Here is a 105,908-nt window from a genome sequence, read left to right as displayed (position 1 = left end):
GGCGCCGCTCTCCATGTCTGTATACTTACGGTAGTTTAGATTTTTTTATCGTAATGAAAGGTCCTCTTTAAGCTGGAAATGCTTTAGAAAAAAAATAAACAGAGCCTGCACTCGGCTCCCCAATCAGTTTAGCAAATGGCTGTAAATCCCACTCATGCTGCAGCCAGTGACTCCCTGAGCAGCATTCAGAGCCCTTTCCTGCCCTGTCAGAATAGGAACAGGAAGAGGAGCGAGCAGAGATTTGTGAGGGGAGTATAAACTTGTTTTTTGTAAAGCACTTGCAGCCCATGGACAAGCTTATTTTTATTCAGCTGAAATACCCCTTTAAAGTGGCCATACACATTATATCATTTCAGTCTTTTAGGCCAGGCATCTAATGTGTATGTGCCTCCCAACTCTCCCCAGTGCTGATGTCGGGTTAGATAGGAATTGGGCATAGCGGATTTCAAGCGCCCTATCCTTTTTGTTCTCCTGACACGTGTGAGCGCGATGTCCTCCACTAGTCCCATTGACTAGACGTGCATGCTTAACCGAGCATTCACATGTGTGGGAGGATCGGAGAGATGACTCCAATTATCTTGTATGTTTTCTTTAAGTTTTGATTAAATTTGATGTGGCCATTTAAAGCTGGTCAAAAGACTAATACTGGTGGATTTCTTGTTGTTAAATGGGTTATCCAGGAAATAATATTGATGACCTATCTCACATCGGCGGGGGACCGAGTCCAGGCTGTGTCGGAAAGCTGCAGTGCTCACTGGAGCGCTGGTGAAGACGGCAGCCTGCCGGACGTTTACCAAGCACAGTGCCGTACATTGTAAAGTGGTTGTGCTTGGTATTGCAGCTCAGCTCCATTGACTCCAAGAAAAGTTGTGTATCGCTTTGGGTCACTGGAGGCTTTACACACAGAGTAATGAGTAGTCCCATTTACAACTTAAAAGTCCTCTCAAACTGGTCAATTCCACACAATAATCAAGTACTGATCAGCAATATAAAAGTCGATAGTCGCTCATTTAAAGTACCTTGAGCTGGCATAGATTTGTGCTATAATTTTTCATTTTCTGATATAAATTTTAGTAAATCTATTGGACTGTAGTAGAACACACCCCTTCCCACTTAGCCCCGCTCTTTTTTTTTTTTTTTTTTTTTTTTTTTTTAAAAGCAGCGTGAAATTTAAAAAGTTGCAAAATGCTGTTTGCACAAAAATCTACAACTTTTGTATGTCAAATTGCTGGCCTAATCCTTTAATAAATTTCTCCCAAATATTTTTTGTTTTATTGTGCAAAAGTAGTAAACGGTGGGAAAAAAAAAATTCCCACAGAATACAGTTTACCTGTCATTTATATTGCACAGTGGACCCCGTTTAAGCAAGACACCACAGAACAGGAGCAGATCTTTCCCTTATACCTTATGTCTGTGGAGGCTCCAATCCTGGTTTTGGCTCACAATCACTGATGGAAATCACTGACGTGTGAATGTAGTTTTACTGTTTAAAGGATAACTGTCATATTTTTTATTTATTTTTGCTAAAGTGTAGGGCAAGTGATAAATAACCATTTTGTTATAGACTTTATTTAGCCAAAACGTTTAATTTTGGTAGAAAACTGGGGCTGAAATGGCCCTTAGCAGCACTCTTTAAAAGAGCGTTGCTAAGGGCCATCCGTCTCCGATTAGAAAAGACGTGCAGCCAGACTCTATGCTTCTGCCTCCCGTGCTTCCCTGGGAGACAGAAGGGTGGGCACAGGAGTTTTAGGAGTTAAAACTTATGAACATGTTTCAAAACATTGTGTACCCTAAAATGGTGCCATTCAAAAATACAATTCCGTAAAAGCAAGCCATAAAGATTATGGTTCTCAGAGGATTCATTAATTTTAATCAATACATTGAAGAGTTTTGGAATTTCTTTACTTAAAAACCCTATGTTATCTATTGATGTGGGATGGTGATTCTGCTGGTGTCTTTCATGAAAAGATCCAAGCTGAAATGTTGCATCTCGTCCTGTCCAGGAAATTCAACCACATCTGTGAACAAACACGCTTCAAGAACTAAGTCTGGTACCATCTGGAAACAAAGGCACCTCAAGGGCTGCACGTTCTCATACAAGGAGACATGAGAGGCTCAGGAAGACGTCAAGATGCCTGTGACCTTCTAGTGTACAGCACCCTGTTCCTGGTTTAGGAGGGTGGGCTGATTACACTGTGCCAGTTCCTGTTGGCACACAGTATTGTTTGCCAATAAATTGCTGTTGGGTTTGTTTCCCAGGTTGAGCTCTGGTTTCAGGACAGAGTCAACCAATATTATACAATGCAAAATGTCTTTCTTCCAGTAGGGCCATTGACTGGTTTAACATTTGAAACATCTCCCCAGTGACTGTGGGTTTCACAGCTCTCTGCTGCACGTCGCTGTAGTGCTGTTATCTATGGACATTATTGTATTGTAAATTACCTGTTTTGTTCATCAGTTAATATTGCTTATTTAAAGATTCACACTGAATATATTGCAGGTTACCCGCTATTCTAGTGTGCTTTCCATTCAGGGAAATTGGTTCAATTTACAGCCATTGGTTTGTTATGCACATGACTAGTCTGCTTCTTTTTTTTGATGAAGCAAATCTTTTTTTCTGACAGCTATTTGAGTCCTGGAAACTGCTCTGCACTGTGGTTCCTGTGTATGTGATCTACATAACTGAATCTTTATGTTGCTCATGGAACATGCCCGCAACACTGAATGTTCCCTTCTGGACCAGCTATGTCTTGATAGCCTCTCCCACCATTGCGACCATCTCTTGTTTTTATGGACTATTGACATTTTCCACAAAAAATAAAAACCCTATAGTACAGGGAAACTTAAGTAAATGTTTATACCTCACAAATTGAATTCTGCCTATTACACAATGTTGCTTATCTACTGTAGTCAGTGCAATTCATAAAACATGTATCATACTTTTTTGTAAACTTTAATTTGCATAGACCTCTGCAGTGCTGACATTTTTTTGGCCTATTTCTTTACACATTTTTGGTCAATGGGCTGGTATCCCTACTCCTAGTAATGGAAATGCCTATTGTCTTTTGTAAGTTGTTCACTGGATTCAACAAGATGTGATGTATGCTGCTAGCTTTACTCAGCTGCCAAGTGGAGCTGGTTCTGTGTCCTCCAGCTACAGCACTGATGCTGACATCCTTGGCATACAGCACAGAGACAATAAGGATGGGATTTATTTTTGTGTGTGTGCGAGATAACCCCTTTTAAGATTGGGCTGTCACATGAAATGAAGCCTTAATGCCTTGCCCTTCCTGTTCACATTTCTTATCTTTACTGAAACATTCTTATAGGGCTTGTCAGAAGTTTTTAAAACTGATCAAAGACACTAAAATATAATAAATAAATAAAATAAAGCTATACTTAAGTTACTACCCTGCCATATATAGCACAAGGGTCTGCACCCCTGGCCGGTGTTTACAGTGCTGCAACCACGACAATCATTAGCAGTTTTTTGCTGTATACCACTGAGAGCAGCAATTGGCTGCAGCAGTCATGTGAGGGCAGAAACTGTGTCATTTCTGGGGCTCTAGTGCACCACTAAGTTCTGCCCCTCTAGTGCCCTCAGTAGCAATAACGCCTCCTATAGTGACCACACTAATGGTAATGACCTCCATAGTAGGCTCCCCCAAAATGACAAAGAAAAAGGAAATCAATTACCTAACCATCGTTCAATGCTGCTGTTTGCAGTGCAGACCACAGGACTCTTCCAGTCTGTGGTCAGAGATGCCAGCAGTTGAAATGATGTCCTCATGCCTTTTATACGTACTTTCATAGGCTTCATACCTAGTGGCATTGAAAGTGTACGATGGAGCAGGGAGGAAAAAGCCAGAGCCTAAGCCCTTGATGGTTTGGCCCAGCATAGCACCCCAATGCATTTGCATGGTAGTAAACACCACCACCAGAGTCTTGTCACCAGTGGGGATAACTGGAGCTGTGGTGCTGGAAACAGCTGGGGAGTAACTTGTGAGTATACCTTTATTTTAGTACATTTTTTTTTTCCAGATATTTTTGATTTAAAATTTGTAATAATAAAAGACTGTGGAAAGGAAGCATAATGAAGCTAATACATAACCCCCTTCTTCCAGGTAATGTGAGTTGACAAAATGCAGTACAAAAAGTCTGCAAAGCTATTGGCAACCTCCCAGGTCACATCAGCTACACAGCATTTACACAAAGTATGTACTTTCCATGGCCATCCCACCGGGGACCAAAGTACAATCGGCCATTGCCAAGTACATATAATCTGGCAAGGTGTTCACTAGCCAACCCAATCACGCCACTGCGACTCATACATTTTTTTTTTTTTTATTGATCCTCTTTTGTGATAAATCCCTTTCTCTAAGCATATTACGTGATTAACCTTCCATTTTAGTTCCATGAAGGTGCACTAGGTGCCAGTCAGTACGAAGTAATCCGTTTCTGTAGAGCAGGCATGTCCAAACTGCGGCCCTCCAGCTGTTGCAAAACTTCAACTCCCAGCATGCCCTAATAGCTGTAAGCTATCCAGGCATGCTGGGAGTTGTAGTTTTGCAACAGCTGGAGGGCAGCAGTTTGGACATGCCTGCTGTAGAGGGAAGGGTATGTAACTAGCTTTATATACAGTTAAGTGGTGTATTTGGAACATAAATCAGATACTGTATATCAAGGCTAATCATCCCTCCCAGAGGTCATTTAATACTAGACGGTGCTAAAATACATGCATCAAATCAGCAGGGGAAGCCAATGAGCACACATATTGCGCCATATCTCTCACTCCAATTCTAAATAAGAAAGCAGGTGTACAATATACTCTATTGAGCAAATATACAGTACAGACCAAAAGTTTGGACACACCTTCTCATTCAGAGTTTTCTTTATTTTCATGACTATGAAAATTGTAGATTCACACTGAAGGCATCAAAACTATGAATTAACACATGTGGAATTATATACATAACAAAAAAGTGTGAAACAACTGAAAATATGTCATATTCTAGGTTCTTCAAAGTAGCCACCTTTTGCTTTGATTACTGCTTTGCACACTCTTGGCATTCTCTTGATGAGCTTCAAGAGGTAGTTACCTGAAATGGTCTTCCAACAGTCTTGAAAGAGTTCCCAGAGATGCTTAGCACTTGTTGGCCCTTTTGCCTTCACTCTGTGGTCCAGCTCACCCCAAACCATCTCGATTGGGTTCAGGTCCGGTGACTGGAGGCCAGGTCATCTGGCGCAGAACCCCATCACTCTCCTTCATGGTCAAATAGCCCTTACACAGCCTGGTGGTGTGTTTGGGGGTCATTGTCCTGTTGAAAAATAAATGATGGTCCAACTAAACGCAAACCGGATGGAATAGCATGCCGCTGCAAGATGCTGTGGTAGCCATGCTGGTTCAGTATGCCTTCAATTTTGAATAAATCCCCAACAGTGTCACCAGCAAAGCACCATCACACCTCCTCCTCCATGCTTCACGGTGGGAACCAGGCATGTAGAGTCCATCCGTTCACCTTTTCTGCGTCGCACAAAGACGCGGTGGTTGGAACCAAAGATTTCACATTTGGACTCGTCAGACCAAAGTACAGATTTCCACTGGTCTAATGTCCATTCCTTGTGTTCTTTAGCCCAAACAAGTCTCTTCTGCTTGTTGCCTGTCCTTAGCAGTGGTTTCCTAGCAGATATTCTACCGTGAAGGCCTGATTCACACAGTCTCCTCTTAACAGTTGTTCTAGAGATGTGTCTGCTGCTAGAACTCTGTGTGGCATTGACCTGGTCTCTAATCTGAGCTGCTGTTAACCTGCGATTTCTGAGGCTGGTGATTCGGATGAACTTATCCTCCACAGCAGAGGTTACTCTTGGTCTTCCTTTCCTGGGGCGGTCCGCATGTGAGCCAGTTTCTTTGTAGCGCTTGATGGTTTTTGTGACTGCACTTGGGGACACTTTCAAAGTTTTCCCAATTTTTCGGACTGACTGACCTTCATTTCTTAAAGTAATGATGGCCACTCGTTTTTCTTTACTTAGCTGCTTTTTTCTTGCCATAATACAAATTCTAACAGTCTATTCAGTAGGACTATCAGCTGTGTATTCACCTGACTTCTCCACAAGGCAACTGATGGTCCCAACCCCATTTATAAGGCAAGAAATCCCACTTATTAGACCTGACAGGGCACACCTGTGAAGTGAAAACCATTTCAGGTGACTACCTCTTGAAGCTCATCAAGAGAATGCCAAGAGTGTGCAAAGCAGTAATCAAAGCAAAAGGTGGCTACTTTGAAGAACCTAGAATATGACATATTTTTAGTTGTTTCACACTTTTTTGTTATGTATATAATTCCACGTGTGTTAATTCATAGTTTTGATGCCTTCAGTGTGAATCTACAATTTTCATAGTCATGAAAATAATGAAAACTCTTTGAATGAGAAGGTGTGTCCAAACTTTTGGTCTGTACTGTAAGTGTGATATATACACTGGGTATGGTGACTGCTTCGGAAGTTGCCTCAATAGATTATCGCTAATATCTGAGGAGATTGAAGTAAAGTGTTTGCACATTAATTGTATATAGACAGTAGAAATAATCCCTCTAATTGAGCCTTCTTTAGATATTACAACAAATAAGTTATAGTTAACAAAGAGCAGTCGCTGTTTTAAGTCTCCACGGTGTGCCTCCATTAGAAGTACTGGTAAAATAAATATGCATGGGGTAGAGTTGTGAGAAGGACTGAAAGGGGCTATCCTATGATTATTATAAAAAAATATTAAAGTCAGACATCATATAGTACATGACCATCTCTTTCTAACAAAGCTACAACCAGCCCTGTACCTCACATGGATCCAAAGATCTCCCCATTGATTTATTGTTTCAAGCTGGCAGCTCAGGGGGTATGTCCATTCTGCTACAGCTCTCTTCCATTCACAACTCTGGAGGCAGTGGGATGATTGAACTGAGCATGTGCATCCACCTCAGTGAGGTGGACAGAGAAATAAGAAAAAGAACAAACAGCAGGTGGCGCTATACAGATGCATATTATTGAATAACTCAGTGGTTATACTACATTTTTAATTGCTTGCTAGTACAAAAGTAATCAGATCCAGGTTCTGGTTTGAAAACTGCTGAATATTTTTTGTGGTACAACCCTTTTAAGTGAGCCATCTTTATACAATTGTATTATTCTGGCAATCCCCTTCAATTACCATGTCTCAAATCCCTGTAACTGGTGGATCTCAGGAAAATGCTAATTATCCTTGATTGGTGTGCAAGGTAAGCTTCAGACTGTACCCAGCAGTTGCCTGGTTTTCCACCATATTTTGTGCATTAGTTGCAAAGCTGGCATGTCCAGGACCAACCATACATCCAATTATATATGCACAAGAATCAGAACTATTCTCCACTCCCCAAACCCGTAAGTGTTGCCGTTCAGAGGCTAAAGAGCACTTCCATATATTCAGGACAGTTTAGCCATGTGCGTCCTTAGATAACTGCAGTTTTTCCAGCCTAATTCTGGGAATCCCTGCTTTCCATACCAGTTGACGTAACAGCCCATTTAGCTGGTGAAAGACAGATGATATCCGTATCGGGGAATTGTGGAGGACATAAAGCAATTGAGCCATGAGAATCATTTTAATGTTAACCTTAACGATTATTGACACCAGGAGCTTACTCCATATTTGAAGGAGCATACACAATGCAGAGCATCCAAACTTCTCCAGCAAAGGGTCTGTTGGCATCAGCACAGATTCTTCCCAATTTATGGGTACTATCTCTCCTTGGGGAAAGAGCGCCTTAATAGGTCTGCAGAGATTTATAGGCCATTCATGCTCCTCTGGAATTCTGGGAAGAAAGGGATGCAAATGAGCTCTTAACAAGGCTTGGTTAATATCAGAGTAATGTCTCAAGGCCTGTTTAAAGGGTTGAACACTGACTTAGAGGATAGCTGCCTTACATCTGGCAGCATTAGAGGCAGAGTTTGTAAAAACTCAGTTGGGAAGAAAGGGATGCAAATGACAGTGTGGAGAAGCAACCAAAAGTCTCAATTAACGAAAAGAGGGGGGCGCATGCGCACGGCTTGCAGGGAAGACATGGCTCTGTAAGCTCCGCACCGACCGCTGACGAATTCCCTATACCAGCGCCGTTCAAACGGCTCCACCAGCCCTGAATACTCATGCAGGGGTCGCAGAAGACTGCCCGAGGCAAGAGGGGAGCTAAAATCCCAGATACGCCGATACCTTCACAGACCATACCGGAGATCTTCCGGAGCACGAGGCAATCCATCATGGCGGATAAAGCTGCATCCCCAGCAAGCCCGGCCTCCTCTATTGAGAGCGAACCCCGCACGGATGCGGCAACCTCACAAGCAGGTCAGGCTGATCTATATGCTAACATAGCAACCCTTTTTAAAACCAAGCTTTCCCAGGCGGTTGCAGAATTCTTCCGCCAGATAAACGATCTGGGGAACAGAGTCTCAGACCTGGAGTCCAAAGCAGACGAACTTTTGGGCGCCATAGGCGCCGACAGGAAAGACATTGATGCGCATTCTCTCCACTTACAAGCGCCTGAAGCGAAACTAGAGGACTTGGAGAACAGGTCCAGGAGAGGTAATTTGCGGATTCGGGGCTTACCAGAGTCCTACCAGGACCTCGCAACCACCATGGGCGCACTGTTCGCCTCTTTATTACCCCAGGCCCAGCCGAATCTGTTGCGGTTGGACAGAATACACCGAGCCCTGGGGAAACCATGAATCCCGGATACCCCCAGAGATGTTATCCTGAAATTTCATCATCCGGAGGTGAGGGACATGATATTAAATGCCGCACGAAATATGGCGGCCATGCCGGATCTCCCACCCACAGTACACCTTTATGCTGATTTAGCCCCCACTACGCTTCGTAAGCGCAGGGAAATGAGGCCTGTGACACAGGCGCTCCAACAAGCGCAAGTGCGCTATAGGTGGGGGTTCCCCTTTGCTTTATCTTTCCAACTGAACTCTCGCTCCTACACAGTTTATACCCCTGAAGAAGGGATTGAAAAGCTGCACCAGGCTGGATTGAAGGTGGATCGTTTGGAGAGACCAGCGGCGCCTCCGAAGCCTCAGCGCCCGGCCAGAGTCTGGACCCAAGTCCCCACAGCCGCCTCGCCAACACGGGACACTGAGTGAGCCATTATGTCCTACACTTTCCTGCCCAGGGGTAAATGGGACACTAATCCAACGTGTTCGGTTTATACTACTGTTCGCTTACTGTAAGATTGGGCTCTTTCTGCAGCCCAGTAATGTTGTAATGTTGTATTTTGATTATAACCTCTTGCATGAGTTTCGATCAGGTTATCCGATAGGGACTCAGCGAATCGGATTCCTATGCTGTCCTCTATTGTTGGGCTCATATTTGTGAGTGCAGGGATTGATATTATTCCCCTGATGCTCATACTCAGCCCACTTATCTATGCTGGCCATATTGGGCTCAGCCATTCAAGCTGTCTAACAGCGTTGTTTGAGTTATTGTCCTTTTTGTATGTTAACTTATTTATTTTATTGGAGATCCATCCTTATGCCGTCCATTACGCTATGTGGTCTATTCAATTTGTTTTGCTAAGCTACACTATTTACTGTTGGGATAATGTGTAAGTTGCTGTCACACAATGTGCGGGGTTTGAATTCCCCGAGGAAACGCAAAACGGCCCTTACATCCTATTTTAGGCATAACCCAGATATAATATGTATACAAGAGACACACTTTACACCCACCTCCCATCCTAAATTCTTCCACCCCCCACTACTCCAGATTTTTCTCCTCTACATTTTGCTCCAAAAGCAGGGGAGTAGTCACCCTTTTGCGAAATTCGTTTCCATTCCAGGTGACTAGCCACATTACCGATCCGGAGGGGCGTTATGTTATCCTGTTGGGGGAGTTGGAGGGGAAAATAATGTGTATAGTAAATGTATATGCCCCAACTGAGGATCCGATTGCCTTTTTCACCCAAATGTACCACAAACTTGAGGCACTAAGATATGATGAGATATTATGGGCTGGGGACCTCAACTTTGTGGTTAATCCCTCATTGGATCGCTCCTCACCTCCTAACGCTCTGTGCCCTGCATCCCAGGGATCCCAAATTAGAACTGTTATGGAGTCCCTTTCTATTGCTGACTCCTGGAGGGAACACAACAGCACCCAAAGAAGCTACACTTACTACTCACCAGCCCTGACTCCTGGAGGGAACACAACAGCACCCAAAGAAGCTACACTTACTACTCACCAGCCCATCACCTATATACCCGCATCGACCTGGTTCTGATCTCCACGTCCTTGCTACCCCTTTTGGCCTATTGTAGACACCAAGTGGCGGCCTGGTCTGATCATGATATGGTCATCGCTGACATCTCCCCAGCCACTCCCACGAGTCGTCTCTTTGCATGGAGACTCAATGAGTCACTGTTGACCAGGCCTGCCGTGCGAGACCGGCTCCAGGATTACTTAAAGCAATATTTCCTGGAGAACTCCAACCCAGATATTGACCCTGTTGTGATCTGGCTTTCCCACAAAGCTTTTATAAGGGGCCAAATTATTAAGGAAGCGTCACTGTTAAAAAAAGAGAGACATGCCCGTCTTCAAGCCTTGAGACCAAGCTCAGTAAATTGGTTAGGGCCCATCAAAGAGCCCCCTCTCTATATTTACTTAGAGAAATTAAAAACACTAAACTGCAAATAAACATGATTCTCACGAACGATACAGAGAAAGCCTTACGTTGGACTGCATCCTACTACTATAAATATGCTAACAAACCTGATAAGATGCTGGCCCGTCAACTTAAGGCTAGACAAAAAAGCAACCAGGTGTTCCGGATTCGCTCAGAGTCGGGACAGGTGTCCTCCAACCCGGAGACCATATACCAAACCTTCCATAAATTCTATCAACAACTGTATGCTAAGCCAGGGGCTACACAGGGACAATCGGATAACAATTTTCTGAGGTCCATCAGGCTCCCACAGGTTTCCACCGAGGCTTTAAACGATCTAAGCAAAGAGATAGTGAATGAAGAAGTAGAGTTAACGATTAAGGCCCTGAAGTTAGGCAAGGCACCTGGACCAGATGGGCTTTCGGCCCTCTACTATAAAAAATGTGCTTCCTTGCTAACACCCCATATCACTAAATTTTGCAACCATATAATGTTAGGTAATACTCCTTATCCAGATTTCCTTGCTGCTAACATCACGGTCATCCCCAAGCCTAACAAGGATCACCTTTCCCCATCCAATTACAGGCCCATTTCATTATTGAACCTGGACACGAAAATCCTCACATCCATACTGGCCCGGCGACTAAATATTCTCCTTCCGAGTCTCATCGGTAAAGACCAGGTGGGATTCATACCTGGTAGGGAAGCCCCTGACAATATCCGAAAAATCCTCAATCTGATCCAAGTAGCAAATAAACGGAACACCCCATTAGCTGTTTTAGCCCTTGACATAGAAAAAGCTTTCGATTCTGTCACATGGGACTACTTACATCAAGTCCTCCTGTCCATGGGTATTAGGGGACCATTTGTGCAGGCAGTCAAGGCCCTTTATTCCAATCCAGTTGCCTACCTTAAGCTCCCGTCCAGGAACCCAGCTCCCATCCAAATACTCAGGGGTACGCGTCAGGGGTGCCCTCTCTCTCCGGCTCTCTTTGCCTTAGCAATGGAACCCCTCGCCATTTCTATCAGAAACGACTGGAATGTCACAGGACTCCAGGTGGGGAACACTAAACATAAGCTGAGCCTGTTTGCGGATGACCTCCTCTTATCCCTTACAAACCCACTCATTTCACTACCGAATCTGTTACAAATCCTGAAATCCTTTTCAGAAGTTTCTGGGCTGCATATCAATCACCAAAAATCTGAGCTCATGTTATGCAATGTATCCCCGTTATTAAAGTCAGCACTATTGCAAGACTTCCAGTTCCAATATTTGCCCAATTATATTCCATACCTGGGTACTATGGTGCCCACTCAGCCCCACTTGATGTATAAATTGAACTATTCTCCCCTATATCGAACAATTAGAGATGATCTTAAAACATGGGCCGTGCTGCCAGTGTCCTGGATAGGCAGGATACACATAATAAGAATGGTAGTCCTACCTAGACTACTATACCTCTTCCGCACTATACCATTGCCAGTCCCGAGTCGGGATCTCCGCGACCTACAAAAGGACATAATGAAATTTATCTGGGGCAATAAGCGAGCTCGCATTGCTCGGGGCTACCATGTGTCGACCTAAAAAGCAAGGGGGTCTTTCCGTACCTGATTTCGTAAAATATTATAAAGCAGCTAGACTAGCCCAACTTCTCCTGACGCATCTGAAGCCAGAAACTCACCCCTTATGGGTATCAATAGAACAATCACTCCTTGCACCTTGGTCGTGGAGGGCCCTGCTTTGGACTACCCTGCCTATCCCGGCGGCTATTCGTTCTAATTCACCGCTATCCTATCAGGCCATACTGATGTGGAGGTCTGTCAGGTTCAAGTTGGGCCTGCAGTCTAAACATACACCACTGCTTCACATAATAGGCAACCCGGCCTTCCCACCAGGGCTTAGGGCAACCGATTTTAGTTGGTGGATCAATAATAAATGTGTAACATTACATAAGTTCCTGATTAGGGGGAAATTGACCACACTGTCTGATTTCAAGGATAGGTTTGAGCTCTCTACTAGTGAGTTATTCTCAGCCAATCAAGTTTTTTCATTCCTTCACTCCTTAAAGATTGATGGTCTGCGCTTAGATTTTACTCCCTTTGAGCGTTTCGTTACTTTCTCACTATGTAAGCAGGGGCTATTGTCTAGATTATATGGAATGCTTGATGCATCACCCGAGGGAGTCAAGCTTTCGTATATGGTGGAGTGGGAGAAGGATATACAAGAAGAATACCCACTTTCGGAGTGGTTTCTGCGTTCCCAGACTTTAACCAAAAACTCATGGCAGACCACCCTGGCAGAGACCTCCGTGAAAGTACTCCATAGAACCCACCTGGTACCCTACAGGTTACACCACATATATCCAGAGGTTTCGCCACTATGCTTTAGAGGTTGCACAGAGGACGGTACAGTTTTCCATATTTGGTGGACCTGCCCCCATGTCCAGCGGTTCTGGTCTAAAATAGGCAAACTGATTTCCACAGTGCTAGGTTGCACCTATAAGCCCACTCCTTCCCTATGTCTCCTAGGGGACAAACCCCCCTTGGCTGACTTTCGCCAAGTTTAAATTATCGCAACATATTTTGCTAGCTGCTAGAATCCATATTGCGTCCAAATGGAAATCTGATACATTAAGTTTTAGTGCAGTTATTGATAGAGTCAATAAGATCTTGCTATATGAAAAGCTGTCAGCCATTCGCTTGGATACCTATGAACCTTTTGAAAAATTGTGGGAACCTTGGGTCTCCTCCTCCTACTCTGCCAATGTACAACAAAGTATTTCGTTATGATATCTGCTAAGCCCTGTAGAGACCTCAAACACGCGAGGCCTATAAATCACTTGAAGATGTAGGGCTGTAACATTTTATTCCACTCTCATGTAGCTGACCACTGTCGGATCTCCTTTGGATATTTATTTAAGTTATTTTACTTTGTTCATTTTGTTTTACTATATGTATGTACCAAATACCTATATCATTGGTATCTCATGATACATATCTGATGCTATAAAATTTCAATAAAGCATTTGAAACATAAAAGTTTCAATTAACATCATGGTAGCTGTCAGAGACTCTCGTGTATCCCAGAAATAGAAAATGATCATCAGTATATACAGTAATGGCATCTTCTCTTCCTTATGAGTATACTCAAAGCTAACCACTATCTCTGGGGAGGCCCATAATTGGGCTGCTAGGGGGCTCATGGGCCAGAGAAAAGGAGACGAGGGCAGCCCTGCCTGTGCCCCTTTCTAACTGAAAAGTCCCTGATACAGAGCCGTTCGCCCATGCACAAGCCCTTGGAGCAGAATATAGTTACTGAACCCACTTCCCCATAACTGCCTGTAGGTAACTCCATTCTACGCAACTGCACGTCTAATGATGGTAGTACTTGATTACAAAGTAGAAATAACCTGCAGATTCAGAAAAAGAGGGTGTAGGTTAATGGCGGTCGGGTCAGGTTGTACAAGAGAGGTAATTACAGAGGCCAGTCTCCTAGCCAGCATTTTAATGTTGGTCTTGAGTAGGGAAATAGGCTGATATGAGTCGGGAGTGTGGGATCTTTTCCTGGCTTCAGTGGGACTATAATGGCATCAGGAAGTGAACCTGTTTGAAATGCTGATTGCAACACACCTAACAAGCTTGGGAGAAGAACTCTATGGTGTCTCACTGTGACTGCAACATGACAGTCACACAAAAATCCAAGAGTCTATCATTACAAAAAATGTCACACTGTAGTTGTACCCTTTTGTCGCAGGACAAATGTCATGTAGCCATACCCTTATCGTTATTCATGGTCTTTACTGCAGCCTCCATTTCTTCAACACTGATAGGTTTCGCCAATAGCTTCCTACCCACCGCGGACAATACAGGAAGAGGAACATGGGTCAAATACTGCAATGTTATCATTTGCAACAGTAAAAATCTGGATTTATATTGCATTTCCTAAAAAGAATGGAGAATGGCTAGAATGTCTGAGGAGTAGGGATGAGCGAACTCGAACTTTATAGTTCGGGTTCGTACCGAATTTTGGGGTGTCCGTGACACGGACCCGAACCCAGACATTTTCGTAAAAGTCCGGGTTCGGTGTTCGTCGCTTTCTTGGCGCTTTTGTGACGCTTTCTTGGCGCTTTTTGAAAGGCTGCAAAGCAGCCAATCAACAAGCGTCATACTACTTGCCCCAAGAGGCCGTCACAGCCATGCCTACTATTGGCATGGCTGTGATTGGCCAGAGCACCATGTGACCCAGCCTCTATTTAAGCTGGAGTCACATAGCGCCGCCCGTCACTCTGCTCTGATTAGCGTAGGGAGAGGTTGCGGATGCGACAGTAGGGCGAGATTAGGCAGATTAACTCCTCCAAAGGACTTCACTTGATTAATCGATCGATCTGCAGCTGTGCATCATTGAGCTGCTGAAATTCAAATGCTCACTCACTGTTTTTAGGCTGCCCAGACCGTTTGTCAGTCACTTTTTTCTGGGGTGATCGGCGGCCATTTTGTGTCTTGTGCGGTGCTGCGACCAAGTGCATCCAAGCTGCGACCAAGTGCATTTAACCCTCAATGGTGTGGTTGTTTTTTGGCTAAAGCCTACATCAGGGTGAAGCTGTCACACCAAGTGCATTTAACCAGCAATAGTCTGTTCATTTTTTGGCCATATACTACATCAGGGGCAAGCTGCGCCCGTCACCAAGTGCATTTAACCCTCAGTAGTGTGGTTGGTCAAGCTATCACACCAAGTGCATTTAACCAGCAATAGTCTGTTCATTTTTTGGCCATATACTAAATCAGGGGCAAGCTGCGCCCGTCACCAAGTGCATTTAACCAGCAATAGTCTGTTCATTTTTTGGCCATATACTACATCAGGGGCAAGCTGCGCCCGTCACCAAGTGCATTTAACCCTCAGTAGTGTGGTTGGTCAAGCTATCACACCAAGTGCATTTAACCAGCAATAGTCTGTTCATTTTTTGGCCATATACTAAATCAGGGGCAAGCTGCGCCCGTCACCAAGTGCATTTAACCAGCAATAGTCTGTTCATTTTTTGGCCATATACTACATCAGGGGCAAGCTGCGCCCGTCACCAAGTGCATTTAACCCTCAGTAGTGTGGTTCGTCAAGCTGTGACACCAAGTGCATTTAACCAGCAATAGTGTGTTCATTTTTTGGCCATATACTACATCAGGGGCAAGCTGCGCCCGTCACCAAGTGCATTTAACCAGCAATAGTGTGGTTATTTTTTGGCCATATCCCAGTCTAATTCTGTCACTAAATCCATACCGGTCACCCAGCGCCTAAATACTAGGCCTCAAATTTATATCCCGCTAAATCTCTCGTTACCGCTGTCCTGTTGTGGCTGGGAAAGTTATTTAGTGTCCGTCAAAGCACATTTTTTGTTCTGGGTTGAAGTACAATTCCCAATTTAGCAATTTCATAATTTAGTGGTTCCTGCTATATCAGAGCTATTTGAAATCTATCCCTAAAAGGGTATATAATATTCAAGGTGCACATAGGGTCATTCAGAATAACTTCACACACACGCTACTGTGCATTTCCAAGTCTAATTCTGTCGCTAAATCCATACCGGTCACCCAGCGCCTAAATACTAGGCCTCAAATTTATATCCCGCTAAATCTCTCGTTACCGCTGTACTGTTGTGGCTGGGAAAGTTATTTAGTGTCCGTCAAAGCACATTTTTTGTTCTGGGTTGAAGTACAATTCCCAATTTAGCAATTTCATAATTTAGTGGTTCCTGCTATATCAGAGCTATTTGAAATCTATCCCTAAAAGGGTATATAATATTCAAGGTGCACATAGGGTCATTCAGAATAACTTCACACACACGCTACTGTGCATTTCCAAGTCTAATTCTGTCGCTAAATCCATACCGGTCACCCAGCGCCTAAATACTAGGCCTCAAATTTATATCCCGCTAAATCTCTCGTTACCGCTGTACTGTTGTGGCTGGGAAAGTTATTTAGTGTCCGTCAAAGCACATTTTTTGTTCTGGGTTGAAGTACAATTCCCAATTTAGCAATTTCATAATTTAGTGGTTCCTGCTATATCAGAGCTATTTGAAATCTATCCCTAAAAGGGTATATAATATTCAAGGTGCACATAGGGTCATTCAGAATAACTTCACACACACGCTACTGTGCATTTCCAAGTCTAATTCTGTCGCTAAATCCATACCGGTCACCCAGCGCCTAAATACTAGGCCTCAAATTTATATCCCGCTGAATTTGAATACAATACATTGGGCCAAATAATATTTTTGTTGTTGTGGTGAACCATAACAATGAGAAAAACATCTAGTAAGGGACGCGGACGTGGACATGATCGTGGTGGTGTTAGTGGACCCTCTGGTGCTGGGAGAGGACGTGGCCGTTCTGCCACATCCACACGTCCTAGTGTACCAACTACCTCAGGTCCCAGTAGCCGCCAGAATTTACAGCGATATATGGTGGGGCCCAATGCCGTTCTAAGGATGGTAAGGCCTGAGCAGGTACAGGCATTAGTCAATTGGGTGGCCGACAGTGGATCCAGCACGTTCACATTATCTCCCACCCAGTCTTCTGCAGAAAGCGCACAGATGGCGCCTGAAAACCAACCCCATCAGTCTGTCACATCACCCCCATGCATACCAGGGAAACTGTCTCAGCCTCAAGTTATGCAGCAGTCTCTTATGCTGTTTGAAGACTCCGCTGGCAGGGTTTCCCAAGGGCATCCACCTAGCCCTTCCCCAGCGGTGAAAGATATAGAATGCACTGACGCACAACCACTTATGTTTCCTGATGATGAGGACATGGGAATACCACCTCAGCATGTCTCTGATGATGACGAAACACAGGTGCCAACTGCTGCGTCTTTCTGCAGTGTGCAGACTGAACAGGAGGTCAGGGATCAAGACTGGGTGGAAGACGATGCAGGGGATGATGAGGTCCTAGACCCCACATGGAATGAAGGTCGTGCCACTGACTTTCACAGTTCGGAGGAAGAGGCAGTGGTGAGACCGAGCCAACAGCGTAGCAAAAGAGGGAGCAGTGGGCAAAAGCAGAACACCCGCCGCCAAGAGACTCCGCCTGCTACTGCCCGCCGCCATCTGGGACCGAGCACCCCAAAGGCAGCTTCAAGGAGTTCCCTGGCATGGCACTTCTTCAAACAATGTGCTGACGACAAGACCCGAGTGGTTTGCACGCTGTGCCATCAGAGCCTTAAGCGAGGCATTAACGTTCTGAACCTGAGCACAACCTGCATGACCAGGCACCTGCATGCAAAGCATGAACTGCAGTGGAGTAAACACCTTAAAACCAAGGAAGTCACTCAGGCTCCCCCTGCTACCTCTTCTGCTGCTGCCGCCTCGGCCTCTTCTGCTGCTGCCGCCTCGGCCTCTTCCTCCGCCTCTGGAGGAACGTTGGCACCTGCCGCCCAGCAAACAGGGGATGTACCACCAACACCACCACCACCACCTCCGTCACCAAGCGTCTCAACCATGTCACACGGCAGCGTTCAGCTCTCCATCTCACAAACATTTGAGAGAAAGCGTAAATTCCCACCTAGCCACCCTCGATCCCTGGCCCTGAATGCCAGCATTTCTAAACTACTGGCCTATGAAATGCTGTCATTTAGGCTGGTGGACACAGACAGCTTCAAACAGCTCATGTCGCTTGCTGTCCCACAGTATGTTGTTCCCAGCCGCCACTACTTCTCCAAGAGAGCCGTGCCTTCCCTGCACAACCAAGTATCCGATAAAATCAAGTGTGCACTGCGCAACGCCATCTGTGGCAAGGTCCACCTAACCACAGATACGTGGACCAGTAAGCACGGCCAGGGACGCTATATCTCCCTAACTGCACACTGGGTAAATGTAGTGGCAGCTGGGCCCCAGGCGGAGAGCTGTTTGGCGCACGTCCTTCCGCCGCCAAGGATCGCAGGGCAACATTCTTTGCCTCCTGTTGCCACCTCCTCCTTCTCGGCTTCCTCCTCCTCTTCTTCCACCTGCTCATCCAGTCAGCCACACACCTTCACCACCAACTTCAGCACAGCCCGGGGTAAACGTCAGCAGGCCATTCTGAAACTCATATGTTTGGGGGACAGGCCCCACACCGCACAGGAGTTGTGGCGGGGTATTGAACAACAGACCGACGAGTGGTTGCTGCCGGTGAGCCTCAAGCCCGGCCTGGTGGTGTGTGATAATGGGCGAAATCTCGTTGCAGCTCTGGGACTAGCCAATTTGACGCACATCACTTGCTTGGCGCATGTGCTGAATTTGGTGGTGCAGAACTTCATTCACAACTACCCCGACATGTCAGAGCTGCTGCATAAAGTGCGGGCCGTCTGTTCGCGCTTCCGGCGTTCACATCCTGCTGCTGCTCGCCTGTCTGCGCTACAGCGTAACTTCGGCCTTCCCGCTCACCGCCTCATATGCGACGTGCCCACCAGGTGGAACTCCACCTTGCACATGCTGGACAGACTGTGCGAGCAGCAGCAGGCCATAGTGGAGTTTCAGCTGCAGCACGCACGGGTCAGTCGCACTACAGAACAGCACCACTTCACCACCAATGACTGGGCCTCCATGCGAGACCTGTGTGCCCTGTTGCGCTGTTTCGAGTACTCTACCAACATGGCCAGTGGCGATGACACCGTTATCAGCGTTACAATACCACTTCTATGTCTCCTTGAGAAAACACTTAGGGCGATGATGGAAGAGGAGGTGGCCCAGGAGGAGGAGGAGGAGGAGGAAGAGGGGTCATTTTTAGCACTTTCAGGCCAGTCTCTTCGAAGTGACTCAGAGGGAGGTTTTTGGCAACAGCAGAGGCCAGGTACAAATGTGGCCAGCCAGGGCCCACTACTGGAGGACGAGGATGAGGAGGAGGTGGAGGAGGATGAGGATGAAGCATGGTCACAGCGGGGTGGCACCCAACGCAGCTCGGGTCCATCACTGGTGCGTGGCTGGGGGGAAAGGCAGGACGATGACGATACGCCTCCCACAGAGGACAGCTTGTCCTTACCCCTGGGCAGCCTGGCACACATGAGCGACTACATGCTGCAGTGCCTGCGCAACGACAGCAGAGTTGCCCACATTTTAACCTGTGCGGACTACTGGGTTGCCACCCTGCTGGATCCACGCTACAAAGACAATGTGCCCACCTTACTTCCTGCACTGGAGCGTGATAGGAAGATGCGCGAGTACAAGCGCACGTTGGTAGACGCGCTACTGAGAGCATTCCCAAATGTCACAGGGGAACAAGTGGAAGCCCAAGGCCAAGGCAGAGGAGGAGCAAGAGGTCGCCAAGGCAGCTGTGTCACGGCCAGCTCCTCTGAGGGCAGGGTTAGCATGGCAGAGATGTGGAAAACTTTTGTCAACATGCCACAGCTAACTGCACCACCACCTGATACGCAACGTGTTAGCAGGAGGCAACATTTCACTAACATGGTGGAACAGTACGTGTGCACACCCCTCCACGTACTGACTGATGGTTCGGCCCCATTCAACTTCTGGGTCTCTAAATTGTCCACGTGGCCAGAGCTAGCCTTTTATGCCTTGGAGGTGCTGGCCTGCCCGGCAGCCAGCGTTTTGTCTGAACGTGTATTCAGCACGGCAGGGGGCGTCATTACAGACAAACGCAGCCGCCTGTCTACAGCCAATGTGGACAAGCTGACGTTCATAAAAATGAACCAGGCATGGATCCCACAGGACCTGTCCGTCCCTTGTCCAGATTAGACATTAACTACCTCCCCTTAACCATATATTATTGGACTCCAGGGCACTTCCTCATTCAATCCTATTTTTATTTTCATTTTACCATTATATTGCGAGGCTACCCAAAGTTGAATGAACCTCTCCTCTGTCTGGGTGCCAGGGCCTAAATATATGCCAATGGACTGTTGCAGTGGTGGCTGACGTGAAGCCTGATTCTCTGCTATGACATGCAGACTGATTCTCTGCTGACATGAAGCCAGATCCTCTGTTACGGGACCTCTCTCCTCTGCCTGGGTGCTGGGCCTAAATTTATGAAAATGGACTGTTGCAGTGGTGGGTGACGTGAAGCCTGATTCTCTGCTATGATATGAAGACATTCTCTGCTGACATGAAGCCAGATTGTCTGTTACGGGACCTCTCTCCTCTGCCTGGGTGCCGGGGCCTAAATATCTGAGAATGGACTGTTCCAGTGGTGGGTGACGGGAAGCCAGATTCTCTGCTATGGGACCTCTCTCCAATTGATTTTGGTTAATTTTTATTTATTTAATTTTTATTTTAATTAATTTCCCTATCCACATTTGTTTGCAGGGGATTTACCTACATGTTGCTGCCTTTTGCAGCCCTCTAGCCCTTTCCTGGGCTGTTTTACAGCCGTTTTAGTGCCGAAAAGTTCGGGTCCCCATTGACTTCAATGGGGTTCGGGTTCGGGACGAAGTTCGGATCGGGTTCGGATACCAAACCCGAACATTTCCGGGAAGTTCGGCCGAACTTCTCGAACCCGAACATCCAGGTGTTCGCTCAACTCTACTGAGGAGTCATTTACCTCTGAATTGACCATTTTATAGTCTGGCAATATGGATGGAGCCTTTTTTAGCTTGCAGTGTTGTGGCTAGAAGTCTTCCAGCACCCAACGTTTCCTCTTAGTACCTTTGTTGTATAATGAACCTTTTATATTTAGCTGCATCCAAACAATGGGTTTTAATTTGGGATTGAGCGAATTTCATATTTTGAAGTTTGTGTGCGGATCCGTGTTGTGGTATTTACTGAATTGCGTTATGGATTCCATTAATACGGACCACAACGCAATTGCATAACGGAATGCCTTTGAGACATTCCGTTATTTATTCCATCATAATAGAAGTATATGGCCTGCATAATGGATTTGTCCCGTTTTCGTTATGATGGAGTCCTGGAATTGTTGTATGGTCCGTAGTAACGGAATCCATAACGCAATTCAGTAAATACAACTCATCCCTAGTTTTAATCGACTTGTGCCTCTTTTCAATAACTGTCTCTTCCAACCAAAGTTGTAATGTTTGCCCCTAGTTTTTAATTAATTAGAGATATCTTTTTATCACAATACCCCTAAAGTGAACGAGTCGTTTCTTGGTGTATTGAACCTTTCAACAATTACCCTTTTGACGCACCAATTCTAGTTAACAAAATCGTAATTTTGATTGCATATTCCATCATTTGCAGACAGCTGCATTTATGCAAAGCAATAACTTGCGTGGCATGCTTAAACACCCCCCGTGTAATTGGCTGTGCTATGAACGATTTCTGTTTACACATATGAAGTGGTTAACATCCGTCCAAGTGCCCGCAAAATAAAATAACTTTTTTGGACATGGAAATCTCCCGTGGGGCAATAGTTATATAGGTGAAACTGAGGTGACAGATTCCCTTTAAGGCTACTTTCACACTAGCGTTCGGGGCTCCGCTTGTGAGTTCCGTTCGAACGCATCCGTACGGCCCCAATGCATTCTGAGTGGATGTGCCTCAGTCTGGCACCGTTTGTACTCCGCTCCGCTCAGCAGGCGGACACCCGAACGCTGCTTGCAGCGTTCAGGTGTCCGCCTGGCCGTGCAGAGCCAAACGGATCCGTCCAGACTTACAATGCAAGTCAATGGGGCCAGATCCGTTTGAAGTTGACACAATATGGCTCAATTTCAAACGGATCCGTCCCCCATTGACTTTCAATGTAAAGTCTGGACGGATCCGTCTGAGCAACTTTCACACTTAGAATTTTTTCTGAAATATAATGCAGACGGATCCGTTCTGAACGGATCCCATCGTCTGCATTATAGGAGCGTATCCATCTGTGCAGACACCAGACGGATCCGCTCTGAACGCAAGTGTGAAAGTAGCCTAAGTTTGGGCTGTATGTTACTATATTACATACACAGCGGCAAATAATACTATATATACGGTATATAACACATCCCCCCCCCCCCCCCCCCCCCCCCCGAGATACTGTTCTGGTTTTGAATACAATAACCATTTGTGAAATGCAGTTTTTGCAGTGTGATAAAGCACTGCATAATTACCTGTCTGTGAACTGAGTATACCCTTACATTGATGAAACAGTTTCTATACCTACCAAATTACACTGCAAACTTGCATGTTATAAGTACATAATAATTTTACGTGATATCACAAGACAGCCACATGCAATTTCATAATTCTATCATTCATTCTACCACAACTGCAATAACTCACATGCAGTTTCATGCAACCTCCTCAATTCATTAGACGTGGTCTCACATGATGTTATACCCATCATGTTGTTATGATAATCTCAGCTATTTACCCAGGGCCATCTTTAATGCTGGGCAAAAGGGGCAGCTGCCCCGGGCCCAGTTGCCCCTGGTGGATCCAAGACTGCTGCCTCTTGAGCCCCACTGGCCACTGCCCACAAATTCAATGACATTGAGTGGTGTGCCTGAGGGCCGTCCGGCTGTCAGCTACACAGGGGAGTGCTGCCATGCCTGCCTGCCTGCGTGCGGGCACTCCAGGCAGAAAACAAAGCTGTGATTCTCTTAGGAGAAAGGACCTTAGATGACATCATCACCATGTGACCAGTAACATAGCAATATTACTGGTCACACGGCTATGAGGTAATCAAAGGGTCATTCTCTCTACCAGGAGTGTTGCTGCATGAGAAGTTTGCCATAATTGTGGAGCTTTTTTTTTTTTGTGAAGATTACATCAGGAAAAGGTGACAGGGGCTGTTATGCTAATATAATATAAGCTATTGTATATTGTGGGGTGCTATATACTGTGGGGCGTTGTATACTATAGGGTGCTATACTGCTCTACTATATAGTGTGGGGTGCTGTATACTATAGGGTGCTATACTCCGGGGTGCTGGGGTGCACTGCAATGCTAGGGTGAGCCAAGCCCCGGTCTCCTTCCTGCAGAGCGGTGCCCACTTCCAGCCCTGAGCCCAGCTGCCCTGTGTTTACCATAGACCTGACCTAATAACTAATCTAGAATCTAGGTGAGCAAACTTTTTGACTAGTGGGCCACAATGGGTTCATATATTAGACCAGGGGGCCGGACCAACAGTAAATGGATGGGGCGTTTGTGTGAATTTATATAAATTAAAATTAAATTAAAGGTTTAGCTTAATTCAATGTAGAAAAGCATAAAAAGAGTTATTGTACAAAACTTTTATGCAATGTATTTATTTCATACCATAGTTAGTATGTATAACTCGCCTTCAATTTTAGTGGTCTCCCTTTTTTGCTAAGGCATCAAAGTCTCCATAGTGCGCCCCCCCATATTGTGCCATTATATAGGGCCCCCATAGTGCTTCCCCTCTTCTCCATAGTGGCCCCCATAGTGCTTCCCCCACTTTTCCATAGTGCCCCCCATATTTTGGCAGTATATAGGGCCCCCATAGTGCTTCCCCTCTTCTCCATAGTACCAATCCATATTGTGCCAGTATAAAGGGCCCCCACCCCCCTTCTTGCCACAGTATACTATAAATAAAAACAATAAAACACATATGATGCTGTCAGTGATGCAATGCAGGCCTCTTCCGGCCTGTGTCCCGCTCTGTACGGCTGAGGCGGCGCGATGAAGTCATCGCGCCACCTGCAGCGGCCTCTGATAGGCTACAGGCCTAGTGCTTGTAGCCCATCAGAGGAACAGGCAAGGGAGACGCCTCTCCCCTGCTCCTCCGCACCATTCATCTGTTTCGCTGTCCTGAGGACGACGATACAGATGAATATGGAGATGAGCGCCTCCGCAACGGAAGCGGTCATCTCCACTCCTGCTGCCTCCGTACAGAAATGGCCCCCCTCTTCTGTCCTCCTCACCCAGCTGTAGAAACGGTCCTGGGAGGAAGCATGGAATCCGGAAGCCGCAATCCTCAATCGCCCCCTGAACTCCACCCCAGCTCCGTCACTTCCCATCGCATGAGCAGCTCTGTGGGCTGGATAAAAAGGCAAACTACGGCCCGGTGGACCTATCACTGATCTAGATTGTAGGCTGAGCTTTTTTCCTGTTCGAATTGCTTTAAAAGCAGTTTAGTAAAATGATATTTGCATGAAGCTTCACGAGCAAATAACCATATAATCTCTTTGTTCATTAGACACACTTGAATATGTTGCAATGTATTTTCTGGATACACTGAAATCACATTAATAACCACAGACAAGATACCTACAGATGCCACTAACTGGGCAAATAAACATGGTATGATTAGTTTATTTTAAGGGGTTGTCTTACTTCAGAGAGTGGTATTTAATACGTTGAGGAAGTTAATACAATCCACTTACTAATGTATTGTTATTATCAGGGGTGCACCTAGCGTTTCTGCTGCCTGAGTGGAAAACTGAAATGACTCCCCCCCCCAAATTTCTTAACCTAATCCCTTTGCCACAATGAAAGCGCTCATTGCCCATGGCCACTCTTGCCAATATCTGGTGCTGCCTGGTGCACATAGGATATTGCTTTTTCCTATAATGTGCAAGCACGGCCACCACTGCTGGAGTTCAGGGTGGTCGTAACCGTTAAAACGAGTAGTGTATAATGTGATGGAAAAATGTATCCAGTCAGCAAAGGAGGCAATATGGACAATAAAAATACATTAGTAAATGTCTTGTATTAACTTCCTCTACATAATAAATGCTATTTGCTGAAGTAAGACAACCCCTTTAACCCACATTGACAGTTATTAATTTCTACTACCATTACAGTTTCTTATGAAATCTGGTCAAGAGGTCTTTAATGAAGGGGTGGTCATTCTTGCACAAACTATGTATGCCTACACATGACATATCTGAAAATCTAGAGGCTTGCATACCAAACAAGGGTTGATTTCTCTAATCCTCTTACGTTTGTGTTTAATCAGGATTAGTTAAGATTGTTTTTTGGCCACAACTAAAATATCTTGTGTGATTGAATTAGATTAAAAATTGATGGCCTATCCTGATTAGAACAAAGAGGGGTACAACTCTTGGTACTCATCTCAATCTGCTTTTTGAAGGTACTCCAGCACTCCTCTTTATCAAGTGTTACATTTTCCTACAGCGCCATCAAGTGGCTGTCCATTTAATATACAGAAGTGCTGGCATCCGCCTCTGATGCCATAAATGTCTAAGATGGGACTATCAGGCTTTATACACACAATGTTTAGTCAGCGATTGTGAGCCAAAACCAGGTAGGGGTCAAACAGAGGAATAGAAGCAAATCTTTCCATTGTACTTTATTTTTGTGTAGCCTCCACTCCTAGTTGTGGTTCACAATCACTGATGGAAACCACTGACCAAACACTGAGTGTGAATAAGGCCAGTGTAACTGTTGTTTCAGTTTATTTTTAATCTACTGTAGGGACAGGGATGTTAAATATTTTTTTAATATAATTTTATTAGGGAAAGAGGTTTCTTTGTACTAGTAAACAGGTGGAAAGTTTTCTAAGCAAATCTCTGATGGTTGCTAAATTGGGTCTGTCTTCAGTGTTCTACTGAGTGCTAATGACACCTGTTTGTAACAAGTCAGATAGGCAGGGTGATGGGCAATGATAGTGAGGGCACATGTACAGTACAGACCAAAAGTTTGGACACACCTTCTCATTCAAAGAGTTTTCTTTATTTTCATGACTATGAAAATTGTAGATTCACACTGAAGGCATCAAAACTATGAATTAACACATGTGGAATTATATACATAACAAAAAAAGTGTGAAACAACTGAAAATATAGTCATATTCTAGGTTCTTCAAAGTAGCCACCTTTTGCTTTGATTACTGCTTTGCACACTCTTGGCATTCTCTTGATGAGCTTCAAGAGGTAGTCACCTGAAATGGTCTTCCAACAGTCTTGAAGGAGTTCTCAGAGATGCTTAGCACAATTCTCTTAAAATATCGCATCGCATATCGTTATCGTAATTTTTAGGTCCAGCTGACCCCAAACCATCTCGATTGGGTTCAGGTCCGGTGACTGTGGCGGCCAGGTCATCTGGCGCAGCACCCCATCACTCTCCTTCATGGTCAAATAGCCCTTACACAGCCTGGAGGTGTGTTTGAGGTCATTGTCCTGTTGAAAAATAAATGATGGTCCAACTAAGCGCAAACCGGATGGAATAGCATGCCGCTGCAAGATGCTGTGGTAGCCATGCTGGTTCAGTATGCCTTCAATTTTGAATAAATCCCCAACAGTGTCACCAGCAAAGCACCCCCACACCATCACACCTCCTCCTCCATGCTTCACGGTGGGAACCAGGCATGTAGAGTCCATCCGTTCACCTTTTCTGCGTCGCACAAAGACACGGTGGTTGGAACCAAAGATCTCAGATTTGGACTCATCAGACCAAAGCACAGATTTCCACTGGCCTAATGTCCATTCCTTGTGTTCTTTAGCCCAAACAAGTCTCTCCTGCTTGTTGCCTGTCCTTAGCAGTGGTTTCCTAGCAGATATTCTACCATGAAGGCCTGATTCACACAGTCTCCTCTTAACAGTTGTTCTAGAGATGTGTCTGCTGCTAGAACTCTGTGTGGCATTGACCTAGTCTCTAATCTCTGCTGCTGTTAACCTGCAATTTCTGAGGCTGGTGACTCGGATGAATTTATCCTCCGCAGCAGAGGTGACTCTTGGTCTTCCTTTCCTGGGGCGGTCCGCATGTGAGCCAGTTTCTTTGTAGCGCTTGATGGTTTTTGTGACTGCACTTGGGGACACTTTCAAAGTTTTCCCAATTTTTCGGACTGACTGACCTTCATTTCTTAAAGTAATGATGGCCACTCGTTTTTCTTTACTTAGAATTTGTATTATGGCAAGAAAAAAAGCAGCTAACAGTATATTCAGTAGGACTATCAGCTGTGTATCCACCCGACTTCTCCACAACGCAACTGTCCCAACCCCATTTATAAGGCAAGAAATCCCACTTATTAAACCTTAAACCTGACAGGGCACACCTGTGAAGTGAAAACCATTTCAGGTGACTATCTCTTGAAGCTCATCAAGAGAATGCCAAGAGTGTGCAAAGCAGTAATCAAAGCAAAAGGTGGCTACTTTGAAGAACCTAGAATATGACATATTTTCAGTTGTTTCACACTTTTTTATGTATATAATTCCACATGTGTTCATTCATAGTTTTGATGCCTTCAGTGTGAATCTACAATTTTCATAGACATGAAAATAAAGAAAACTCTTTGAATGAGAAGGTGTGTCCAAACTTTTGGTCTGTACTGTACATAGTCAGGGACTGGGGTAGTGACAAGAGGCAGTCTGGATGCCTCGGTATGTTACATACAGGCATCTTCAGTGCATAGTAGAACTGAACACTGAAGATGAGACTCACCTTAGGCTACTTTCACACTAGCGCTCGTCGGTCCGTTCGTGAGCTCCGTTTGAAGGGGCTCACGAGCGGACCCGAACGCAGCCGTCCAGCCCTGATGCAGTCTGAATGGAGCGGATCCGCTCAGACTGCATCAGTCTGGCGGCGTTCAGCCTCCGCTCCGCTCGCCTCCGCACGGACAGGCGGACAGCTGAACGCTGCTTGCAGCGTTCGGGTGTCCGCCTGGCCGTGCGGAGGCGTGCGGATCCGTTCAGACTTACAATGTAAGTCAATGCGAACGGATCCGCTTGAAGATGTCACCAATTGACTCAATCTTCAAGCGGATCCGTCCCCCATTGACTTTACATTGAAAGTCTGAACGGATCCGCGCAGGCTACTTGCGCACTTGCGAATTTTTTTAAAGTTATTAATGCAGACGGATCCGTACTGAACGGAGCCTCCGTCTGCATTAATATGAGCGGATCCGTTCAGAACGGATCCGCCCGAACGCTAGTGTGAAAGTAGCCTTAGAAACGTTCAAAGCTTTGCTGACTCTTTACATCCTGTTTTCTAGTACAGAGACATCATTCCCTAATAAAGTATATTACAAACATGTCCCCTACACTATACTAAAAATAAACTGAAACGAGTGTTACACTTTAAGGTTCTTTTACATGGACTGATGGGTCAGGCAATTATTGGGAATGAACCAGATGTTCCCGATAATTGCCCGATTGTCAGCAGATAGAAAGGCTGCATTTGTCCGCTGTATAGGGACAAGTGATCGCTTTTCCCTATAGAAAATCATTGTTCCTGGGCAGCAGATTGTTTTTGGACAGCACGATCTGCTGCACAGAAACATAGATTTCTGGTGTCAGCAGAACAACAGGATCAAACGCTTATTCATTCATTGATCGCCAGCACCTTTTTCGCAGGCCAATTATTGGAAACAAGCGTTAATGCGCGGCTTGATTATCAGTCTGTATAAAAGAACCTTTAGACCTATGTGGTTTTACTAATCCAAATTAAGATTACCATAGCACTCTATGACAGTTTCTTAACTCTGGTTTTCAAGGGCCCCCAATAATTTATAACTTGAGGATATCACAGGGGAGACCTTTGGCAATTTGTTGCATTGATCGGAAGGCTGGGTTCATGTGCTGCAGAAAACCACTGAAGGCTGCAATATGCGAGCCGAGCCAGAGTGTGCTGTCATACATGCAGGTTTTCTAATGCAGTTTTTTTAAGTCAAAATCATAAAGGAAAATAATTAGACAGATACTACTTCTCTCTCTTTTTCATATATAAATCCACTGTAGTTTTTTGGTCTGCAACTCTGAAGGTAACCTGCATGTGTGCCAGCACCCTCGTAATATGACTTGTCAGGGGGTACTTGAGTACTAGTATTGACAAGAACTGTAGTAAGTGATCTCAGTTGGGGGGATGCTTATTCAACCTATAAAACTATGTGGAAATAGTCTAAAAACCCATGAGCATAGTATGCACAGTAAAATATGGAGTCCCCACAGGTCTGTATTCTACAGGGTGGGCCATTTATATGGATACACCTTAATAAAATGGGAATGGTTGGTGATATTAACTTCCTGTTTGTGGCACATTAGTATATGTGAGGGGGGAAACTTTTCAAGATGGGTGGTGACCATGGCGGCATATGCTGTGAAGATACGAGATGTGCAGCACCTGAAACTACGGATACTGGAAGCCTGTGCTAGCATTTCTCCTGCGGTGTTGCTATCAGTGTGTGAAGAGTGGGATAAGAGGGTTGCATTGACAATCCAACACAATGGGCAGCACATTGAACACATTTCATAAGTGGCAATAAAGAATAAAGTTATGTTAAAACCAAGCACGCCATTGTTTTTCTTGTGAAATTCCCAATAAGTTTGATGTGTCACATGACCCTCTTTCTATTGAAAAAACAAAAGTTGGATTCAAAATGGCTGACTTCAAAATGGTCACCACCCATCTTGAAAAGTCCCCCCCCCCCCCCCCCTCACATATACTAATGTGCCACAATCAGGAAGTTAATATCATCAACCATTCCCATTTTTTTAAGGTGTATCCATATAAATGGCCCACCCTGTATATGCTTGACACTGCATGTCAACATATAGTGACTCTTTCTAGAGAACAATACCTCTAAAATATGTAAAGAAACATGCACACATTTTTTCTCACCAATTATTCTTGAATAGGTAAGAAAAAAAAACTGAATTCAGTCAGAACCAACAGCTTAGCAAAGTACATTTAATAGTGGTAAATGTAATGTAGGAAAATTGATATTTACAAAAGGTAGCACTATGCAATTGACGCTGTAGTGCTTTATTAAAGAAAACATGGTTGCCAATATTAGTAAAACTGCAACAACAAAAATCAGCAATATGCATGTGCTGTAATAGTGTCATTTTCAGCACTCCTATACGACCCTAGTATTGCAGTACAGAACAACGCAATCATCCAGTAAAGCTTCTCATTAATGCAAGTGCCAGTAAGGCCATGTTTCAACAGTCAGGATTAGATCAGAATTTTGGGTCTAAATTGTGACAGAATCTGCCAACATTAAGCAGATAATGCAAATAAATTGGGTATTTTTTACCCCATACATTTGCAACAGAAAACAAAAAACTGTTTCAAATAGTGGCGATTTTATTTTAAATGCACAGCATGTTCATTATTGCCACAGATTAAAGTGGCTGTCAAAAAACTTGAGCTGCCCCTGAAAATGTGGTAAAATAACAAAAGAATGAATGCTGACCCCTTTTTCTCCGCTGCCACTTCCAGCACTGAGCGCCACTGCTCCCTGCCACTAATGTTATCTTCCTAGCGGTGACGTTCCATGCACACAAGTCACTGTGCAGCCAATCACTGACTATTAGTACACGGGAGGTCACTGCTGCAGTGAGGAAAACAAATCAACGGGGAAGAATATTGATTATTTTATTATTTTGCCACATACACAAGTTTTTATTTAACTCGGCCAACCCCTTTAATTCCATGGAATGACAATAAGACTATTCCATGTGCGGATCCGCTGGCACAGAAATCCAGGTTTCAGTCTCTGATTTCCTTGGAATATTCATGTGGGATTTGCAATATGCAAATCTGACATGGATAAGCCTAAGCCCAAACCTTTCTCCGTTGGTGCTGTATTTTCTCACGTAGGTCATTACAGTAAAGGATTGTCCAGACAGTAAATAGATACAAAGGATTACACAGCCTGCCTCTAAAATAGTGATTATACATTAAGATACCCAACTACCGTGCAAAGGATGACATGATATAAGTGAACAGCATTTGTGGGGGGCGATTAGCCCTAAAAGAAGGGTCCGAGGTGATAGCTATATAACAATGGCTATTGCAGTGTTTAATAAATGGTTTCATTGTGCGTTAAAGGGAGTCCGTCGCTAGTAAACTGTTAACTAGGTAATACACCTTGTAGGGTTAGCTGAGCTGAATGTAATGATATCTTTCACTTGACTATTCAGGAATTTGGGAAGCAGAAGGCGCACAGAGTGGCTTGGGTTATGCCCCTGGTGCACTTAATCTATATGCAAATAAACTATTAAAAGTACTTTTTCTCCAGAATGAAGGAACCGATCCCTAGGTGAAATGTACCATTACATTCAGCTGAGCTAGCTCTACAAGGCTTTGTGCCTGGTTTAACAGTGAATTTCCCGGTGACGGATTCCGTTTAATGAGTAGGATCATTCTTCTGTGCCTTATGACTTGTGAGGAAATAAAAAAATAAAAAGTTGTGCGCAGTGTACACTATACACCCTGTTCATTTGTACAATTCAAATCATTAAAATCTCCTGGTCCCAATAAAGCAATTTAAGTAGATCTCAAAGTCTGACAACAACAAGAGACAGGATGGATACTGAAGACAGAAGTACTGTATTAATTAGACTGTGAAATACACATTGGAATTATCATATGGATAATGTGCGTCCGTACTGCAATACAAGAGACGTTGGCAGTTGCCTTTCATGAAAACACTTGGCACCGATGGTTCTTGTTTGCCGGTGACTTTGTCAATGTTTCCAGAAGAAGTGGATTACTTGATCACCATGAAATATCAGATGGAATTATTATTACTGGTATAATAACCCCTGTTAATTGTCATCAAGTTCAGTCAATCATTCCGTTACTACTCCTATTGGTGGGGATTGGAAAGCTGCGCTTCTTGCGGAGTCGGGTCTACCCACCGTTGTAGTGCAGTGAGGGTTGAGACTCCCGAGTGAACCCAATGACACATTCTTTTGTACACACTTAAAAACGGAAGCATCTGGAGACTTCATCCAAGGACTAACATTACAGCAAGACCCTTTCAATACAAGGGAGCAGTTATTATCTTTGCAATCCATTTCAGAACTGTGCAATTCACACTCCGTGGGGGCGCCCAGCTGGGTCATCAAATACCAAGGGCCGCTGATCATCTGCCTCTTCACAGTATTTGGCTTTTCCAAGTCCATTGAGAGATCTCTGGCTTGCCCTGCATTGGTTGCTGTTATTTTGTGTGAGTTTGAATACTCTGTGGTAGGTTTATGGCACAGACTGTGATTCTCCTTTGCAAAGGCAGATGTTTGGTCACAGCAGGCACAGTCAGAGGAATCATTCAGCAATCTTAAACATGGTCGTGTCCTCTTGAGGTTGCTCAACGGGAGATTTCTATTGAGATGTGCAGAGTGGGTAAGGGGATAGGATGCATTACTGCCTGCAGATTCTGAATATAAGCGAGTAGAATTTTCTCCAATCTGTGCAGCAGACCCAATTCTTCTGGGGATCTTGGGGCTTAGTCTCTTCACAGGTACAGCACCCTAGAAAGACAAAAATCTGTCTGTCAGTAGCAACATATATGATATTGAGAACAGGGATTGATGATAATCTCTACATCACTGTGGAATATGTTGGCACTATACGAGCAATGGGAAATAAGCTGCCTTAATGTTTTATATACAACAGATGCCAACTGTTATTGTGCAACTCATCACTCTTATCACATTCAGCATCTAATTGTCTTTTTGAGCCATAGGTGATGCTACTGCTCTCTTAGGTATACTTTTATATGTTTATACACATACATGTCTAACCTCTATAAAACAACAGGCACACGCCAGCTATGGTGCTCACTCGGACTGGTGCCATCTTTAACAACCTGACGTTCATCGTACATGTACAGCAGATGTTGGGAGGGGTTAACGCAACAGGGTTTTTCTGCTTTGTGCAATTTCTTTTTGTTAGACAGGTCTCCCAAAAATAAACTGATCAAAGGATATCCTGTTTCAGGCACCCACATTAATTAATTCCATAGGGAAACCTGGAAGCAAGGGTTCAATTGTCATGCTGCCCACCACAGAAGAACTTAGCTGTAACAGAAGGCAGATTGTTCACTGAAGGGCTGGTAGAAGAGCAGTACAATAATGGGTGTCTGCAGGCAATTGTGAGGCATAGTGGAAGTTCCTTCCAAGTTTTAGGCTGTATGGAGTTGGAGATTTGGTCAGGATAAATGTTTTTTTCAGTGCTGAGAAATACAGGCAGATACTTATCCATCATGTAATACCATCAGTGAGGCATCTGATTGGCTCCAAATATATTCTGCAGCAGGACAACGACCCAAATCCATACAGATAATATCATGAAGAACTATCTTCAGCGTAAAGAAGAACAAGGAGCCCTGGAAGTGATGATATTGTCCCCATAAAGCCCTGATTTCAACATCATTGAGTCTGTGTGGGATTACACGAAGAGACAGAAGGATTTAAGCAAGCCTACATCCAAAGAGGATATGTAATTAGTTCTCAAAGATGTTTGGAACAACCTCCCTGCCAAGCTCCTTCAAAACTGTGTGCAAGTGTACCTAGAAGTGATGGCATGTTGATTTGATTTCCATTTCTTTTTGTTTATTCCCTTTACATTGTGTTAATAAACACTTTTATGTTTGAAGTGATTACATTGAACCATTTTTCCACACCAGGCTAAATTTTTGCACAGTACTGTATACATCAGAATTTGAACTCAGAACTCCTGCGTCTCAGGCAGTGGCTCTTCTCACTGAGCTACTGGTGATTCTGCACAACTCCTTTCCTGAATCTGATGGATAATTTCTTGCTCCGTGATATTCTTGCCTGGTTTGTCTTATTAGTTCCCCCCTTGTATTTCCTTTTTAAGAAAAGCCTTGCTTCCAGACTCTAAGCCTAGCTTGAGCATACAAACTGTTGCACGTATCTGTTACTGAACTTGGACTGTTACCTTACTTACACCTCCTCCTCATACTACAGCTTGGGACTGTTATTTGACTATTCCTTGCTACTCAAGTCATCTGGATTGTCAGAGCCACTGGAATCCTAACTCACTTTCCAGACCTTGATGATTGCACATATCAAGAGAGCAATTGTGTGAACAGTATTACAGTATTACAGCTAATTTTGGATCTGCTGAAATTTTGAGGTCTATGGTGGCCATACATATAAAATCATGAGCAGATGCTACTCAAAACTGCTTGGATCTGTCAATGATCTGCAGATAAATGCCTCATGCATGACTATGGTCAGCTTTATGCATGAATGTGTGGAGTCCTCCAGAGCAAGGTAAGATCTTCAACTGTAATCCAGCTTATAAATGATGGTTCAGAATCACTGACCCCCTTTTATCAGAAAATTAACCAGTGGAGTATTTAATTACGCATTTTCAAAACAAAACAACTCTTTTCAAGAAAAAAATGTAATAAAAAAATAAATAAAAGTACTCACGCTATCTACCAGTTTTGTGAAAGAACCACTAGAGGTACGACTCCGCCATTTCATCTGTAGTTGGGGCAATAGGCTGTTAAAAGGGCGGACACTCCAGGCCCTTTGCCTGGCTGCTTCTACTTCTTCACCTTCATTGGCTTTGTCCTCTACAGTTAAATCCACACTTGTGTAATCTGAGGTGAGCAAATCAGATACAGAAGCAGGGCTTGTTACACTTCTCTTTAGGTTTCGTACCTAGAATCAGAGGTCACAATGAGATTAAAGCATAAATGCATCAGTGGCTCCCTTTTAGCCAAAACGCAATCAGGTACATTTATCGATCTCTTTATACCAGAAATAGTGGTGTGAAAAAGTAGCAAATTTTGGTGAATGCCATATTTGTGCCATAATTTGTGACTTTTAGAGGTTCCTGCCACTTTTCTAAAGTGGAAAGAAATGAGGCCAGGCTTAACCAGAGGGGTGCAACTTCACATGGCCAGGCGGATATACTATAATGTACATTAGAAATTGGCATAAGTTATGGGTGAAGTCTATGCCTGTCCCAAGCCTGCGTAGACTTCAGTTTCAGGAAAACGGACTGCCAGAGATGCGACTAATTTATTAAGGGATCAAGACTGGACTATTGGAATTCCAGTCTTGATAAATGTCCCTTAATGTGTGAACACTAGTGTGACATGGCCACTTGTTATAGACTGCAAGGACAGTAAAAAAAATGTAAAGGGACTCTGTCACTAACATTTGGCTTATATAAATAATGCTACCATGCTGTCGTATAGTCAGGCTTGGTTTAAAACATACCTTTGGTATTCCTTTGTGGATTTTCTGTGTCCGGAAAACAAATGTTTATTCTATATGCAAATTACTGTGCAAAGTGCCCAGCAGGGCGTTTCCAAGCTTTCTAAGAGCCCAAGCCTGCCTATTCAGTGAGACTAAGCCAGCCCATTCACAGAGCGAAGTACCTCCCCTGTGTACTCCTAACTGCCTAAAACCAATGTTGATCGAGCATGCCGAACACCATTTTGGCTCAAGCATCTCGATGCTTGGCACATGGCGGTATTCGGACGAATACCGCATGTGCTTGAGCTTCGGCTTACTGTTAGTCAGGGAGAGATGTGCTGAAGAAGGGACAAATGGTGTAGGGAGTGAAATTTTCTTTTTTTCAGTTGAAATACTTGTGAGACCCAAAAGTCCTTTTAAGGACTATTGTGTGTGGCAGCAATATCTATTTTTAGCGCATCGTGCGCTAAATAGCGTACAATAGTTAAGCCGCTGCAGACAGAGAAATTATCTGCGCTACATCTCCTGTGTAACGTGTGCACATCCAAAAAAGATCAGTGACATCCAGTGTACTCTTTCCGTAGACTGTGTCTGCTGCGTACAGTGACATTACCTGGGGTACATCTCCTATGTAACAGTTCCACACATCCCAAATACCTGTTACATTCCCTTTAATTTTTTATTAGCCGCTGCTGACATCAGCTACATTATCTGCGGTATTTCTCCTGTGTAACGTTTCCACATCCCAAATACCTTTTATTTTTATTTTTGGGCACATACACTTACAAATCCTACGCTACTGTACGTGTGACATACTTTCAAGCATATATAACATTTAATATGAAGAAGGAGAGCAGTAAAGGAAAGGGAAGTGACCGTGATGCTGATAGTGCACGCAGAGGCCATGGCCCTGGGCGCGTTGAAACTGTGCCTGCTGCCAGAGCACAAGAAAAAAAATCATCCACGATACTTAACTTAGCTTCATGTCCCAGTTTGCAGGGAACCGCAGGACAGCGCTCTCAAAGTCAGACCAGTGCGACCAGGTGGTCAGTCGGTTAAGCACCACCCTGTCTTCCACCAAGTCCAGTCTCAGTAGCCAAGAGTCTGATCAACACAATCCTCACCCTGATCCTCCTTCCTCCCACCATGGAGAGTCTTGCCAAACAAGTGATCCCACACTCGGATATTCCGAGGAGCTCTTTTCAGCGCCATTCCTTCATTTGGGCCTCCCGACAAGCCTGCTTTAAGAGGGACAAGAGATCCTGTGTCCCGATTCTCTTGAGCAGTCACAGTCACAAGAAGATGACGGTGGGGAAAGGCAATTAGTGTTTCACGAGGTGGATGATGATTAGACACAGTTGCCAATAAGTCAACCTCAATTTGTGTCTCATCCTCATCATTTACCTCTTGAGACACTGTTGTCAATAACTGAGGTTGTTGTTAGGTCAACAAGTCAGGAGGATGAGCAGAGTGAGGAAGTGGAAGAGGAGGTGGTGGACGATGAAGTCACTGACCCAACCTGGGAAGGTGGGAAGCAGAGCGAACATAGCAGTACAGAGGGGGAGGGATCCGCAGCACCGCAACAGGCTGGAAGAGGCAGTGGGGTGGCAAAAGGGAGAAACCGGGCCACACCAAACACGCCTTCAACTGTTCCCCGGAGCACCCCCTTGTGGCAATCTCCCTTGCCAAGGGGTAGGTGTTCCGCAGTCTGGTGCTTTTTTGAGTTAAGTGCGGACGACAAAAGAATTGTAAATTTCCAAATTACTGGCCCTGCAAATGTTGCCATTTCGGCTTGTAGACACTGAAGCCTTCCGCAGCCTGATGTCGGTGGCCGTCCCTAGTTACGCAGTCCCCAGCTGCCACTATTTTTCACGGTGTGCCATGCCCGCCTTACACAAGCATATGCCCTGTAACATCACCCGTACCCTGACCAACGCAGTTACTGGGAAGGTCCACTGACACATGGACAAGTGCTTTCGGCCAGGGACGCTACATTTCCCTAGTGGCAAACTGGGTGAACGTTGTGGAGGCTGGGAGCGAGTCGTACTCTGGGGTGGCACAGGTGCTACCGACGCCAAGGATTGCCGACCCTAATTCCATCAGGGTTTCAGCCACTACCTACGTTAGTGGCTCCAACCCCCACTTCTCCTCCTCCTCCTCCTCCTCCTCCTCTTCCACCTCAGAATTATCCTCTTGCAGCACCAGTCAGCCATCAGTTGGTAGCTGAAAGCAGTGCAGCACTGCAGTGGGGAACTGTCAATAGGCCTTGCTTAAAGCTGATCTGCTTAGGTGACAAACAGCACACCGCCGCAGAGCTGTGGCAGGGGATAAGAGACCAGACTGAGCTGTGGCTCTCGCCACTCAACCTAGAATAAGGCATGGTTGTATCTGATAATGGCCATAACTTGGTGGCAGTTTTGGAGCTCGGGATGCTCACACACATCCCATGCCTAGCCCATGTCTTTTAAGTGGTTCAGCGGTTTCTCAAAACCTACCCCAATTTGTCTGAGCTACTGGTAATGGTGCACCGCGTGTGTACCCATTTCCGCAAGTCATCGACAGCTTCCGCCGGGCTATCAACGCTGCAGCAGGGATTACATTTGCCTGCTCACCGACTCTTGTGCGACGTGAGCATGCGCTAGAACTTAGCGTTCCACATGTTGGCCAGGCTTCGTGAGCAGCAGAGGGCAGTAGTGGAATACCAGCTGCAACATGGTCGTCGCCTTTCCAGCCAGCTTCCACTCTTCACAAGCGAGGAGTGGGCATGGATGTCTGACCTCTGTGAGGTTTTAAGAAACTTTGAGAAATCAACACAGATGGTGAGTGGCGATAACGCTATTATCAGAGTCCCCATCCCACTTCTGTGTCAACTCAAACGCTCACTGCTCACAATTAAGGCTGACGCTTTGCATGTGGAAGAGGTGGAAATGGGGGAAGACATTACACAGGGGGATAGCCAAACCACCCTCAGTTCGTCTTCTCAGTGCAAATTGGATGATTATGATGAGGAGGAGGAGCCTCGCTACAGAAGGTAGTACCCATGGAAGTTTAATTCCATCTGTTCAGCGTGGATGGGCAGAAGAGAATGATGAGATTGAGAGTCATCCTCCTAAAGACGACAGCGAAGTATTGACTGTTGGGACTCTGGCACACATGGTTGACTTTATGTTAGGCTGCCTTTCCCGTGACCCGCGCGTTTTACGCATTTTGGACAACACTGATTACTGGTTGTCACCCTTCTCGACCCCCGCTACAAAAATAACTTCTCATCTCTCATTCCTGTGGTGGAGAAGAAGAGTAAAATGGTGCAATACCACAAGGTCCTTGTGGAAATATTGCTCCAAAAATTTCCAGCCGACAACGCTGGCGGCAGAGTACGTAGTTCCTTGGGCAACCGAGCAGAGGAGACGAGGGGGAACACACAGCAGTTCCAACAGAGGCAGGGCAACACTCTCCAAAGCCTGGGACAGTTTTGTGACACCCCGGCAGCACCCTCACCCTGATGCGCGGCCTAGTGTCACAAGAAGGGAAAATTTTGGGAAGATGGTGAAGGAGTACGTAGCAGACCGTGTGAGCGTCCAAGTTGGACATGTGGCACCAACTGGCGCTCTACGCCTTGGAGGTGCTGGCCTACCCTGCTGCCAGCGTTTTGTCAGAGTGGGAATTTAGTGCTGCTAGGGGCATAATAACTGATAAGCGCAAATTCTGACAGGTTGACTTTTATAAAAATGAACAAGGCCTGGATTGCCCCTTACTTCTCTACTCCACCAGAGGAAAACGGCTGAACATTAAGGCAATTTAAATGTGTGTGTTTTTTTTTATAATGTACTGAATACACTGTATTCCCATGCACCCCTTCCACCACAAAAAAGGGTATATGTTTCAACCTTCCTTTTCTCACCCTGATCCTCCTCTTCCATCATATCAACATGCTTATTAGTCTGCCCTCGCTCCTAATGTTGTAGAGGGTCAGCTCACCTGCAGGCCCTCGCATATGTTTTAGAGGGTCAGCTCACCAACAGGCCCTCACCTACAAAATTTTAGAGGGCCAGCTCACCTGCAGGCCCTCACCTACAATCTTTTAGAGGGTCAGCTCACATGAGGGTCACCAGCAGGCCAATCAATCATAATTTTTCAAGGGGGTATGATGCCCTCCTTTATGTGTATCCCGATGTGTTCGACCCAAGCACTCAAATACCCGAGCACTTTGGTGCTTGATCAACACTACCTAAAACGTCACCAATGCCCTCCTCCTCTGCTGATGACATTGCCGCTCTGCCTTTGCTTGCTCATCACAGTATATAGTAAGAGCATGGGCCTCAATATACTTGCCGCACATGCACAGCGCCGCTGGAATTATCACTGTGGGAGCGCCATGTCACTGCCTATGGGGCAAGAGAGCAGTGCAGAAGGCTGTAATTACATCACCGCGACCTCCTGCTCCAGATCACAGGACTTGGCAACACAGGTTACAGATCGGTCTGTGGCCTGTGTCAGAGATGGCAGCAGGGAACGGGAGTGAGGATTTTTTTTTAAAGAAAGAATATACCGGGCACCGCAGAAGGAGCATTATATACACGCACACACACACATTACTTATATATATGTATTATATATAAATACGCCCTACAGGTGGCATGGAGGAGTATTATATACCTGGCACTACAGGGGGAGCATTATAATATATATATATATATATATATACACACACACACACACACACTGCTGGCACTACAGGGAGCATGGAAGAGTAATGGGGAGCATTTTCTACTGGCACTACAGGGGGGGTATTAGATATCCCTTTCACAACCTCCTCCTTATATGTACGGCGGAAGTCACATCTTTAAAGGGAGTCTGTCATCAGCATTTCACGTTTGTAACCCTTCCCATAGCTTTCTAGCATGTTTACAGTTAATAAAAACGTTACCTTTAGCATCAATCCTGGACTTATAAAACCGTCAAAAAACATCTTTGTAACATATGCAAATGAGGGCTCGCAAGTGCCCAGGGGCGGCGTTACCCTCGTAAGTGCCCTGCTAGCTCAGCCTTTTCTGCGCTTCCCCCCCTTCCTTCCGCCCGCTCATCCTTTCCCTCTGACCGCCTATCTACTAACTTGTTGTTTCGCCGAGATCCCGCGCCTGCGCACTCAGTCCGTCGGCCGGCACATGCGCACTGCGATGCCCATTCCTTGTACGGCATCACAGTAATTAATGCGCATGTGTCAGCTTCGCGCCGTTAGCCAGCGCATGCGCATTAATTACTGTGATGCCGTACAAGGAATGGGCATCGCAGTGCGCATGCGCCGGCCGACGGACTGAGTGCGCAGGCGCGGGATCTCGGCGAAACAACAAGTTAGTAGATAGGCGGTCAGAGGGAAAGGATGGGCGGGCAGAGGGAAGGAAGGGGCGGGGGGAAGCGAAGAAAAGGCTGAGATAGCAGAGCACCTACAAGGGTAACGCCGCCCCTGGGCACTTGCGAGCCCTCATTTGCATATGTTATAAAACCGTCAAAAAACATCTTTGTAAGTCCAGGATTGATGCTAAAGGTAATGTTTTTATTAACTGTAAGCATGCTAGAAAGCTATGGGAAGGGTTACAAACGTGAAATGCTGATAACAGACTCCCTTTAAATAAGCCGCCTGCTCGCACGTGCAGCAGGTGCCATACCTACCGGGTTTCTGTTGATTGGATACATAATTTCAACCATAAGATGCCGTGGTCAAATGTGACTACGGCATCTGAGCAGTCCGAAAACAGGAACTGTGCGCTTCCGCTCCCATAACAGCACTCCCCGGCTGAGATCAGGGAACCTGTTACATTGCTTTAATAGCCCAAAGCCTCAAGCAGTCTTCTGCAATTATTAGTGGAATATACCAATACAGCACTGTATTGTTATATTGAAAATGAGCAATCTAATGCCAGTTATAGTCACCCTGGGTGACAAAAAAAATTAAAAAATGTAGATATATATACACGCATCAGGGGCCCGCGGGTCCTCTGCCAGAACATATTGTGAAAATGCTAATGACCGAGGTCATTAGCATGCGGGAGGCACAGGAAGGTGAGAACAGCACATTGCTAGCTGTTCTCACCTTCCTGGTCTTCTTCCAGCCCCACGCTGTGTCCTGACACGTACAGTGTCAGGACGTAGACGCGCACTATGACCTGACGCTGTGCGCTGTCAGGTCACAGTACAGCGCGGCGGGGAGAACACCAGGGAGGGTAAGTGAATCTGCCAAGTGGCAACGCAATCTGGAGCTTGCGAGGCAATTTTTTATTTTGTTTTTATGTCTGATCTGAGGTCTGATTGGGGCTGAGGATGGGGAGGGTCTGATGGGGGTCTGATCTGAGGCTGGGAGGGTCTGATGGGGCTGATCTGAGGCTGGGGGTCTGATAGGGATCTGATCTGAGGCTTAAGGGCCGCTGTGGGGGGGGTCTGATCTGAGGCTGGGGGTCTACTGGTACTGGGGTCTGATCATAGGCTGCGGGGTATGATCTGAGGTTGCGGGTCTGATCTGAGGCTGGGGGTCTGGTAGGGATCTGATCTGAGGCTTAAGGGCCGCTGTGGGGGGGGTCTGATCTGAGGCTGGGGGTCTACTGGTACTGGGGTCTGATCATAGGCTGCGGGGTATGATCTGAGGTTGCGGGTCTGATCTGAGGCTGGGGGGCCTATTGGGGGTCTGATCTTAGGCTGGGGGGACTTATGGGGGCTAATCTGAGGCTGGTGGGGTCTGATCTGAGGCTGGTGGTCTGATAGGGGTCTGATCTGAGGCTGAAGTGCCTATTTGGGGTCCGATTTGAGGCTGGGGGGGGGGTCTGATCTGACTCTGGGGGATCTTATGGGGGCTAATCTGAGGCTGGGGGGCCTATTGGGGGTCTGATCTGAGGCTGGGGGTCTGATGGGGGCTAATCTGAGGCTGGGGGTCTGATAATGGTCTGATCTGAGCCTGATGTAGGCTGGGGGGGGTCTTATAGGAGGCTGATGGAGGTGGGGGCAAATCTGAGGCTGAGAAAGGGACAAAAGCAAAGACCGTTGCGAAGAAAGAGGCAGGGACAGTGGCAGGGAGAGTGAAAGCTGGGTGAACCCCTCTCTGGACTGGGTTTAGCTTGGCTGCCATTAATACCAAATAAAGAACTAAATATATAACATAATATAGTGCAGGCGCCATTTTGTGCTGCAAAAATACAGCACTCTAGATTTTATAAATTGATTCGCAATTTCTGTAACTGACCCTTAAGTCACTTATACGTTTGACCAAAAATAGCCGTCAAATTTTTAAGTTGAGAATTTTGTATGGCCCCCCCCCCCAACAATGTTACAACCCCTCCTTTCCCCTAAATCAAAATACTTAACCAATAAAAATAAAAAATATACATCATGGGCATCGCTGCATGCATAAACGCCCCTACTATTAAAATACGACAATATTAATCCCATACGGCGAATAAAAAAATAAAATAAAAAAGGTTCGCCAAAACGCGCGTATGGGTTGGCGCCATCACGGAGGAGGCATAGAGGCACAGAATGGGTAATACATTCTGCCTTGATGATTCATTGTACTGATGCAATTGCACTTACACTTTATTTTTTCCTACTATTATGTGGAGCAGTATGATTTGTTGCCAGTGTGTCTTCTGGTGATGTCACCTTGTCCCTGTACTTGTTCTGTTTTGTTTGTTTTATCATGTAATGTCTTATAATCATGTTTAATAAATGGGTATTGTGATTTAATGCAGTCTGGTACCTTTTTTGTAGGCTTCTCAGAAGAAGCTTAGTCTGAATACTACTAATTAGCGTGGGAACAATTGTGCTTTACAAGGATTTCAGCCAAATCATCTTATCACGTTAAACACAGCATTGTTCTCTCTTTATAAATTTTGTATGCAATTATCAGAAAAAAATTGCGGATACCAAGGCGCGGATGGCAATGGGTGTCTTTTATATTTTTAATCAGCATATACGATAAGTTACTATTATACTGAATGTACCCAAATAAATAATGAAATACAATACATACCTGCAAATTAAAATAAATACAAACTAATAGACATTTAAGGTTAACATTTTACTACTATTATTAATATTATTATTATGCATTTCCATATCAGAATGCCTGCGAATATGTTTCAAATGTCTGATCGGATTACCACTTTAACTACATTTGAATTATGAAACTTTATAGATGCAAAGTAAAAGCGAAACATCATTAAATCAGAAGTCTGTGTTAGGGCTGTTTCACACGAGCGGATGCCGCGCGTGGCATCCGCTCCGTGAAAGAGTGCCAAGACCCGATGCGGACAGCAGAAGCACGAAGCATTAACATGACTGATAATGCTCCGTGCCTCTCTGTGACCTCTTTACTACGAAATCACACCGTGCCTCTGCAGTCTGCATCGGGTCTTGGCACTCTTTCACGGAGCGGATGCCACGCATGGCATCCGCTCGTGTGAAACAGCCCTTAGACTACTTTCACACTCGCGTTTTGTGCGGATCTGTCATGGACGGATCCATTCAGATAATACAACCGTCTGCATCTGTTCAGAACGGAGCCGGTTGTATTATCTTTAACATAGCCAAGACTGATCCGTCTTGAACACAATGTAAGTCAATGGAGGACGGATTAGTTTTCTATTGTGCCAGATTGTCATAGAAAACGTCTCCGTCTCCATTGACTTACATTGTGTGCCAGGACGGATCCGTTTGGCTCAGTTTCATCAGACGCAAGCAGCGCAAGACGCAACGCAACGTAAGCAAGCAGAAAGCAGACGCAACACAAGCAGTGTTTTGGTGTCCGTCTCCAAAGCGGAATGGAGACTGAACTGATGCATTCTGAGCGGATCCTTTTCCATTCAGAATGCATTAGAATGCAGACTGATCCGTTTTGGAGCGCCAGTGAGAGCCCTGAACGGATCTCACAAACGGAAAGCCAAAACTCCAGTGTGAAAGTAGACTTAGAGAAGAAGTAATGTGAAAAGAAAATGCCTGACTGTTGGGAGAACTGGCACAGACATGTAGCACACAACATATACTGACCTGTAAATGGGTAGAATTTAGGGTGTTACAGTTTGTGCGATTTCCCGGTGAGATAATAAAAACCTCATCACTGTTAGAATCGGTCACTGCAATAATACATGAAGAAGGATCATCCAGCTGTGACTGCTGAGAAACATCTGCAACTATATCAGAGAAAACAGGAGGATCATAATGTGCCTCAGGAAAATGTACCAAATCTAAGGGCTCATGCACATGGGTTAAATTACGCAAGCACTATTCATGTAATAAACGTCTCGCTTTTATTTTGGGTTCCTTAGCCAGACAATAAATCTAGAGACAAATGGCTTGCAGAAGTCAGGGAGAGAAGATAGCAAGCTAACGCCGTTTAATGCCCCATACTGGGCTGGAATGTTATCATGGGAAGTGTTACCGTCCCTGCTCTACGTTGCAGGCAGAGCAGTGGTGAAAGGTTTCTCCCTCCCAGCTAAAACAGTCCTTGGCAAGCAAGGATGTCAGCAGGGAAGCAACTTGTGATAAATACACTGCATGGCCAAAGATATGAGGACATCTCTCCTAATTATTGGGTTTCATGTGTTTTAGCCACAAACAAACGGGTGTAAAAAAAATAAAAATAAAATAAGCACAAGCACACAGCCATGCAATCTCCATAGACAAACATCAGTAGTAGCACAGGTCTTAATGAAGAGATCACTGGCTTTAAACATGGCACTAATGATATGATGCCACTTGTGCCCAAAATCATTTTGTGAAATTTCTGATCAGCTGCTCACAAAGCAGTACACCACTCTACCTCAGGCCTAGTTCCCACTTCAGTGATTTCCATCAGTGATTGTTAGCCAAAGGCAGGACGGGGAAGCTACACAGAGATGAGGTATAATGGAAAGATTTGAACTAGGCCTCAGAGTGGGGCTGCTGGATTTGGTGGATGCCCAGAGATCTACGATATATTAATTCCTAGTGTTCGGTGTAAAATTAGGAAATAGGTTAATGTTACAGTGCTATGTTTGGTGTTAAGCAAACTGAGTGGTCGACATAAAGCCCCTACCTCAACCTCATGGAAAGATTGTGGGCCAGAACTTCTTATCCAATATTAGTGTCTGACCTCACAAATGCTCCTTTAGCTGAAGGAGCACCAAGTCCACAAACACACTGTAAGGGGTGCTTGACAATATCAATACACGTTGTTTTAGAATAGGATGTCCAACAAGCTCATATTGGTTTGATGGTCTGGTTTCCACATACAGTACTTTTGGCCATATAGTGTACTGATTTTTGGAAGGAAAATAGGAAAATCAAAGAGATGCTTTTTCAGGCATCCACCAATGCCAGAAACTATACAGTGGACAAAGTGGTCCACTGTGCAGTTTCCATATGGTCGTACTGCAGCTCAGTTCCCACTCACTTGAATGGAAGTTGAGCTTTATTATCCCTTGCACAGCAACACTGTGGATGGAGGCTTCTGTTTCTGACTCTGTCCACAGCTGGCAGTTGCCCAAAATGGCTGATAGGCGGGGTGTCAGACCCATGCCAGTCTAATATTGATGACCAATCCAGAGGATAGGTCATAAATATCTATGTCCTGGAAAACCCTTTAAACACTAGAGCTCCTTAGTCATCAACTGAAACAGTTATATGGGGTTTTCTGGGAGTTTCATGTTGACGGCCCATCCTCAGGATGGGTCATCAATATCTTATCAGTGGGAGTCCGTTTTCAAGCAACCCTACCGTTCAGCTGTTTGAAGAGGCCGCAGTACCAGTAAGCACTGCAGTTACTTCCTAAACCAGTGATGTCATGTTTATCAGTCACATGGCCTAGGCACAGCTCAGTCCCATTCACGAGAATAGGCCTGGTCTGCAATACTAAGCACAGCACTGTGCTTGATATGCTACAAAGAGTCAGTGGCACTTACTAGAGAGCTATGGCTTCTTCATACAGCTGGTCGGTGGAGGTGCTGGGTGTCATCAAGATAGGTCATGAATATTTTCCTCACTGATAACCCCTTTACACTAATAATACTGTTAAATAGCTTTACACAATTATTTTATCTACTTCTACAATCACCCATCCTAATCTTGTACAAGGTCAGCAGAATGCAGAACGCATCTATAAACAGTACTATATAAATCACACCCATTCGTTTCTATAGCTCGTACGTTTTCTTGAGTCACCTTGCAAATACATTTTGCATATGACATTTTGATCGCTTGCTATTACACTTTTTGTGACGTAAGATGACAAAAAATTTTTTTTTTTTTTCTTACACAGTTTTACATTTTGATTTTTTTACGGTGTTCACCTGAGGGGTTAGGTCACGTGATATTTTTATAGAGCTGGTCGATACGAACGCGGAGACACCTAATATGTATACTTTTTTTTTTATTTATGTCAGTTTTACACAATGATTTCCTTTTTGAAACAAAAAAAAATCATGTTTTACTGTTTCCATAGTCTAAGAGCCATAGTTTTTTCAGTTTTTGGGCGATTATCTTGGGTAGGGTATGATTTTTGCGGGATGAGATGACGGTACTATTTTGGCGTACATGCGACTTTTTTGATCACTTTTATTGCCTTTTTTGGGAAGTAAGGTGGGCAAAATTTCAATTTCCTCAGTTTTTATTTTTTTATTTTTATGGCGTTCACCTTGCGGGGAAAGTAACATGACCATTTTATAGATCAGGTCGTTACGGATGCGGCGATACCTAATATGTGTAGTGTATTTTATTTTTTTTATTTTTATTCAGTGATAAATGTGTTTTTTTCTCTTAACTTTTTTCACTTTTTTTTAACATTTTTTTGACCCAGACCCACTTGGTTCTTGAAGATCCAGTGGGTCTGATGTCTGTATAATACAGTACAGTACACTTATATAGGGTATTATACTGTATTTTACTTACACTTTGAACAGATCTATGCCTTTAGCACAGATCTGTTTAGCACCATGGACAGCAGGATGCCTGAGAAGGCATCCTGTTGCCATGGGAACCTTCCCCGTCTGCTCAGTTGTGGACACAACTTCGCAGACGGGGAAGGGTAAGGAGCGGGGCTGTCTGGGGGCTCTGTCACCCCATCCTGTCAGGGGGCTGCAAAGGCACAGAAGCCCCCTGATGAGAGTGGGAGGGAGCCCCCTCTTACTGTTAACTTTTTCCATACAGCGGTCCGTACAGACCGCGGTATGGAAAGGGTTAAACGGCTGACATTGCGGCACATATGTCAGTCGTTTATACCAGAGTGTCAGCAATGTGCTGACACTCTGGTATACCACAGGACACCAATGATTATTCAAGAGGAGGCGGGCGATCGCGATCCCGCCTGCCGCAACGCCCGCCTCCCGCACAGCCCGCAACACCCCTCCTGCACCACCCGCCACCATAAAATCATTCAGGGCTGCAGGGGGGGTGAAATAAACTTTATTTGGGGCATTTTAAAATTTGATCCCTGCGGTCAGGGACCGCGGGGATCAGAATCGGCAGAAAGCGCAGCAAACTGCAGGTCTGAATTGACCTGCGGTTTGCTGCGATTGCTGATACGGGGATTAACCCCCGCAGCGCCGCAATCTCATTTTAAACTCATGCCGTACCGGTACGTCATGCGTCCCTAAGGGGTTAATGTTAATAAATGTATCCTTTAAAACTTTCAGGATATTCTGATCTTTTTCAAGAACAACCTGGGATGGTTTCAGCATATACTCAGCACGAAATCATGTGGTTCAATTCAACCACATGATTTTGTGCTGAGTATATGCTGAAACCATCCCAGGTTGTTCTTGAAAAAGATCTGAATATCCTGAAAGTAACAAGGTCCTGGCACCCTGATTAACTAGGATCGCAGCACGAGGATACTACGTATCGTGACTGCAGACCGAATCCAGCGTGGGAGCAGGCAACGAAAGGCTCGGAGGACACCGGCTCTTCAGCATTACGGAGCGGTGCCCAGAGCGACTTAGAGTGGGGGCAGAGGCAACCTGGGAGCAAGGTTTTCTACAAACACATTGGACCGTAACTTCAGCAGTCGAAAACGCCAACAGTAATCACCGAGCAGTGAGTAACGGCGGGACGCCGCTTTAAACACTCACTGTGAACTGTATGATTAGAGATTCAGCAACTTTGTCTCTAATAGTGGATTCGGACATACTATCCAAGTGATTATAGGGGACACAATAAGATCCCATACAACGTTCAAACGGCTACTATAATATTAAAGCCGCAATTGTGACCTAACTGCTACACGCTGCTGAGTGAATACAATTACTACATTGTTTCACTGACAGTTTTATTCATCCACGATCTTATGTAATTTAACTCTTAATTCTGACTGTATGATTTTTAAGGCTGTTTAATTGATTCTTATATTTTTAAATGAAGTGACTTTAAAATGTACCAGTTACACCATTCTCTAATAAATTGCGTGAAAGTACAGTCACTCTTTAAATTAGTTAATACAGGTCACACACAGTCAATGACACTGGGGAAGGGCAAACAGTCGTTCTAAAAACGCTCTTTTAAAGAAAGATCTTTCGTCCACAAACGATCTTGCCTTGAACTCAATTTTTTTTATTCCATTCATTGCCCCAGAGCACTCGGGCATTTACAAATAACCCTTTGTATATTACAGTTTTAACAACGGCATTAGGTGCACACTGTATGAAACTATTATTTTGGCATTGTATGGAAGTAATATTTGGGAATTAAAAGGTGGTAATATATGGCTATAATATTACACAGTATCTGAATAGGCATTGTATAGAAATGCTATCTCGAATTGTAATGCGATTTTCTGGCATACATATTTGGGAGCAAAATATATGTACTTTTATATTATCTAAAGGGTTCATATTTAGGATAAGAAAATAAAAAAATAAGAACAAATATACTGAGAAAAGACTTACCCCCTTCAAAATGACTGGCATTTTCAAACTCTGCGCTTTGTAAGTCTTCATCAGATACAACTAATTGAAGCTCATTGACTTCTAGGGCAGTATTCTGTATTCCATTCTAATTAAATGCAGATAGCAGAATATCATAGTAGGTACAACAGCATAGTCTGATCAACATGAATGTGCTAATGTACACTTAATGAAATGCAGTGCCTCGCAAAGGTAGTCACTCCTTGGTGTTTTTTTTACTTAATTGCTGCATTACAACTTGGAATTAAAATTGATTTTAATTTAGATTTTATGGAATGGACCTGATAAAATAATCCAAATTGTCTGAAATTGAATTAACTTCCCATGTCACATAATTAGAAGAGTGCAAAGCGTCATATGATCTGTCTCATACGAGCATAAAAACACCCGTTCCAAAATGCTCCCTGATTCCACAACATGAGGACCAAGGGGATCTCCAGACAGGTCAAAGACAAATATGTGGAGAAGTGTAGAAAAATATATATCCCAAACTTTGAAAATTCAATGAAGCAAAACTAAAAACCCCCAAAAACAAGAAAGCAGGAAAAAACACCTTTCTACCTAAGCATCAAAGCAACCATGTCATAAAGTTCTATCTCACTATAACAATTATTGTTCTTTACAGAATAGATACAGCATGGCATAATCACATATGTATTACATTTATATTCACAAATACTGGAAACATAAAAAACACATTTCTTTACCTACAAGTGTATCTAAAACCATGCAACTTTACTTGTATTTTGAAGATCATACTTACCACTTGTGTGGTGATCTGGCTGTCACTGTGTTCTCTTTTGTGACATATCTTCTGCCTGAATGGCCCAACATATAATAGGTGACATTAGTGTATAGGTTACAATGTTTTTCTAACTTTATCTAATGCGCCTCTACGCTATTTAAAATAGGTATCTAGTAGATGGACACTTGAAAATACTACAGTATAGTTCTATCAAACCTCTGGACTCTCCTTACATGTTCTTCTCACTTGAGTGCTGACAAAACTTTATTTGTATGCGTGTTTTCATTTTTATTTTTTTATAAGCACACTTCAGAAATAGTACTTTGTCATCCAGCAGGTACATCATCATGTTTGAGAGCCACCCATAGACATTTATTACATTTAAAAACTCTAATTTCTTCCCTCTTGAAGTAGTTCAAAGTTGATTTAAAGAGTTCCTGTCGCCACTCCTGACCTGCTTATATTAACAGCTACATGCCTTCCCCATGTAATAACAATTCTGGAGCATCTATTCTTATGGCTCTATGTTGTGTCATTCCTTTATTATTTTCGTCAGAAGTTATGAATGAATTGCTAGGTACAGAGGGGCGGTAACCAGTTGGGGGGGTGTACCTGCACAGACTGACTCTATCCAATCATTTCTGCCATTTTCAGACTCTGCAAGTACCCCCCCCCCCCCCCAACTGGTTACCGCCCCTCTGTACCCTTACTGCAGACTGCTAGCAATTCATTCATAACTTCTAGTAGAAATAATAAAGGGATGGCACAACACAGAGCCATAAGACTACATGTTCCAGAATTGTTATTACATGTTTATTAAAACAGGCATGTCGGGAGTGGTGAAAGGTCCTCTTTAAAGGCCACTTTCACATGTTCAGTATTTGTAACTAGGGGTGAGCGAATCATACTTCACATCCAAGACCCAAAGTCGACTCATTCCCAATCTTCGTTTTAATGCTGTACAGAGACCTGTACTGGGATCTGAGGCGCGAACCACTCACCCCGTTTGTAACCATAACCAGAAGTGGAACCTACTGGGAAAAATATATTGGAAAGATGTGCGCCTCTTCTCTTATTTGGACCCATTCCTTGCTTTGGCTTACAATTACTGATGAAGAATACTAAACCATGTAAAAATGCCCTAAAAGTATGTTTTAGATCATTCGCCACTTTTCAGTTTCAAATTCATCTCCTAATGTAGGACACCGAGTTCACGATTTGTTTAGGTTTAAGAGACTCCATTCCTTCCTTTAGCTGCACGTTTCTTCCATACAGCATAACAGAACCATCCGGATGAGAATCTGTCAGCTCCCCTGACTGGTATCTTTTAGCACTTAAGTGTAAGTGCCATTTGTTTATTTTTTCTTCTAATGTGTAGGAACAGTGATAAGGAATGTTTTTCTAATATAGGCTACTTTCACACCAGTGTTAGGAGACATCCAGCAGGCTGTTCTCTGGAGTTCTCTGGATCCGGTTTAGCCAGAAACTGCCGTCTGCCCCCATTGACTATAAGGGGAACCAACGGAGATCGATCCGCTCCCTGGCATATATGCCTGGATTCGGCCAGACAAAAACCGTAACATGCAGAAACTTTAGCCAATGGGGTCCGGCAGGCAGGAGGCACTTTCTGACTATGCTGGATCCAGAGTACTCTGGCAGGCTGCTCTCTGTCAGAGCAGCCTGTCAGATGTCTCCAACGCTGGTGTCAAACTAGCCATACTTTATTTATCAAATTGTACATTTTTAGGAGTGTTCCTCTCTAAAACAAGGGAATATCAGTCTTCAGTGTGCGGCATGGTACTGAACTGTGAAGACGGTGGGCTCATTGCTTTTGCCCTCACTGCTCCCTCATATATATCCCTAAAATGACCATATGTACTGTAATATATATATTTAATACACAGCCCCTTCTATTTTTACACTGTTAGCATATTGAGTGCTGGCAGTGTATGAGCGTTCTGTATCCCTGGCGTGCTGAATAACTGACCAGCCGCCACAAAATGCATGAGAGCGAGCAGTCATCCTTCACTATTGAGAAGGCAGGGAGACAGGGAAAAGCTGTTCTACAGTATATAGAGACAGAATATGATGAACGGCTGTCCCACGTCTTAAAAGCGAGAGCTGACTGCTTGTGCGAGATTGACCATATACTATTTTTTTTGTTCACCTTAATGCCCCAAAAAATTACCAAAAGCTGTATGTACCCCAAAATGGTACCAACTAAAATGTAGCACACCCAGCAAAAACAAGCCCTCACACAGCTCAAAGACGAAAGTTATGGGTGTCAGGAAATGGTGACACAAAGCTAAATTTCTGCATACCTGACCAGTTTTTGAATTTATTCTATCAATGACTTTCATTAAAAGGGGTTGTCCTGTTATTTGTATTGATTACCTATGGTCAGGACCGACAACCGGCACCCCCACCAATCAGCTATTTGAAGAGGAGACTGCTCATTGTCTCAGAAGTTATTGTGGTACAGTGTAATGACAAGTACTTGCTCCAGTCCTCTGGAATGGAACGGGCAGCAGACAACGCATAGTGTAGTGAAGAGGAAGCAGCGCTCGCATGGAGCGCCACCTCCTCTTCAAACAGCTGATCAGCAGGGGTGCGGATCAGACCTCAATAAACTTGGCACATATTCTGGCAATCCGTGTGCCGAAATTCATACCTACGCCATCTATGAGCTAGTGTAGATTTGAAATATAAATTACACTAGACTGCAATCAATTATAGTAAATCTGGCATCCTGCAACTGGCTCGGCCTCAAGATGCCAGATGCACGTCCTACTGTTTCACAGAGAGGTTCCACTGGGCACAACTTAACACCAAATACAAACAAGATGAACACACCAGGAAAAAAACTTTTACCAACCCAAATAACTGAAAAGGTTTTAGGGTATCCTGTTGGTTGTGAAGGGTGTTGTTGCTGGAAGATGATAACATAGGGTTTGGGGTCTGCTGCCTGGCCCTATTAAATCCTACATAGAGACTAGTTCACAGTATCAAAGCTAACCACAGGGTGTCTACCCTAAAAACTGCAAGCCCCTCGGGGGCCTCACCTTGTTCTAGCTAACTAGTTCTACTCTGTCCCTATTAGGAAGTCCCAATAGCCAATGTTTCTGCTTATCAGTCTTATCAGAACACAAGTCACTGTTAAAAAAAAATACTTAGTGGGGTGGCATAGGTACATTTTAGGGCTGGGGACTGTGAAAGGTGCAAACACCATACACAACTAACAGGATGCATTAAGACCATTCCAGGTGCATCAGGCCTGTTACCCTGTATATTATTGTTGCATCGTGGTTACCGGAACCTCTGTGTACAGCAGGAGGTGCATCTGGTGACAAGGACTACTTGTATGTTGAAATTGATAAAAAAAAAACAAAACAAAAAAAACACAACACTATCAACCTCTGCACATTAAAAGGCAGGGGGTATTCCAGTTATATAAAGTTATCCCCTATCCACAGGATAAGGGATAACTATCAGATCAGTGAGGATCTTACTGACCCCCACTGATCATAAGAACTGATCATTACCCCGTGGAGCCCCCCCCTCCTGAAATGGACGAAGCAGCTGGTCAGAAAAGTGCATTGATGCTCCATTTATTTCTATGGAAGCACCAGAGACAGCCGAATACATGAGTGCATTGGTGGGGGTCCCAAGCATAGGGAGAGTTGGGTTGAACTGTTGATTCCTGATAATTACTGGCTAGTTACAGGAGGCGAAAGCAATCTCCTCCACTATATGGACACAAGCGATCGCTGCTCGATCACTTGTACCCTTAGAGAGAGTCATTGTTTCTGGGCAACAGATTACTGTTTAGACACTAAAATCTGCTGCCTGGTAACAATGATTTAGGTGACTGCACCAGTGATGCTTTTACCCGAGATCGGGTGAGCGACAGCACATTTATACAGTCATTATTGGAAAGGAGTGTTGTTAGGAACATTTCTTCCCGATAACAGACCCAATCATTTACCCATGTAAAGGGGCCTTGAAGAAACACAGTTTATTATGCTCTGAAATGGTCTACCTTTGCTATGTAAACTAATTCAACCTTTTTTTTTTTGCCTAAATCATTAGTACCCTATGATGTGGATACAGTTCCTCAGCATCCAACAGTTTGTAGTTTCCCTTTACATGCCTTCAGGCCTTTTGTAAATGCTCAGAAACAACCCAGTTCACACTAATGCATCTAGAGCAGGGGTCAGCAAACTTAGGCACTCCAGCTGCACCGAAACTCCAGCTCCCATAAGGGGGACTCCATTAACTAATCAGCACTGAAGAGCTCATTCTTGCAAAAGCCCAGGGAGCGGTGACCATGGCGCTCCTAGCTCTAGCACTGGTATTACTCACTGCTCCCTGGTCTTGTTCTCTGGGCGCCCGTGCTGAACAGGTCCTTGCAGAACAGTGTCAGGACATACTGTGCGTAGGAGAGCACTATGACCTGATACTGTGCAATGTAGGAGAAGAAGAGAGGCAGGCATGCCCAACCTGCGGCCCTCCAGCTGTTGCAAAACTACAACTCCCAACAGGTTTGGACAGCCTACAGCTATCAGCCTACAACAGGGCATGGTGGGAGTTGTAGTTTTACAACAACTGGAGGGCCGCAGGTTGAGCATCCCTGAAGAGAGGTCATTTTTTTTTTGTCTGTTCTGAGGTCTGCATTTAGGGGACAGAGGAGTGAGTTGGAGGATATAGGGGCAACAGGTGTTTGATCTGGGACTGTATTAATTTGGGGTCTAATCTGGGATATGTAAAAACTTGGTCTGCATAAATATGGGGGCTGATCTGGGGTTTGAATAAATGGGGGTGCTGAAATGTGGTCTGCATAAATTTGGGAGCCGATCTAGGATCTATAAATTTGGTGGCTGATCTCGCATCTGTATAAGTTTGGGGCTGATCTTGCGTTTATATAAATCTGAGTGCTGATTTGGGGTCTGATCTGGCATCTGTAGAAATTTGGGGGCTGACTTGCAAAATTTGTAACAGACTCCTATCTACCATGTGCCATATTTTAATACTGGTGTCTTTTTGTGTGGCTGCACGCACCCCTAACCAATGTTGTCTGCACGTTACGGTCTATACCAAATGAAAAAGAAAAGAAAAAAGTGAATAACTCAAATCTGTGGAGACATCATCTGTAACTATCTGGATCTGCCCTTGACTGCTTCTTTAAAAATGTGTTCTAATCTCTTTATTAGAAAGTGTCACTTTAAATTCATTCGGGGAGGAGCAATTTGGCTGCTCCTCCTAAATCACCGAAATACCTTGTACCGGTCCTGCAAGTCCCGGCATGCAAACATGCTCAGCTGTTCTTCTAATTCCACAGAAGTGAATGGAGTATTCTAGGAGTTGTAGTTTCAGAACAAGGAGTGCCAGAAGTTGCCCATCTAGCATTACACCAAGTAGAAGACTAGGAAGAAGGGATGCAGCTATGGTTGGTCTTCTGCTTTTATTGTGGGAGGGTGCAGACAGCAGAAGTGGGGAGACATCCAATTAGTTCAGAGCACCAAGCACAGCACCAGCATCTCACCAGTAAGAGCAGGATTGAGAGATGCAGAAAAAACGCTAAGAACATAGGCTAGAAACTAATCTAATTTTTGCCACTAAACAGACAGCTTTGAACAGAGCCATTTTACGGAGGTGTGAATAAACACTTAGCACCCAGAGGTTACAAATCAATAGGAAATCATAATATGCCATACAAACACTGTCCTTCTAGTGTTATTTTAAGACCATTTCCTGGGGGGAAATGCTCTGGTATTTTTTTATATCACAGCGTGCTCTGGGTGTGGTGTTTTTTCAGCTGTTTTTTCCATATACTCCTCTGTAGAAAAAAAAGCATCTGAAACAAACTCAAGAAAATTATAGTGTGACTAAATAAAAGCCACATTAAAAAAGTGTTTGTAAAAAATTCAAGAGTTTCAAGAAGTTTTTACAAACAAACAAAATGTCAGTACTCTTTAGGGGGCATGGTCAGTATTTAAGAGTGGAGTGTATATACAATATACTATGCCATATCTACTTTCTTCCTGACAAAGTTGGGGTAATGTCACTTTCACACAGTTAGTATTTGGTCAGAATTTGTAAGCCAAAACCAGTAGATTTTTATGATGTGCGACATAATTTACCATGTAGTCACAGCATTAGACCCCCATACAGCATCTTTGTTCCAGCCATGATGTGGCTGCAGACCACACCAGCCAGCACAGTTTGCAGACTGTATTTAATGTTAATTTCCATGCAGTTTGTACCTGCAAAAAAGTGTCCATTAATGAACAGACCCTAATGGCCACACAATTTTGCAAGTAAATATAAATTTTACCTATGTAACCATTCTGACATTAAAACTCAATATGCAAACTCTACTTCAGCAAATGGCATTTATCATGTAGAGAAAGTTAATACAAGGCACTTACTAATGTATTGGGATTGTCCATATTGCTTCCTTTGCATTATAAGCTCATTTCCAGGGGTTACGACCGCCCTGTAATCCAGCAGCAATGGCTGTGCGTGCACACTATAGGAAAAAGCGCCTACAGTGAGCATACACGGCCACCACTGCTGGATACGAGTAGTGTATAATTTAATGGAAAAATTAAATAATCCAGGAAATAAGGCAATACATAAAAACTTTCTTTACAGGATAATAAATATTTGCTGAAGTGTCAAAATTCCTTTAAGTAATTTAGTTTTCTGTGCCAAAATCTATCACATTTGCCGATTGTGTTTCATTTGGTTAAAGCCAAATAGCAAATAGCATTTATTATGTAGAGAAAGTTAATACAATCCTCTTACTAATGCATTGTTATTATCCATATTGCTTACTTTGCTGGCTGAAATAAATTTTCCCATCCCATTATACACAGCTCATTTCCATGGTTACGACCACCCTGCAATCCAGCAGTGATGGCCGTGGTTGCTAAATATAGGAAAGAGCCCTAGCCTATGTGCACTCCCATGGTCCTGGCCACCAGAGAGGCCGACACCTTTTTCTATAGTGTGCAAGCACGACCACCACTGATGAATTGCAGGGTGGTCATAAGCATGAATACGAGCAGTGTATAATTTGATGGAAAAATGAATGCAGACAGCAAAGAAATGAATAAGGATAATAACAATACATTAGTAAGTGCCTTGTATCAATTTTCTCTACATGATAAATGCCATTTGCTGAAGAGAGACAACCCCTTTAACCAAACACACATTAAAAACTAGAAAAACAGAGTTAGGCTACATGCACACGACCGTATGTGTTTTGCGGTCTGCAAAAAAAAAGTATGGCATCAGTTTTTTTTTTTTTTTGCGGAATCCATTGTAATAATGCCTATCCTTGTCCGCAAACTAGAAAAAAATAGGACATGCACTATTTTTTTTGCAGAGCAACGGAACGGACATACTGATGCGGACAGCACACAGTGTGCTGTCCGCGTTTTTTGCGGACCCATTGAAATGAATGGGTCTGCATCCTATCCACAAAAAAAACGGATCGGACAAGGAAACAAAATACGGTCGTGTGCATGAGGCCTTAAAGGCATTATAGATAAGGGGCTAATTAGTCATATCTAATAAACTCTGTTTCCACGTAATGTTAAATTTAAGTGGAGTGTCATAGTTGTAATGCCCATAGGTATATATGTGTATAAGCTGAGGTATACAAAAGGAGGGTTGCGGGGCTTAAAACCTCTCCCTTGTGTCCTCACTGCTTCCCTGCTGGTCTCAGTGGTTCTCTTCCTCTGGCTGTTTAGACTGGCAAGCCGATAAAAAGGTTTTTAAATCAGCTCTGATTGGTGTAAAATAAAATATGTATATATGTGTCACTGTATGCATATATGCAAGTCAGTGTGCTGTATGTTACAGCATGTATTTGTATATATACAGTACAGACCAAAAGTTTGGACACACCTTCTCATTCAAAGAGTTTTCTTTATTTTCATGACTATGAAAATTGTAGATTCACACTGAAGGCATCAAAACTATGAATTAACACATGTGAAATTATATACTTATCAAAAAAGTATGAAAACACTGAAAATATGTCATATTCTAGGTTGTTCAAAGTAGCCACCTTTTGCTTTGATTACTGTTTTGCACACTCTTGGCATTATCTTGATGAGCTTCAAGAGGTAGTAACCTGAAATGGTTTCACTTCACAGGTGTGCCCTGCCAGGTTTAATAAGTGGGATTTCTTGCCTTATAAATGGGGTTGGGACCATCAGTTGCCTTGTGGAGAAGTCAGGTGGATACATAGCTGATAGTCCTACTGAATAGACTGTTAGAATTTGTATTATGGCAAGAAAAAAACAGCTAAGAAAAACGAGTGGCCATAATTACTTTAAGAAATGAAGGTCAGTCAGTCCGAAAAATTGGGAAAACTTTGAAAGTGTCCCCAAGTGCAGTCACAAAAACCATCAAGCGCTACAAAGAAACTGGCTCACATGCGGACTGCTCCAGGAAAGGAAGACCAAGAGTCACCTCTGCTGCGGAGGATAAGTTCATCCGAGTCACCAGCCTCAGAAATTACATTTTAACAGCAGCTCAGATTAGCGACCAGGTCAATGCCACACAGAGTTCTAGCAGCAGACACATCTCTAGAACAACTGTTAAGAGGAGACTTGTGAATCAGGCCTTCATGGTAGAATATCTGCTAGGAAACCACTGCTAAGGACAGGCAACAAGCAGAAGAGACTTGTTTGGGCTAAAGAACACAAGGAATGGACATTAGACCAGTGTAAATCTGTGCTTTGGTCTGATTAGTCCAAATTTGAGATCTTTGGTTCCAAACACCGTGTCTTTGTGCGACGCAGAAAAGGTGAACGGGTGGACTCTACATGCCTGGTTCCCACAGTGAAGCATGGAGGAGGAGGTGCGATAGTGTGGTGGTGATTTGCTGGTGACACTGTTGGGGATTTATTCAAAATTAAAGGCATACTAAACCAGCATGGCTACCACAGCATCTTGTAGCGGCATGCTATTCCATCCGGTTTGCGTTTAGTTGGACCACCATTTATTTTTCAACAGGACAATGACCCCAAACACACCTCTAGGCTGTGTAAGGGCTATTTGACCATGAAGGAGAGTGATGGGGTGCTGCGCCAGATGACCTGGCCTCCACAGTCACCGGACCTGAACCCAATCGAGATGGTTTGGGGTGAGCTGGACCGCAGAGTGAAGGCAAAAGGGCCAACAAGTGCTAAGCATCTCTGGGAACTCCTTCAAGACTGTTGGAAGACCATTTCAGGTGACTACCTCTTGAAGCTCATCAAGAGAATGCCAAGAGTGTGTAAAGCAGTAATCAAAGCAAAAGGTGGCTACTTTTTTTGAAGAACCTAGAATATGACATATTTTCAATTGTTTCATACATTTAGTATAAAATGTATATAATTCCACATGTGTTAATTCATAGTTTTGATGCCTTCAGTGTGAATCTACTATTTTCATTGTCATGAAAATAAAGAAAACTCTTTGAATGAGAAGGTGTGTCCAAACTTTTGGTCTGTACTGTATATGTATGTTCCAGTGCATAAATATCCAGTGCTTGTATGTGCGTTACGGTGTGTGTTTGCGTATGTATGCATATCCTAATCACATTTGTCCATGTTCATAGCAAAGAAAATACCCAGCTTTACAAAATATATACACACACACACACACACACAGTGGATATAAAAAGTCTACACACCCCTGTGAAAATGTCAGGTTTCTGTGATGTAAAAAAATGAGACAAATCATTTCAGAACTTTTTCCACCTTTAATGTGACCTATAAACTGTACCACTCTATATAACAAAAAAAAATAATATATGAAATCTTTTAGGTGGAGGGAAGAAAATAAATAAATAAATAAATGTGGTTGCATAAGTGTGCACACTCTCTTATAATTGGGGATGTAGCTGTGTTCAGAATTACGCAATCACATTCAAAATCATGTTAAATAGTCATCATCAAGTGGAGAAAATATGGCACAACAGTGACATTACCAAGAACTGGACGTCCCTCCAAAATTGATGAAGACGAGAAAAAAAACTGGCCTGGGAGGCTACCAAGAGGCCTACAGCAACATTAAAGGAGCTGCAGGAATATCTGGCAAGTACTGGCTGTGTGGCACATGTGACAACAATCTCCCATATTCTTCATATGTCTGGGCTATGGGTTAGAGTGGCAAGACAAAAGCCCTTTCTTACGAAGAAAAACATCCAAGCCAGGCTACATTTTGCAAATACACATCTGAAGTCTCCCAAAAGCATGTGGGAAAAGGTGTTATGGTCTGATGAAACCAAGGTTGAACTTTTTGGCTATAATTCCAAAAGATATGTTAGGCGCAAAAACAACACTGCACATCACCAAAAGAACACCATACCCACAGTGAAGCATGGTGGTGGCAGCATCATGCTTTGGGGCTGTTTTTCTTCAGCTGGCACTGGGGCCTTAGTTAAGCTAGAGGGAATTATGAACAGTTCCAAATACCAGTCAATATTGGTACAAAACCTTCAGGCTTCTGCTAGAAAGCTGAACATGAAGAGGAACTTCATCTTTCAGCACGACAACGACCCAAAGCATACATCCAAATCAACAAAGGAATGGCTTCACCAGAAGAAGATTAACGTTTTGGAATGGCCCAGCCAGAGCCCAGACCTGAATCCGATTGAAAATCTGTGGGGTGATCTGAAGAGGGCTGTGCACAGGAGATGCCCTCGCAATCTGACAGATTTGGAGTGTTTTTGCAAAGAAGAGTCAAAATGTGCCATGCTGATAGACTCATACCCAAAAAGACCGAGTGCTGTGATAAAATCAAAAGGTGCTTCAACAAAGTATTAGTTTAAGGGTGTGCACACTTATGCAACATTATTTTATTTTTATATATTTTTTCTTCCCTCTACGTAAAAGATTTCAGTTTGTTTTTCAATTGAGTTTATAGGTCACATAAAAGGTGGAAAAAGTTCTGAAATGATTTATCTTTGTCTAATTTTTTTACATCACAGAAACCTGACATTTTCACAGGGGTGTGTAGACTTTTTATATCCACTGTGTACATTATATATACACACACGTATACTTGTATGAACTGTACTGTAAACTTGATAGAATTTTACATACTGTAAGTAGCATTCAAAATGACAACAACCACAATGCAGACTAAGGCCTCATGCACACAACAGTTGTTTTGGTCCGCATCCGAGCTGCAGTTTTTGCGGCTTGGATGCGGACCCATTCACTTTAATGGGGCTGCAATAGATGTGGACAGCAGTCCGTGTACTGTCTGCATCCGTTGCTCCGTTCTTTGGCCCGCAAAAAAATAATAATATAACCTGTCCTATTCTTGTCCGTTTTTTGCGGACAAGAATAGGCAGTTAGATCAATGGCTGTCCGTGCCGTTCCGCAAATTGCGGAACGCACACGGACGCCATCCATGTTTTGCAGATCTGCAATTTGCAGACTGAAAAACACACAATGGTCGTGTGCATGAGGCTTAATGGATAGAATACATTATACACATGTGGACAAAATTGTTGTTACGGTCTATTAAAGTAAGAAAAATCCACAATGGTGACTGAAATATCCTGAAACTGACAAAAGTAAGGCTACTTTCACACTTGCGTTTGGAGCGGATCCGTCTGGTATTTGTACAGACGGATCTGCTCCTATAATGCAAACGATGGTATCCGTTCAGACGGAACCGTCTGCATTATATTTTACTAAAAAAGTCTAAGTACAATTTGTATTCAGACGGATCCGTCCAGACTTTACATTGAAAGTCAATGGGGGGGGCGGATCCGTTTGAAAAATGCACCATATTGTGTCACCTTTCGAACGGATCCACCCCCATTGACTGACAAGCAGCGTTCGGGTGTCCGCCTGCTGAGCGGAGCGGAGGACAGACGGTGCCAGACTGATGCATTCTGAGCGGATCCGCCTCCACTCAGAATGCATTAGGGCTGGACGGATCCGTTCGGGGCCGCTTGTGAGAGCCTTCAAACGGAACTCACAAGCGGAGCCCCGAACGCTAATGTGAAAGTGGACTAATAAGTAAAATGTGCTGAAAATCAGACATTGGTTTTGAATTGTGGTTCAACAGAATCATGTATAAAACAAACTAATGAAACTGGCCTGGACAGAAATTATGATATCCTTAATATACTTTTGCACAACCTTTAGAGGCAATCACTGCAATCTGTAAGTCTCAATGAGACCTCTGCACCTGTCCACAGGTATTTTGGCCCACTTCTCGTGAGAAAACTGCTCCAGCTGTCTCAGGTTTGAAGGGTGCCTTCTTCACACATTTCGTTCCAGAATACCTTGATAGTCTTGGGATTTCATTGTACTCTGCACAGATTCAAGACACTCTGTGCCAGATGCAGCAAAGCAGCCTCAAAACATAACTGAGCCTCTTCCATGTTTCACAGTCGGTACAATGTTCTATTCTTTGCTTCATTTTTGCGTCTTCACATAGAAGTGATGTGACTTGCCAAAAAGCTCCAGTTTTGTCTCATCTCTCCAAAGGTCATTTTCCCAGAAGCTTTGTGGCTTGTCAATATGCATTTTAGCACATTCCAGTCTCGCTTTTATTTATTTATTTGCTTTCAACAGTGGTTTCCTCCTCGGTCGTCTTCTATTAAGTCCACTTTGCCTAAGACAGCAACGGATGGTACGATCTGACACTGATGAACCTTGAACTTGAAGTTCACCTCTAATCTCTTTGAAAGTTGTTCTGGGCTCTTTGGTTAACATTCGCATTTTCCTTCTCAGTCATCAATTTTCCTCCTGCGGCCACGTCCAGGGAGGTTGGCTACAGTCCTGTAGACCTTACAACTTCTGAACACTATATGCAACTGTAGTAACAGGAACATTAAGCTGTTTGAAGATGGTCTCATAGCCTTTACCTTCATCAAGCTTGCCTATAATTTTCTTTCTAATCTCTTGAGACAACTCTTTACTTAGCTTTACAGGACACACCTTAGTTTAACATGTCCCTTTTCTAGGGGTACTATCATTTCTGTCTAGGCCAATTTAGTTTGTTGTTTTAAATTATTCTGTTGAACCACAATTCAAAAGTCATGTCCAGTTTTCAGTAAATTTGTATTTATTACTTTTGTTAGTTTCAAGTTATTTCAGTGACCATTGTGGGGTTTTCTTTGTTTAACGGAAGGGTACCAACAATTTTGTCCACGTGTGTATTAGATCTTGATAGCATTTCATGTGTGGACTATGACTAGTCCTGCCTCCTGCTGGCGGGTACTGTCTAGAAAGGATAACACGAGGGCATTCTTTCAAGCCAAGTGACATTGATCAAATAGGGTTAGAATTCCTGGCTAACTAACAAATGACCCTTTCAAGCATAATACACAGTAAACAAGGCAAACAATCCAGTACCTATTAGCAGCAGACAGGGATGAGCCAGCATAGACAGTCATTGGCAGCACGCACTGTGCCCTATGTCCGACTGCTTGATGGCCCACACAAACCCTGTGGCCTGTGAGAAAAGAACACAGCCAAGTGCAATAGACACTACAGGCTGGAGTGGACATAGCCTGCTGACAATTCAGTATCAACCTCATGAAGTTACGAAGTGCTATATGATGTAGGTCTTTGAAATTACCTGGATATATACATGTGGCTACTTATTAAAACAATAATAGGCCCACCAAGCAGACTTTAAATAAATTGTCAATTAAACATCGCTGCTTTCTTCCAAAAACAGCACCACCCCTGTCCATGGATTGTGTCAATGGGACAGAGCTGCTATCCTGCACAAACCTGTGGGAAGGAGTGGTGCCGTTTTTGAAAGAAAGCAGCCATGTTTTTCTAATCCTGGACATCCCTTTAAAAAAAAATAAAAAATTATAAAATATCACACATAGCTGAACATGGTCAGAAAATCATACACTATCTTGTTATACGCAGTATAGTCATGGTCTAACATTCATATTTGCATTGCTTTCAGTTTTAAAATGCCTTCTATGGCTGTTTGGGATTTAACACATGCTCAATGACTGGATCGAGAAATGTACAGTTTTAACCTGTATGGCAAACTTGCACGGGATTCATTGTACCACGATTTGGCCATGTCCTTAGAGTAAACAGGGGCATGTTAATGGGCTATTGACACACAATAGGTTATAATTTCATCAAGCCTTCTAATGTAATGGACAGGCAGCTGCTCAATTTCTTCAATTACCCAATTATGGGAATAACCTATTTGGAAAAGGACCCTGTTGCTTGGGCCAAACCAAAGGATAACGCATAAATGAGCCAACTTTAGCACAAGGAGGCCTGTACAAGTGCTGTACAGGTCCTTCTAAAAAAATTAGCATATTGTGATAAAGTTCATTATTTTCTGTAATGTACTGATAAACATTAGACTTTCATATATTTTAGATTCATTACACACCAACTGAAGTAGTTCAAGCCTTTTATTGTTTTAATATTGATGATTTTGGCATACAGCTCATGAAAACCCCAAATTCCTATCTAAAAAAATTAGCATATCATGAAAAGGTTCTCTAAACGAGCTATTAACCTAATCATCTGAATCAACTAATTAACTCGAAACACCTGCAAAAGATTCCTGAGGCTTTTAAAAACTCCCAGCCTGGTTCATTACTCAAAACCGCAATCATGGGTAAGACTGCCGACCTGACTGCTGTCCAGAAGGCCATCATTGACACCCTCAAGCAAGAGGGTAAGACACAGAAAGAAATTTCTGAACGAATAGGCTGTTCCCAGAGTGCTGTATCAAGGCACCTCAGTGGGAAGTCTGTGGGAAGGAAAAAGTGTGGCAGAAAACGCTGCACAACGAGAAGAGGTGACCGGACCCTGAGGAAGATTGTGGAGAAGGACCGATTCCAGACCTTGGGGGACCTGCGGAAGCAGTGGACTGAGTCTGGAGTAGAAACATCCAGAGCCACCGTGTACAGGCGTGTGCAGGAAATGGGCTACAGGTGCCGCATTCCCCAGGTCAAGCCACTTTTGAACCAGAAACAGCGGCAGAAGCGCCTGACCTGGGCTACAGAAAAGCAGCACTGGACTGTTGCTCAGTGGTCCAAAGTACTTTTTTCGGATGAAAGCAAATTTTGCATGTCATTCGGAAATCAAGGTGCCAGAGTCTGGAGGAAGACTGGGGAGAGGGAAATGCCAAAATGCCTGAAGTCCAGTGTCAAGTACCCACAGTCAGTGATGGTCTGGGGTGCCATGTCAGCTGCTGGTGTTGGTCCACTGTGTTTTATCAAGGGCAGGGTCAATGCAGCTAGCTATCAGGAGATTTTGGAGCACTTCATGCTTCCATCTGCTGAAGAGCTTTATGGAGATGAAGATTTCATTTTTCAGCACGACCTGGCACCTGCTCACAGTGCCAAAACCACTGGTAAATGGTTTACTGACCATGGTATTACTGTGCTCAATTGGCCTGCCAACTCTCCTGACCTGAACCCCATAGAGAATCTGTGGGATATCGGGAAGAGAAAGTTGAGAGACGCAAGACCCAACACTCTGGATGAGCTTAAGGCCGCAATTGAAGCATCCTGGGCCTCCATAACACCTCAGCAGTGCCATAGGCTGAGTGCCTCCATGCCACGCCGCATTGAAGCAGTCATTTCTGCAAAAGGATTCCCGACCAAGTATTGAGTGCATAACTGAACATAATTATTTGAAGGTTGACTTTTTTTGTATTAAAAACACTTTTCTTTTATTGGTCGGATGAAATATGCTAATTTTTTGAGATAGGAAATTTGGGTTTTCATGATCTGTATGCCAAAATCATCAATATTAAAACAATAAAAGGCTTAAACTACTTCAGTTGGTGTGTAATGAATCTAAAATATATGAAAGTCTAATGTTTATCAGTACATTACAGAAAATAATGAACTTTATCACAATATGCTAATTTTTTTAGAAGGACCTGTATATACAGAGCTATCCCCTATGCCTACGAAGCATAGCTCCGTATATTTGACATCTGATGGAGCATGCCAATTATTGTTTATTGGTCGAGTACAGATTCTGACAGAAACAACCCATTGGATGAAATCTGAAGTGTATAAATGCCCTTCCACATGTATGGGTTATATGTTGTGGTTCTGTCCAAACTGGAGATTATTCACAGCCATAATATAACCATGTGTTTCAGGCTTTAATTATAACAAACCAACATTTATGCTTTTGTACACATTGTAAATACTAGGTGTTAAATAATAATCAATTGTTAAAGGGGTTGTCCGGGTTAAGAGCTGAACCCGGACATACCTCCATTTTCACCCAGGCAGCCCCAATGACTTGAGCATCAGAGCAGTTCATGCTCCGAAGCTCTCCTTTGCCCTGCGCTAAATCGCGCAGGGCAAAGGAATTTTTAGGAGTTCCGGTGATGTACCGGGGCTCTCCATGGGGCTGACAGGAAGCCCGGTGACGTCACCGGCACAGGATTGCTTTAGCGATGCCCTAGCCAGTAAAACTGCTAAAGCAGCGCTAAAGCACGCCCCTCAGAGCCGGCAACGTCACCAAACACACTGCGGGGCAGAAGTTTCCGCCCGGCAGTGTGTTATGATAAATAAAAGAGCCCATGCCCTGTTCAATCTAGCACAGGGCAAGGGAGTGCAGTATCAGGGGGCCTGCCTGGGTGAAAATAAGGTTATGTCCGGGTTCAGCTCTGAACCCAGACAAGCCCTTTAACTGAAGATAAAAGGGGTTCTCTGGACTTTTTGGATAATCTGGCCTCTCTTCTGTCTTGTGGAAGAAGTATAGTTTAGTTGGTACCCTGTATCACGCCACCGATGCTGCCGTCTCCTCTGCACTCACACAGGCTGCAGGCACTTCTGCTCAGGTCCCGACAGGATGTGTGCCCTTCTTTTCCTGTTCATCTGCATAATAGTAAATGCAGCTGAATAAGAAGACTCTGGAACACATCTGGTCAGGACCCAGGCAGAAGAGCTAGCAGCCTGTGTGAGTGCAGCAGAGTCGACGGCCTGATAGAAGGGGTAGGACTAACAAAACTATCCTTCTTGCACAGGAGAGAAGAGCAGATTTCCTAAAAAGCCCTGAGAAACCCATTAAGCCATACATAATTTTTGTATGGTATAAACATCTATTTATGGAATTTCATATCAAAGAATATGCAATCTTAAGCAATAAAACAGTATTGAAAGACTCTTACCTATAAGTCAGGCAAATTGCCAGCATAAGTACCAAAGCAAATGTCATGGTAGCAGCAATCACAGCCAACAGCTCTACACCTTCCCTGCCCCGTCTCTCCTGAAGACCCATAGTAGTCACCAAAGACTGGTTACGGTAAGACAAGAGGATTGCAAAGCCATGGCCACGGTTAGTAGTTGTAATTAGCTCCAAAATCACCTCGATCATCTCAACAGGAGACCCAAAGGTGAGACTTCTATTTATAGGAGAAATAGATCCACAAAACCGAGCAGAGTAAGTGACCAGGTCGGTGATATAGAGGACATCAAGTGGGCACATTTCCAGTACTGGAGGTGGTGTAGTGAAGGGGTCAGTTCCAATGCCTATTGATGGTGCACCTTCACTCACCTGTTCAAAGGGAACTGTTGCCATTTTATTTGTGACCGCTGGTAGAAGATGCATAGGGGTGTTGACTTCTTCAGTCAGGCTTTCATATTTCCCTGTAGCTGCAGATGGTGTGCTTGATATTTGACTGATAAAGTTCTGATCCGTTGTCAGATCTGTCACTGGTTTATTTCCTTTATCACTTGTTTCTGTGTACATCTGGTTGTTGGACTCATTTTGGTAACCCTCATTTTCTGCTGTCAGTCCTATTTCCAGATCGTTAGACAAATTATCCTTTGTATAATTGTCCTTTCTATCGCTCTTATATTCAGAGTGAGAGCTGAATTCGGAAAAGGCATAGCTGGTTGCAGATTCATCATTACCAGAGCTATCAAATACATCAAAATCCAGAGTTTCCAACACAACAGTGGAACCTGGGGGAACTAAGATCTGCCACAGACAGTGAGAGCCAGGGAGGTAGTTGTTGGGAAATCCTGGAGATAAAATAAGGTCTGTGCCTGAAGGGTTCAGTACAGCTCCACAATCATAATACACCTATAATAAAAATAGCATGGAACAATTAAAATTTTCAGAAGTCACATTTACAAGCGAAACACAATGTTTGGGTCAAAGTAATCAGATGGGCTAAGTGATGCATCAGGTAGATGTGGGGGCTTTTTAGCAAATGGTTCTTGGCAGCTATTACTGAAGGCCCCTTTAGACAGATGTTCACAAAAATTGCCCGATTGTGTGCGGAGGTGATGTACTCTGTATGGGGACGAGCGACCGCTACTGCCACTGTTCATCCACATATATCTATTCCTGTTTACACAGGGTTATTAGCTGCCAAGTAATGATGTAATGATGCTTTAATGTGCAGCAAAGGCACATTTACATTGGCCAGTTATTAGGAACAAACATTCATACCTGATAATCTGCCTCTCTAAAAGGGCCTTTAATCTATAGGTATTCAAATGTTTTCTCATATCTCTCTCTGCTTGTCGATTCTAAAACCCAGCGTTGGACTGAAGTCCCCAGAGGAAATGATTCCGAGGGCCCAGCCTCTGTGTATATAGGACTGTTTTACTAGGGGTTCATTATTGTCAGCGCTTCGGTGGGCCAGTCTTGGCCGATGTTCTAGTGGGCCAGTCCGAACCTGCTGGTATTTATCTATCTGCCACAAAGGGATGTTCAGCAACCAAGGAGAAGCCTGTGTAGCAAAGCTGTAACTGTTATAGGCCAATTTCACACAAGTGTATTCAGTCCAGGAAACGCACTCTGTGTGAAAGCTGTATTTCCCAGACTGAACACTAGTCCAATGTGAACGCACAGGATCATAATAATTTATGAAGCTGTGTGTTCCTGCCTGACCACAGATCTTCTATATTGTACTCACAAATTGCCATGAGTACAGTACAGAAGACCTGGCAGGCAGGAACACATAGCATCCTAAAGCATTATGACTAGGGATGAGCAAATCTACTTCGAAAGTTTCAATTCGCATAAAACTTTGCTTCAATACTGTACAGAGCGAGCGCTATGTACAGTATTAGAATGTATTGGGTCCTATGAGCCGAAGTTATTACTTCGCGAAGTCTCGCGAGACTTCGGTAATAACTTCATAAATTGATTTCTACTGCAAAAAACCTTGGAACCGAACAGTCTGCCCGATCCCCTGAAGATGTCAAGTTAAATTGGCGAAACATGTCGGGGGCAGAGTCCTGTAAAGCGTGTATTTTAGACAGTGTCAGCCTGTAGTGCATCTATGATAAGGAGCAAATAGTAAAGCAGTCAGATAGGGGACATTTAGGACCACAGTGTATTAGCAACTGTCAGCAATAGATAGGAGCGAGAGCGCACCAACTTCTGTGACGGACCACAGCCTTGTGGAATAACAGAGCTGGTAACAGCGAGCACCTGCAGGGGCAGCTAAATATAAAGCGGCCAAGCAGAGCAAATACATAAAATATCAGACAGTTAGCAGCACCTCCATTTGTACCCCAAGACGCTAAAACCACTATCTGTGAATTACAAAATACAAAGTCACCACACAGATAACAAGCTGAGCTGAGAATTTTAATTGTCAGTCTTCTGTGAAGCATTTTAATTATTCAATATAATAAATGTTACGTTTTATTTTAAACAAATTATTATTAGAGGGGACACTGTATGGGGCATTTTTACTACTGGGGGCACTGTAAGGGGCACTTTGGGGAGCTTTATCATTTTTTAAGGCACTACTGGCCATTACTGCTAGTTGTACTGTACTGGTACTGTGGTGGTGCATTATTATTAATTATTATTATTATTAGGCACAATATGGAGGGCACTACTACTAATACGGTGTTCTCAGGGAGCACTAACACTGTAGGACAGAACATCCACATTAGAAGAGATTACTTGATATAATAGGTATGTAATGCTGTATACTCCTAGATGGTTGGCATTGCTGACTGTAATGTTTATCAAGATAGGTGTTTAGCACTGGAGAGGAGGAAAGGGGAGGGGTTCACAAACATATTTCACATTCAACACACAGCAAGTCTGTTGTCTGTTTTAAGATGCCGGGCGGAATTTCAGTCCCAGTCCATCCCTGGTGCACACTCAGTAGTGTCATAAGTTCTGACAGCAATGGTGCTGAAGACACAGCGACTCTTGAAGTCAAATATACCAAAATGCAATCTCAAATGTAAGTATGAACAGAGCTTAAGAAGAAACACCCTTCTTTCCAAGCATATGCAAAACATAATACACAATATAATGCAAAAGTAATCAGCTAGAAGCAGAGCATAAGGCTAAGTCCACATCAGCGTTCAGCCTTTCCATTCTCCTGCTCCATTATAGGAGCAGGAGAACGGAAAGGACGGATTCGGCACATAACTGAGCCGAACAGAGCCTATGGACCCCATAGACTATAATGGGGTCCGTTAGGTTTCCGCTCAGGGGAAGATTTTTAAAGCGTAGACAAAAGTCGTGCGCACACAACAGGAGAATGGAAAGGCTGAACGCTGATGTGAACTCAGCCTTAATAGTGAGATTGAGATATGGAGGCGATTCAGATCACTGCAGAAAATTCTTCTTTCATCTAATAAAAACAACTCTCCTTGGCAAAACTGAAAACAAAATCTCCAACTGCTTTCAAAGACATCTGGTTAATATGTACAATATGGAAAGCATCTTTAAAAAGATATATTGCCACTTATCTGCAAATGGAAAATTGGCTCCACTACAGAGAAATTATCTAAGACCCTAACATATTACCCTAGATAAAACTATTCCCACTGAGTTGTAATGAAACCAAACATGCAATGTGCAAGACACAAGCCCGCATGAGGCTGTAATAACTGGATATGTATAAATGGAAAAAGGACTTAACAGAATAACCAAACTATTTTAGTGAAGCAGGAGTGTTCTGCCCAGCTGGGTTAGAAAATGATTCTAGTTCATTCTGCCAGAGTCTTGGTATTTCTCAAGTGGTTAGTGTGGTTATAGCACAATCTAGCAGTGTTAAGTTGTATTACACTTTGTTTTTCTGTTACAAAGACTACTGCATTGTGGGTGGTGCACTGCATTGTGGAGTGAAAAGCATCCTGGCAAAGAGAAGTCTCCAGGACACATCACCATCCTTGTATATGCATATCTGGTGAGAGATCTACCTTTGTTTCAGGGACATGATGTTATGCAGAGCTGTTCAGCTAATTGTAATTGTTCCTCAGGGAGTTGTTACTACTGTTAGCTAGACATGTAATCTTATGTACAGACAGCCATTTTACCATGTGCTTTCAACGTTAATGCAAATCTTATAGTACATGCTATGCTTAATACTTATGCCCTTTGTATTCTTGTAGTTTTACCAGACTTGTACAATCTCTCACTCACGCGCACCGCGCAGAGTGTACAACCTGTTGACAAATAAACAAGTTAGACTACAAAGAGCAGTCCTCTTATTGGGTAGACAGGAAGGATTTATGCGGCTAAATGTCAGACTGCACACTGTGTGAACGTGTATGCAGACAGAACAAGGAGTGCCTTCACATGTGGCAGATTTTGTTGCAGAAAGTTTTGCAACTAAAAAAACATTTCTATCCATCTGAATGATTTTCAGGCACAGAAATGTCTGCAACAAAATCTGCTGCATGTGAAAGCACTCTAACCTATACATTTACTTTCTGCCCTTCACTGAAAGTTGTAATACAGTACACCTCTGTATTCCTATGCAGCTTCCCGACCAATTGATCACTGGTGTCTAGCTAATGAAATCTAGCACGATCAGCTATTCCTCCTGAAGAAGATGCTAGAACCTGCACATTTTTCATACTCTGGGGGGGAATTTACCAAACTAGTATAAAGGCTGCCCATAGCAACCAATCAGATTCCTGCTTTAATTTTTCTAAGTTTCTTTGGAAAATGAAAGGTGGAATCTGATTTGTTGCTATAGGCAACTAAGCCAGTTTTCCTTTACAACTGTGCTGATAAATCTCCCTCACTAACTGCAGAGCAGTAAAACGTACAGTACAAATGACAGTGCCCATACTTGGTTGTCTCATTCACTGCTGAGGAGTCACAGGAGTGGTGATGTAAGAACTGTAGGGAGATATAACATAGCTACAGTATAAGAGGACTAGCAATCAAAATAATATTGAAAAATTCTAATCCTGCTCATGATTCCTTGCCGTTAACTCAATTTTTGGGGTCTTGGAAAACCCCATTTAATAACTTTGGCCATCCATGGTATCAATATATCAAAGGAGTTCATACACTACTCAGCCAAATATCCATAACTTTGTTTCAGGTGAAGTTTATGGAAAACTTAAAAAGTTCACTCTACAGTGATATTACATTATGAAAGTAGGGCATTTAAGTAGAAGCATGCAATGGTGATTTCCTTATCTCAAACAATGTATTGAAACAAAAGGCAACAACAGTGGTGGGTATACCCACACAAAAATGTCAATATCTCAATAACTTGTCATGTGGCCTTGAGCATCAATTACAGCTCGACAAAGATGTCTCATGCTGTTTACAAGTCGACTTATTGTCTGCTGAGGCATGGCATTCCACTCTTTTTGAAGGGCGGCCCTCAGGACATTGAGATTCTGGGGTACAGAGTTACGAGCCTATACACGGCGACTCAGCTGGTCCCATAGGTTTTCAGTGGGATTCAGGTCTGAGGAAAAAGTGCAGGCCACTCTATTTGAGGTACCCCAGTCTGCAGCAGCTGCAACCTCGATGAGCTGGCGCTTTGTCGTCTATGAAGATGAAATTAGGCCTGTGTTGTTCATGCAGAGGCACAATGACTGGATTAATGATGTTATTCAAGTAGTATGGGCTTGTCACTGCACCATTCACAAAGTGTAGGACAGTTCTGAATTGACTAGACACACCTGCCCAAACTGTAACACCACCACCACCAAAGGCTCATCTGGAGACAACAGTGGCTGATGCTTAGCGCTCTCCTTGACGTCTTCAACATCATTGGCGGCCATCATTTCAGCTTAGTGCAAATTGACTTTCATCAGGGAACAGCACTGAGGCCTGTAAACTGTGTATTTTAGACAGTGTCAGCCTGTAGTGCATCTATGATAAGGAGCAAATAGTAAAGCAGTCAGATAGGGGACATTTAGGACCACAGTGTATTAGCAACTGTCAGCAATAAATAGGAGCGAGAGCGCACCAACTTCTGTGACGGACCACAGCCTTGTGGAATAACAGAGCTGGTAACAGCGAGCACCTGCAGGGGCCGCTAAATATAAAGCAGCCAAGCAGAGCAAATACATAAAATATCAGACAGTTAGCAGCACCTCCATTTGTACCCCAAGACGTTAAAACCACTATCTGTGAATTACAAAATACAAAGTCACCACACAGATAACAAGCTGAGCTGATAATTTTAATTGTCAGTCTTGTGTGAAGCATTTTAATTATTCAATATAATAAATGTTACGTTTTATTTTAAACAAATTATTATTAGAGGGGACACTGTATGGGGCGTTTTGATTTTGCTGAGGTTTTGTGTCCAGTCACAAAACAGAATGCGGATAGAACGGAAGACATCCTGAACGGATATCTCTCCATTCCGAATTCATGAGGACTAAACTGAAATCTTTTTTTTCCCCCAATATTGAGATCCTCGGCCGCATCTCAATACCAGACAACAACAATGCAAGTGTGAAAGTAGCCTTAGAGGCCTATGTTCTTTAAGTCATTGTGGGGGAGAAATTCAGAAATTTAGCCAGGTTCAGTACTCATACCATTAGGACAACTAGTCATAAAAATAGGTCCTGTTATTAATGGAGACTTCTATCAACTGAATCATGAAAAGCTGGGCAATAAAGCATTTCTCAAAAGCCAGAAGGCACAATGTAATATGTATAATATAGTATATTATCTTAATACAGCCTATTGATATGGTGAGCCAACTGACCTAAATGCAACACAGATGTGCTGGTCTGGACAAAGTATGGACTGTGCATGGTAATTTGTGCTGCCATTTTAAAACAGAGGTCTCTTGTATTCTGTGCACATCAAAGCTATTGGAATTTAGGCAGAATTCAATGGTGGAAAATCCAGAGGTCAGCAGCCTCCCTATTTACTCCCACAGAGGTCTTATTTCCCCAATCGTGTCTATGTGTTGCATTATCTGCTCTGAAGGGTTCTATCAAAAGCCGTTGTCTGTTCAGAGCAATGTCCTCCAATGGTTATTATCGTTATCACCTTTAGCTCAGGAAAAGTCATCACGCTTTCACAATAGCTATTGTTTTGCCACCCGCATTTTCCTGAATCTGCTGTGCGAACTCTAATGTGTAGATTCCCAGCGGCACAATTTATTGGAACCAGCCTGTTGCATATTTCACTAATTAATAACAAGTAGAAATTGTCTACTAATTAGACAACATTCTTTCCTAATTGCGCACTAAATGTACGCATTTTTAGGAGAAAAATAGTTTTCATTTAAAAAAAAAAAAAAAAAAAATGTTGGAATTCCCTGTCCCAATTCCTCAGAGGTGGTAGCCAGTCTAAATTAGGACTCAGCGTTTTATTTTTTTTAGCAGCCATGAATTTATAGCGGGTATATTAGACCAGAATTTTCTTATTACCCCCTTAAAGGGGTTCTCTGGGATTTAATAAAATTACTGAAAAGACCTAAATATTACTTTATTAGAAATACATTTCCAAATACCTCAGATTGGCTCATTTTGTCTAACCCTTTCTATCCCAGAGGTTTTTTTGTTTTTACGTTTTCATTTTGCACTCCCTGCCTTCCCAGAGCCATAACTTTTTTATTTGTCTGTTCACCTAGCCATATGAGGGCTTCTTTTTTGCAGGACAAGTTGTACTTTCCAACACTACCATTTAATATTGCATATGACCATACCACAGTCCACCACAGTTTTACAGGTTTTTTATTTACGACGTTTAATGTTAGATAAAACTGACCAGGACTTCCGGTTCCGGCGCCAACATGGCAAGTCGTGCTGAGTGAAGCTCCGCTACAGCCCGCGTTTAGCAAATCTGACTCCTCAACATACCGGACTGGACAAAGTTCAAGGTCTGGACCTACCGCATGCTGAACACTCCAAGTCTCATATGGACCGATTTCTGGTTACGATGGGGAGCAGGAACAAACAGAAGGGACCACTGAAGGTTACCAGATCTCAGTCAGTGGCGCAAAACATGCCGGATCTTACCGCTCACAAGGCCATAACAGAGGCGCCGCAGAGGCTGCAGGAGAGTTGGATCAAAATGAAGAGCTCACTGTGAACTACAAGCAGTTAGCTCTAGAAGTGGCGGCACGTATCTTCCCGGATTTGCAAGAGTCCTTATCCACCACAGTGTCAGCCTCCCTGACGCAGATCCATCAAGACCTGGCTGAACATGGTCGCCGCCTTACTGAAGCAGAAGGGAGGATTACAGCGATAGAAGATCAGAGCCACTACCGTTCTGATTACTCCAGACTCCAACAAGAGAATAAAATAATCTTGCAGAAATTGGAGGACCTGGAGAATCGCTCACGGAGAAATAACTTGAGGTTAGTGGGTATAGCCGAAACAGTGCCTCTGTACGAGCTGGTGAAGTTATGTGAGCAAGAACTTCCTAAGGCACTGAACCTACCTGCCCACTGCAAAGTGGAGAGGGCCCATAGAATCGGCCAGGCACCGTTACCGACGGGGAGACAGAGTCGTGAAGCGGCAGCACAAGCGGCTCTAAATCAAAGACCAAGGCAGGTGATAGTGCGCTACCTCGATTATTCAGAAAAAGCGGCTATACTTAGGGCCTACAAAAATAATAAAGACACTCCTGATATTAAGGGGTTCGAAAGCTCTCCTATTTGAAGATTTCTCAGCGGAAGTCACCAGGAGACAGCGAGAATTCTCTTCGATCTGTTCGGATCTTTATAAGGCTCAAGTGAAGTTCGATTGTGATATAGAAAGAATGGGCACTCTTATAGCTGGACCACAAAGTTAGTCAAGCGACATACTTTAAGTCGCTTATTTTTTAAGTGGTTCCAGCTATCCATCATTGAATCGGAGGGAGCTCTGTCCTAATTGGGTACGTCAAATAGTAGATAGGTAAATAGAGGAAAGGACGGCTCACCTCTGGTACAAGATGGCAAGGTGCACCAATCAGATGTCGTACCCGACCACCAAAAGGACAATTGTGATATAGAAAGAATGGTCCAGCTATAAGAGTGCCCATTCTTTCTAAATCACAATTGTCCTTTTGGTGGTCAGGGTACGACATCTGATTGGTGCACCTTGCCATCTTGTACCAGAGGTGAGCCGTCCTTTCCTCTATTTACCTATCAAGTGAAGTTCGCCCCGATTTACCCTGCGACCCTGAGAGTCCACAATGACGACGGATCCATTGATACTTACCATGATCCACAGGAGGCTAGAAGAGCTCTACAACATATTCTTCGCGCTGAAGGAGATCGCTCGCCACGTAATGACAACAATAGGGGACGCTCATTTCAATGAGAAACAGGTCAGTGCATGACTAGAAAAGGTTATGCCTTAAATGACTTTCTCAAGGTTGGTGATACGGGTACCACCGGATTATATGCCCGGCAGTGTTTGATCGAATTGGGTCTGGACACACTCCGGAACTGAAGCGTTTGAGTTATGAGTATGACCCGTTATCTGGCATACCCAAATTATTTGCCACGATCACTGTACTGGGGAGAAGGTTCTTTGGGTTCTCATCTCAGGTACAGAGGTCGTTACTTAACAAAGGGAAGCGGGTCATTATAGAAAGTATCCACTATAGACCACAACAATGATCAGAATTATCACATGGAATGTGAAGGGGTTAAAGTCACCGCACAAGAGGATAATGGTCCTACGTCATTTGAGACGACTACGCGCAGATGTTGCTTTACTCCAGGAGACTCACCTGTTGAAAGCTGATTTTCAATGGATGCAGCGTCTGTGGGTAGGTCAGGTCATTGGCTCACCGGCGGATGGCTCTGGGGGAAGGGTGTTGCTTTTCATACATAGGCGTTTACAGTGTAAAAATCATAGATAGCAAAGAAGATAACAAAGGCAGACTACTCCACGCCAGTCTGCAATTAGCAACGGAGACATTGAGTATTTATAACGTCTATGGCCCAAATGAGAACACCACCACCTTTTTTGAGACCCGGCGTAGTATGGTCATGCAGGATTCTACACCGCTCTGAGTGATAGCGGGAGACATGAACACGGTTATGTCCTTTTCAGAAGATAGGCGCAGTAACTCAAGCCAGCAACCTAAACCTAGACGTAGGGACCTGATATTGGGTAAAGTGACAGCTGATTTATGTATGTATGATGTTTGCAGAGCCACCCATCCAGAAGATAGGGAATTCACCCATTTCTCCCAACCCCATAATTCTTGGTCGCGTATTGACTATTTTTTGGTCACTGAGCCACTCCTACAACGCACAACTTCAACGGAAATAGGAGACCTAGTAATTTCAGATCACTCTCCAGTGATCATGGAAATTGCGGATTCCATTCCCAGAGGAAGTGATTTTCTCAGGAGGTTTCCCTCAGATCTAACTTCTAATGAAAACTTTCTGGAAATGCTGAATCATTGGTGGATGGAGTATTGGAGTGAAAACTCCCCCACCAGTGACTCCCAGTTGGTTTGGAGAGCAGGGAAAGCAGTACTAAGGGGTAAGATAATGGCATATATTGCCAATTGGAAGAAAAAAGTAAATGGGAAATTGAGAGAGCTTACAGAGGTACTCAGGAAAGTTTACACACAGCATCTGCCATGTCCTTCCATATCTTCCAAATCACTCTGGTTGGAGGCTAAGGAGGCCCATGATAGTTGGCTTAGGAAGAGAGAGGAATTAGAGGGGAAAAGAAGGGAGGCGAAATACTATAAATATGGCAACAAACCAGGAAGACTCCTAGCGTCTTTAGCGAGAGGGTTAAAACCCACTACTCACATAGCGGCAGTGAGGGACAAAGATGTTTTTTTGCTGACAAAACCCAAACAGATAGTTGATACCTTTACAAGATTCAACTCTGAGCTATATACGTCCACTATGAGTCCGGAAATCCAGGGAAAGTTATGGCTGGCTAGTCTGTCTCTGCTGGTGGTATCTCAGGAAGAATTAGAGATCCTAAATAATCCTATAACGGCAGAAGAAGTCCAAAAAGTCATTGGTGATTTGAGTAACGGGAAAGCGCCAGGACCTGACTGCTTTACTAACGAATTTTATAAGGCGCTGAACCTTCAGATTGCTCCAGTTCTTGCAGGACTGTATAATAAAATCTTGCAAGGACAAGAGATACCTCAGGATATGAATACGGCCTACATAAAAGTTCTTCCGTAGGAAGGCAAAGACTGTACTTTGCCTTCATCCTATCTCCAAGATACTGGCAGATAGATTGGCCACTTTTCTACCTAGGCTTATTTCTCCACATCAAGTGGGTTTTATTCAGGGTAGATCAGCGGTCTATAACATCCGCAAGGTTCTGGCAATACTTGACGACGTCAAGCTTAATCCGCATCTTCATCCATCTCCAGCTTTACTCGCCATTGACGCGGAAAAAGCATTTGATAATGTAAGCTGGAGGTGGTTGAATGAGGTACTGGATACGATGGGGTTTAGTGGTTCTTTTAGAACATACATAGATAAGTTATATAGCTCCCCAATAGCTAGGATATCGATTCCGGGGTTTCTGTCGGAACAGTTTGTTCTTCAAAAGGGAACTAGGCAAGGCTGCCCGCTTTCATCCTTGTTATTTAATATTGCTTTAGAGCCATTGTCTAGAGCGATCATTCAGGATCATTCTATTAGAGGTATCAATATCAAATCCCAGACTCTTAAACATGCGCTATTTGCAGATGATCTTTTATTGTTTTTATCGCATCCCCAAACTGATTTTCCTGTACTCTTTAAACTATTAGAAGAATTTGGCCAATTATCGGGTTTTAAAGTCAACAGATCCAAATGTGAATTACTAAATTTGTCCCCGTCCCATGACCTGAGATCTGATATGTTGCAAGATATATCAGTTGAGGTGACTAACAAGATTATTAAATACCTAGGTATAAAAATTGGTAAGACTCCGGATACACTATATACTCTTAACTATCCCCCTTTATTTAAAAAAATCATTGCAGAACTTAATTCCTGGTTGAATTTGCCCATTTCGATGCTTGGTAGGTGCTCGTTGATAAAAATGATGAGTTTTAGCAAACTATTGTGTCCTATGCAGACTCTACCGATTCTCCTGAAACACAAAAGATGTTCAGAGCCTACAAAAAGGTTTTTAGGGAATTTGTATGGAAATCTAAGAGGAGTAGAATAGCTATGAGGATATTGACTAGGCAAAAAGGAGAGAGGTGGGGTGGGATTTCCCGACATTCGAAAATACAATCTGGCTAGTCTAGAAAGTTATGGGAGTTATAAATAAATTTAAAAAAATGTGTAATAAAAAAGAAGAAAAAGACTGGAGGAAAAGGATAACCTTTGTCATGTATGTTTCTATACACACAATGGTGGAAACTGGATTATGCTGAAACATGCCTGTAATCATAATGTGCGAGATATATGTCCTTTTCGCCAGTCTGATGTTTATACCTATGCTTTTCAAGAGAAGTTTAAAAAAAATAAAAATAAATGACCAGTACTTTTATTATACAGGTCAGTATGAATCCGGCTATACCTTATATGTATAGTTTTTATTGCGTTTTGATAATGATAAAATAATAAAGTGGGGAAAAAAAATCTGTTATTTTTTCGTCGCCATATTTTGACCCCTATAACTTAATTAGGTGTACGGAGCTGTGTGGGGCTCATTTTCAGAACTTTTAATTGATACCATTCTGGGGTGTGCATGACTTTTTATTTTTTTTATAGAAAATGAAGCGACCAAAAATGGCGTTAGCCATACGCCGTCCGGCCAGCTCGTTGCAGTGCATTCATAGTGAGTACAGAGGCTGGTGATTTTATCAATAGGAGTTTCAATAGGAGAGGGATTGTTTCAGCAGTAAAGAAAGACTTAGCATACAAAGACAGTTATGTGCGCGGTTTAGGACACATGAGGGGACATTAATAAAGTAATGCTGTGACACATAGGGCATTGAGGGGGCCCAGCATAATATGCTATATGTGTGTCATTCACATATATAGCATCCTATGCTGGCCCCCCTCATGGCTCTGTCATAGCACACATCCCCCATAACAGTGCATCATCCACAGATCCCCTCCATAACAGTGCATCATCCACAGATCCCCTCCATAACAGTGCATCAGCCACAGATCTCCTCCATAACAGTGCGTCAGCCACAGATCTCCTCCATAACAGTGCAAATAGACCTCTAGCACAATTCCCTTAAAATATTGCATCGTATATCATTATAGCAATTTTTAGGGCCCTAATCGCAATCGCACAAAATTCCCATATCATGCAGCCCTAGCATAAAACTTTTTTTTTAAATACTATATGGAGCAAGCGCTCCCTACAGTATTAAAATGTATTGGCTTTGATGAGCTGAAGTTATTTCTTCGCGAAGTCTAGCCACTTGAAACCGAACCAGAGTTTGGGAAATGTTTTTTTGACAGTATACTTCGCAAAGTAATAACTTCGGCTCATCAAAGCCAATACATTTTAATACTGTACGGAGCGCTTGCTCCATACAATATTGAAGCAAAGTTTTATGTGAATCGACTTCAGATGTTTCATCCAAAGTAGATTCGCTTATACCTACTTATAACCCTGTACAAATGTCAATGCATTAAACACAGCAATACATTGCATCCATAATTGGCTTTTAAATGTAACAGGTCTATTCAAAATGGAGAAAAACTATCCACTATTTACATAGGCTACTTTCACACTAGCGTTAATATTTTCCGGTATTGATATCCGTCACAGGGTCTCAAAATCAGAAAAAAACGGTTCAGTTTTGTCCTCATTCATTGTCAATGGGGACAAAACGTAAGCGAGTGGAACGGAATGCTCCAAAATGCATTCTGTTCCGTTCTCATACCGGAGAGCAAACCGCAGCATACTGCAGTTTGCTTTCTGTCCTGGGATGCGTAGCAAAACGGATCCGTCATGACCCACAATGCAAGTTAACGGGGCCGAATTTGTTTTCTCTGACACAATAGAAGATGGATCCATCCCCTATTGACTTTCAATGGAGTTCATAATGGATCTGTTTTGGGTATGTTACAGATCGGGCTGCAGTAAACGATTATTTTAGTAATCGAGTATTCTATCGATTTATTTTTATGATTAATCGAATAATCTAATAAGAAAAAATTAATTAATAGACTGTTTTCCTTTATAAAAACTCATCAAGCCCCCTGCCATCAGTCCCCAACACCCTTCATTCCCCCCTCTGTGATTAGCCCAAGTGCATCCGTCCCCCCCCAGTGCCATCAGCTCCACTATCCCCCAGTGCCTTCAGCGCTCCCCCCTAAGAGCCAGTCCGAGTGATTAACCAGGCGGCAGCAGTCCAGAGTGCCCAGGACAGCAGGAGGCAAGTCATCCAGCCATAGAGCATGACTCTGTGAAATATATTACAGAGACGAAGCAGTGACCCCCCACTGACATGTGTCAGTCTTTACTGTAGTTCCGGCATTCTGTTCATGAAGGAACTCTCTCTCATGTTCAGTCACAATCCGCCTGTGATGAGGACTTCACCCCCGAGCACTAATTTATGGGGGGCTCCCTATAGTAGTTTCCATTCCTATTATTGCTGAGCCTGCAGCTCACACCACGGTGTTTTCTACATACGCCCCCTCCATGCTGACTGTGCCCTTCTCCAGACTCTTCAGCTTCCTGCTAATCATCCCATTGACTGCATAATATTAGGGCCGCTCGTTCGCAATACCGTCGCCCAGTCAGGATGCTTTTAATAGATTGTCTGTCTGGGCTCTGGAAGCCGTGAGCTCAGCAGTAATGAAGCTCGCAATTGCGCATTGCCTGCAGTCCCCTACCGCCTGGATCCTCCTTGCCCGCACAATGTCACCCCAGATCTCTGTAGTGTGCCCATGGCAGCGTCCCTACTCCTACTTTGCTGTTTATTGCAGTGAGCTTGTGGACATGGAGTGGCCAGTACTTACATTTCCTGTAGGGGCTCCGCTCCATAGCTCCTCCGTCTTCTTCTCCGTGTGCTGCACTGCCGTCCTGATGTCACACAGCGTCGGGTCATAGGGCGCGTATGCGTGCACTATGTCCTGACCATGTGTCAGGGCTGAAAGTGCAGCGCGGTGCGGGCTGGCGGGTGACCACAGAGCGTTAATTAATAGCAAGGGTTTCACTCCCGCTCCGTGGTCACATGACACAAATGATCCTTGATGCAACAAAATTGCATTGGGGATTTTTTGTGTTGAATTACTCTATTAAATTGAGTAATCGTTTCAGCTCTAGTTGCAGATAATACAACTGGACCTGTTCATATGGTTGTGCAGATGGTTGTATTATGAGTAACGGAAGCGTTTTTGCTGAGCCCTGCCAGAACCAGCAAAAGCGCTAGTGTGAAAGTAGCCTAAGTGCATCAATGTAACATCATATCATATAAAAATTGTCTGAAAAAGATCTAAATTTGTACATTGCTGTATTGACCAATTGTTTTAATTCAATAAAGGATATTATTAAGCTGAATCAATGCATACTTTGTTAAAAGGAGATTCCCATATGGGTATTTATGGCCCATTTTGGAAACTACACCTCTAAGGCCTCTTTCACATGAGCGTGACGGATTAGGTCCAGATGTGTTCAGGGTGCGTTCAGTGAAACTCGCACCATTTTGCAAGCAAGTTCAGCCAGTTTTGTCTGCAATTGCGTTTAGTTGTTTCCGCGTGTGTGCAATGCGTTTTTGATGCATTTTTTACGCATGTGACAGAAAACTGAATGTTTACAAATATCTCCTAGCAAACATCAGTGAAAAATGCACTCCATCCGCACTTGCTTCCAGATGCAATGCGTTTTTCACTAAAGCCACTTCTATGGGGCCAGGGCCGAGTGGAAAACTCAGAATATAGAACATGCTGCGTTTTTTACAGAACGCAGAACTGATGCATGGAATAAAAAAATGCTAATGTACACAGACCCATTGAAATGAATGGGTCAGGATTCAGTGCGGGTGCTATTGCATGCATTGCAGCTGCGCTGAAAACTCACTTGTGTGAAAGGGGCCTAAATGGAATTAAATAGGAGTGCACTGAGCATTTTGACCCCACAGGTGTTTCATAGAAGTTATTAGAATTGGGGAACGAAACTCAAAAATTACATGTTAAAAATAATATGTTGTTTTAACTCAAAATATTTCATTTTACAAGGGTCAACAGAGCACCCCAATTAAAGGGGTTGTAAGGGTTCAGAGCTGAACCCGGACATACCCTTATTTTCACCCAGGCAGACCCCTGAAGCTAGCATTGGATCATCTCATGCTTCAATGCTCTCCCTTGCCCTGCGCTAAATTGCGCAGGGCACAGGCTCTTTTGTTTATCATGACACACTGCCGGGTGGAAGCTTCCGCCCGGCAGTGTGTTCGGTGATATCACCGGCTCTGATGGGCGGGCTTTAGCGCTGCCCTAGCCGTTTTACTGGCTAGAGCAGTGCTAAATCCCGCCCTTCAGTGCCAATGACGTCACCGGGCTTCCTGGCAGCCCCATAGAGAGCCCAGTACGTCACCGGATCTCCCAAAAAATGCAAAGGAGAGCATTGGAGCATGAACTGCTCCGATGCTCAAGTCAGGGGGGCTTCCTGGGTGAAAATGGAGGAATGTCCGGGTTCAGCTCTGAAGCCGGACAACCCATTTAAGACATTTCTCCCAAGTATAGAAATAGCCCTTATGTGGTTGCAACCTGTTTGGGCACACTGCAGGGTTCAGAAGTAGCACTATTTGGCTACTGGGACGGTCTGACCTAGATAGCAGCCACAAACTGGGCGGTGGTCCTTACTAAGTGCACGGGACCTAAACTGGGTAATAGGGTAGTCAGACTAAGGCCCCATGCACACGGCCGTGTTTCATGGCCGTGGAACCGGGGCCTGGATCCCTCCTGAGAGCAGGAGCGCACGGCGTCACTGGTTGCTATGACGCCGTGTGCTCCCTGCTGCCGGCACAGTACAGTAATACACTGGTATAGATCTATACCAGTGTATTACTGTACTGTGCCGGCAGCAGGGAGCGCACGGCGTCATAGCAACCAGTGACGCCGTGCGCTCCTGCTCTCAGGAGGGATCCAGGCCGCGGTTCCACGGCCCGCACACGGCCGTGAAACATGCATGGGGCCTAACCGGGTCAAAACCTGAGAGTCACGTCATAGAACCAAAAGAGAGAGAGAGACAACATGCATAGTCAAAACCAGGAGATAAAATCAGAGGCAAAGTCAGCAGACAGAGGTGAGGTCAAACAGGCAACAGGTCAGAGATCCAGAATTCAGAGAGCATACAAGACCAACCACAGACAAGTGTAACAAGCAGTTGCCTTTTTAAATACCCCACCAACAGCTCCTTCCACCCAACTAGTTACATTGACACACTCCTATCATTGATCCAGCTGATGGTTTGACACGCCAATGGACATATCACAAGAAATAGGAAAGAGCTGAATGGTCATGTGACCATAGCCCAGAACAGAATATAGAAGAAATAAAGTTAAAATAAATGCATGACAAAATTATAGCTACCTTCATATATTATTATTTTAAAGTATGTTGATGCAAACTGGAAAAATCCTTTAACATGTGCCATTTTGATGCAGTTATTTAACTCCTTATGGACTGGGCTCATTTTCAACTTTTTTTTGCAAATCTGACCAGTGTCACTTTATGTGGTGATAACTTTAAAACGCTTTGACTTATCCAGGCCATTCTGAGATTGTTTTTTCGTCACATATTGTACTTCATGACACTGGACAAATGGAGTAAAAGAATAATCATTTTTATTTATAAAAAAAAATAAAAAAATTCCCACAATTTGGAAAAATTAGCAAATTTCCAAGTTTCAATTTCTCTACTTCTATAATACATAGTAATACCTACAAAAATAGTTATTACTTTACATTCCCCATATGTCTACTTCATGTTTGGATCATTTTGGTAATTACATTTTATTTTTTGGGGATGTTACAAGGCTTAGAAATTTAGAAGCAAATCTTGAAATTTTTCAGAAATTAAAAAAAAAAAAAAACAACACTTTTCAAGGACCAGTTCAGATCTGAAGTAACTTTGTGAGGCTTACATAATAGAAACCACCCAAAAATGACTACACCCCTCAAGGTATTAAAAACTGATTTTACAAACTTTGTTAACCCTTTAGGTGTTGCACAAGAATTAATGTAAAATAGGAGATACAATACTCAATATTTATAGCTCTGATTCTGTAGTTTACATGAAACACCCCATATGTGGTCGTAAACTGCTATAGGGGCACACGGCAGGGCGCAGAAGGAAAGGACTACCATACGGTTTTTGGAAGGCAGATTTTGCTGGACTGGTTTTTTGACACCATGTCCCATTTGAAGCCCCCCTGAAGCACCCCTAGAGTAGAAACTCCCAAAAAGTTACCCCATTTTAGAAACTACGGGATAGGGTGGCAGTTTTGTTAGTACTATTTTAGGGTACATATGATTTTTGGTTCCTCTATATTACACTTTTTGTGAGGCAAGGTAACAAGAAAATAGCTGTTTTGGCACCATTTAAATTTTTTGTTATTACAACATTCATCCGACAGGTTAGATCATGTGGTATTTTTATAGACCAGGTTGTCACGGACGCGGCGATACCTACAGTAATATGTATACTTTTTTTTATTTATGTAAGTTTTACACAATGATTTCATTTTTGAAAAAAAACAAACAAACATTGTTTTAGTGTTTCCATAGTCTGAGAGCCATAGTTTTTTCAGTTTTTGGGCGGTTATCTTGGGTAGGGTATGATTTTTGCGGGATGAGATGACAGTTTGATTGGCACTATTTTGGGGTGCATATGACTTTTTGATCGCTTGCTATTATACTTTTTGTGATGTAAGGTGACAAAAAATGGTTTATTTAGCAGTTTTTTTTTTTTTTTTATGGTGTTCACCTGAGGGGTTAGGTCACGTGATATGTTTATAGAGCTGGTCGATATGGATGCGGCGATACATAAATTTAAAAAAGTATACATATTAGGTAAGTTTTACACACTAATATCATTTTTGAAACAAAACAAATAAAAAAAATCATGTTTTAGTCTCTCCATATTCTGAGAGCTGGTCGATACAAAAGCGGCGATACCTAATATGTCCTAATTTGTCCTATTATTTTTTACCAATTTTTTTAACTTTATTTGGGGAAAATGACGTTTTGTTTATTTTTACTTAAAACTTAAAAAAAAAATTGGGGGGGGGGGGGGGGACTTTATTTTTTCACTTTATTTTTTGTCTTGTCCCACTTTGGGAATTCAACTTTTGGGGGTCTAATCCTTTACAATGCATTCCAATACTTCTGTACTTCTGTATTGGAATGCATTGGCTGTATGAGTAATACAGCGAGTATTACTCATACAGCTTCCGGCCTGTGAGATCCACGGGGCTGGATCTCACAGGCTCGTCACAGGAAGGCAGCGCCGATGCCTCAGGAAGGCATCGCAATGCCTTCCATGCCATCAGGTCCCCCCTACAGCCGCATGGGGACCCGATGGCGGCGCCGCCACACCAGGTAAAAGCCGCAAACCGCAGGTCTGAATTGACCTGCAGTTTGCGGCGATCGCCGACACGGGGGCGCGCAATGATTTGAGCAGGCACCTTGTTATGATCACCGCCCGCCGCACGGTACGCCCTGTGTCCGTAAGTACCAGAACATCAGGGCGTACCCTTACGCCCTGTGATCTTAAGAGGTTAAAGAGGACCAGTCACCACTCCTGACATACCTGTTTTAATAGTATTCACTACGTAATAACTATTCTGGAACATCTATTTGTGTACCTCTATGTTGTGCCATCCCTTTATTATTTCTTCTAGGGGTTATAAATGAATTGCTAGCAGTCTGCAGAAAGGGTACAGAGTGGCGGTAACCAGTTGGGGGGGTGTACCTGCACAGTCTGAAACCGGCAGCACTGATTGGATAGAGTGAGTCTGTGCAGGTCCACACCCCCAACTGGTTACCACCCCTCTGTACCCTTACTGCAGACTACTAGCAATGCTTTTAAAACTTTTAGTACAAATAAATAAGAAATGAAACGACAGAGTCATAAGAATAGATACTCCAGAATTGTTATTACATTGGGCATGCATGAAGCTATTAAAACAGGCAGGCCAGGAGCGATGACAGGTCCCCTTTAATGCTGGATTTTAACCCAAAACTAGTTGGCTAAAGTCATGTAACTTTCCTGTGCTGTATACCTATTCTCTTTATGAGCCACTCTTAATATTGGTTTAACCCCCCTAGCTGAAAACCCCTTAATGACCAGGCCACTTTTTACACTTCTGCACTACACTACTTTCACAGTTTATTGCTCGGTCATGCAACTTACCACCTTTTCTTCTCACTAATAGAGCTTTCATTTGGTGGTATTTCATTGCTGCTGACATTTTTACTTTTTTTGTTATTAATCGGAATTTAACGATTTTTTTTGCAAAAAAAAAGACATTTTTCACTTTCAGCTGTAAAATTTTGCAAAAAAACAACATCCATATATAAATTTTTCGCTAAATTTATTGTTCTACATGTCTTTGATAAAAAAAAATGTTTGGGCAAAAAAAAAAATGGTTTGGGTAAAAGTTATAGCGTTTACAAACTATGGTACAAAAATTTGAATTTCCGCTTTTTGAAGCAGCTCTGACTTTCTGAGCACCTGTCATGTTTCCTGAGGTTCTACAATGCCCAGACAGTAGAAAACCCCCACAAATGACCCCATTTTGGAAAGTAGACACCCTAAGGTATTCGCTGATGAGCATAGTGAGTTCATAGAATTTTTTTTTTTTTGTCACAAGTTAGCAGAAAATTAGGATTTTTTTTTATTTTTTTCTTACAAAGTCTCATATTCCACTAACTTGTGACAAAAAATAAAAACTTCCATGAACTCACTATGCCCATCACAAAATACCTTGGGGTGTCTTCTTTCCAAAATGGGGTCACTTGTGGGGTAGTTATACTGCGTTGGCATTTTAGGGGCCCATATGCGTGAGAAGTAGTTTGCAATCAAAATCTGTAAAAAAAAAAATGACCGCTGAAATCCGAAAGGTGCACTTTGGAATGTGGGTCCCTTTGCCCACCTAGGCTGCAAAAAAGTGTCACACATCTGGTATCGCCGTACTCAGGAGAAGTTGGGGAATGTGTTTTGGGGTGTCATTTTACATATACCCATGCTGGGTGAGAGAAATATCTTGGTCAAATGCCAACTTTGTATAAAAAATGGGAAAAGTTGTCTTTTGCCAAGATATTTCTCTGACCCAGCATGGTTATATGTAAAATGACACCCCAAAACACATTCCCCAACTTCTCCTGAGTACGGCGATACCACATGTGTGACACTTTTTTGCAGCCTAGATGCGCAAAGGTGCCCAAATTCCTTTTAGGAGGGCTTTTTAGACATTTGGATCCCAGACTTCTTCTCACACTTTAGGGCCCCTAAAAAGCCAGGGCAGTATAAATACCCCACATGTGACCCCACTTTGGAAAGAAGACACCCCAAGGTATTCAATGAGGGGCCTGGCGAGATCATAGAATTTTTTTTTGGGCATAAGTTTGCGGAATTTTTTTTTTATTTTTTTTTTCTCACAAAGTCTCACTTTCCGCTAACTTGGGACAAAAATTTCAATCTTTCATGGACTCAATATGCCCCTCAGCGAATACCTTGGGGTGTCTTCTTTCCAAAATGGGGTCAGTTGTGGGGTGTTTGTACTGCCCTGGCATTTGAGGGTCTCCGCAATCATTACATGTATGGCCAGCATTAGGAGTTTCTGCTATTCTCCTTATATTGAGCATACAGGTAATGAGATTTTTTTTTTCCGTTCAGCCTCTGGGCTGAAAGAAAAAAATGAACCGCACAGATTTCTTCATTCGCATCGATCAATGTGGATGAAAAAATCTCTGCCAAAAAAAAAAAGAAGGGGAAAAGCGTCTGCCAGGACATAGGAGCTCCGCCCAACATCCATACCCACTTAGCTTGTATGCCCTGGCAAACCAGATTTCTCCATTCACATCAATCGATGTGGATGAATAAATCATTGCCGGGATTTTATTTTATTTTTTATATACAAAGTGTTTGCCAAAGCATAGGAACACCGCCTCCTCCTCAGCTCATATGCCTCGGCAAACGTATCTTTTACTGCAGAGGAGAAATCTCTTCTTGCAGAGCCGCATACACCGACTTGTGTGTAATCTGACAGCAGTGCAATGCTTCTGTCAGAATGCACATCAGTGCTGCAGCTAGTCGATCGGTTGGTCCACCTGGAAGGTAAAAAACTTTTTGAACTGAACATTAACCTTTTTGCTTACTGGTGATTTTTTTACCTTTATAGTACAAACCTCTCCTTCCCCATGGGACAATGTGCAAAGCGCAAATCGCCCAAAGATGTGGCGAAGTGCGTTATGCACTTTGTCCCAGGTGAAAGGAGACGTTTGCAGCAGCTCTGTGTGAATGGGCCCTAATAGCCCTGTGTGCCTGTCCTGGTGAGATGTGATCCCTATGCTAGGTGTACCTGTGTGTGGTACCTCTGGAAACACTCCCCTAAGCATAGGGCAGGGTGGTCAGGGCAGTCAGGTCAGAATAGCGGGTGTCACGCCTTATTCCACTCCTGCTACAGACACGACATCTTTTTCGGGGTGACGGTTGGGTTGAGGTACCGGCAACGACATTGGGGAAATGTCGCTCGTGTAGACGGCTAACTACACTGGTGGATGAGGCCACGGAACCTCCTGGGTACAGGAGGTTCTCGATGATCTCTTCCTGAAATTTGAGGAAGGATCCTGTTCTCCCAGCCTTACTGTAGAGAACAAAACTATTATACAGAGCCGATTGAATCAAATATACAGACACCTTCTTATACCAGCGTCTGGTTCTGCGGGAAACTAAATACGGAGCCAACATCTGGTCATTGAAGTCCACCCCTCCCATGTGAAGGTTATAGTCGTGGACTGAGAGGGGCTTTTCAATGACACAGGTTGCTCACTCAATTTGTATTGTCGTGTCTGCGTGAATGGAGGAGAGCATGTAAACGTCACGCTTGTCTCTCCATTTCACTGCGAGCAGTTCTTCGTTACACAAGGCAGCCCTCTACCCCCTTGCAAGACGGGTGGTAACGAGCCGTTGGGGGAAGCCCGCGCGACTAGTTCGCGCGGTGCTACAGCAGCCAATCTGTTCTAGAAACAAATGCCTGAAGAGGGCCACACTTGTGTAGAAATTGTCCACATAAAGATGGTACCCCTTGCCGAATAAGGGTGACACCAAGTCCCAGACTGTCTTCCCACTGCTCCCCAGGTAGTCAGGGCAACCGACCGGCTCCAGGGTCTGATCTTTTCCCTCATAGACACGAAATTTGTGGTTATAGCCTGTGGCCCTTTCACAGAGCTTATACAATTTGACCCCATACCGGGCGCGCTTGCTTGGGATGTATTGTTTGAAGCCAAGGCGCCCGGTAAAATGTATTAGGGACTCGTCTACGCAGATGTTTTGCTCTGGGGTATACAAATCTGCAAATTTCTGGTTGAAATGGTCTATGAGGGGCCGAATTTTGTGGAGCCGATCAAAAGCTGGGTGGCCTCTGGGACGGGAGGTGGTGTTGTAGCTAAAGTGCAGGAAACGCAGGATGGCCTCAAAAACGTGCCCTGGACATAGCAGCAGAGAACATGGGCATGTGATGAATTGGGTTCGTGGACCAATATGACCGCAATTCATGCTTTTCGGTTAGACCCATGTTGAGGAGAAGGCCCAGAAAAGTTTTAATTTCGGAAACTTGGACTGGTTTCCACCGGAAAGGCTGGGCATAATAGCTTCCCGGGTTGGCGGTTATAAATTGTGTGGCATACCGGTTTGTTTCGGCCACGACTATGTCCAAGAGCTCCGCAGTCAAGAACAGCTCAAAATATCCCAGGGCCGAACCGATCTGAGCTGTCTCAACCCGAACTCCAGACTGGGGGCGGTGAAAGGGGGAACTACAGGTGCGGCTGAAGTTGGGGACTGCCACTCAGGGTTTGCCAGCACCTCAGGGATTCTAGGGGGTCTACGGGCCCATCTTTGCGGTGGCTGCGACGGGGTAACTAATGCACGTGCCACCGTACCAGCTTCAACTGCCCTTCTGGTGCTCGCCACTTCACCAGGTTGTAATCCGACAGCGCCAGCCCCACTCTGCTGCCCTTGAAGCGGATCCTGCGCAACCTGTGGTCTAGTGACACGGGGCCGGGTACGCCTGGTGCCATCAGGGACCTCAGCCTCCTCGTCCGAACTTTGGGTCAGACTGCCACTGCTTTCTACAGGTTCATATTCTGACCCGCTAGATTCATCAGATGAGGGTTCCCATTCCTCATCCGACTGGGTCAGAAGCCTGTAGGCCTCTTCAGAAGAATACCCCCTGTTTGACATTTGGGCAACTAAATTTAGGGGTATTCCCTGAGACTACCCAAGAAAAAAAGCAAGCCTGTCTTACAAATGGGAGGCTAGCGAAGTACCGGAGGCCGCTGCGGTTGATAAAAAAATATCAAAACTGATTTTTTTATCGCCGCAGCGCGTGTAAAGTGAATGTGCAGTGATCGGGAAAACACTGCGTTTTGGGTGGAGGGCTAACTAAAGTGACACTAATACTATTATAGATCTGACTGTGATCAGTTTTAATCACTTACAGATACTATAAAAGTACAAATGCTGATTAGCGATACGCTAATCAGCGAATAAGGGACTGCGGTGTGGTGGGCGCCAACTGATCCCTAAACTACCTAACCAAGGGGCCTAAACTATCCTAAAACCTAACGGTCAATACCAGTGAAAAAAAAAAGTGACAGTTTACACTGATCACTTTTTTCCTTTCACTAGTGATTGACAGGGGCGATCAAAGGGGTGATCAAAGGGTTAATTGGGGTGCAGGGGGTGATCTGGGGCTAGTGTGTGGCGTTTGGTGTACTCACTGTGAAGCCTGCTCCTCTGCTGGATCCAACCGACCAAAAGGACCAGCAGAGGAGCAGGGCAGCCATATAACAGATCATATTTACTAATATGATCCGTTATCTGGCTTTTGATTGGATTTTTTTTTTAAATGATCAGCTTGCCAGCCACGATCATTGGCTGGCAAGCTGATGACGCGACCCCCCCTTGAAGAAATGCCGGCCCGCATTGCGCATGCGCGGCCGGCTAAGCGCGTCATCTCGCGAGATGACGCATATATGCGTCAGTCTGCCTGCAGCTGCCGCCTCCGGACCGCGGATCTGCGTTAGGCGGTCCAGAGGCGGTTAAAATGCATTAAAAAACTGCATCAAAATGACACATTTGCCGCAATTTTCCAAAGACATAGCAAAACAGCATTTTTAACATGATTTCTGAAAATAGTGGCAAAAACCATAACAAGACAGCGGCATCTAATCCTGTTGAGTTGCTATCCTTTAGGGAAATAGAAATCACAGCTCTACTGTGTGAGGACCCCACCAAATTCCCTACACTTGAGCTTCCTGGATGTACTTATCCGAGTATGACACAGAGGAAAAAGGATGTAAGTGATATCTGCACTTCCTTTGTAATAATGACCTTTTGTATGTTTTAAAAACTTTAATATGTTATAGGGCCATATCAAAAGTATAGAATGGTGGGGGTTTGATAGCCGAGACCCCCATGATCTCTAGAACAAGGGGAAGAGAAGCATGCACTTAGCACTCTCTCTCTCTCTTCTGAGAGAGATGGGCCCATAGACTTTGTATTCCTGTTCCGCAGTGAGGAGAGCGAGTGCGCTAAGCATGCGCTTCTCTCCTCCCAATCTAAAGATTGTGGGGGTCTCAGCTCTCAGACCTCCGCCGATCTAAACTTCTGATATGTCCCTATAACATATCAAATTAGTCCAGTTAGACTTTGAAGTGCAGACCCTTTGCCAGCATCCATTATGCAACGATCAATCACTGATCCCAGATTTCTCTATTTTTCTCTGAAAAATAGATACTTTACTAGTATAATTATATCCATATGACACAGATATTATTGAACACTGTGTGTGGCAATCACAGTCAACCACATGTTCCTGCTTAAGGAGGGACTGTGGAATGTACAAGATCTAAAGAGTCTTCTATAGACATAGTGGGGGCACCAGGTCTCAGCAATATCAATTTAGAGACCATAAAACTTGCACACAGCAAGAACTAAAGATCTTCGATATTCTGTTTTTCAAATGTCCATTCGTCACACCGTGTCTTGCCGTTTTTGTATATATACATATATTACTTCTGTTTCTTCATACATTCTTGAAGTAAGCCTGCTGGCGATAGACTTCTATTATGAAGGAATGCAATGCGGAATGCCTCTTATAGGCTTCCATGGTGTTTGCCATCATAGAATTCCGTTATCGTCCGTGGTAACAGAATCTATTACGGAATTCTTAGATAACCCAAATGCTGAACTTGCAAATTGCAAGTTCGCTCAACACTACTCGCTGTGTTAAGAATTGAAATATGTGTTTTCAAGTTAATTTTTTGCCTTATTTACTTCTGTGTTATGTACCGGTAATAAATGTACATTTATTTAATGTTCAAAAATATTAATTTACATTGTACAACACGGTTCTATGGGTATGACCGTTATATCCAGTGTACTAAGGCTGCTCTGACTCCACACTGCTCTCCTCAATTTATATGTTGCTTCACGCAGTAAATATTCAGGTTTATTATGATGCCTTTAAAGGGGTTGTCTCATCATAGACAATGGGGGCATATCGCTAGGATATGCCCCCATTGTCTTATAGGTGCAGGTCCCACCACTGGGACCCGCACCTATATTGAGAACGGAGCCCCGAAAGGTGGTGGCTGGAGGACTCCAGTCCGGCCACCACCAAGCCGGCTCCCCATGGAAAATGAATGGAATGCAGTACGCCCTCCTTCACTTGCGGGGCTCCATTATCGATATAGGTGCGGGTCCCAGCCGTGGAACCCGAACCTATAAGACAATGGGGGCACAGCCTAGCGATATGCCCCCATTGTCCATGATGAGACAACCCCTTTAAGGGCTCATGCATACGACCGTATATATTTTGCGGTCCGCAAAAAATACTAATGGCGTACGTGTGCATTCCGTATCTTGTGGAACGAAACAGCTGGCCCCTAATAGTACATGCATACTATCCTTGTCCGTAATGCGGACAATAATAGGACATGCTCTATTTTTTTGCGGAACAAACATTCGGAAACAGAATGCACACGGAGTAACTTCCGTTTTTTTGGCCCATTGAAATGAATGGTTCAGCATATGGTCTGCAAAAAGGGAATGGACACGGATAGAAAATACGTTTGTGTGCATGAGCCCTAATACTATTGGATTATATAACACAGCCATAACTCTGTCATTGTGGAATGTATTTCTTTATTGATAATATGCTAATATTGAATTTTTCAATGTCCTCTTCTTAAAAATAAAATAAAAAAAATGGATTAAACTTATGACGGATTCAACGTGTTTCAGTTTGTTTTCTCCACTCTTAGGGCCCTTGCACACGACGGTATGCCCTCCGAGACATACGTACTATCAGCAGGCCAAATATCTCGGAGCGGCATTGATCGTGCGCACGGGAGCACACAGCATCATAGATTACAACGATGCTGTGCACGTCGGCCGCCCACGGGGCTATTGTCCCGCACCAATATGACCTTATGAGTGCAGGACAATAGTCCCGCGGGTGGCCCGAAGTGCACAGGATCATTGTAATCTATGATGTGGTGTACTCCCCTGCGCACGATCGATGCTGCTCCTGGAAAAATGGCCCACTCAAGGACCATATGTCTTGGAGGGCATACGATCATGTGCAAGAGCCCATATACAAAGCCTGTATACTTATTTCATGTTGGCTATATAGTGCATTGCTCTGCACACAGCTGATGTGAGTATATCACTCCTGTCAGTACTTTCTCCAGCCTGGCAAACTACTTCCCCTATCTCAGATGCACACTAAGGACGAATGCACACGGCCGTGGAACACGGACCTGAGCGGTTCCGTGGTATCCCGGCCTGGCATCCTGCTGACAGCAGGAGCGCACGGCATCATTGGTTGCTATGACGCCGTGCCCTTCATGCCGCCGTTGCACTACAGTAATACACTAGTCCGTGTGCATTCGGCCTAAGGCCAATTTCATCAGTAGATGATTAAAGGAGTTGTTCTCCCACAAAAAGTATGTATCACCTGGCTACAGGATAGGTGGTTAATATAGGATTTCTGGGAATCTGACTGAATGTAACAATCCTGAGAACGAGTCCCCAAAAACCTTCTCTCAGTCGAGCAGTAGCGTGCATGTTGACCCATAGCTCCATTCAACTATATGGAGCACTGTCTATGTTAAAGAGGACCTGTCAGCACTCCTGACATGTTTGTTTTAATAGCGTCATATACTCCATGTAATACCAATTCTGGAGCATCTATTCTTATGGCTCTATGTTGTGCCATCCCTTTATTATTTCTACTAGAAGTTATGAACGAATTGCGATTAGTCTTCAGTAAGGGTAGAGAGGGGCAGTAACCAGTTGGCGGGGTGTACCTGTACAGACTCACTCTATCCAATCAGTGCTGCCATTTTCAGACTGTGCAGGTACACGCCCCCAACTGGTTACCACCCCTCTGTACCCTTACTGAAGGCTAATAGCAACTTCTAGTAGAAATAATAGAGGAATGGCACAACATAGAGCCATAAGAATAGATGCTGGGAAATGCATGAAGCTATGAAAACAGACATATCAGGAGTGATGAAAGGTCCTCTTTAATCCCATAGAAGTCAATGGTGCGGTGGACCAAAATGTGTACTACCACTCCATTCAATCTCAGGAATACCCCATTTTTGGGATCACTGGGGGCCCAGCGGTAGGGCCATCCCTATACCCTTAGTAAATATAAAACAATATACACGAGATATATATAAAGAAAAAGTCAATCCTGAGTCCCAACAAGGACAAAAGTACTTGCGCTGCTGGTCCCGATAAGGTGTGGTAGGTAGTTCACACTGAGTAATCAAGGAATAGAGGTGTTGGAACCGCGCTGCTCGAGGCTATGTAGTCCGTTTTGTCAGTGGATATAGCAGGGCACCCGCGTCTCTCCTCTTCACCTAAAGTGGATCCAATCCTTCACAGACCGCCTCCTCTACAGGGTCAAGAAGATTACGCAAGATAGTGAAGTACCCTCTATTAAGTTGGTTTAAAAGGTTTTATTGTACTCACAAGAGTTTGCAGAAAATAGGCATAAAACACAAAAGAACCGTCACGAACGTGACGGTTCTTTTGTGTTTTATGCCTATTTTCTGCAAACTCTTGTGAGTACAATAAAACCTTTTAAACCAACTTAATAGAGGGTACTTCACTATCTTGCGTAATCTTCTTGACCCTGTAGAGGAGGCGGTCTGTGAAGGATTGGATCCACTTTAGGTGAAGAGGAGAGACGCGGGTGCCCTGCTATATCCACTGACAAAACGGACTACATAGCCTCGAGCAGCGCGGTTCCAACACCTCTATCCCTATACCCTTATTTGCTATCCTGTGGACAGGCAATGATTTGTGAATGTGGGACAACCTTTTCAGGATTTTCTTTGAGTGCTGTGGATGCTCTGATAACATTTCCTATATATAAATCACATAAAATATTCTAACAATGTGCCATGCCTTGTTAGGATGGCAAACACTTTTAATATTTAGGGATATATAACTGATTGAGCTGTGGGCTGTAAGACATCAACCATTCTGTGCCATTTACATGTGACTCCACAGTCCATATTTAGTTTACGGTGTAGCAGAAAGCTATACTTCTAGTGAACAGGGATGAGCATACTTGTGTTTCAAGTTCAGCGTCCGTGGTAGTGGAATCCATAATGGAATTCTTAGATAACCCGAACCTGGTACACCAAACTTGAAAACAGACGTTCACTCATCCCTACTACTGAACAGAAAGAAGTGTGGCAAAACAGGAGTTTTTAATATAAAAATGGAGGAAGGGTGAGTGTAGAAGGTAAAGGATGCAGTATCTACCTGTTACATTCCCCATAAATCCAGTGCTGCCCCCTATGTCTAGATACTAGGCCACAACAATGTCGTCACATCAAATACAAACAGTCAGTGAACCCACTCTTAAGGTCCATTCACACGTCCGTATGTGTTTTGTGGATCCACAAAACATGGACACCGGCAATGTGCGTTCCGCATTTTGCGGACCGCACATCACCGGCACTCCCATAGAAAATGCCTTTTCTTGTCCGCAATTGCGGACAAGAATATGACATGTTCTATTTTTTTCGGGATCGGAATTGCGGACCCGGAAGTGCAGATCAACAATTCCGAATGCGGGCAGCACATCGTCCTGCCCCATAGATATGAATGGGTCTGGAATTCCGTTCCGCAAAATGCGGAACGAAGTTGCGGACGAGTGAATGGACCCTTACTTTATCGGACAAGAATAGGACACGTTCTATTTTTTTGCGGAACGGAAGTGCGGATGCGGACAGCACATTCCGGCCCTATTGAAAATTAATGGGTCCGCACCTGTTCCACAAAATTGCAGAACGGATGCGGACCCATTTTGCGGACGTGTGAATGGACCCTAATACGTACTATTCTGTCACAATCATATTTTTTTTCTCATTTTCTTTTAAATAAAAGCAAGCAACAGAGCCAAAACACATACCGGTACATCATCATTTCTTTAAAAAAAAAAAACATTTTCCCCAGAGGTTAAAAAATCCCATTAGCTAAAAAAATATCTACAGACTTTATAGTCCTATACTGTACCTATATATACCTCCCATTTTACAGAATTCCATTTATTTTTATTTATTTTTTTACATACAAAAATTAAATCAATGCCCCATACTTATGAGAGCCAGTTTAAAGCTTGTATGTGCATGAGACTGTAAGGAAAGGTGACCGTATAAATGGGGTGGTTAAATTCTACACATCACAAGTACTACATACAATAGGAATATGGTTGTTTTGGTGGGAAGCACATGGCTTTCTGCAACAAACCTGCGGCGGCGTGTGAAGGCTCCCTGATTGAAAACACTGCTCCATGTGCAATCAAGGGCCGCTCTTCACTGGAAAACACTATAACGATCCTGCTCTTTACATATTGGCACATTTTACCTGCATCCTCCAGTAAGGAGGCCAGAATGATGGAACTATCAAGGATCTATACAGCTTTAAACAAGAATTATTTAGATTGGCTATTTCCAGTTATGAGAATATGTATATTTAATTGTGCCACCTCTGCTCTTCTAGCCAAGCAACGCACTTTTAATTAGATTGAGCTGCAGAATCAATGCAGCCCTGTGTCCTCAAATAACTGGACTGCATTCCAAAGGGGGGTGCACTTCTCTGGCTAAGGTAGGCGTGAAATTGATTAAGAGCAGCAGCTATAGGCAAGCAGGAGGAAGCGCTGGCTCAGGTTCCAAAGCACCATTTGATATACACAATGGAGGCTCAAGCACCAAACTCAGCCCTGTATACAGGTACAAAAGCGGCAATAACTGGTATGAGAGACACAAATAAATTCATAATAAAATAAAGACATTAAATAAATAAAATACTAAATAAAAATAATACATTTATACTTCTTTATTATAACTGTTCCTGGAAAAAACGCAGGTAACAGCTAATGGGACCAATATTTAAGAGAGTCATCCAGTTTTCCAAGATAAAGTAAGGGTCCACTTACACGTCCGCAACTTCGTTCCAGACCCATTAATTTCTATGGGGCAGCACGATGTGCTGCCCGGATCCGGAATTGTGGATCCGCACTTCCGGGTCCGCAATTCCGATCCCGAAAAAAATAGAACATGTCCTATTCTTGTCCGCAATTGCGGACAAGAAAAGGCATTTTCTATAAGAATGCCGGCGATGTGCCGCCGATGTCCGTGTTTTGCGGATCCACGGATCCGTGGATCTGCAAAACACACACGGACGTGTGAATGGAACCTTAAACTGAGTTTTACACTGCATTTTTATCACTTTTTTTTTTTTTTTTTTTATAACAGAGAAACACATTAATTTGGATCCTTACAGAACAGAGGTACAGCCAGATGATCTTGGTCCCTTCCTGATACAAACATTTTACTTGGATCCACCACCTAAGGCTACATGCACACGACCGTACGTGTTTTGCGGTCTGCAAAAATTTTTAGGAAACGGATGACATCCATATGCCATCTTTTTTTTTTTTTTTTTTGCAGATCCTTTGTAACAATGCCTAAAACGGACAAGAATAGGACATGTTCTATTTCGTTTTGCGGGGCTACGGAACAGACATACTGATGCAGACAGCACACGGTGTGCTGTCCGCATTTTTTGCGGACCCCTTGAAATGAATGAGTCTGCATACTATCCGCAAAAAAAACCGGAATGGAAACAAACAACGTTCGTGTGCATGTAGCATAACAGGTGATCTATATACAATATAAAACTATAATAGGTAAACTCCGTACATCCACACCACGCACACAAGTAGTGCCGCAGCAATGTACCAGGGAAGGGCCAGGTTGAAATTGCTACAGCTGGACCCCCTTTCACCTAGACTCCAGTCTGCTTCCATATTTGTAAGACTGGTCTACAGCTGCTCTATGTATGGCCAGATATTCCTACATTAGGAAATTGTCCCCGGCTATGGAAACTTTCAGTAACACTTAAGTGTGAAACATTCACCCACCCAAGCATTTCATGTAGTTTCTCCAGCTGGAAAATCACATGCCCTCACCACAAGTCCTGTCATCAGAAATGGATCTGGAGACACATTTTGGAACCGGCTGATGTTTCAGAAACTTTTCACATTAAACAATTTCACTACATGCTCTACACCCAAAGAGCAGCTGAGATAATGATAATGCATGATGTGATGTTACCTTGCAATCCCCTGGCTCTGTGATCCTCAGCAATAAGCTTGTCAGGAAGATCCATGCCAAAGGAGAGCTCCCCATATCTGGAGCTGCAGCTGTTTGTGATGTGAGGCTCTTAGATCTTGGCTTCCCCACTGTGGACCCCTCTCTGCCTCTGACTCAACCTTCCTCTCTGGTTTTCACTCCCTCCCCACATGGGTCAATTACCTGCTGTACTGGGATAACAACCGCTGCGCCCTCTGGTGGTCTCACACTGCATTACTACAAATAGTTTTCAATCGTTTTCAGTATAGTGGGCTCTTGTATCAAAAGTGTTGGGGGCTGGAAACTTCCCTAATTCGAATGAAGCATATACCTGCACCATATGTCCCATATTACATGTGCTATACATGCTATTGTCATAAGGGAATTTTTTTCTCCCATAATTTTAAGGATACATTAACCCTTTCAGTACCAAGCCACATCCCAGGCAGACTTTTGCAAATCTGACATGTGTCAGTTTATCTGGTTATAACTTTGGAACGCCTTTACTTATCCAAGCCATTCTGAGATTGTTTTCTCATGACACATTGTACTTCACGACAGTGGTATATTTCGATATATATTTTACCTTTATTTATGAAATAATAAAAAATTCACAATTGTTTTTAGAAAATTCACAATTTTCAAAATTTGAATTCCTCTACCTTTAAGACAAATAGTAATTAGATCATATTTTGAAATTCGTTCACACTTCGTTGGTTAAAGGTGAATTGCGTTATGGATTCCATTACCATGGACTATAACGCAATTCTATGACGGAATGCCTTTAAAGGCATTCCGTTGTGAATTCCGTCATAGAATTGCGTTATGGTCCGTGGTAACGGAATCCATAACGCAATTCACCTTTAACCAACAAAGTGTGAACGAATTTCATAAGCGGAAATTCGCTTATCTCTAATAGTAATACCTCATAAAATAGTTATCAATCAACATTCCTCATATGTCTGCTTTATGTTGGCAATATTTTGTAAATGTCATTTTATTTTTTTAGGACGTTAGAAGGCTTAGAATTTTAAAAGCAATTGTTCAAATTTTCAACAAAATTGCCAAAACCATTTTTTTAAGCACCGATTCAGTCATAAAGTAATTTTGAGGGGCTTACTTGCACCGGATATCAAAGCTTCCCTGGAAGCCACGGTCTCGTCGGCCCTGCAACAACTGCAGTCTGAGGTGGCGCACCATACCTCACAGATCGCCGATGTAGAGCAAAGGGTGGTATTAGTGGAGGAAGAACTGGAGAAGGCCCAGAGCAACATCAGATACCTCCTGCGCAATAACCAGTACCTGAGAGAGAAGATGGACGACTTGGAGAATCGATCCATGAGGAACAACCTGCGGATCATCGGCCTCCCAGAATCGATCCCTCCGAATCAGCTGGCGGACATTTGCGAGGTAGAGATCCCGCAAGCCCTGGGGCTGCGGGGCACTTGTACAGTGGAGAGAGCGCACCGATTGGGACCGCCGCTATCTGCAGGGACGCGATCCAACAACGCGAGGCCCAGAGCTGCGATAGTTAAATACTTGAACTATGCCGCCAAGGAGGCTATTTTGGCGAATTTCCGACGCAACGTGCGGCCCTTAACGATTCGGGGCAACAAGATCCTTCTATTCAGCGACTACTCAGCAGAAGTGGCGAAGCGCAGGAGGGAATTTTCGCAAGTATGCTCCGCTCTAGCTCGAAACAAGGTCAAGTTTGCCCTGCTGTACCCTGCAACCCTGAGGATTTTTCGTCAAGACGGGACGGTTGATACTTTCTTTTCACCTGGTGAAGCAACAGGGTGCTTGAATCAGATCCCTTGTTCTCCGATATCATACCGTCATCCTCCTAGCGATCTACATCCTCGGTCAGAGGTAGAGGAGCCAGTCAGAAGTCGGGGAGATCGGTGCGGATCCTAATTGAGCATGGACATCCCCGAGTACTGTCAGCGTCTGCTAGGTCGCCCTGGAGGGACACGTGAGACAACATTGGACTTATGGTTCATTCATGTTAATGTGTTAAATTCCTTGTTTATGCCGAGTATTATGGGCTGGTGAGCGGCGTATAGTAGGAGGTAGTTAATGATTCCGTTTGAAGTAGGTAGTGACAACTACTACACTGTAAGATGTGTGAAAAAAGCGAAGTCGACAAGTGATTCGTTTATGTGGGGTTGGGTAGGGGGGTATGGGTGGGGGGGAGGGGCGGAGAGGGGGGTAAACACCAATTTTGATGGGGTTGGAGTGCTGCTGCCTTGGTGCCAATATGCCGTTTTGACCTGTTCCTGATGGTTTCTCCTGCAGCCTGCAGAGAACGCGAACACAGAGTAATTATTATGCGAGTAGCCACATGGAACGTTAAGGGCCTACGGTCCCCTGCCAAACGCATGGCGGTGCTATGCCACCTCAAAAAGCTCAAGATAGATGTGGCGTTCCTGCAGGAGACCCATTTAGAAGAGGTAGATTTTTGTAGGATGCATAGATTATGGGGGGGACAGGTAGTGGGTTCACCCTCAGTGGGCAAGAAGGCGGGCATCATGGTCCTGTTTCATAAACGCTTACGCTACGAGATTTCTTCTATATCTACTGACAAACAGGGGAGATGGATGCGACTAAGCTTAGATTCTCTGGCAGGGCAGATAGTTCTGCATAATGTCTATGCCCCCAACACCTCCCAGACGGACTTTTACAAGTCCTTGGAGAAAGATATCTTGGGTGAAGACTCGCAAATGCTATTAGTGGCGGGGGATTTTAATAGGGTGCACAACGAGCAGGAAGACAGGAAGCAAGGGTTTTCGAAAATATTACTCAGCAGAATAGGGCTCAGACGTTACTCCCTCTGATACAAGACACGGGCCTGTGTGATACCAGGCGATACCACCACCCAGTGGATCGCGAGTATACCCATTTTTCCCATGCCCAGGGGTCATGGTCCCGGATTGACTATCTCCTGACATCACCGAGGATGCTGTCCAGAGTCAAACTAGTAGAAATCTCTGACTTATTAATCTCGGACCATGCCCCAGTGGTTATGGAAATCATGGATACAGTCCCCAGGGGACAAGATTTTACATGGAGAATGCCTCAGCACTTGTCCAAGGATAAGGAAATTATAGATAAGCTAAAAGGGTGGTCGTGGGAATACTCGCAGGATAATGCGGATCAGGCGTCGAATCAGAACCTATTTTGGGATGCGGCCAAGGCGGTACTTAGGGGTCGAATAATGTCATATTCGATAGGGAAAAAGAGGGAAGCGAGAAAAAAGTTCGAAGAAGCCACCCAGAAAGTGCGGGAGACATACACTGAATTCTTACAAAATCCCACAACCCCCAACAAAGTTCTATGGGTCACGGCCAAACACAGTTTTGACTATTGTCAGGAAAGACAGGAAAAGTGGTTTGGGGATTACCAAAAGGCTACGTTTTTTCGTGCAGGTAACAAGGCGGGTCGGCTGTTAGCCGAGTTAACACGCCCATTCGTTAAACAAACGGCCCTGCACCCCCTAAAAGACAGATCGGGAAAGTTATGCTCCCAACCGAAAGATATTGTGGAGATATTAGGCAACTATTTTCAAGCATTATACTCGAGGGATCCCCCCCGACCTCAGGAAGCAAGGAATCTCTTAGACAAGGTGGACCTGCCACGCCTGTCCACTGAAGCGTTGGAATCGCTGAGTCGGGACGTTAGTGAAGAGGAGTTAGGGACGACAATCATATCCCTGTCGAACTGCAAAGCCCCGGGACCTGATGAATTCCCGGCGGAATTCTCTAAGGCCATGATCCCAGAATTATCCCCGACATTGACTGGACTGTTTAATAACATTATGGCCAGGGGAAACTTACCTGACTCGGGCAAGATGGCCTATATTAAGATCCTTCCGAAGCCGGGAAGAGATTTGACACAGCCCAGCGCATATAGACCGATCTCCCTGATCAATCAGGATGTGAAGATTCTGTCCAAAATTTTGGCCAATAGATTAGCCGATTGCGTACCTAATCTAATTGGTTCGCATCAGGTAGGGTTCATGAAGGGTAGATCTGCAGTGACTAATATACGCAAAGTCTTAGCCGCCCTAGGCGGATATAGGGATCCTAAAAACGAGCCTTCTCCAGCGTTGTTAGCAGTAGATGCCGAGAAGGCATTCGACAACGTCAACTGGCAATGGTTGGACATGGTGCTGGACAGGGTTAACATCACAGGACGCTTCAGAAATTTCCTGAAGGCGCTCTATGAAAACCCCCAGGCACGAGTGAATGTACCGGGCTTTCTATCCAAACCAATTACACTGGAAAAAGGTACTGCGGCAGGGTTGCCCCTTATCCCCGTTGCTCTTCAATTTGGCAATGGAGCCCTTGGCGAGATGGTTGATTAAATCTGACATCTTTGAGGGCCTAAGGATAGGGGCCAAAGTGCTGAAAGTTAGTTGCTTTGCAGATGACATCCTGCTATATCTTGGATCCACGGAGCTCCAGTTAGATAGGACTCTAGAGGCTTTGAACCTCTATGGAAGGGCCACGGGCTACAGGGTCAATGTGGAAAAAAGTCAGCTACTGTTCCTAGACCACCGGTCCCCCGTAGCGAGACATTTACAAAATAGGGTGGAAGTTCGGAAGGACTATCTGACCTACTTGGGCATTAAAATAGGACGTACCCCAGCATCAATATACACTTTGAATTACCCCCCTCTCTTCCTCAAAATAGAAAATGAACTAGAGAAATGGCATGATCTACCCTTGTCGGTGTGTGGGAGGGCACATTTAATTAAAATGGTAAGCTTCCCAAAGCTACTTTATCCGCTCCAGACAATTCCACTGCTGCTAAAACACACAGATGTAGTCAGGACGCAGAGTGCGTTCAATCGTTTCCTCTGGAAAACTAAGAGGCCACGCATTGCCTATGCCAAATTAACGATGCTGAAAGATGAAGGGGGGCTCCAATTACCGAATATTCGCCACTACAACCTGGCGTCGCTATTCAGACATGTGCGAGATTGGGTGTGGGGCACGGGGCACTATTCGGCAATTATTATTGAAAGAGAACTAGCTGGTGGGGAAAATGTTGAGGCTCTACTACATTCTAAGCTGAAAGACATACCGGTGTCAATAAGACAATCTATTCTACTGAAGGACACCATAATGGTGTGGAAGGCGATTAGGAAGATTTATGGACTTCCCTACTATTTGTCACCCAGATTACCATTATGTTCGCTGCCAGCGTTCCCCCAGGGCAGAGAGAATACTATGTTCCAGACATGGAGGGAAAAAAATATAATGAGACTTAAGGATTTACTACACACTTCTGGTCTCCACTGGCTATCTTGGGACCAGGTAAAAACACAGTTTGACTTACAGGATGCCCACTATCTCCCCTATCAACAAATTAGAAGTTATTGTAAGGCCCATGCGAATTCTGTTGGTGATTCCGAGAGGCTAGCATGGTTTGCGGCTTTGCTGGGCAGGGATGGCTCCCACATGCCCCTCTCTGAGTTACACCGGCGACTCCATAGCATTCAGACAATAGGCTTGGTGAAAGGGGCCTACAAACCCTGGGAAAGAGAATTATCTGATCTAAACATAGCAAAGAAGATGAGGGCGGGCATGGAATTGGTTAGGCGGGCGACATACAATGAGCAGTGGAGGGAGACACAATTAAGACTCATGCATAGAGCGACGTACGCCTTTAATTTATCCTTTCACGACGCCCCTGCTCATTATCTGCGTGAATGTCCTAAGTGTAAACTCCCGAAAGCAGGATTACTAC

At 43.9% G+C, this 105,908-nt stretch overlaps 2 protein-coding genes across 5 annotated transcripts in view; one reads left to right on the top strand and one right to left on the bottom strand.

The window, feature by feature from the left end:
- CHFR (checkpoint with forkhead and ring finger domains) overlaps positions 1–2,969 on the top strand; it is a 49,966-nt gene extending 46,997 nt beyond the window's left edge. For all 3 annotated transcript variants that reach the window (XM_044275598.1, XM_044275597.1, XM_044275599.1), the window contains exon 18: positions 2,004–2,969. In XM_044275598.1, coding sequence (XP_044131533.1) covers positions 2,004–2,046 — 43 coding nt within the window. In that variant the 3' untranslated portion in view covers positions 2,047–2,969. The remainder of the gene's footprint in view (positions 1–2,003) is intronic.
- A 27,292-nt stretch (positions 2,970–30,261) lies between these two features.
- Positions 30,262–100,272, bottom strand: LOC122924482. Of its 2 annotated transcripts, none has more exons than XM_044275595.1 (7): positions 100,140–100,272; positions 67,297–68,213; positions 50,164–50,218; positions 49,383–49,488; positions 44,515–44,657; positions 34,705–34,938; positions 30,262–32,772 (listed from the first exon to the last, which is right to left on the bottom strand). In XM_044275595.1, exons 1-7 carry the CDS (start codon positions 100,212–100,214, stop codon positions 32,092–32,094), a joined length of 2,211 nt encoding a protein of 736 aa, XP_044131530.1. In that variant the 5' UTR covers positions 100,215–100,272; the 3' UTR covers positions 30,262–32,091. The 2 variants fall into 2 exon arrangements, with proteins under 2 accessions (XP_044131530.1, XP_044131531.1); XM_044275596.1 differs by lacking the exon at positions 30,262–32,772 and adding an exon at positions 32,781–33,681.
- Positions 100,273–105,908: the final 5,636 nt, after the last annotated feature.

The sequence above is a fragment of the Bufo gargarizans genome, chromosome 1 (assembly GCF_014858855.1).
Source record: "Bufo gargarizans isolate SCDJY-AF-19 chromosome 1, ASM1485885v1, whole genome shotgun sequence".
Taxonomy (NCBI): Eukaryota; Metazoa; Chordata; class Amphibia; order Anura; family Bufonidae; genus Bufo; species Bufo gargarizans.
Note: the sequence above shows the minus strand (reverse complement) of the source record. Positions and strands in the feature narration are given on the sequence as shown.

Bases quoted from the DNA above. Each gene is read 5' to 3' on its own strand.
- LOC122924482 (XM_044275595.1), bottom strand. From the start codon at position 100,214: ATGGGGAGCTCTCCTTTGGCATGGATCTTCCTGACAAGCTTATTGCTG. The intron at 44,658-49,382 runs GTAAGTCTTTTC...TCTCTGATATAG, and splicing joins TGCCAGTCATTTTGAAGGGG to TTGCAGATGTTTCTCAGCAG. The intron at 32,773-34,704 runs GTGAGTACTTTT...TTGTCTTTCTAG, and splicing joins TCACAAAACTGGTAGATAGC to GGTGCTGTACCTGTGAAGAG.